Source organism: Camelus bactrianus, chromosome 2 (assembly GCF_048773025.1).
Source record: "Camelus bactrianus isolate YW-2024 breed Bactrian camel chromosome 2, ASM4877302v1, whole genome shotgun sequence".
Lineage (NCBI taxonomy): Eukaryota > Metazoa > Chordata > Mammalia > Artiodactyla > Camelidae > Camelus > Camelus bactrianus.
Window position 1 is genome coordinate 59,070,505 of NC_133540.1, and position 144,179 is coordinate 59,214,683.

The 144,179-nt window shown below is 37.6% G+C and overlaps 1 protein-coding gene and 1 non-coding gene across 5 annotated transcripts; one reads left to right on the top strand and one right to left on the bottom strand.

Moving 5' to 3' along the window:
- Positions 1-1,605: 1,605 nt before the first annotated feature.
- On the bottom strand, positions 1,606-73,684 carry SEC24B (SEC24 homolog B, COPII coat complex component). 4 transcript variants are annotated; one of them, XM_074342478.1, is made up of 24 exons: positions 73,258-73,684; positions 60,572-61,318; positions 51,098-51,265; positions 43,331-43,435; positions 32,676-32,756; positions 29,804-30,027; positions 23,698-23,879; positions 21,020-21,122; positions 19,707-19,833; positions 18,904-19,013; positions 17,158-17,270; positions 14,647-14,765; positions 14,238-14,293; positions 13,783-13,989; positions 11,746-11,869; positions 11,177-11,335; positions 10,284-10,457; positions 9,551-9,661; positions 7,647-7,822; positions 7,101-7,238; positions 6,090-6,194; positions 5,289-5,381; positions 2,945-3,048; positions 1,606-2,514 (listed from the first exon to the last, which is right to left on the bottom strand). In XM_074342478.1, the coding sequence occupies exons 1-24, from the start codon at positions 73,382-73,384 to the stop codon at positions 2,400-2,402; spliced, it is 3,768 nt and encodes a 1,255-aa protein (XP_074198579.1). In that variant the 5' UTR covers positions 73,385-73,684; the 3' UTR covers positions 1,606-2,399. The 4 variants fall into 4 exon arrangements, with proteins under 4 accessions (XP_074198579.1, XP_074198569.1, XP_074198598.1 ...); XM_074342468.1 differs by having other exon boundaries at positions 23,698-23,882; XM_074342497.1 differs by lacking the exon at positions 43,331-43,435 and having other exon boundaries at positions 73,258-73,683.
- On the top strand, positions 55,959-56,065 carry LOC123616510 (U6 spliceosomal RNA). Its single transcript, XR_006724526.1, has one exon. It is a non-coding gene; the product is annotated as a U6 spliceosomal RNA (small nuclear RNA).
- Positions 73,685-144,179: the final 70,495 nt, after the last annotated feature.

Here is a 144,179-nt window from a genome sequence, read left to right on the forward strand (position 1 = left end):
TAAATGACATTTTAAAAAATTAATTAATTAAAAAAAATTGGGGGGGGTAATTAGGTTTACTTACTTTATTTTTAGAAGAGGTGCTGGGGATTGAATCCAGGACCTGGTGTATGCTAAGCATGCACTCTATCACTGGAGCTATACTCACCCCCTGTAAATGACTTTTCTATAAATCAAATTGTATGTTCCTATTAAACAATGGTTCTAATAGGGAGTTAGGGGATTTTTCACATTACCTGGGATATTCTCTTAAACTGCTGACTTAAATGATGGTTTCAAATAGTTGAAAAGGGGCTCAAAGAACTCCTAGTAAGCACACCCCCTCCTCTCATCACTCCCTGCCCCACAAAACAAATGGCCAGAGACTTGTCCCATAAGGAGGCTCTGAGGATTGATTATCTATCTACCCCTCCATGAGGACCAATCTCATCATGCCTGTGTTTGGGCTGATGTCAGTCTCCACATTCTGGCTGTCTTCAGAGGACAAACCTTTCAAAAGGTGACTCTTTTTGGTCTCAAACCCCAGGTGGGCATCCCTCTGCTCCTCATTTGTAGACATCCAGGTTATTCTAAACTTCTTCCAAATCTCAATTTCAAGCATCCCATATCCTGACCACCACTTTCTGTCTTTCCAGCTCATTCCTTCTGTGAAAGTGGAGATTTTATGTTTTGGGCCTGGAACAATTATCTAGCAAGTATTTAAGTGTTTATAAATATCTATTAAATGAAGAACAAAATATCCAAAGACAAAATATTTTCTTTTCTTAAAGCAGAAACAGGAAACTCTGCATTGTAAAATTACAGTATTTAGTTGCCCTTAGAGTACTGCAGTTTTTCCTAATGTTCAGTGAGATTCTCTTTTGCTGGAGGGAGCAGGGTATGGGGACACGCACAGTCCTGGGGGTGGGCTCGGGTGGGAGTAGGTGGTGGGTGGGGAGAGCACTTGACTTTTACTATTAGCTCTGTCACTAATTAGTAATTCACTTAGGGTGAGTCATTAAACCTCTCGTTTCCATCAGGGAATGTGAGAGTACTTTTATTTTTATTCAAAGCAAAGAGATCTACCAAGCACAAAACCAGTAGAAATCACTCACCACACACATCAAGAGCCTTTTTCCTTCCAAAGTTCATCTATGGGACTTTCATACTGTATACGATAAGACTTTGTTCCAAAATCTAAGGATCATTCATAGTTTTTATAGTAAATAAGCTTTTAGTAAATGAGAAATATTTTTCATCAGTATAAAACCACTCTCAAAGTTCAAGATGATAATCTTAAAGTCAATTAAACAGAATAGTCACTTATGTTATGAAAATTTTCTTGCTATCAATGTGCAGGAGAAAATGCCTAATTGAACTGAGAAAGATAAATTAAGGTTATGATTAAGTCAGTAATCATATATATTTTGAAAGTAGCATTTATCTTCAGAATACAAATAGAGTTAAGTACTTGGTAATGTCCACAAATTAATGACAACTTATTCACATGTATTACTGACTGAAATGTAGTATCATTGCATTTCCCTGAGCAGTAAATTCAGTACATCCTATACGTAAAAGTATCACCAACTCCCCCTACCACAAACACACAAACATCAAACCATATTTTGTCAAGCAAAATATTTTTAATTAGTAGGCTGATCATAAATAAATCCACATAAAAGATTTAACAGAATTACAAAGAGTTTTGCATTTCTTTTGTGGACTCAATTCATAGTATGCCTTAGTCAACCTCTCACTCTCTAACTGGGACAAAAAGAGTTGTCATCCAACAACGCAGCACAGTTTAAGCGATTCATATTCTGTAAGTTACATTTTTACATTTCTTTACAAATGTAACATTTATGTACATTATATATATTTTTTTCTATAGTTCATGTACTGAAACTATTGTTTTTACAGGGAAAATATTGAATTCATTTAATGAATATGAATCATTCCTTGTTAAAAAGTAATTCATATAAACAAGTAACACAGTACCACTGCCTTTTGGCATCTCTTTGTCAGAGTTCAAGTCCAAAAATGTTATATTACTTATAAGAAAAAGGATTTTATCTAATTTTACATTATGACATATCATTCCACATAGCTACCTAAGTTTGCTGGCTTGCAATGAACAGAGCACTGTACTGCTGCACTACTGGAAATGTGTAGAAACCAATTCGAAATATACTTGGTGCGACAGCATCATCATTATCATTAATTTAGGGTGAAGAAAATCTGCCACATTCTTTCTTCCTCTTTACCTCTTGCCAAAGCCTCAGACAGGGTGCTGTGCTATGCTATGTATTGTCTCTCGTAACAACAGATGCCTTCATTTCAAATTTCCTATGTGCTTCTCTGACAGATTATGCTTTACCTAGGTTATAGATCCTCTTCTTGTTCAATTTTACCCCACTTCACTTACAAATCTGCTGCTGAACATGAAGCAAAAATTCATAGTAAGAGAATGCAGCTTCTGTCCGGTCTTCAATCAAATGTTGAAAAAATTCTGTTTTAGCAGGACTCTCATCTCTGAAAAAGAAGAAAGGGTATTTATCTTAAAATGCACATTATTAAAAAGAATAGTTATACATTTTAAAAATTACTAATCATGAGGACTTTATGAAAATGCATAGGGGATATTAATCAAGTAACAGCATTCTACCACTAGAATTTTGATAATATTTAAATATAAATATAAATATTTTGATAATATTTAAAATTTGCTTTGTGGGGGAGGGTGTAGCTCAAGCAGTAGAGCGCATGCTTAGTATGCATGAGGTCCTGGGTTCAACCCTCAGTACCTCCTCTAAAAATAAACAAATAAATAAACCTAATTACCTCCCCCCACCAAAAAAAAGAAAGAAAGAAAAAACAATTTTTTAAAAAAATCTGCTTTGAAGACAATTTCACATAGATTGGACAGGATAAGACAGTTTTAGTAAGTTACACAAGTACTTACTTTACCACGTGAAGAACTGGGCTTAATGGTCTGTTGTCTCTAAGCCAAGTTATGAAGGATCTGGCTCTTTCTGATGAAAGTGTGTCTAGCTCTGGAAGATGTGTCTGATAAAAAAATGTAATTAGGAAATTATTACCTTTCTCATAGACTCTGGCAGTATTAGAACTAAATCATGATTGCCACTTCCACCAACCAGCCGCCAGCACTCTATTCCCAGCCCCAACAGCACAAGCAAACACATTAAATTTACATTGTTGACAAATCTGTTTATGTTTTCTTGACTAAGCCAATAAGACATGTTTAATGATATACATGTCACTGATATTTTACCTGAATATTATATTTTTTCTGGATAAGTCAATAAAACATACACATGTCACTAGTAGTGTGTTGCACTTTTATATTTCTTCTAAAGAAGTATCAAATGAAGGGGTTATCACTAAGTTCCAAATTCACTTAACAATTATACCCTATTCTAATAATAGCCATTTTTAGAGAATTTTGTTTCCTTTAGTCCTTAAAATTTAAGGGCAAGGAATTTTAAAGAATAGTGTGAGTGTGTAAATATATTTAAAAACTATATGCAAGACTATTGTAAAAAGACCTAAATAGTCTATTTACATATACATACATACATATATATGTGTGTATGTACATATACATACATAAAGTTCTTTTTTAAGACAACGTAATAGTAAACTAAATAACTCAAAGAATATGGTATGTAAAAATTTTAAATAGAAAAGTTTGGGTTAATTATATTTATAATTTATATCAATGTTTAAAAAGTAAAAGAATAGAATAATTTCTATTTGATATAAATTTTTCTAAGATTTTTCTAAGTATATACTGCTACTATTATATATACACAAACATTTTTGAAAATATAAATGGATCATTTTATGTATACTATTCTCTTCAGGCTTGTATTCTTTTTAATAAATGCATAGCTATTACTACATATAAAGACTTCCACGAATATCTATAGGGTGTATTCTTAGGAGTAAGTAATTTACTTTGTGATACATACTATGTGATTTTAATTTTAACAGATACTGCCAAATGGCCTTCCAAAAGACTGTATAAATGTACGGTCCAATCAATTGTATTTAACAGGCCTGTTGACCTATTCCCTCTGCATTATTGCCTATTATCAAATTTTAAAATCTTTACCATCTGACAAAAATCTGAAAAGAAATGACAAAAAGTGAAAAGAAATGCTATGCTGTTATTTTATTTTTATTTTCTTAATTATGAATGAGGCTCAGCGTTGTTTCATATGGCCGCTACTATGTTTTCCCCAATGAATTGTCTGTTCAAATCCTTTTCCCATTTTTCTTTTCTTATTTTTGAGGCGGGGGGGGGGGTGTCTTTTCCTTAAAGATTTGTAAGAGAACTTCTTATCCTAGAGAGATAAGCTCCTTTCCAGTCATATGACTTAGATAATCTTCCAATTTTGTTGTTTATCTTTTGGCTTTACTTATTTTACCAGATAGAAATGTTTCAAATTTTTTAATCTTTTCCACCACTTACAAAGGCCTTACCCATTTTAATATAACAAAGACTTTTTTTAACATTCCATTTTTTCACAGTGATTTGAGATGATTTACCACATTCTATTTTTCGTGAATTAGATCCATTTCTGAATTCAATTCTGTTTCACTCATATGTTTATTGTGTCAGTATCACAGTGCTTAAATAACCACAGCTTTAAAATAAAGTTTCCTGCTTTATTTAGTAGGACTTATTTTTCACATGATTTCCCCTTTGCTGACATTGTCTCTTTTCAAACTTTTCCTTACTATCCTCATTTGTTGAGTTTTAGAAATGAACGCTAGGATTAATGTGTCCAATTTAAAAAATTCAATCAAACTGTGAATGTGGTAAGAATTACATTGACTTTGTATTAATTTTGGGAAAAAGGACATATTTACAATGGACTATCATTTTAGTCATAAAACAATGAAGTACTGATACATGCTACAACATGGATAAACCCTGAAAACACTGAGAAGTAAAAGAAGCCAAACACAAAAGGCCACGTGTTGTGTGATTCCATACATATGAATTGTCCAGAACAGGTAAATCCATAGAGATACAAAGAAGATTAGTGGTTGCCACGGGAAAGCAGGAGGGGAGAACTGGGGGATATAGGTTTCTTTCTGAGATGATAGAAATGCTCTGAAATTAGATACTGGAAATGGTTGTACAACATTGTGAAAATATACTAAAAACTAATGCATAATATACTTTAAAATGGTTAAAATGGTGACTCGTGAATTCTATCTCATAAAAATATTTAAAACAAGGAAGTAAAAGTTAAAGCTGTATAAAATGCACTGACCATTTTCTGTGGTATTGATGCAAAATTAGGATACCCAAGCACATCCTCTATAAAGTTATTGTCACAGCTTTTTCCAATCCAAATGTAAAAAGCCTAAAAATAAAAAAACAACAAAATATTAATACTCCCTTTTCTCAAAATTATCAAGCATAAAAGAGGTAAAGTATACTAATCCAAAACTCAAATCAAGTAGGAACAGACATTAAAGTAAAAAGGAAACCTGTGATTGGCACATTTGGCATCTACATCCAGGAATCTACAGTGCGTCTAGATTTTTTTTTTTTTTAACCATCTTCCTTACTTTTTCCCCAATAGGAATGTAATGCTTCGACCAGGGTAACTGATTCACTATACTTCCTGTCCACTAATTCCATTATTTCAACTACTATCTGTACTTTAACTAATGCCCCCCGCCCCTTGCCCCATCCCGTTCTGTGGCTGTCAGGATCCTTTTCCTGATCATGAGGTATCATTTATGAAGCCATCTTGACCATTCTGACACCCTTCACCCCCACCCTGTCTGATGACTTCTCCTGAACTCCTAATCATTAATGGCATTTCAGACAATGGATAAAGTTGAACTAGATAGACTTTTGAGGTTCCTTTAAATTTTATGAGTCTGTACGATAAAATCCTTGAAGACAGGAATTTATCTCTTTATCAAGTATGTATCATCCATGACACCCTCTGAGCTTCTAATCCATGTTTCACTGCCTGATCTGTGATAATAGAGCTGGACCCTGTAAGTGTTTCTTCTTTTACCAGCCAAAATGTTAAGCTTTGTCATCAGACGGTGCTTACAGAGCCACAGTCCATGAGGAAAGCACCTTCTCTCGTCAGTTTCTCGGCAGACAATTTTTGAAGAGGTGGCTGAGGCACAACTCTGTCGTTAACATGTATCGCACCCTGAAAAGAAAAAGATGGAATGTCAATGAGCTTACGCTACTATTATCACAGTTTGGAAGTTAATGGCCACTAGCTCTTTATGAAATGACATTTGAGAATTTTGGAGGATGCAAAAAATTACAGATGACCTTTGAACAACATGGATTTGAACTACATGAGTCCACATATATGCAGCTTTTTTCAAGAAATACTACAGTACTACATGATCTGCAGCTGGTTGAATCTGTGTGTACAGGACAGAGGATATGGAAGGCTGACTATCAAGGGTCACTATATTGGTAACATATTTCCACCTTGGCTGTAGAATCAAGACACTTAAATGTATTTAAATTAAAAGACACTCAAGTATATTCAAATTTAAAAGATAAAAACATGAATATGTAAAATGATCTGGCCATTTCCTCCCCTGCTGGGATCAGGATATGTTAGAAGTATGACTAACATATCTCAGTAACAAAACACACAGAAGATTCCAAAGAGTGGAGTTTTAACACAATGAAGAAAAAGAGACTACATAATTCCATTTTAAAAATACTATTGGATACCAGATTTGGTTTATAACACTATAATCAAAGTTGTGCTCTGATCATATCAGAAACAGTCAGTATCTCCAAAATTTAAGTGGACGTGCTCACTCTACAACTTAGCTTTGTAATAAGTATTGTAACCAAACCCACAAGGTGAATTGCTTTTGTATGAAACTCTTTTTGAAAACTCCATAATCATAATTGTATCCGATAGTCCTATTGTCCAACTAAACCGATGGCTAGTGTTCTTTTTTAATGTATTAGTACTACAGGGGAAAAACAGAAGAAACTGTTACTCATACATCATCTTAGCTGTAGAATCAAGACACTCAAATATATTTAAATTAAAAAATTTCAAACACACTAAAAGAAACCATACCTCATCTGTCAATCTGTCTATCCTGTATAAGTTGGGGTGAATCATTTTCATTAGATGAACAAGCGGCTGACACTTTATCTGACACATGGCATATACACGGTCATCCAGGCGTGTGCTTGTACCAGTTCTAAAGGCTTTCTACATGGAAAAACGATACACATCACTCAGTAAAACACAAATATAGTGAACAAATATTCACATCAGAGAGACCTGGATTCAAATCTCAGCCCTAACATTTAATAGGTAGGTACGTGAGCAAGTTAATTAGCTTCTCAAAGTTATGTTGTCATCATATGTACGTACACCATTATTTAAGTTGCCCCCACATGTTAGAGTGAGAGTGTATGGTTCCATGAGAGTCATCTGTATTTATACACCTTCATTTTCCACTGATCTTTTCCTGTTCTTCAAAGTCTTCCAATGCTAAGCTGTATAACCATCAATTAAATATTTAAAATCCCACAGAAAACTGAGATTTCATTTCTTCACCTATGTATCGAGAATTTCAAAAGACTTTATTAAAGTTAACAGTGTATAGAAAACTACCTGTTTGAGAAGGGCCAGTACATAGAGAGGAAACAACTTGAGGGAGCTGGGTGCTATCAATGCAGAGTGCTGTAAGTTTGAGACAGTTGAACCATATGCAGATAATGAATCCACCACAGCGTTCACTAGGGCATCTCTTGCATCTGATAGGCTTGATGAAATTGATCGATCCACAGCTATAAAGCAAACAAAATGGAAAGGTATTTAACCAACAGATGCCAATGAATACTACAACATAAAATTTACATGCATTATTTAAGAAACCAACAAAAATTTCATTTTTAGGTTAGAAAAATACATTTTACTTGCTCCCTCATTACACAATTTTTTGGAACTAAATCTGAATAAACCTGACAATCAAAACAAATCTAGATTGCTTTCGACCTTTTTGTTTTAATCTTTTTTAAATTTGAAAACATAACCACTACTGATATTAGAGAATGTGTATCATCCACCTACTTCTGAGAAAGCTCTTGGGGATATTTCCATTACGCAAACAGAAGTCACATGATTAAGTATCACTCTTTTCTGCGTAAACAATGTAAGTTTTGTGAAGTGAAATATCCCTTATTACCCTCTAATATGTCCTTTGTCAAAGCCTTCCTAGGTCAACAAAAATAGAGGGCAAACTAAACACAGGTTCTCATACAGACACTGAAGAGCCAGCTATCAGTGTGGAACTTATTTTCCTCTATGTATATAAGATTTGGGAGTTGGATGGACTAGAGGTCCAGCCTGGGCTCTTGGATTTACTAGCTGTGCAAGTCTAGGCAAACTGATTGACCTCTCTGAGCCTCCATTTTTTTGTCTCTGAAATAAGACCTATTAAAATAAAAATGACCTACATATATGCCCAAGTACTAAAAATAAGATTATATTGAAAAATAATTATGGTTAGCTATAATTAATTTGAAATACAGACACAAAGTGATAGTTAAAATATTGGAATCCTTTAGTAAAAATACTATTATCCTTTTTCCTAAAATGAGTAATAATGATTATTTTTCTCCAGGATTACACGGAAAATAACATGGTTCATTTTACATATACATTTATCTAAAAGGTAGATTTGTTAAAAACAAAACACTCAGTGTTATATTAATTCCCTAACAAATTGTTTTTAAACTCACATACAGTAAAATTTACTTTTTTGAATATAGTTCCATGGTGGTTATACATCAAATGCACAGCCATGTAATCACTGCCACACTCAAGATATACAACAGTTCCATCACCCCAAAGGTATTCCCTGGTGCTGCCCCTTTGTGGTAAAACTGTCTCTGCCCCCAACCCTGATAATCACTGATCTATTCTTCATCCCTATAATTTTCACTTTTCCAGAATGTAATATAAATGGAACCACAAGTATGTAGCCTCTTTGAGTCTAGCTTCTGGCACTTAATATAATGCCTTTGAGTCATCCATGTCCATTCGCATACTAACAGTTCATTCATCGCGAAGTTGTATTCCATCGCATGGAAGTACCATAGTTTGTCCATGCATTCACCAGTTGAAAGACATTTGAGTTGTTACCAGTTATTAGTGATTATGAATCCCACAAAAGATTTTTAAATTAAAGAATTAGTGAGAAATATAAGAACAGTCCAATTCACACTGCTGCAAATGAAAATGTAAACCATACATACCTTTTTAAAAAACATTTTTGTTTATTTTAACTTTTTTGTGTGGGGGAGGAAGGTAATTAGGTTTATTTTTAGAGGAGGTACTGGGGATTGAATCCAGGACCCTGCACACGCCAAGCATACGCTCTACCACTTGAGCTGTATCCTCCCCCAGATATGTACTTTATAAACAAGGGATTTCCAGGGTAAAAAAAAATGCCCAGGCTTCAGTTTTGAGGACAGAAAAATATATTTCACCTATTCCTTCACTTTTTCACTCACCCATGTTTGCCAGAAGGCAGATGGCAGCTTGTACATCCACTCCTGCATATACGTCTGCTAGTGAACTTACCACTGGCAAGCAAAGCGTATGCACTCTAATTCTCCGCTCACCTAATGAAAGGATAAGTCCATGTCATTGCAACATACATCAGACCAACACAGAAATAAATCAAACAGATCAAAGTATTACTCAAGTTATTGTTTTGATTAGATTAAATCACCAACAGGATTCTGAAAGTTTTACAATGAACATGTCTTAAAGAAAATTAAATACCTTCTAAATCTGAACACAGAATATGAACATATACTGTATTTTGTATACAGCTGAACATTAGATTTTGGTTTTTATTTTATTATCACTCATTCTAAATTACATGCAACATAGTAAAACGTCAGAAAACTTAAGACTATGAAATAATAAATGTAGGCTTCAAACGCCATGCAGAATTCATGTTACGGGGAAAGAAATAATGTTCAGGATGACACAGGTGGATTCGGTATGAGACATTCTGGTAGTGTGATCCTGGGAATACAAGTCTTCCACAAGTCAAAAAAGGTATTATTTAAAGAATCAAAAATAAGTTGAAAAAAAAGACTGGAACTTATATTCAATTAACTAATACAGATTCCATTACCTCCCATCGTGTGTTCATTCATTCTCCCCATTCTCCCAGCCTGTGAAAGGAGGAGAGAATCACTGCCACAGGTTATATTTCATTTCTGTTAACCTTACCTTTGCTTGACGTATACAGTAGGGCTGTCTGAAAGCACACTAAGGAAGTATCTGTCAAACTTTCTTCAATTGACAGCTGTACTGCAAACCCAGCATCAGGATTGATGTTGGCAAGGGATAACAGATCAGTGGAACGGACGAAGAAGTTTCCATGAAAAGTATGCATTGAAAGACCTAGGTAAGAGGAAACTTGTCATAAAAGATGAAGTAAGAGCAGTATCTTAGGCTAAAGCTACTTTTTAAAATAAAAAACATCTCTGATTTTGAATCAAAAGGATAACTGGGGAGTAGTACTGGAGTGTCAGTGGAGGTTCTAAAATACTAATTCAAAAAAAAGCCCAGTGCAGGTTATGCAAAAGGAGACTACACATTTAACTTGTATTGACAACTAATCTTTTAATATTTCCTCCTTTGTGATCTAAAGTCAAAGACCTAACATATAAAATTAAACCAATGAAGCTTTTACTGTACAACTTACTTAAGAATTAAAATAAAGGATGAGAATCCTTCCAACATTCACATAAAATGAAGACAATACAAAACTGAAGACCATCTGAGATGATTAGGAAGGCAGACTATTAATTTGACAATTTTCACTTAAAATTGTCCCTATTCCTCAAATTCTTCTGAAATCACCTCCAATATGGGCTTTCTCTTAGATTCTTCCTAATAAAGCAAAACACTACCTTTTCCCACTTACTCAAATTACTTAAAAAATTGGGCAATGGCTATTCAATAACTATATATATATATATATTTATAACAGGATACGGCTAACTGAATCAAGCAGAAAATCCTTTATAATTATTATATGTAGTCATAGTCAATATATGAATGTTTATTAATTTTGACAAAAGTATATAGTACAAAGCATAATTTGTATTATTTCATACCTTTAGTACACCTTATTCTCATAACAGCTTCAAACCCAATTTTTCTTGTGAGATATCGTTTTAGGTCTTTTTGTAACTTCTCTGCTTGTGAAGGATTGTGCATATAGTGGAAAGACGGATAATAATAGATGCAGCCTGCAGAATACCTGGAAATGCAAGCTTTAGAGAGAAATATAAAAAGAATTACCTGCAGAAACAATAATATCCTACTTGTCCATATCCTATATTACAAAGTGCAGATTCTATATTACAAAGAAATCTAAGTTATAATGAAAAAAAACCTAAGCTGTTAAAAAAAATGAGGATAATATATAACTCTGAGAAACACAAATATCTGTAAAATGTAACATATGGTAAGGTTTACTGTTGAGCAGAATGATAAGGGAACTATGTTTTAAAAACATAGCATTTTATATTTGTATAGTGCTTTGAAGTTTACCAGTAATTTTCATAGACATTATCTAATTCACGTATGTCTCCCCTGAAACTATTGAGAACTTAAAAGTTTAGATTTAACTATATGCTAGAAATATTTATGTAAACAGATAAATACAGTAGTATCTCCTTACCTAGAGAAGCGAGATCAGAATACTGTGAACTTAAAAGGAACAGGTCCACTGCAGTCTGCTGCCCTGAGCAATCTAAGGCGAGTTTCTTATAAAAATCAGTTGCAGGGCCAAGATGCTGTACAACCTAAGTCAACAGGTCATAAAGTAAGAGCTAGAAACCCTGGGAATAATTGCTAACATCTATAAAGAAAGCACTTATGTGCCAGCACAGATGTTTCATATAAATTACATTATTTAATCCTCATAGTAATATGTATCTCATAGAGTTATCCACATTTACAGATGAGGAAACAGACAAAAAAATGATAAAGTAACTTGATCAGTTCCATAGTTGTAACATAAAGTCAGGAAGTCTGGCTCCAGCGTGACTGCTGTTAGCCATTATTATATGTATACTGCTAAGCAAAAACACGAGAGAGTAACAGATTAAGGAAGGCTTTTCCTGTTGGTGTGAGGACACTTGAGCTGAGGAGATGGCACTGGAGAAGAGTTAAGAATGCAAAAGCCAGGCTCCAAGTTCTTAATTACTACACTATACAACAATATGTTTCAATCTTCTTAATTACAGTGCGTGATTATCGTATTAGAGTTTCCTCAAATATAGAGGAATATGCAATACAGAACAGATACTTACGCTGTTGAGTGCCAGGCAGAAAGAGAGCATTTCTGGAAGTTAAATGAGGGGACAAAACCCACAAAACTGTATTGAAGAATCAGTAAACACTTTCCTGTGCTCAAAACACCTCAGTATTCTCAGTGGATTTCAATGGGTCAGTGAACTGAATGCTAGCTGTACTTGTTGATGAATTAAAATATACTTGCTCCAATTTATTTTGAAATTAGCTCCTTTCTCAAAAGCAATTTAAAAACACAATGTCTATAAAAAGTAAAATATGGTGCTGCTCTTCTCTAGCAATGTGGTGAAGAATAAAAAAGCAACAATACTTAATGGTGGCTAGAAGATGAGAGTCCTTTAGAGTACAGGACGGTAACAACCCCAATAAATAAAGCACAATAAAAGTGTAAATACAGTTTACACTCCCTAACCCAATAATCCACTTCTAGGAATTTATCTTAAGGAAAAACTGAATATGTGGCTAAAAATTTTATGACACTATTAAAACTGTTAACTCATACTCATAACTGACATTATTAAAAATGTTTAATTCACACTCATAACTATTTGCAATGGCATTTTCTTATCTGTAAGTTGAAGTCAGACAAAACTTACGTACAGAACAAAAATGATTGTTCTAGTAAAATTTTTATTTGAAATAAGGGATTACAATACCCTGACCAAATCTCCATGTAAAACTTAAGTAATATTCAGTCTCATTTTCTTTTTTTAAATAATGAAAACACTGGCAACAACTATTCAACACTAGGAGGCAATTAATTAAATCAAGTTTTCACGTTTACTAAAAAATATTTTTAAAGAGAATTTTTAGGGACCTCAGAAAATGTTCACTATATACTCTTCAGTGAAAAATGTCAATTAATAAACATGGTATACACATGTAAGGCCCAATTATGCTTACTTGTATGTATTTGTGTAACTAAATGCTATTATCTTAACAGTGAGATAATTGATCATTTATATTAGTTTCCATTTTCCAAGTTTTATATAGTGATTTGTATCACCTTCATAATGAAAAAATGTATTAGTATGTGCATGTTAAATTATAACCTCAGATCGTGAGTATTATCACTTGTGAAACAGAAAAGAGCACTGGAGCCAGAAATTCAAGTCACACCTTTACCATTAAACAGTTACTTAACCTTTGGTAAGACTGTTTAATCTGTTTCCTCATCTGTAAAATAAAAGGGTTGGGGTAGATAATGTATAAATCTCTATAACTTGTAAACAAAGTTATAAAAAGAACACAAGGCAACACAATAACAAAGAAAGATTAATTTGAGTTAAACTGTCTCACCAGTTTTTTTCCTTACTATCAATGAAGTGGAAAAACAGAACAGACACAGTCTTAGAGGCAGAGACACGATCCTGAGCATGACAGAGAAACCAATGTAAAATACCTTTGTGCTGGATCTCTGATTAGGGTCCTCTCTGGACTGCAGAAGGCCTGCCCCCAAGGAAGGCAACTGTGTCTGAAACACAGACACACGGCCGCCTGTTGGAGACATTAATTTAAAGGCAGCCTGAAGTGCAGGACCCAGGGCGCTGTGTGTCTCTCTTGTGTTGGTGAACATATTTGGTAATGCATTCAGTAAGTCTTTTATAAGCTGGAGAAACAAGGATTAAAAGTTGAATTACTGGGAAAGCAAGGCAATATTCTTCTTTAAAACATCCCAGAGTATAGTATGTGCCACTACATTTTAGGGGATGGTAAACTGAGTAGTCAACAATGTGCTACCTACATTGTTTACTGCAATGTTGATATAGTCCACGTATAACAGATGTTCAGCATTTTAGTTATCAGTTGAAGTAACAGAAATATTTTAATACTTTAAGGAAAAAAAATCATTCTCACCTCTTTACTTTCATGTAGATTCACAAGCAAGCTATCCGGTGTGGGCAGGAAAACATCTATAGGAAAAACATGTATTTTAACCAAAAGATAAATCAGGTCAAAAGAATTTCACATTTAAAAATCTTAGTTTTTTAAAGGCCATACATGTAATGGGTACAGTGATAGTGCTTTATTAACTACATACACTCTGTATTACACACGTGTGTGTGCTTGAGCGTGTGTAGGTATACACACACAGGTGTAAAGAACTTATAATCACGTATTTTCCAGGAAAACAATGATTTTAAAACAAATATCAAAGTGCGCCAAATTATCCTTACAGCATTATGACATGAGGTATTGTAAAATACAGTAGCCTGAATTCCAAACTTCTATAGTGAAAAAGACTGTTATTTTATTCACTGCTTACCATCTATATCAGACACAATCAACATTTGAGGCTGTGATAATCCTTCTTGTAAGTTGTAGAAATGAATAGTGCTATCAAAGGTCATGAATCCTATTCTTGTTCGTGAATCGCCAGGAAGCCTAAAGATACAAATGACAATTTAAAATTCAAAGTGCTAAGTAAACAAATTTTATTAAAAACAAAGGATAGTAAACTAAGTCTAAGAATAACCACATATGCTTTTTAAAGAAAATAGAAAAGTTATCCCTATCTATACCAATGTATATCAGCGGACAGCAAACATGGAACTTTCCATTTTCAGATGAAACCACTGACATGTTTAATAGAGTTCATGCTTCAGAAAATTGAACTATATTCAAATAATAAACCAATACTAAAACTGATAATGATTAAAACCAAAGATTTCTTGCTAACTTTCCTGTGAAACACATTCCATTAAGTGAAAAAGTACTCATATTTTCAGTAATATTATAAAAATGATGTATCTTGTTTAAGCATTTTAAGGAGAACTAATGCAAATCAGATTTTAACATGTAAAATTTTAAATAAAAACCACATTTAGGAACATTGAGACATTTCATCTATCATCAATCGTTTAAAATTTCCTGTTAGAACTCAGTATTCAAAAGCCAATGATACAAAAAAAAAAAAAAAAAAAAAAAGATACAGCAAAGAAGAACAAATTACCATTTAAAAGCCTGTCAAGCTTTCTTCATTAATAAGATAGATGCTTTATCTTGCCAAAGTATATTTCTAAGTACCACCAAGTATGTTAACTGTTATTATGTAATCTGTTGTTTTAGCAATGTCTTTAAAATATTTTTGAATGTTACAGGATGCCAAAATAGTGTGCATCAAAAGCAAAAAGCATTATTACTATTATGAGTGGTCAATCAGGCTACTCAGATACAGTCTGCAAGCTCGGTCAAAAAGCCTGTCAGAGAACAGAATACAACAAGCCATGTGGGTATTTAGTTTACAACACTGGTCAAGATTTATGTTGTTTACACAGACTAATTTCTTCACTTCTTTGAGATTTCTAAGGTCACTGAGTATTAGGGCTATTTGTTACCAATCAGATTGGAGGCAGCAAATTCCTTTTTCGCAAAGCCGCAGCCACAGCCCTTTCCAAAACTATCATACTACCTTGCTGCTATCCTATCACCGTTTCCTTTTTTTTTTTTTAACTTTCCTAATACTTTTATTTTCCACTGTAATATTATATATATATGTTTTTTCTATTTTCCATTCCCAATTTTATCCTTTTGGTTTTGCATAGTCTATTTAATTCACAAATAGTCACTCACCTTCGTTGGACTGGCTCCTGTTTCTAGGGCTATATCCTCATACTTTCCCAGCAAGTTAACGCTGCAGTTTTAAAAACTATTTCTTTGCAGGGGGTCTCCCATTCCCACCCACTGCTATAGGTATAACTGAATTAAGTAATTGTGACTAAAAAAAGGACAAATGCTTTAATCAAGGGTAAAGATATGAAAAATTTAGGTTACTAACAGAAACAAAAAGCAGACCATTGAATATCCTTGGAGGTTTTTAATCTTGAATGTCTCGATGTTACTGGTTTATTCACAGGCCAAACCCAGTGATGTGGAGGTTATGGTGACTAGAGCTAGCACGCAGTAGAGCAAGAACCCTCAAACTCGAATGGAAGATGAGGGCGAAGAACCTTTTGGAATCACTAAGAGTACTTCAGACAAAATATTCACACGTGACCACCCCCACACTGCTGCACATGGCAAGAACCACCGCAGCAGTGGTTCTTACTGACAATCTTAAGTTACACTTCTTACGGGTGTTGGAGAAGAAAAAGAAATGTACAGAAACAACTTTGTTTTCCAGAGATTTGGAAGATTTATCTTTTAACACGGTTAAGGGTCTCCTTTATGACTAATACTGGTAGACACAACGCAGGAATTAGAGTCAGGTATAAGCAACCTATCCTATACTCTGTTTCCACTTTCAAAATAAAGCTCATTACTAATGTGCCAGCTCAGTTCCTGGCTTCCTGAAATATTCAGCACAAAATCAATTCCCTCTTTCCCTTTATCTGTCTCATTCTATCATTAGCTTATTGAAAACTCTCTTATAAAAATCTCCTTGCACAGGCATGATTTACAGCTAGATTTCTCTCTCTATCCAGATCCTTGCTATCCTGGCCAACTCAAAATTTCTGGGTCCCTGTGCTCAGAGCTGCTAAGTCAGAGGGATGGCTAGATGAGACCTAAATTCCTTACTAAGTATTAAAACTTTTATGACTTTAAGATTCAGATACCAAATCATAAATCATAATAATCTAAGTAGCAGGAGCTTTATTCTAAGGTAGACAGGAGGCATTCTTTTCATGATAAATTAAATTAATCAAAACCAGCTCCATAAATTGCTAATAAACACTTCATATTTAAATACATTTATGTATATACAATCATACACACACACACACACACACACACACACACACACACATATTATGAGTAAAAAAAAAAAACCTCTTACTTGTCTAGATTTTCTAACAGTGACTGGCACAAAACTGTCAAATATCCAGCCTCCACTGCATTATGAGACACATCTAAAACAAACAAGTAAACTGCGGGTTGAGGAGGACGAAGCTGAAAGGAATAGAAATAATGCAATTTATTCAGTAAGTACAATTTATTCTCTTTATATCACAATTACTACTAGATACGATTCTGGATTAAGCATTATTAGGCAGTGATTACATATAACGGTTAAATAAATAGGCTAAATTTCTTCCTGATAGAGTGTTAAGTTTATTATTTAATACTAACCTCTGTATCCCTTCCCTACTCTTAAAACATTTTTTTTTCAACCTGACAACCATCAGGACTATTGAGTCACCTGGTAGCAGCCAAATCCCAAGGGTTAAGTGCCAGGTGCAAACAAAGTCCCTGTGATGGCACTCTAAGTACGTGAAATCCTATCTGCTAGAGATACATAAGAAGTATATATATATTTAATATGTTTATTAAATATTTATATTTATATGATAAAGCATTTATGGGCTAAATGCTATGGTGCTGGGGTTAGTATTTAATAAACTCCAGAGCTGGGGAGGGATGGGGCGACTGGGGTAGACTGGGGACACATGAAATACATTTAGCAAAATGTTGATAATTATTGAAGCCTGGTGATGGGTTAATGATGGTCATTAAACTATCTTCTCTTCTTTCAAGCATACTTGAAAATTACTATTATGAAAGTTAAAAAAGGAGGAGATATATATATAAACTTCAAAAAAATATGCCAACGAAGAATGGTAAAAATTAAAGATTACTTCTTGCTTCACCACTTCAATTAGATAAAGATTCCTAAGGAGCCAGGGCAGAGCTGGCAACATAATAAGATGTACAGAAAGCAAGAAGTTGAGAGTAAAAGTGACCAAGAGAAAGTTTACTACAGTTAATATGGAAACAGACAAGAAAATAGTAGTTCAGTGGGCAGATGCTAAATTGGACATAAAGGACCATAAAAATCACAAGAATAAGTTAAGAAATGGGCCAAGCACCAGGAATTCCATACATATTAGTTGTCCCTGTTCACATTTTCCCACTAGCAACACTTTACATTTATACGGACAACAAAGATTAGAAATGAAGATACAGAAGAAATGCAAGTTATTATAAAGATACTTGAAATGAGTAGAAACAAAAAGATGATGAGCAGAACTAAGGCCAAGAATTTGTTTTTGTAAGTGGAAAAGAAGAATGAGATCTGAAGAATCAGTGTAATTAAAGAACAGGGGAAATTTTATGATTAACTGGGAAGAGCAGAATCAGAGTGAAGCTAACATCCATTCATCTTCACATCTGCACTGGGTGTACCAGTAAAATGGTGTTATCTTTAAGGGCCTGAAAAGTGCAGATGTGTTTTTTGGCAAAAACATGAGTTTCTCTGTTTGAGTATCTTAAATATTAAATACTAAATGATAATTAGATTATTTATATTTATCCATACAAGCAATCAAATCAAAATGGCAACAAACTGCAGATGTTGGTGCCCTTCATGAAACGTTACCAATGTTTCTTAGTGATATAATTGCATTCTTCCAGGAGATCTATAATATTTACAAAGAATTTTCTATTTGTTAAGTATAAACTTCCAGCATTATTTCAAAAAATTCATATCACAATTTTAAAATTTAGACAAGAATTCACTTAACAGCAAACTATAAATGACCAGTACAATTGTGTCCCACAACTAATTTCAACACCGAATAGTTACCATGTAATCTGAAGAGGCAATGAACTCCACTGTTGAATTCTGAACTTCTGGCCGTTTATGAGGCTCTCCATAAGACCGGGTGATGGGGTTATACATAAACTCTTCAGGAACTAGGTAAGATTAGGAATCCAGTGTAAATTTAGTAACACAATTTGTAACTAAAAACATTTATATGCCTAGAAATAAACACCTCTATCATCAGAATTTATGAGGTTTACAACAGTTCTGTGAACACCTAATGATAAAAACCAACCTCTTACACCCGCTTGAAAAAAATAAATCAGAAGGATAAAAAAAATTTATTTTCTGAAATCAGGTGAGAAAACCTGGACCCAGGTAACTCTGCTTCTTAGGCTTGTGTCCCATTTACTATACCCCACGACATGGAAAAGAAATCAGACAAACACAAATTTGCAAGCAATTATACCAAGAGGACCTAAGAAATGACTGAAGAGGACAAACGGATACACACGCACGCTTGTGTCCACATGCACTGGCAAAGATCTACACTGAGCTGAATGGACCAAAGGTACAAACAGAAGACAATCTCAACTTGTCAGGGTCAAGCATACTTAGTCTGCATGACCTTCGCTGCCAATTTCATGAATTCCTTTTACTTTGCCCTCCCTGTCACTCTCCTCATTATCAGTTATACCCCTGGCCAGATAAAATGAAGCGTCCCTAGACTGTATTCTTTCCATTAAAAGTGACATGAAAGTTTTTAAAGCAATGAGGATAATGGCAAAAAATGTCAAAATGTTTTAAATAAATTATACACAGTTTTTTAAGAATCTGAAACTCACCATCATTAATTCTGTAGCACAAATTGCATTTCCATCTACGTTGATCAATGAAGGATACAAAAGGGTTGATATATGTTCGACAAGATCGGCACCTCACAATGGTATTGGATGTTATTACTGGTAATTGCTAGGAAGTAAAATAAAGATGTTGTAGCAGACAAAGCACCCGAGGGAAAAATGGACCACAGACTGCTCTTCTCCACATACAGAACAGAAACCACACTTGTTTTTTGAAATTGAAGCATTTTAATAAAACACACGAGTATGCTGAGGAACGCAAGCAGCAATCTAGCTTTCTCCCTCTTCTGTCACAAACTATCAAATAATACCAAAGTCAAGTCAAACTGAACGTAATAAAAGTTACTGGCTGACAAGAAAAGTCTTGTTGGCCAAGAAAATACAACAACTCAGAGCTTAGAGCTTATCAGCTAAACTCAAGAAACAACAGTGAGAAACATATACCATATAAAAATGCCTTTGTCTCTGCTGCCTGACTGCCCCTCGCACTAGACCCTAAGGCACTGTGCAGTAGACAACCACACAGTCCTGGTGGGGACTGCAGCCACAAGAAGCCAAATACAAAGTGCCTTAAAGAAATACATCTCTTTATGCTTAGCTTGGAAAAGGAACTTTATATTCAACATAAGAAATTCAGAAAATACGAAATATTATTCTGTCTCCCTGAACTAACCCCTGATTGGAAACTTAAAAAAGTTAACGTTTTCATCCAATAAACTTGACATGTTTAGACTTTATTATTACAAAGGTTATTTAGTTAATATAGTTAAGAACAATCATGCAGTCCCCCCCACCTCAACTGGAGAGCGTGGCTGGTGCTTCCTTTACGTTTAATAAAGAACCCCTAAAGTTTATATATCGTCTATGGCCTTTTCAACTTCCAAAACTAATTTTTCAAAATCCAACTCAGTTCTCACCACTTGTAGAAAAATTCTGCTACTGTACCCAGAAGGAATCTCTTCCCATACTGTGCTTACTACCTAAGTAACTCACAGAATTTGATTATGTTACACATATTAGTTATCCGGAACAGTAATTACTTGTTTTCACATCTTTGTCCCTTGTTAAATAAGAATTTCTTGGGGGCAAGGCCAATGACTTAATCATCTTGCTGTTTACCAGTGCTTAGTTTAGGGACTGTCACAAAACACGTGGCAGAAAATGTCTGCTGAATTGAATCTGACAGAAATGATTAAATCTAACTTCAAATAAAAGAAGATGAAAAAAATCTAAGAAAATACACAATCTGAATACCTTGCACATGAGCACAAACATTTCTGAGGATGTTACTTTACCGTTAGGTCTCTGAAGGGATGTAACAACAATCCTAAAGGAAGCTTAGCTTTATTCAGTAAAGCCTGTGTCTGTGGAATATTTGTCAAAGTACACCGAAATGAACTGCAAAAATATAAACGACATGGACTATGTTAGCTATCAGAAAACAAAACAAAACAAAACAAAAAAACTGAAGTAGCTAGTTGTAAACAACTAAACATTTAAGGGCAAACTCGTAAAAATCATCTGGGTATGTTACATAACCATAACTAGGAGAATTCTGATTACTTTAAACAGGCATGTATGTTATTTATGTCAAAAGACCTAAATTAAGGAGTCAACATTTTCATGGTGGAGAAGTGCAACACATTAAAAAAAAAAAAAAAAACAACAGTAACTCTACTATGACTAGCAGGGCACGAGCAGGAGGAGGTAGAAAATACGAGTGAAAAGATACACCTCTGCACCTTTAATGATGCTGTTCCTGCTTTACTGCCCATTTTTCACCTGTTGAACTCTGACTCTTACTGTGAGACTCAAAGTTATAGCTTCACATGAAACCATCCGCGCCCCGATCACAAGTCAGAAGTAAAGACTTCTTCCTCTGTGCACTGAGATCTGTTTATGCTTCTATGGTATCAATTAGTCGGATCTGCTAGCTGGCTGTGCACTTTGTTTATATCCTCCACTGGAGATCAGAGATATTTTGTCCCTGTGTCACCCTGGTACTATTCCTCTCACAGAATAAGTGCTTAAAATTTATTAAGTTACAAATTAAGGTCAGCAGACATAGAGTCAATAAAGGAACAATCCAAGAGATAAGAGGCTGAGGTACTGGAAACCAGGACAGGAGTTCCTAAGAAGAGTGTTGAACAGTATGTAGAGATATCCAGATACGTGTTGACTCTAGGCTGGTGGTGTTCCTTGAACACGCCAAGCTGGCTCCTGCTTTGGGACTTCAGCATTTGGTGTTCACGTAGCTTGGCACACTCTTTTTCCAGAGTCACATCTTGCTCTCTTGTTTCATTCAAATTTCTATTCAAGTGTTAACTCCTTGCAAAAAACGTATCCTGACTCAATTAAAAATAGTCACCCTCCACCCTCACTACTCCCTACTTCATAGTAATCTCTGAAAATACATTACATACTCACTGGTTTGACTATTCACAGTATGTCTTCCCTAATATGATATTGGCTGCATGAGATCGGGAACTTTGTTTCTTTCATTTACTGCTTCATTCCCAGCACCTAGCGACAGTGCCTGGCACTTAACTTGGAAGGCATTCAGTATATATTTATTGAATGAATTATCTTAACAATAGCAGACACAGTTACTATTCCTGTTTTACAGCTGACAATACTGAGAACTTAAGAGGTTGAATAACTGGGACAGTTTCATGGCTACTTATCAGTGGAACCAAGGTAAGAACCTAGGTTTTTCAAACTCTGAAGCATACACTCTAAAGCCTATTACTCTGCTTTGCTATTTTGGTAAGAGATTTTTTCATAGAAAACACATAACTGAGTAGAAGCATACACACCATCCCCTACCTGTGTGACCCCTTACACATGTACATATACTGCATTCACCTACTTGGGGACGCCTAACCCATCACACACAGGCCGTGATCCACACACCTACTGCCCTGACAGCAGTTTACATTAAGGATGGGCAGCTCTTCTCAATCTAGAATCAGTGATTATACATTTTTATAGATATGATCTTGGCACTCACTGATGGGGGGCTGGCAATAGACTGTGGCAGAAGAGGTGGAACCCTCAAAGCATCTCCATTTCCTGTTTCCTGTATTGGAAATCCATATAAGGCAGTGGCTGAAAAACGCTAGAAAACTATCGCCTTAAAAAAAAAAGCCTTTAAAGAACACTAATTTTCCTAATGCAAGGAAGAAGATAATGTTGTCTGTGAATCAGAGTTTACTTTCTGAGGAGAGATTCCAGAAGCAGGAGGTCTTCTAAAAAGCATCCTAGTCTTAGGAGACAGAAGGACCGAAAGCAGACAAGAACGGAGAACTTTTAGTTTTGGGGGCACTGGGAGGTGAGAAACAGAGCTCACCCACCTAAAGGATACACCAGGGGCTGTGGCCACCAGAAGGAGGCTGCCTGCTAAACTGTTCCACGAGGCAAGGAAACACTCAAAGAAAATCTAAATCTAAATTCAGGCTGGATAAATAAGCCTGGGGTCAATGGTCTTCACACTCTATACTGAGTGGGAAAAGAAAATTCAGAGGAAAACGTATCTGAACCTGGGGTCTACATAAGTGAAGTCTGTATCCTTTTCAAGCAAAGATTGAAGGGCATAAAATTTTAAAGATTTCGCTTAATTTAAAAGACATCAGAAGTTACTACTGGTGAAAAGTGAGGAAAAAAGAAATTTAAGAAAAGAAAAATATAGTTAGATTTGGGTTCCTAAGACCCTTCACTAAAATAGAAAAAAAAAATTCTGAAGCATTAGGTGATAGGGAATGAGACTGAATGGCAACAGAGATGGGGACAGGGACAGGTGATCTGAATTGAGTTTTACATCTGGAACTTCTTTACAGACTAAATTAGAAGAGTTTACGTTAACAAAACTTCCAATCAAGGAATTAATATCATATTACTTTTACTATTTTTGAAAGTCATACAGTGTTTTTGACAAGGTATCTTACTTACTTAAGATTTTAAATTAAATACTTACTCTGGGCTACAATTCAATTTTCTGAGGTCTAAATTCAAGTTAGGTACAGGAGCCCAAACAGGAGTCATGGGTAAAATATTCCTCTCTTGAGTAAGGTTTACAGGTCTCAAGCTCTCTGGCTGTGAGGAACTCTGAAGACTCAATCCTCCCAGACTGGATGACAGTTGGTTCATACCAGGATACTGCTGAAAAGAGCAACTCAGAATGAAACAGAAGAACAATATAACAAGCATAAATAAAACTTATAGTATACATAGGTTTTAAGCATACAGAAAAGGCAAGAAGATAAGAAAATTTAAATCTGGCTTTGTAATAGCAGGATGACTTAATAGAGCAGCTCACAGCTTAAAGCATTCTTGAAAAAAAAAACTCAAAGCAAAATACTGAATAATTTTAAAACTTATTTGCACCATTAAATTTCACAGCAAAACTTCAACAACAATGCTTTCAATGTCAAAGAAGTTAGTTTCTCTGAATACACTTCATACTAGAAAGGCAGGATAAATGCTTGTTTTCAAGTTTTTTCAATTATCAATTTTCAGAATGAGTTGATGCCAGAGAAATGTACTATGACGTTCAATGAGTTTTGCTTTCCTCATTTTTTTGTTTCCTCTGTTATATATTTAGTATTATTATGAACTCACGGCTCTTCATCAACTCAAAGTGACTTGGCAAATTAGGGTTATTATTCACTTTGATGCCCAAACTACCCAATCTTTGGCCAGTGAGAGCCCCTTCAAGCTGGCCTGAGTGTCCTTTTGACATGAACTCATTAGTCTTTGTTAGCTTCCTTGCTTTCTGGCATAACGTTTTGTATTATTCCTCCTTCAGACCTAAAGTTAGTCGTTTATCCAAAAAAGAATCTTGGTTCCTTTTAAGTAGGGTTGGAATCTAGAGACCATAATCTGGATAACAAGGGTGTTCATTGCTAGTGTGCTGTTATTACTTCCCGCTTCTATAATAGGTAGAAATAGAAAACATACATTTTTAAATAGAGGGAAAAAAATAATGAGTTTACAAAGACATTTCCAATCCAAATTTTAGAAAATGGCATTCTAACTTCTTTGGTTTTATGTCTGTATCTCTTCACTTTCACTGAAAATCTTGACTCCTAATGGTAACATCCTTATTTTATCCTATGATATACCAAAATAGTTGCAAAATAACAATACCAATACTGTTATAAATGTGAGGTTATTAAATTAAATGTAAGATTTCTTTGTAGCTCTTTTTGTCCTTAGATTATTCCCCACTGAAAACATACCAAATACTGTTTTAAGATTAGCTAGAACAGTGCTTTTTTCCTGTATCAGAATGTATCCAACTTGATAAATTGGTTTATTTGTTTCTGTTTGCTTTTAATTTTTAAGGATTGCTGTCTACCTTTTTAACTTCAAAAAACTTTTTGAGTAAACATAAAATTTACATAATTTACAAATATAAACTAATACATACACTGCTCTAAATATGACCCTTTTTTTAACCTAAAAAAATGTCCTGGCAATAACTCTATGTCTATATATAGAGATTTTCCACATTCTTTTTTACAGTTACTGAGCACTCTATTATGTGAATGTACTGCAGAATTCTAGCTAATAAATGCAGAATGATAAATTCAGGAAAATCACTATTTTACAATCCATCCTGAAATAAATGATGCACGTAATGGTCATCTGGAATAGATGATAAACAAGTATCAATAGATGATAAAGTCACTAAGTGAAAGCTTCATGAGGAACTTCACAATGAAGAGATCAGGCTGTCACCATATAAACCAACTAATCAATCCCAGCACCACTAAAAGTGAGACAACCAGATATTATGATGTACACAGAACCAAAACGTATCATATTTTGGCTTAGGGAAATAAACAAATGAAGCAATAAACCCAAATATAATCAAGCCATTAGATCTAATTTCTAGTCCATAGGAAGTATAACAGAGGAACAAGTTAAATGACACCACAAGAGGCAATCAGCAAAATTCAGAATATGGGACATTCTACAGGACAACAGACCCAGTTTTTTCAGAAGATCAAAGGCATGAAAAATGGGCAAGGATGTTTGTTTTAAAATTAAAGAGAATTGAGAGGCATAAGCAAATACAATTAGTAAACCTTGTTTAGATTCTGATTTGAACAAACCAACTGCAAAAAAGCAATTCTGAAATGAGGCAAATCTGAATATGGACTGAACTTTAAATGACATTTAGAAATTACTATTAATTTTGCTGGATATGACAGTGGTATTGTGATCTGCAAGAAATGATCTTTTCTATCTCCCCGCCTCCTCTTGCCCAGGATTAGCTTTAAAATCCTCTGCAATAAAAGGTGTGTGTGTGTGTGTGTGTGTGTGTGTGTGTGTGTGTGTGTGTGTGTGTGTGTGTGTGTGTGTAGGGGGCAGATGAAACAAATACAGCAAAATATTGACAGTAATTGAAGTGAGTGATGTTAAGGGGGAGAAAAAACCTAGATAATGAAAAGGATTCTGAGTTTTTGGTAGAGCTCTAAAGGATGAAAGAAAACATCATTATATGGATCCAATAATAGTGTATAATAGAAAACCCCAAACAAATCCAAGTTTAGGGTAAGAACTTAAAATTCTTTAAGAATTTAGGATATAAAATAAGGGTAGGATATTTAATCAATGAGAAAAAGACTATTTAATAAATATCATTGAAATTAGAGCCAAATATTTTGGGGGTAAATGAGATTTATTATTTACATTATATATCAAAATAAAACCTTAAGTGGATTAAAGATACAAAAAGGTAATCACCAAAAAACTAAAAAAAATTTTCCTAATCTTAAGGTTGAAAAGAGCTTTTAAAGGATACAAACAAAGGTGAAAACAAAAAAAGCAATAACATGATCATATAAAACTAAACATTTTTCCAATGTAAAATAAAATGCCATTAAAATTAAAAACAAATTTTAAGCTCAGGGAAAAAATTCCAACATATATTAGACAAAAGATTAATGTACTTATTACAGATAGCTTTTACAAACCAGAAGGACCTGGATACAATAATGGTGAAAGAATATAAACAGTGATTTCAATTAAGAAACACAAATGTACAGACTTGTGGTTGCCTAAGGGGAAGGGGTGTGGGAAGGGATAAACTGGGAGTATGAGATTTGCAGATAGTGACTGGTATATATAAAACAGATAAAAAAAAAAGTTTATACTGCATAGCATAGGGAAATACATTCAATATCTTATAGTAGCTCATGGTGAAAAAGAATATGAAAATGAATATATGTATATTCATGTATGACTGAAGAATTGTGCTGTACACCAGAAACTGACACAACACTGTAAACTGACTATACCTCAGTAAAATAAATCAAAAAAGAAACACAAATGACTGAGAATTATGAAAAAAATTTTGCTTATAAAAATAATTCTTGGCATACTTAGTAATAGAGAAATGGACAGTCACAGACACTCTTGCTGGGAATATTGGCACATTATCTCTCTATACCTGACCACCAAATATTGATCAACTACTGTCTGCCAGACATCTCCACTTGGATGTCTATTTTAACTTAATATGATCAACTCACTTCCCATTCCCTGAATCATTGCTCTGTCTTCACCATCTAAGCTAATACACTACCCTCTACCCAGTTGCCCTGCCAAAAACCTAAGAGTTATCCCTGATGCCTTCCTTTCCTTCACCCACCACATCCAGTCATTCATCAACAAGTCCAAAGATATCCCTTATCCATCCACTTTTTACTACCTCTTTTTCTGGGTTGATGGCAAAGCTTTCATTTATCTCCCTGTTTCCATTTTTGTCTTTTCAAATACTCCCATCCCTAATCCGTTCTTCACATGGTAGCAAAATGATTCTCTAAATACATAGATCAGATTTCATTCTATTCCATAAAATCTCCAACGTCTCCCCTTTGGACTTGGCGTAAAATTCAAGCTTCTGACTATGGTCCTTCCCTAGCTTTCTGATCTCATTCCTATTACTCTTCCCATTGTTAACTGAGTTCCAGCCACACTGGGACTTTGTTCTTGGAACACGTTAAAGTTGCTCCTGCTCAAGTCTCTGTATATACGTATTCTCAGCCTGAAATGCTCTACCCCCAAACTGTCCTAGGGTCTGGCTTTTCGTGTCATTCAAATATTAACTTAAACGTAACTTCTACCATGAGGGCTTTCCTGACTGTTTACTCCATATCCCCCAAACCCAGCAATTTCCTGAACTTGTCTTGCTTCATAGCACTTGTAACTATTTGAAATTAGGTTATTAATTTATTGATTTATTTATTTATTGTCCCATTGGCCCCGCACTCCCACCAAGTTTACAGGGAGAAGGAACTGTTTTGCTCACTTAACTTCCTCTTGTATCCTCAGTGCCTAGAGTAGGGCTGCCACATGGTAGGAACTCAGTTTTCACCGAATGAATAAATAGAGAGAAATTCTCAAGTCTGGTAAATAGGTCCTATGATTCACTAATTCACACTCAGCTATGCCCAGTGATAGGCTGGATGACTATAAAACGTTATGCAGCTTTCAGATGAAGGATAGGCAGTGATATAAAAGTTTCCTCTTATGCTGTTAAAGGAATAGAAAATTTATAAAACAACATCCGTATTTATCAACTTTTTTTATTTGTTTGTTTAAAGAGGTCATTTGGATGAACAGCTTTACTAGCTTCCCCCCACAAATGCACAGCAAGAAACCTAAAAGGATAGACTCCAAGTGTTTATATCTTGATGATGGGAGGATTGGTTGATATTTATCTTCCACTTTTATTTATTTCTGCATCTTATTCTAATTGATCATGAACCTTTTTAAAGTTAAAAAAAAAAAAGAAGCCATACAGTATCTATATCTGGGTTTTCACATGTACACTAAAATATTTTTCTAATTTTTATTTTCATTTTTAAACATCAATTTTTTTCCTGTTTTTCAACATTGAAAAACAAATTTTAAGTTTTTTTTCTTCCTCAAAGGATAACCGCTGGAGTTTCCCACTAGTTAATAAAATTTATCTCTAATAAATGAATACAAAGAAAGCCCTTAGATTTCAGAACCCTCCCACTGAGTTGCACTAAATGCAACATTTAAAAGCATTTCAATTTTATTATAGAAAGCTGCTTAAAACTAAAGTAAAATATTCTTATCCTAACTAGGACTTCTTTTAAAATTAGTTTGTTCATATTAGATAAAAACCTGTAATCTTGCCAGTAGACAGGTAAGAATTTAAATGTAGATCCTAGCTATGCGCTTTAATTATCATTGCTCACTTACTCTGAAATAGTAGTGTCCCATCTGGACCAATAAAGAAAATCTAACAAAATGGAAGGCAGGTAAGTACTAACCAATCATTTTTCTCCAGTGTGTCTCCCAGTTTCCTCTTTCCTTCTGTGCCTTAATTCTAAGATTAAATTCCAGAAACACATGGTTTTCTTATTTCCACTCTAATTTTCATTGCTTCACCACAGGAGGAAATTTCTGCTAGACTACTAAGAGCAGTTTTTTTTTTAATTATAAGTAGAATGCTTTTGCCATTTCAATCATTTCCTTAAATTCTATTTTTTCTCAATAAATATAAATATAAAATAATTATTATCCTATTACTAAACTGATATGGTATTTAAGAGGTGACTCCCAGAAAGGTCACGTCAAAACGAGTCACAGCAGTAACTATGAACAAATGTACTCATAAGAATTTGTGTGTGGAGGCTTTTTACCAATTTCAGTTACATGTCATGGAGATTTCTTCAACTTAAGAGTTGGAACCAAAATCCCCACCATATTAACACCATGTCATTTTTTTAAGGAGAAAGTCAGCTTAGTAATATAAAATTTTAACTAATAATTAATTTCCTGATATAAAATTAATACCTGTATATTGCAGAGACTCTGAAAAATAAAAGTACAATGCAGAAAAAAAATCATAGCTAACACCTTTTATCTTTTTCTATGTACGAACATACACAAAAAACTGGAACCAAATTCTACGTACATTTGATCTAGGCTTATCTGTGTTCGTACTTATGATCCATTTGAATCACCAAGGGTTTGTCAGAATTGATAACAGTTTCACAATTTTTAGAAATGCAGTCTTTAAATGACTAAATACATACTTGAGCATACTGCTGGAATCCAGAATACCCTGGGCTACTGGGCGGTACTCCAGAATTGAGTGGTGTTGTGGCATTCTGATATCCAGGCTGAAGAGCTGGGTAACCATATCCAAACGGCTTAGCCAGTTTTGAAGGCTGAGGAACAGCGGGGGCTGGAGCTGGAGCCGGGTCAGGTTCAGGAGCGGGCTCAGGAGCAGGACTGCTTGCTGATGAGGAGAGCATATCTAACAAAAGGAAAATAATGGTGTTAACAACAGAAAATCAGGACTCCATAAAGGCTCCTGGGTGGTCCATAACTTTTGGCATTCCCCAATGCCATTTTTAAGTTTTTATTATGAGAAATTTTGAACATAAAAGTAGAGAAAATAGAATAATTAACCCCATATACACATCACTCAGGTTTAATAATCATTAATATTTTGCTCATCTTGTTTCACATGTTCCCACTTTATCTTTTTTTAACAAAAGTATTTACAAGAAAACCCCATTTTGTATTATTTCACAACAAATACTTCAACTGGTATTTCTAATAGATAAGCCCTTCATATTTATACATATTAAATACATATATAAGAAATATAGTATATATTATAATATAAATATTTATGTATATAAAAATTTATTTTTCTTTTTATTCTCTCAGCAGAAATGGGGACAAGAAGCAGAAGACAAAGCAAAGCAATAAAAAGGGTGCTAACTACTCTTTTCTCTAACTTGCTTTTTTTCTGACCCTGACATCTATTTTTAAAAAGTCCATGGCAAGAGTGGCTTATTTCCACAGTCCCCTAGAAGTCTGCTTTATTTGCAGAGGCAAAACTGTGAAAATATGAAAGACAGTTGCTGGAATAGTGTTCAGCTCCTAGAACGTCTGGTATGTAGTAGAGAACAAGTAAAATTTAATGAATGAATGTTCTTCCTTTATTTAAATTTATAACAAAAACTAAAACTTGATAAAAACTGTGAAAAAACTATAGAAAATTTAATCATCACATGTAAGAATAACAACAAAAAGAAAGTCTATTACTCTACTGCACACAATGATTAGTAACGTTTTGTTATACTAAGTCTTATTTTTAAGTCAAATCTAAAATAAATGTGTATTTTAGTCTAGTTTTCATTTAAAACTATACTCCTCACCAGCAATCAGACTCTGCGAAGAATACATTCCTAAAAGCATCTGACTTAATAAATTTACTTTTTTTAGAAGGTGGTTGAGGAGTCGTATCTTTCTACTGACTCTGTGGACTCTCATTTTGAAGACACGTTCCTAGGCACTGGGCTATCATCTTGTGCTAATTAGGCAAGCGCTAGCTTCCTGGTCACCCCCCAGGCTTCTTAAAAGGACAAGAGCTTCAATGCAGCTTCTTCAAAGGACAAGCTTAGATCTCCTGCTTGTCTCTCCTCCCAGTGATGGGAATAAAAGTGACAACAGTCATCAGCATAAGAAATAAAGAACTCGGGTCCTAAACATGGGGGTCTAAAACTTCTCTCCTTTTTTGGGAAAGGAATACTGTTTCATACATTTCTACAGTCCTAAGACCTACCTAGTACCTGACATACTTTCAATTCATTTAATCTGACTGTGACAGATACTCACATCTTTCCTTAATTTCGGTGCAGTACAAATAGCTGGAATACTTGCCCAAGGTCATTCACTTACGGTCAAAGCACAGTTCATAACAAGATTAAGATTTGTTGATTAAATGAATACAGACAAACAAAGCAAGGCCATAATCTTTTAAATACATTGCATGGGGCATTTTACCTCAGGTTAATTTGAAGACCATGAAATACTACAGTCACAGTATTCATCCTTTAGTGAATGAAGTAACTTCTAACTTCTATTTGATAATGGCAATTGCTTTTAGAATGGTCCACAACCTCCAACACAACACACACACACACACACACACACACACACACACACACACACACACACACATTCCCTAGGGAAAAAAAACCTTACCCACAAAAGATTGAGTAGCTTATTTAAGTATTCTTGAAATATTAAAAGGGAACTCTATACTAAGCTGAGAAGATTAGTTTTCTGATTCATAGAATAATGATAGCAAGATAGTGTGTTAAGTCCAGCGTTCTCCAACTTCAATTAAGCTTCATCCTGGATAATTAACAATGTTATAAGAAAAACAAGGGCAAAATTCCTTGTTCTGTTAGTCTTAAAGTTTGGAATCACAAGGGAAGAGAAAGAGGGAGGTCAGGTGTGGCTGCCTGGTTGCCGGTGATAGCAAACAGGCAAATTACGAAGATACCAGTACATGACATAATAATGAAATGACTATTCATTATGAAAGTTAAGTTTGTAATTTTTTTAACACTATCCACCACTCCTGCTCCTATGTAATGCAAAGTTATTTCAAGATACGATTAAAAGGAATGCCTCCAAAATCTACTCCCAAGTTGGGTAACCTATTTACCTGTTGGAGGCAGCAAGGAGCCAGGGGGGGAGTAAAGAGTCAAAAACTATTTATATTCAGAGGCTAGTTGGAAGAAATTCAAGGACCTAAGCATGAGAACAGAAATATAAAATTTATTTAAGGAGTTATCAGCATAAAAAAGAAGGGAAAAGAAGAGAAAAATTTCAGTATTATGTCTCTTAGAAAGAGGAAAAAGATAAGGAACATAATAATAAAAATGGAATAATATATTTCCTTAGGCCTTCCAGAAATAGCATTCATAGTCATTACAAGGCAATTAGCGCTATTAAGTTAAGGCTGAGAAATACCAGGAAAATGTCTTTTTTTTCTGTTAAAAATATAGTCTGATAACTATGTACAATATATGCTCATGTTTGAAAGCAACTGATGGTCAGTCACTTTTTGAGTAAACATCAAATAAGCAGGAAACAAATTACCTGGGTAACTGCCTCCTTCTAGGGCATCGTAACTGTTGGGCATCGGAGAAGCACTGCTTGTGGTAGAAGAGCTGTCAACACCTAAAAGGAAAACCAAAATATCTACTAAGTGTAAAATGATAATGTATCTTAAAGCGACCTTTGGCAATTTTGAGAAAGATGTTTTGCTGATCTAGGAAAATTCCTGGCTCTAGTAAAAATCAGAATGACTGATGTCTGATGACACTGTAAAAACCATATAAAAATTTCTGCTAATAAGAACAGGGGATGAGAGCGGGAAGAATATGCGACTGATGGGTGGAATAAAATTTACTCAGACACATATGAAGGCATCTTAAACAAATATCAAACTTTAAAAGTAGTCAAACACAAATATCAATTTTAGATTGATAGAAATGTTAATATAATCACTCTCTGAAGATCGGCTCTACCAAGTCCCAGGCTATTAAATCCCTTTTATCAATATTAGGCTATTTTAAGATAATCAAATTCTAATGACTTTATAACTCAGCATAGCTGTATGAAACCTTCATATGAGAGGAGTCTATGGCTTGGGTTGCCCCCTAGCATATTACTTAGCATTTCTGTGAGTCAGTTTATTCATTTCCTCAGTAAAGCTCAAACAGTACCTGGTATATTTAATAAGGTACTCCAATAAATAAGTGTTAGACTGTAAGACTTTTTATTATGTGTATTCATTCAAAACTTGTAAGATTAATAGGAATGTTCAGTGGCAATTTATAATAGAATTTAGTGGTAAGTCACACAGATAGTAGAACATACAATATACTTCTCCCACTCATTCAGAATCTCAACAAATATTTTGTTGAGAGCCCACAGTTATCCTAGGTGGGAACGCTAGAGTACATACTGATGAATAACACTGAAAATGCGCATGGCCCTTCTCTTCTGTTAGAGATCTTGGTCTTTTTCACCATAAGACAAAATTCTGTGGTACAGAGGTGATCCTGGGCTCTTCACAGCGACATGATAACCAAGGTTTAAACTACATTTTAGGTTCATTTTCAATGGTGATAGAAAAAGAATAGGTAAGCATAATCTTTCATTGAATAATTTTGGTTAACTACAAGAATTTGGTATACTGACTCAGGGCATAACAGCCAAAGTTTTTTGTGTAGGAATTTTTTATTATCAGTAAAGAACATGAGTTGGAAGCAAAAGACTGTAGTTATATTGCACTTTATCATTTACTTGCTAAATAACTTTGGATAAATGACAATCATCAATAGTACTCTCCTCTGCAAAATAAGAACAATTTTTTAAATGCCCTATGTGTGATTTTTAATGTTCTTGTGATGCTTAAATGAGACAGTGGATAGGAAGCAACTTATAAAACATGAAGGCTATGAAATAAATAGTAGGTGAAAGACACTAATACATTCTAAGTGCTTTCTTTGTGGTAAACAGAAAATCATTGCATGTGTATGTCATTACTCTTAAAAATGGGAAGCAAAGGCTCTTCCTTTCTGTTCCTTGTATTTGTTGATTTATAACTAAAGAAGAATGCTGATATATAAGGTCAAAAATATTGAAGGGCTAGCATTAGAAAACAGTACACCAAAACCCAAATATTCATCAACAGATGTCTATCTATACAACATAGTATTTTCAGCTATAAAAAGGAATGATATACTGATCCATGCAATAATATGAGTCACCCTTGAAAACATGCTAAGTGAAAGAAGCCAGACACAAAAGGTTACACATTGTATGGTTCTATTTATATGAAATATCCAGAATAGGTAAATCTATACAGAGATAGAAGGTAGACTGGTGGTTGCCAGGGCCTGAGAGGAGGGGGAAATCAGAGGTTACTGCTTCACGCGTATAGTTTTCTTTGGGGATGATGAAAGTGTTTCGTACCATCTAGTTCAGTACATTTACAAAGTCAGAACTAGATAGAAGTGGTGACTGCACAACAACCAAAGTGACAGAATTAGACAGAGGTGGTGGTTGCCCAACATTGCGAACATGCTAAACGCCACTGAACTGTACACTTTAAAATGGTTAATTTTATGTTACGCAGATTTCACCTCAAAACAGATCAATATGCAGACATTTCAATGGGGAAAGAATATTCTCTTCAACAAATGGTGCTGGAACAACTAGATATCCACATGCAGGTGAATGAAGTTAGACCCCTTCCTTACACCTTACGCTAGAATTAACTCAAAATAGATCACAGACCTAAATGTAAGCACTAAAACTCTTCAAATACAGGAGTAAATCTTCATGACCCCGGATTAGGCAATGGATTTTTAGATGTGACATCAAAGGCACAAGCAACAGAAGACAGAAAATAGATATACTGGACTTCATTAAAATAAAACATTAGTGTTCCAAACAATACCATCAAGAAAGTAAGGAGACAGACAACAGAATGAGAGAATATATTTGCATACAAAGTATTATACATAAAGTAGATAAGCAACAAGGTCCTACTGTATAGCACAGGGAATTATCTTCACTATCTTGCAACAATCTAAAACAGAGTGTAATCAGAAAACAATAACCGAATCACTGTGCTGTACCCCTGAAACTAACAAAATGCTATAAAGTGACTGTACTTCAATTAAAACAAAAAAGCAAAAGGGCAAAAATAAGAGCAGATTTTAATAGGAAAAAATGTACATCGTTGATTTAAAAAATACCATAATATTCTCTCTCATCAAGAAAAACTTTAAAATGTAAATATCTAGAAATAATGATTCTTGAAAAAAATTAAATCCAAAGGGAAAAACATTACTGACACATATCAAATTATTTCACAGAACATAATACTGCTTAAGTATACTCCTTAGCTTCTTTCATGTCAAATCAAATATTAATGCTTAAAAATATTGCCCATTTTAATAATAATGCTATAGTAACAAACTTTAAAGTATTAATGTGATAGAAATATTCTTATTTTATTGGATAATTTGAAACCTGCTCGTTTAAAATTCACTTTTAGAAGAAAAGTACAAATGCAAATCTCTATTCAGAACTTGTTAAAACACCAAAGTGAACAATAAGTTATAAATCCACTAAACTAAATAGACTCAAATTTTGCTAGAACTTAATTGTCCAGATTAATTCTAATCAGGTTATGCCAACACTGCCAACACAAATCAAAATGGTATTTTCTTTAAAAGGTACATTATGAAACATGTCAATATTCCAGACATGCTTAAAAATACCTTCACTAATTCCCCTACCATCTTACAGAATAAGGTCTAAATGCCTTTGTGTTGTCATAAAAGAAACTTCAAAATTAGGTTTCCACTTTCCTTTTCTCCTCCATCTCTCACCTGCTCCTGTACCATCTTCCCTCTTTTACCCTGTGACACAGTCACACCAATCTTCTCACTCTTCATCCCAGTACAACATTTTTTCCTGTGTTATATGCACTGTACCAACTGGTCTGTTAGCTTAGATTTCTTTTCTCCACATGGCAAATTCCCATTCATCAAGTTTCATTCTTTTTTTAAGAGATTTTTGTTTTTGTTTTTTTTTTAACTTTTCTTTTCTTTTTTTAAAATGGCAGTACTGAGAATTGAACCTAGGATCTCCTGCTAAGTACGGGCTCTACCACTGAGTTCTACCTTCCTCCCTCATCCTTCAGATTTCAAATCCTCCATGAAACTCTTCTGATATGCTCATGGAAAATCATTTCCTCTCCTACAGGACATTTTCTCAACCCTGAATTATTGTACTTTACAAGCTGCACTATAATCATATATGATACCTGCTTCCCTATTATATTACGAGTATATAGAGGCAGTTATGCTACTGTATTGCTCTTTGGAACCATGATACCAAGAAAAATACTGCTTTCTGCATACAAGCTGATTTTAGTTGAATGAGAAACTTTGGTACTTGTCCCCACTCTTAAACCTTCGATAGGTCCAAGTCGGCCTTAGTCACTTCACACTACAATTAGTGATTATATATATTCCTGAGGTCATATGGAGGGTGAGAATAAATGTGCACTTGGGAAGCACTTCTGCTCATTCTTTTACTGGCTCTATGTCACTGGTCAAGAGAAGCAAAGAGGAAGGAGGGAAAGAAGGGGAGCTAAATCTGAGGAAAGAAGGAAGAGACTGGATCAGAAGAATAGCTCAGAACCTGTAAAGCTGGGAAAAAATATCAGGACGCACTGAAGCCTTCTAAAAGACTTAAGCTGCCCTCTCTCCACAGGTTAACACAGTCTAATGCTTTTACTAGCATTGCTCAACTTGAAATTAATAATTTGAGATTTTATTTCCTTATAACTTGCATAAAATATGGAAAAAGTGTAAGTCAAATTCCATCTCTACCACTTACCAGATGAGATAAAATGGACAAGACTCCTGAATCTGAGTCATTCCTTATTTTTAACAACAGATTTTACAACACATACTCCACAGGGCTAATGTTAAGATTATACAGATACAACAGATATAAATTACACAGATACTAGCAGTGATTCAAAAAAAAACTTCTTCATTTTCTCTTTCCTTTCTCTATCCTAAAACAGAGCTACAAATGAGGAGGGAAAGAAAGAACAAGGCAAGAACCTCCTGATTAATAAAGCCAATGGTTTGTTCTCAACTTAAACCAAACTTTCCTTAACATTTATCACTGCCAACCCAGTTACTTTCGATTTGCAAAAATGGTTCCCTTCTTTCTGTATTACTATGCTAACACTCTCCCTGTCTCCAATCTTCCTGCTACCTTAGTCTAAGAACTCACTTTTCTCACTGGCTTATTCCAATAGCCTCTAGTTTCAAAAATTTTTTCTGTAAATGAAAATCAATTTGTACATCTAAAATGCAAATTTGGTTATGTTATTTTTCCTTGTAAACTCCTTCAGTGACTCTTCACTACCTTCAAGATAAAATACAAACTCCTAAATATGAAATTCAAGATTCTTAAAGATCTCACCCAGCCATCCTACCCAACCTCATTCAATTCTTGGCACTATCCTCTGCAGACCATAGGTCCCAGACTCACTAAACTTCCACAAATACGCCACCTTCTCTCAAGCTTCTTGCTTCTTTTAAAAAGTACCTCTGCCTCTCCCCAGGCCTCTCTCCTGCCCAATTCCAACTTCTCTTAGATTCAGTTCAGGTCCCTCTACCTTCCTCCAACCCCCAACCCTCCCTATCATCTCCAATCCATCCCATCCCATCCCAACATTTGGCTCCAGATTCTCCTGTGTATTCCAAAAAACACCATGATTAACACAGGACTTAAAATTTTGTTCTACATTCCAAAGTAGACTGTGAGCTTCTCGTTTTTAATCAAGCTCACAAATGGGGCATTATTAATTTGTTTACAAATTGGTTGTTCAGAACTTAGAACACACTTCTTCAGAGAAATAATGAAATAACTGGTACTTATTATCCCAAGTTAGTTCACGGGCACTTATAAAACCCATAATCCATATTATTGATTAAATACTATAAATTTACAACACGCTGTAAAAAATAAAGCATTTGCAAATGTTTAGTACTTAATTAGTTTTGGGACTAGCCTAGACATCCAATCACCATTTGAACACTATTTCTACTTGAAAGTACTTCTTGAATTCTAACTCTGGACACTGATACCAAGTCTCCCTCTTCTGTAGTCCTGTACAGAAAGTTGGAGTTTCCAACGATAGCAATTATATAAACAGGATGCTTGCAAGTTATATGTTCATCAGGTAACAGGTACCACCTACAAATATATTACCACATTTTCTTTTTAACCCTCAAACTAATACTTTTCATAATGGCATAGATATCTTTTTCTATCCTTCAGAGACCCAGGACATGCATTCAATTTCTAAAATTTTAAAAATATATTAAATATGCATTATATTTAGTTGAAAGATATTTATTTGTTAAAATAATCAAATAGTACATGAGTTAAAGAGAAAGATTTGAACCCTTTTAAAGACTTTTTTTAGGGATGAGGGTGGAAGAAAAGGGAAGATGTTGGTCAAAGAGGACAATGAGTAAGTTCTAGGGATCTAGGGTTCTAATGTATAGCATAATGATTACAGTTAATACTGTTTTACATACTTGAATTAAAAATAGACTTTTCTTTGGAAGTTAGAGCTAAGTGGCCAATACTGTCCAATCTACAGAGGTTGACTTAACACATTTTGTGTCAAAATACAATATTACCTCTTAAATTACCCAAGCAAACCATAAACATATTATGATCTCTGACGTAGTACCTGGCACTGAATAATTACTATTAGCTTGTGTGAAAGTCAAATAAAAACTGACTAGCACCTTAAACCTCATTATGAAAGAGCAAATTTTTTTCTAACATCATTTACAAAATATAGCATCAAGCTGTCACATCACCAGAGCCGTGGGGGAGAGCTTCCCGTTGTCCCCTGGAGTCGCCCCACTCTGAACACTTCCTAGAGGAAAGGGGACTGGGAGTACGTATAGCAGGTGACAGGGCATTAGCCGACCGGGCCTCCCAGGGCCTAGGGCCGGCCACAGCCTGGAGCCTGAACTAGTCCTTGTTTCCTTCCCCCTCTTTCACTTTATTTCACTTCTCAATTTTTATTTCACTCTTACTCCCTTTCACTCCATGTTCAAGTCAGTACTCCCTCCTGTTACAGGTACGACAGTACTTGTCTTCAGCACCGTATCTAAAACCCAGGACAGGTCCACGCTCTCTCTGGCACTAACAACTGAAGGAGTGAATCCCTGTGACTGAATAAACCTAGTGAAGAATTTCAGATATAACCACTATGGGAACCTGACAGCTTGCTATCTGCTCAAGCTTTCTTTAATTTTAAGTTTATTCTCCAACAATTCTGACTTTTAGAAACTCCAACAAAACATAAGACTGTCTCTAGTACAAAATACTATTTTAGTTTCCAAGTGTGCATTTAATGAGGAAACTTTAAAAAGGAAGCCTATTTGTAGCATGTGACTTAAAAAATATAATTAGATGGTTTATGTAAAATTAGAACTGAAATCAAAGTTTTCTTTGAAAACTGCAAGTTTTAAATAAATATCCCTGTACTTGGTTCCTGGTTAGACCTGCTGTCAAGGAAACCCTAACCTTTAATAAATGAAAAGCTAAAATAAGTGGATAGTTACTTTAACTACAACTGTGAAGAAAAATATTACTGATTTCCAAATCTGCTAGCTGATATTCACTGTTGTTCAATAAGCTTTTCTGAAATTGGTGAACAATTCCACATAAACCACACACACAAAAATCTCATGATTATAGGAAATGAATACCACTGAAATGCTTAAAAAGTAGAGCATTCCAGATCTCTACTTGGTAGAAATACTTGTGTGTAATCCCCATGCCAACTTAAGCCACTTTCTTTTACCTCTTTACATATGGAAAAAAGTACTGCAACGGAGTGGGGTCTCAAAAATAAAACTAAAATTCATTTTAAAGCTAGATTTTCTTTCCATTTTTTCTTTCCTCTCACGCAGAATGTTCTTTTAATCTGCAAACAACAGAAATATGATTTTTTTTTTTACAAACCATGAAGAGACAACAACAGGATCCTAGTAAAACTATGCATAGTATAGTCTTATTATTTTGCTGCCTAATAAGAAAGGCACAGGAGAAAGCCCACATGTAAGTGATACCGCGGTGACCACTGCCACGTGCCCTTTAGTTCTGTCCTACCCCAGAGCTTCGTGTTTCTCACTAGGAGATGAAGACTCTTTCTTCTTCATACCTTTCTGCAGACAGAGAGCCCTCAGTCTGAATCCCTACTCTGTTCCTAGGAGTTGTGTGACCAGAGACAAATGTTACTCTACTTGTTCAGATCGCAGTCAACTCATCCGCAAAATGGAGCCAATTACCTCTGGCTAGATCTAAAGAATAAATTGAGATACGAACATGTTCTCAGTGCCAGTAATGACAGCTATTCTTTTACAGAGGATTTCACCATTTGTCAGACACCGCTCTAAGCTCTTTACAAAGAATACCTTCAATCTTGAAAACAACCATATATAACTGTAACTATTATTATTCCCATTTTACAGATGAGTAAATTGAAACTCATTTTAAAATTAATGAGTTTAAGAAACTTGCCTAAGTTCACAAGCTAGTAAGTGACAAAGTCAAGATCTGAATCTAGAAGAAGTGACACAAAAACCTACAGCTTTTTAGCTCTTTAGTGCTGTCACCGGCACACAGTAAGTACTCAAAAATGTTAAGCATTATTAAAATCCAAATGCCATGCGTTAAGAACTTAGGAATTTTTAATCTAATATATTCAAGAAAAAAGTAGTTAAACAAGATAAGGTGACAGAAGAAAAGCCATAAAGGCTAAATCTTTTTGATTTCCCTTTTTTTTTTCCAATTTAAGGAAATGGGATTATCAACCACTGCACCTAATTGTAAGCAGAACAAAAATGGGAGCAATTCAGGTTGACAAATAACATTACACAAAATAACACATTTCCGAAATGTGCAAAATAAGGATCATGAGATAAAAAAGTGAGATGTATCTAGAATCTGAAAAATATATACAATAAATAGTAACAGTAACTCAGGGCCTGGGAGCAATGACCCATCAGTAGCAATGACCACACATTACAATCAGATCTTGGTTTCTAAAATACCCTTCTGCACTACAGGAATCAAGACTAAAGGAAATGGTTCATCCCAGGGTTGCAGCTGCCTAAATACAAGATGAGCCGGGCACATCTTATTGAGACCTTAAGGTATTTAAAATAAGTGTTTAAAGATTCATGGGAACATTTTAAAGCCAGTTTGAAAGAGCTGCTACTGGCCAGGTTAAGGATAAGTTGCTACCAAATTAACTAATGATAGTAATGGATTATTACACACTGAATAAAATAAGAATCCATGAGTCAATATGAACCCAAAGAAATCAACAAAGAAGGGAAAGCTCTTTACAAGGAAACCTCAATTCATAAATACAGAAAGAATGTTAAAACTAGAAAACCACCAGTAAATGCTAAAACTAATGCGTCATAGTTTAATAAAAAACAGGACATTTACACAGTATCAAAGAATTTCACCACAAATTACCAATTAAATTCAAGGGAAGAACAGTAACTTCACAGCTGAGAAACCTGGCAGACACCATCTTACTCAAGTGACCAAAGTTAGCATCACCAACATGGGAACAAGTCAACATCACGTGCCTCGGACAGAACGTCCTGCAAACACAACAGGACTTCAGTGGTAGTCCTGCCAAAAATGCATGATTTTACCCAAATCATGAGTACACATCAGGTAAACATAAGCTGAGGGACATTCTACAAAATAACTGGCCTGTATTCCTAAAAAATGTCACGAGTCAAGAAAGAGAAAGAAAGGTTAGGGAATGGTTCTAGGTAGAGGGAGTCTAAATAGAAATAGTTGACAACTAAGTTCAATGCATGACCCTGCACTGGATCCTGCAACACTGAAACAGCTATAAAGGATCTTACTGAGACAACTGTTGAGACTTGACTAGGATTGTGTAGCGATACTATCACCTCAGTATTTGATTTCTTGATAACCGTATTGTGTTTGTGTTATGTAAGACATTGTCCTTACAGTCAGGAAATACATACTGAAGTATTTAGAAGTAAAGGTTCATGGAATCTCCACCTTACATTCAAATGATGTAGGAAAAAATGTATATAGAGAGAAGCAAATGGGGCAAAAATGGTTTATCTCGGTAAAGTCTATATGGGAGTTTCTTTTACTCTGCTTACAACTCTTTCATAAGATTGAAATTATATTAAGTAAAAAATTACACCAAATTCAAAAAGATAAATGGCTATTTACATGTTTAAGGTAAGAAAAATTACTCTCCATCTGGGACCCTCTATTCTCACCCCCGCCCCCCAAATCATGCATATGGATTTGAATACTTAAAAATGGCAAAGGGAATGGAAACTTTTAATTAAATGGACTATTTATAGCAAATCCTGCCACTCAGTTATAAAGCTAACAGAAGGAGAATCATGGTCATGTATAATAATTTGAAAGATCATCATTTATTGGTTCACTCTTAAAATATCAGAATTAATAGAGAAACTGAACTACTTAATATTCATCAGTGTTCCATTCATCAAAGGCAGAAAAAGATATTAAACAGGCTGCAACACATCATCCCATGCATGATCTCTTCAACTGGCAAGATGTGAACTACTTCCTGAAGCAGGAAAATAGCTACAGATTTGGGGTCTTCTAAAAATATGACAAGAAGGGCCACAAGAACTTCAGAGAAACATTGCCCTATTTCTGTGTCACTTTTAGAAAATCCACATGGTTCATTTTGATTAGACTAAAGCAGCGTGCAAAGCAGAAAATAAAACTACTCCTATAAGGGTGCTAGAGCATTCATCAGCCAACAGCTTCAGTCGGGACTCATTCTTTTGCATGTGGCATGAGAGAAAGTGCATTTCTGAAAGAAGGCGCTCTATCATCATGACAGATGTATTACTTACAAAATGGCAAAGATGTCCAAAGGAGAAAAAAAAAAACAAAACAACAACAAGTAAACAAGCAAAACACCTCATTTCAAGTGACCCAACCTTCTATAACCCAAACCAAGCAAGTTTATTGAGCTGAATCTGCAAAGACACTTTTTTTAATCTAGTAGGACTGTGGACATAAAAAGAAAACTTGAGCAGGAAAAGATCAAGAACTGGTGTAAAGCTAAAGCAGACCTGCTTCCTCATCCTCCTCCTCCTCTTCCTCATCATCGGAAGTTGATGACAAGGGAGTTGGTGCGGAGCTAGCTTGATTATTAACATATTCACCATACTGCATGCCTGTAAAGTGGAAAGCACAAACACAAGAGTCAAACCAACAGGAAAGATGAGAAACAAAATTTTGACATTGCATCAAAAGTGAGAAAGAACTCTTGACATACCAAAGAACATCCCAGCATGCATATTAATATTAGCAAATGTATTATCAAAACTGGAACCGTTAGAAAATCTCTGCAAAGCAGTTTAGTAAAAGCAGCTTTAATACGAACTAACTGGTTTAAGTGTGAAAAAAGTACCATGTCTTACACTGATAATATTTAGGTAACTGCACTCATTCTCTCTGAACATTTTACTGAGCTCAATACATGTTTACCTTCTTTGACCTTGGGGCCATTGTGGTATACGTCCTTTGGGACTGTGCATTCTTGGTAAACAGTGATCATTTCTGCTGAAATGAGCTTATACAGCATACAACACACATACAGATCCTCGGTACCTTCCTTCTGCTAATGCCACCCTGATGGTAAAACAGTTCTCAACGGAAAAAGAATGACAGTTAAAGAACTGTATTCAGCATAGTTCTCTGCTCACAGTAGATGCTCAAAAGAAAAAAAAGAAGGGAGGCGGCGCTTATTAACTGTGGCCCTACAAGTGTGACGATTACAGAAAAGTGAATTTTCTGAGATGCTCAGTCATCTCAGTGTCAGCCTGCTGACTACATGAGAGTCTAACTAGGTGACTGAGACTGGTCCTCAGTGTGAGACTCTGCAAGAGAAGGCAGATTCTGTGGAAAAGGCACAACAACTGCTAAGTGTATAATACTTCCCTTTTTAAAAATAGGCTGATTGTGCATTTTTATTATCAAGACAAAAATTAACAACCACAAAATTTTTAAGAGGGAAAATAAAATAATCTTAATTAAAAATGTAAACACTTCATAAATAAGAATAAACATCCCTATAAATAAAAATCTTATAGCTCAACTTGGAAAAAAAAGAACAAAAGAAAAATTCAAAAATGCAGTGTGGATTTCTAAGAACATTTCACAGGATTGAAAGCACAATGAAGCCCTGCCTCACCAAAAAAAATCCCATGGGAGTCATGAGATGCTCTCTTCATTGTTTTTTTTCAGGTGACCTTTTTAATTAGCATGGATAAACATAACTCATGCCTACAGTAAGAAAAAAAGCTATTAAAGAGTAAAATTTGAGCTGAGAAGAGAGCGAAGGTTAAACAATCCTCACCATGAAAGAAGTCGGGGAAAAATCTGATAGCTTTGCTGAAACATGTTTTAAATACAGATAAAACAGCAGTTATCACAAATTCTTCTGGGAAAGTAAAAATCAACGTAAAATAAGTTCAGGCAACACAAAAATAAACTTGATACCTTGAAAGACCAAATTCAGGGTGGCATGTTCCTCTAACAAAAGCCTAGTTAAAATGAAAATTTGACTAATATTAGACCTTAGGTTAAACATACTAAGAAGTGCATAACTAAACATAATTAACTATAAAAAGATTTTATAGAAAAGAAATTCTTCAATTTAAGGATTTCTTTAAAAATGAAATACTTTCTCAAAATGCAATTAGCATTGCACTTTTAAAAGTACACGTGTGTGTATATGTATATATATATGTATTATGAAGAAACAAGAGAAAGAAGAAAACAAGGAATTCCATTTACTGTGCTAAGGGAGGTGAATAAGCAGGGGAAAAAAATCAGAAGAAAATCCATTCTTTTCATGACTAAATCAATCTGCAGGCTGTTGACTCTGTAACTAGTCAAAGGAGTCAAAGTAGAGGACAGACCTACATGTATTATAAGATAAATATTTTCTCTCCAGATTTACTGAATAAAAACAGATATCACTTATTATTGGAAAAATATCCAATGCTTAAAAATTGGAAGCAAATGAGATGGCTATCCAATAATTTAAAAAAATTTTTATAGAGCAACTACTTAATGCACTAAAACAAACGTATGAATAAGACAGAACAGAGAAACAGTATTATTTGTTACAATATTATTTTAGATTATACAACGGTTGCCAATATATTGTATCAACAGAATGTCACACAACATACTCAAATTTTTCTGTCCTAAAAAAAGATGTAATCCTTTTTGAGAAGTGTTGGAAATGAAAGCGTCAAGATTTAAGCTCTTCCCCAACTGTGACTCAATATGCTCAGAATTTAGCCTTCCTTTGCTTGTTTAAGCAAACTTTGTTAAAAGCTTGGGAATGCTAATGGCACAAGAATATGACATTTTAGTTAATCTACAGAAGAAAGGTTAAGAGCTCCAAAGTAACGATCAATCCATATTTAAATGGCCTGCTCTAGGCTGTACACAGTACACTGCAGACGTGTACATGGACTACCTCCCACCCCAACCACCACCACCACCACCACCAAACAGGGAAAGAGTGCTACTTCCTAACTTCCTCTGTCTTAGTCAGAGCTTCCAAGGTATGAATGCAGTAAACCAAGAAGCAGGACACGCTTTTGTCATAGACAAAATCTGACATGACGAAGAGCCTGTTACTAACAGGGGCCCAATATTTTAAAAAAGACATTCTGCTTAAACTACCTATCATTATAGTACCTTCAGGCCAAACACCAGGAGACCATATCCTTGGAGTTGCTTAATAAAAGGCATCTTTACTGTTCCCTAGATACTGTTACACTGGGAATAAACAAAACTAGTCTTAAAAGAAAACAATTCCCTTGTAAAGGTTGGCTTTTTTAAATTCAAGAGTTCAGACTTTTGAACTGTTATCTTTCCTAATCTAGTCTTCAAGCTAGGTACACACACTAGAAGACTTTGCAAAGGAATAGTTTTAAGGGATTCACTTTCTATAGTACTCTTCCTAAAACGTATCCACCTAAGAAAGTACCTGTGTTAACGACAGACTTTTTCTTACCTTACCAAGGAAACACATTCCCTTAACTTGTCCTAAATCTTACTACAATACTTTGCCCTGAGATATAAAAATCTCTCTGGCACTAAGGGAAAGCTCTCCTTTCCTTAAATGACTAATCAAGGCATCCTAAATCTATATACTTTCTTTTACCTTGCCATACATGTTTCGGTTAAAAATGAAACATATTAGAAATAGAGTTGACTCTCAATGGAATATTCTTAATTCAGAAATATTGAACAGTAGAATGGTGAGAATAATGATAAATTTACTTAATGCTTCTGCAGTCTCCAACCACTACTGTCAAAGTACCCACTGCTTCTGAAAGAGTACCATGAGAACAAAGCAAAAACAGTAAGAAATATTAAGCAGACAAGCAGCAGGACATTATGGATAAAGATAAGGTCTCTGGGTTCAATTCCAGGTAATACCACTTATTAGCTGTGTGCCCTTGGGCAAATTACTAACCTCTCTGTTCTTCATTTATATCATCTATCAAATGGGGTAATAACTACCTCAAATGGTTGTTGGGAGGATTAAATGAATTAACACATTTTAAAACTGTCTTAGTATGGTGACTGAAATATAGTAAATGCTGTATAAGTATTAGCTACTATCACTACTGAACTTTAAAAACATGTTTTTGTGTATATTTAATTAAAAATAATTATTTTTAACTATTCTTAATACTTATCCCTAGGGCAAGTAATTAGAGAAAAGAACCTTTCACCAACCTCAGTAACATTCTTAGTAATGCTAATTCTTTTAAAAACAAGTAGAATATTTTCTAGGACTACCAATTTTTTTTCAAGATACACCTGCTACAACTCATAGGTAAAAATTCTACATGATTTCTTCCAGAGTCTATGAGACATTTAATAAAGTACTTTACAACCTATTTTATCATAAAATATTTATAATTAGTATAATCATTTCTCACTTCCTTATATTTATACAGTATTTAATTCTTTCCACCTATTTTTAACCAAAAATAAAAAAATTTACTAGCAGGTGAATCTATTAGTACTTAGTAGTATGTTTTTCTTTTCTTTAAATAAAATACATGGCAATATTTTTATCATAATGCCTGATGAAATTAAGTTATTTCCAATTCTTATACTTCATTCCTATTTAAGTACTAAAAAAAGTCAAATAATAGCGTTTGATACACATAATGCATGTATTTACCACAAGAATACAATGCTTTTTAAGATAATCAATGCTTCACAAATAGCCTAATATTAGGTACATATTATAATGCTTTATTTCAAATTTGGTAATGAGAAATAGCATAATGACTCACTGCCTAGTTTTTATAACCTACTATAAAAAAGAATAAATTAATTACATTAATCTTTGACATTTAATAATTTGACTGCTCTTAAGTAATTTGGCTTAGAAGATATAGGCTACAATTTATTTCTCAGTTGGGTTTATGATACCCCTTCAAACTCCAGGAACACATTTCCTTGGATTAAAACAATTTAATCAGACTTTCTGACAAAGAATAAAATTTATCTCAGTGGTCTGAAAATGAAGATTGCCTTTGCCAATTAGGTTATATGGAGATAGACATCCATAAGATAAATGATCTACATCATCATCACAGCTTGAAGTTTTTGATAAAAATGCATTAAAGGATGTGATATGATATTGGCAGTGGTATAATAAAATTAATAATATTTTGAATAATCACTAATTCAGTCAAACAAGCACAGGGTTTGGAAGCAGATCTGCACCGGGTCTGGCACCCCAACGATGGAGAGTGCATGTCTTGGGGTAAAGCACCTGACCTCTCTAAACATCTCATCTACAAAAGGAAGGTGAAATGTGATGTATCTGTTCCACATGATGATCAAGTGAGATAATAAACATTACAGGTATTTAAAATTGTCAGCTGCTATATGAACGTAATAATAACTCTACTAACTATCTGCAGCCTGGAAAATAAAATCCAACAAACAACAATAAAAATTTCTGACATGTAACTCAGAAGGTTAAAAAAATTTAAAAAACTAAACGAACAATATTGCTTTAACAAAATCCTTCTAATACCATTCATGTCTACTTTACGTGAGCACTTATATGTAGGAAAATAAAAACTATGAAGTTTTCTAAAGTTTATCTTATTCTAATAATAAATCATATGCAACTCAGGTACACAAAGCTATGGTGGGGAGGGAGGAAGCCACTTTCTCAATGAAAGATATACTTCCAATAAAAATGTACTTTTCATTAAAAAATTCATAATATTTACATTGTTTTGACCAACTACACACTAATATTAATTATATTGACAGAATAATTCAGAAGAAAAAATGCTTAGATACTTATGGTTATAGACGATAAAATAAATTTTAAAATTTCAATTATATATACTATTATTGTAGTAGAGAAGTATGTTAGAGTGATAAAAGAGTTTTTAGCTTAAGAATGTTTATATCATTACTACATTCAAGAAAAGGACTATGACATTAAGAAGAAGAAGGAAAAATGTAAACTTTCTAAATGTTAAAGGGCTCATTTCACTATTTTTTAAAAGGACGATAGGTTTCATTCCAGTGGATACACAGAAAAACGTAACATCTTTGTTTTAAAAGTCAACAAATGCAGTATGTTGAAACTTACATAATTGCAAGTCAACTTTTGGTGAAAAATTTTAGATGTAAATCTAAAAAATGTTCAAGTAGTTTTAGTTTTCTCAAAAAATGTTTAGGAGATATGCAAGCAAAAATCTGAAACCTCTCCTCTAAAAACCAGTAAAAAATGCTGAAGCCTTGAGAATAATCAAGCATGGGTGTCTCTGAAGCTTTAAGAAAAAGACTAATCTCTTAAGAATCAATATTTCAGTAGTCACATCAGACCTACAGCATACCCTACACAGCTGTACACCGCACAACTACAGAAGGCATCAGTCACACAAGCCACAGCCTGCACAACATAGGTGGCAGCCTGAACTCACACAGATCTATCTGTGCACCCAGATCTGTCCAAAGGCAGAGACCACCGAGAAGCCAATCTCCTACTTCAGAAAATAGAATAATAAAAGCAGTGATTCCAATGTCTCCAGTATTACCCTTCCTGTTACTTACTCAAGGAGTTTATCTTAGGTAAATCAAGAGTTTAACAGACAACAAAAGCAATAATTCAGCCTCATTTACACAAAGAGCACCAGACAGAAAGGTTTGAGTTAAAAATCTTTTACGCTGCTACTTACTAATTTATAATCTTGGGCAAGTTACCTAATCTTTGTGAATCTCACTTTTCCACCTCATAGAATTGGTAAGAGTATTAAGTGAGATAATAATATAAAGTATCTGGCACATTAAGTCTTCAATAAATGATAGTTCTTTCTCTTTTCAAATCTATCTCATTAGTGAGAAAAAAAGAAACATAATTATGATTTTTTAGTGGGAAAGTGGTTTACAAAACGATACAGTAAGACGGTAGGATGGTATTTCGAGTAAAATGGTCAAAAAGAAAAAGAAATGAGCAGGGTCAATGTAAAGGGTCAAAACAAGCAAGACACGTAACATCTAGAAGGCAGTCATCAACGTAGAGGAAAGACACTGCTCATTTAGTTATGGTTCTACCTACCCCTAAGTTTCTTCCACTCATGGTAAGTAAAACTTTCCTACCAGCCCTTCACCTTTGAAGGTAAATGCCTGTAATAACTAGATCCTACTCCTAACATACCCACTGGCTTTTTGCAAATCAGTGGACACTCCTTCGTGATGTAGTTGGTTTTCTTATAAAATCAAGCAAGAAAATTTATAATGTATAATCTGGTCAAATGATAGGAAGGCCTCTGTTGACCATATGAACACTCAACAGATCTAAGCAGTGAGATCAGCCTAAGGATTTTTGTTGCTTTTTCTGAGTCTCAGAACCTGAGAGAGTTCTTCACATTCAAGGTCAGGGGCTGTCCTTACATAGTGAGTATAATTCCTAAAATGTTACTAACGGTTGCTCTGGAAACACAAACTACAGACTCCTAAAAATAGTTCAGTTACCTCATCAATGAAAATACAGTATGTTAACCTGAAACATCAATAGATTTGGAATTTTAGCCAGACAGAAAACAAGAATACTGCCAAAAGAAAAGGCAATGTGAGGAAACACAGTTAAAACAACACATTTTAGTCACCTGTCACTTATTTAGCACATGGAGAATATCAAACAAACAAACAAATAAACTGTATTGTTGGTCAATGATGCAAGAATGTGGATTACAACTTCCTTTTCACCCTTCTCATTTCCAAAACTGGGTCAAAGTCACTTTCCATTCATATTAATGACAAGCAAAAAAACCACCAAATAGAATACAGAAATTCACTAATCAAGGAAATCTTGGGTGTTTTATCCTAAAAGAAACTATAAAACCTTAAAAAAAAAAAAAAAAAGAAATGGTCCATAATAGAGGGATGGATTAGTAAATCATAAATACCTTGACACAATGAATTACTAGCCATGAAAATGATTATAAAGACTGTGTAGCTATATGAAGAACTGTGCATAATTTAATAAATGTAAAAGCAAAATACAAACCGGTATGTAAACTATGATTGCAGTTACATAAAATATGTAACAGATTTAACATAATTATGTAACACAATTATATAAAATCATAAATAGAGACTTGAAGTTAATATATTAAAAAAAAAAGTCATGTTCTAAATTGAGGTTCTTTTTTTCATAATTTCTATAAATTATGGTTATTCAGTTTGACTTTTTAAAATCCTCTATTTGAATCAGTGTGTGTACGTATGTGCTATGCGCACAGTATAACGAACTTTTCAAATACCTTTCTGCTGAGACAACTCTGGTGGCTGTGCAACTGAGGCCGCGGGCTCAGCTGGGCGAGGTGCAGCAGGAGGCGGTCTTGTTGACGAGGCTCCTGACAAAACAGTGGATACTACTGGGCTGGACTTGGGAGGCTGAACATTTTGCATTACAGAACGGGACAAAGAATCTGCAATTGAAGACAAGAAACTATTTCATCCACAGCAATAAACCTGAAATATGTTAAAATACTAACAACATACAGTTTATCTGAAGTTCTTGTAGAAACTTCAGCAGCATCACATTTATCTAGCATACCTATAACTGGCAAATAAGGGGTCCAAAGAAATGGTTTTCAAAAAAACTAAGACCTTACTCACCAAATGTTTTAATAATCTTTAATGGTAATTTTCCTAAAACATTTCATGAGCCTCCATACCTTCTTAAACAAAATGAACCCCAAACAGTTTTTCTTTACTAATGATCACTATTAATAATATTGATTATTACATGATGCAGTGGTACCTCAGATAAGATGAACAGAGGTTATTTGCTTCTGCAGTAATGTGATTCATGAATTATACAGATGTTTCTAGTATTAGCTCAGATCCCATTCTGTATTGTAAACTGCCACTTCATTTGTTGTTTCTAATCAGATGCCCTATTTCACAGGTAACTAAGTAAGGGCCTGACAGTAACATTAGGTTGGACTTCTCGAATAAAGTATATGTGTGTCATAGTCGGCCTCTGTGAGTCAAATTGCTTGACCTACAGGATCATCTTCACCCAATCAAGAGATAACTGAAAAACTTATGGTAACAACCTGTGTCCATTGACGAATGAAGTTTTAAAATGTGGTATATATATATATCTCTGTGTGTGTGTGTGTGTGTGTGTGTGTGTATGTATATATACATGTTTGTGTGTATGTGTATACATACATACATATGTTAATGGATAAAGAAAATATGGAAATAAATACACACACACAATGGAATATTATTCAGCCTTGAAAAATGAAGGAAATCTGGCCATTTGTGACAACATGAATGGACCATGAGGTTATTATGCTGCTAAATAAGTCAGACAAAGAGAAATAGTGGATGGTCTAATTTATATATGGAATCTAAAAAGGCCAAACTTACAGAAATAGGAAATGTTGGTTGCTAGAAGTTGCCAAATGTGAGAAATAGTGAGATACTGATCAAAGGGTACAAATGCTCAGTTCTGAGTAAGTTTTGGGCTGTACCAGTGACTATAATTAACAATATTGTATTGTATACTTTAAAGTTGTTAAAACAGTTAAATGTTCTCACCGCATACTATACTTTAAAGTTGTTAAAACAGTTAAATGTTCTCACCGCATACACAAAAAAGGTAATTATGTGAGGTGATAGATGTATTAACTACATTCTGTGGTAATTAGTTTTGTAATAATACGTGTATCAAGTCATCATTTTGTACATCCTAAACTTACACAATGTGTATATATTCATATATAGACACATGTGTATACATGTATGATGTGTGTGTATATTTATTAACATACTTAGGTCTAAGATGGAAACAAACATAAGAATATAGCAACAGAAAAAACGTGATATATTTCCCAATGGCATACAAACGATATAAATACAGGGAATGAGGAAAGAAGGTGGAAGGTAGTTTAAATAAATATGCTGATTGCCACATCATTTTTAGGAAGGACAAATGTCATTGTGGGAGACTGAAAACACAGTCACAATTTTGCAGTTCCTCTCATTAAGAAGTGGAATCTCCTTTCCCACTCCTTGAACTGGGGCTAAACTTCTGACTGGCTTTAATCAATAAAACGCGGCAGAAGGACCAGTGTTCAAGCCCAAGACCTCAGGTTGCAAGAGGCCCTGCAGCTCACACTTCTCTGCTCTTGGAATGCTGCCCTGAGACTATCTCACAGGGAAGCTGGTCCAGCCACATGGAGAAAAACCTAGGTAACCCAGTGAACTGTGTGCACAACTGCTAGGTGTGTGAGTGAAGCCCTAGGAGCTTCCAGCCCAGCTAACTCTCCAACTAAATGAAGTCACAGGAGTCCAGGAAAACCAGCAGAGGAACTGCCCAACCAACCCACAGAACCATGAAAAATAATAAATCGTTTTTGTTTTAAACCAGAACTAGATAATTGATAAAATCATTAAAACTGCTACAGTAATAGAGTGATGAGTATATTTAACAGTACAAAGTGAAAATTAAGATGAAATCATCTAAAATTGAGTGACAGAGGAAAGGGGTGTGTAGGATAGAGTAAATACATTAATTTTATCTTTGCTCTTAATAGGAAACTAAAAGACACTGTCTAAAAATATAGAGGGTATTTCTGCCTCTGGTAACAATTAGCTCGGTAAATAGAACCAAACCCTCTTACTAAAGACAACTTTAAGAAGGGACTAGGAGAGGTTTATTTCCCCTTGGCAACTAAACAAAAAAGAATGAGGAAAAAGAGCGGTGACATCAGTCAGCAGATTTAGGACCCACCCTCTACTAGGATGATCTCAGCTGGACATCCTCAACTTGATTATATCTGCGAAAACTTTCTAAAACAGGTTGCATTCAGAGGTACTAGGTTTTAGAATTTGGACACCACTTTGTGGGGGGAGAGGACAAACAAAAAAGAGAGAAAAAAGACAACTTTAAAAATTATGTTTAAAAAGTTCTTAAAATCATCAAAGATCTAACATGACATTAACAAATTTCTGGGCCAAAATCTATACGAAATTGAAAATTCAGAGAAATAAGCCCAACACTCAGAGATACTTTCACCCTGTGGACAGCTGTTGCAAACCTGATCCACTGTTTCCTGTAGCCTTGCAGGGCATGGGAAACAGAAGACATATCATCCCAGGGCAGACCCAAGATGTGGTACCCGATAAGGCACCCCATACCTCCACTTGTAGGAGAGTGTCTAAAAGGTTATAACCTCAGGATAAGAATAAACCCGGAAACTAAGCCTTAACAAAAACCAGCAGCTTTGATTCAGAACATCTGCACAGTCCAGTTCATCTAGAGTGTTGGACTTGGATAAGTGTGATCAGCAGCTGGGAGCACCTGGAGGAAACTGGCAGAAGGAAATACAAAACCTCTCTGGAGAACAATTCTATCACCCTAGGCTTCAAATTATTCCCACAAGGAATTTTTCATGAACAATTCCAAGCACAGAGTCAAAAATAAGTAGTTCGGGCTTGAACAGGGCCCTCTGTTCTCCAGTCTCCAGCCTGATACATGGCATCATCCTGCTTCCATCCTGCCATGGCTTTAGGGTGAAGATAAAACATCTTACCCTAAACACTTGTTAACATGGTCAAGGCCCTGAACGTTCCTAACTAGGTCTCCAGCCTCCCCCTGGCCCAGGGCTCTCCTCCAGCTTCCCTGGCCCTCCTTCAGTCCCTGAACTTCCCATACTCTCTCCGGTTAAAGTCACTTAATCCCCCTTAGATGTAACAAGACTTTTTCTTTAATAAAATAATTGATACCAAAAAAGTTTATATGATACATATGCGTATGTACTTATAAAAGCATAATCAACGAAATGAAACCCAAGAACTAACCATCCAACTGTGAAAATAAAACATTTCCAATACTGAAGCTCTCAGTATACTCCTTACAAAGGCATTCCCTTGTCTCCCTCCTGAAATGTGTTCATTACTCCCTTGCTTTTGTTACTAAATAGTTTTCCACACACATAAGTATCCCTAAACATTATTTTTGCTTGTTTTTAACTTTATAACAATAGCATACTGCATGTATTCTTCCATGACTGCCTACGTTACATTTCTGGGATTCATTTATGTTAACGGGTATAGCTCTACTTCATCACTTTCACTACTTGTTCAGTATCCACTGGAATGATATAATTTATTTATCCATTCTACTATAAATGGACTGTTGGGTTCTAATTGTCTCTTTTCACATACAGTACTACAGTACTAGGTAATTACGAACGTGCTCCTGGTACAGACGTGCAAGTTTCTCTGGGGTGGGGCTCTCAGTGTGTGTGCCACAGCTCACGAGTGTGTGGGGGTGCAGCGAGGGACGCAGACGCCTCACCCTGGGGCAGCCTGTGGGAAGCGAGCTCTTTGGCCTAGGGAGCAGAGCAGCCCCTGTGGCTCAGAACCCCCCCAAATGTCACCATTTCCTGCAGGTGCTACACATCTAAAGCAGGAAATGATGCTCCAGGGCCTCGGTATTCCAAGTGTCCTCTATGGGCTAGCAACACCCTATGCAGAAACGTGATAAAATCCTTACGCTAGTGAATCAGAACCTGCACTTTAGCAAGTTCTCAGGTGACTCACACACACAAAGTTTGAGAAGGACTTTTCTAAAGCGTACAGAAGTGGGAGAGCTGCATTTTAGGGTGTAGTTATCTTCAATTCCACTGATGCCAAACTTCCTTAAAATGCTGAACCAATAAATCCTCCTACCAACACTGTCCACAACTTTCCTGGAACTCCACATCTTTGCCATCCCTTGGTATAGTCAGTCTTTCAAAGTCTTCCAAAGTTCTATCGTTCTGCCACTAGGCATAAGTAGGTACTTCATTCTAGTTTTAATTTGCTTTTCCCTGATTATTAATAAGATTGAGTATGTTTTCAGTTCATCTGTGAAATGCCTTTTCGAGTATTTTTATCTTGGGTTGTTGGTCTTTTCCTTACTGGTTTTGTGTTATTAGTGTATTCTGGATAAAATACTGCAACTACTTTTTTTCCTCCCAGTTCATGGCTTGTCTTTTTGTTTTCTTTATGTTGCCTTTCAATGAAGAAAACTTCTTAATTAGAAATTAGTCAAGTTTATCACGCTTACTCCTTATGGCTAACTAGCACTGTGTGTGGTGTCCTTAAGAAATCCTTCCCGTGCTCGCTTCGGCAGCATGTACACTAAAATTGGAACAATACAGAGAAGATTAGCATGGCACCTGTGCAAGGATGACACGCAAATTCATGAAGTGTTCCATACTTTGTGCCCCTCCCCAGGGTCTGCACACCCTTTAGAAGGGGAAAAAAAATCCTTCCCTTCTCCAAGGTTCTTTCATATTTTCTCCGAAAAGTTTTAAAGGTTTGCCTTTTTGCACTTAAGTATTTATTTCACCTGTAATTTATTTTATGCATGGATAATTCATCCTTCAGACTGCAGCTCACATATCTGTTATCAGGGAAAACATCCCTAAGCTCCATGACTAACAGGCCAGATATACCTAGATTACTCTCACCAAGCAGTATAAATCTCTGCTTCATGATAAATAATGAAGCACTTTTACATTCATTTGTGTTTATTTCGATAATGTTTGCTTCCCCAAGTAAACTGCAAACTTCATAAGGATAAGAGTCAAGTCTTTCTACTTGCTATTTTATCTCCCAGCACTAAAACACCTGGCTTTCAAATATTTATCAAATTAATGGAGACAAGTTCCACAAGTATTAAGGACCACAAAAGCATGCCAGTCAAAAAACAAACAAACAAAAAAAATTCAACAACACCAAAACTGCCCCCTTCACAAAGAGAATCCAACAGAAGAAATATGGGATATTTAGAGACAGAACCCACAATTCAAAAATAAATCACTTGTCTATTCATCCATCTATCTATCTATCTATCCATCTATCGGCATTAAGGTAGTTCCCTTGTTAGTTCTTAGTATCTCCTTAGTAACTGTACATGTAGTTCTTTTGAAACCAGGGAGATTATGTAAAGTCTTGACTAATAGCACCACTATCCATCCAAGTTGTTCAAGCTAGAAAATTAAAGTCAAATTTTATTATTCCTTTTCCTTCATAAACCGTATCAATGAATCCTTAAAATCATCTTTCATCATCTGTCTTCTGTCTAAATGAATCCTAACCTATGTCATCATCCTTCATTTAGATAACTGTAGTAATTCCTTCCTAGCTGGTCTTCCTGACTCCAAGCCCTCCGGCCTATCTACCACACTGTCCACAGAAGAAAATTCTGAAACACAAATCTGATAGTCACAATCATGCTGAAAAACTTCTGATGGCTGCTGCTTACATACAGGACCACACTGACATTTTCCCTTCATCAGTTCCTCTCCTCTCACCTTTCCAACGTCACAGCCCAGCAGAAACTGAGACACCAGGAAAAGGATAACTGATAATGGCAAGTTTTGAAGGAAGTGATCACAAAGATGGACAGCTCATCTTCTGAGCTTGAAGGAGTAAATATAGAAAAATTTACAGGTGGACGGTACAAAGCTGAGAAAAGATGATAAGGTTCAAGAGTAGCTTTGGAAAAACTGAAGGAGTGTTTAAGTATGAAGGAGTAACACTGCGTTATTCCTATCTCACAACTCTGCAATCTCATCACAAGTTTTCAAAGCTGAAAATAATCTCTTTATTGTAGTATTTGTACCTCCAATGTGGGTTCTTAACTTACTTCTAACCCGTGTTTCTTTATCCAGATAGTCATCTCCTACAGGGTATTTATTTATTGTTTTCCCTCAGACACATCACCACCCTGAGATGATACATATGTTAACTTATCAGCAATTATATCTTAGTGTCATGTTATGTTGAGGATTTTTATACAAAGATTGTATAAACGTTATTATTATTTTTATGAATAGCTTTAAAAATACTGGTTTTATAAAATTATACGTAGTAAAACAGCATTAATCAGATAGTACTACTGCACAACATGCTATCAAGATGTGATCCTTATTAAAGCTGTACTCCTCAACTAACTTCATCTCAAACTAAGAGCTTCTGAACCTTGAGAAATGTACCTACAATGACAGTTCGAAAAATTTTTAATGGCCTCACAAAGTGACACCTTTTAAACATTAGCCAAAATTTCAGACTAAGTTAACAACTAAACATAGCACCCAAACATACATACTATGTTTTTAATAAAATAATCTGAAATTCTACTACTAAATTATACTAATGTGCTTTTCTAAAATAAAAAGGCAAACGAGTTAACATTTAAATGTCTCTTTTATTCCACATCTCTAAATATGAACTCACTGCTTAAGAATTTTTACTATACTACCTGAAAATGAAACTAATATAATCAAGTTATAAAAATGCAACAATTTTACCAATTATTCAAAGATTGATTTTCATACAAAACTATGTTTAATACCTAAGACTCTCATTTAAATGTGACAAAATAATTAAAGAGTGCCGAAAACAATTAAACTGCTTGTCTTTCTAGAAAATGAAGATCAATATACCCATGGTTCCCAAACCTTGTACTCAGGCACCCAAGTTGCCCTTGGAACAAACTCAGAGTTCCAAAGGATGTTTTAAATTTTCAAGAGAAACACAGCGACATCTGTCAAAAACCTTATGTACTACTAAGATGCGTGGGGCACCATGAAAAAAAAAAATCAAGAAACATGAACTGAGAAAGTTTAGGAACTTCTGTAATATTTAATTTTAAAGTAGGTTTTTAAAGTAATCTCTTTCTTTTGAGGCATCAGTCATATTAACCTGAGATGTATTTAATTTGTCCACTTCCGAACTACAACTAAAACGTCATTTATCAATCTAAAGGCAAAAAAGAAAAAAAGTGCCACTTTTTAACACAAATTAACTTCTAAAATTATATAATCCTATATCTTTGCATAAATTCGTTCCATCTAGGGTCCCATTCCCATCTCAGAAATAAGATAGGAATTACCTGCGTTTCTTCTTTTTTTGTCACGAAAATCACAAAATCCTTAAGTCAGAGGGACCTTAGGAAAAGCTGATCTTTGAAAGGACTGCTGAAAGAAGAGAGAAAGAAAACAGAATTTCTAGGGGACAAAGCCCTGGTTCTGAGAAGGGGAGACAGAGTCAGAAGAAACTGAGCTCCCAGATGAGCTGTTTCTAACATTAATGACCACAGGAAACCCAATTAAGATTGCTTTCTTCATTTGTAAAACAAAAGGACTACAGTATACTTTGGATCTGTTGCTAGGCCTCACTTGAGATCAAGTCAGAAATACAGATTCCTAAGGCTACCCCGGAGGTTCTGTTCTAGCTCAGTAGGTTGGGTTTAAAGGTCACAGTCTGTGCAAGGGAATCTGGTGCACAGCCAGATTTGGGAACCGTGACAGATGCTTCAAGCTGACTTACTCAAGACCCAGTCAATGCCAAACCCCTTCTTTCTTGCCTGCCTCTAACATGGAGGCTACAAAGCTAATTATTCATTTTCCAGCCTTCCCTAAAATTACGGACGGTCCTTTAAAAGAGCTATGGCAAATGATATGTAAAATGAAGTCTGTCAATGCCACGAGCCCATCTTCTTTCCTCTCCTTTCTTTCTGCTTTTAACTCTGAACTTGATGTCTACAGGTGCAGAAGTTATCTTATTTCTATGAAGCAACAAGGGAAGCACAGCAGAGTGGAAAGAGAGAAAAGATTCTGAGGACATATGGAGCCACTGCATCTGCCTAGACCTCTTGTTATGTGAGAAAAATGCCACTTTTTTTGTTTAAACCACTATAACTTGCTTGTAGCCCAAAGTGTTTCTAAACAGCATAGCAAAGAAAGAATAGATGATTTCAAATGTACAGTTGAGATCTAATAGTCTAAAGTTCTAATTTTAAATAATCTAATTGTCCAGGGAAGGATACTGTTCTACAAACCCTTGACACATGGCTATCTAGACTCTGATATACACCCAAAGACATCATTCAGAAAGCGATCACAGCTTTACCAACTCCCATTCTGTGCATACATCTCATTCAGTTCAAGAGCAGATTTTGTTAAGTTCAAGTTCACAAGCTGAATTAAATTGAATATATCCTATGCAAATCCTCACACTAAAAAACTACATACCTTGCATACATAACTTTTAAACAAATAAATTTAACCAGATCTTGGTTTAAGAAGGTCAGAAAAACTAATTACAAGGGTATTTTTCATGTATCTTTCTCTACCTTCCCCATCCTACATCCTAACTTACCAATGTGGGACTGAGAAAACATCAGCTTTAATGTTTAGGAAATGTATCTTCTGTGAGAGTCACTAATAAGGGTTCACTTGGAGAAACCAGTGTGGCACCACAGGCCATTGTCTTTTCTACAGTGAATGGGGCTATGGCCGGAACGGTAAGTTCAACCTGCCCCAAGGTTGAACAAGTATAAAAAAGAAGGCAGTGACTAACAAAGCATATCTCCAAATGGACCCTTCCATTTTGCCCTATATCCAACTCACATTAAAGACAACTACTGCAGAGGCACGAAAACATATCAATAAATAAGTATCAACCGAATCCCAGTCATGGCAAGGAGCCATGCTATACAAGGCAGATGGCTGGGTGGCTAACTGTGACTGGGTAAAAGAGAAGGGTTCAGGGAGATGCTGCAAAATCCCATAATGAAAACAGCAAATAAACTGCAAGAGTGAGCTCATTTTCAATTTTTCAGTCAGGCACTATTTTCTTTAACCTTTATGCAAATAAAAATCAGATTGGAAATGCAGTGATTTTCAACCATGCTTTGGTGAACTTTTCATTCAACTTACCAGTGTTTGTTGGGTTGTTGTTGGCCGCAACCTGGGAGGTGTGGTTTCGGATTAGATTGTCCTGGGTTGACGGAAGGCCTGGAGCTGACCATGAGAAAGTACTGTATCCTGAAAGACTCTGCTGCTGCTGGTACTGTTGTGACGGTGGAGGTGGAAGTGGTGATGGATGGCTGACAGCCGTGTTTTGACCAGAAAGTGAACTCTCTCGAATTGGCCTGACAGTCAGAGCACTCTGTGAGGTAAGCATCTGTTGCCTGTATGGATCACCAGCAGGTAGAGAGGGATATGGAACACCAGGATACGAAGCATTAGAAACAGCTGACAGAGCATAGTGACCACACGTAGAGGGAAGTCCCTGAGAAGCAACAGAGGAATTGACAGAGTACATGGCTGGACTATTGTAATGATTCACAAAAGAGGAGTACGGCTGGGAGGCACTCGTTTGCAAATGTGATGCTGATGACATGGCACCTTGGAAAGATCCCAGAGCGGATCCCACAACGTGAGGAGCAGGAGGAACCCTGCCATACATCTGCTGTGCTCCTGGTTGTTGGCTTGCTGTGTTAGGAGTCACCACATTTTGAGTTGGTACCGTATAGAGACCAGGGTAGTAATCACCAGACTGGCTATCCAATGGCAATGAGGTCATTTTCCCAGGTCCTTGAGAGTAATGTCCTGAGGGAGCAACATAGTTTTGAGGATATAATCCATACCCAGATGGAACCTGCATTTGATTCTGTGCTGGACCTGAAAAAGAAAAGCAAATACTCACAGGGATTAGCAGGAAGGTGACTTCATTTTTAGGCATAGTTCCCATCTAAATATTGCCCTAATTTACTTACCTCTTCATAATCCCAAACTGTTACAAGAGACATATACTACGATAGACTCACTGTGGGAGCTAGCCTCCAAGATGCCCCACAATGATCCCACCTCCTGGTATCACATCCTTGTGTCTGAATTCACATCTTCCCACAATATACCAGGACTAGACTGTGTGATCAATAGCATAGAGCAGAGGTAATGATATATGATATATCACTTCCAAGATCTGTCCAGTTTCAGGTGCTGGCTCTCTCCTAGATCATTTCACTCATTGTGGAAGAACAAAGCTGCCAAGTTGTGAAAAGCCCTCTGGAGAAACCCAAGAGTAAGGAACTGAACTCTCTGACCAACAACCAAAGAGAAACTGAGGCCTGCCAACAAGCCCGTGGGTGAGCTTGGAAACAGGCCCTTCACACCCAGTAGAGTCCTGAGGTAACGAGAGCCCCAGCTGCCAGCCTGACAACAGTCTCGTGAGACCCTAAGCCAGAACCCCCAGCTAGGCTGTTTCATGTCCCTCAGAAACCATGAGATTAAACATCTGTTGTTTTAGGTTGGTAAGTTTTGGGATATTTTGTCATGCAGCAACAGGTAACTAATATAACTAGCATGGAAGAAGTTCAAATCTTTCTTGTTGGCTTTTTTTTTTTAAACTGTAAAAGTAACATCATACCCACTGTTTAAAAAAAAAAATTCAAACAATGAAGAATATAAAGTGAAAAGTACAAGTCCCCTTCACTCCTTGGTAGCTGATACCCTACTTCGCAAGTGTAGCCACAGTTAATGGTTTCTTGTGTATCCTTTGTACACCTATGTGTATACATGTAATGTACATAGAAGCATATATATTTAAACACACAAATAAGGATCATATTACAGTTTAGCAACTTGCTTTTTTTTTATCTAATATATCCTGGATATCCTTCTGTGTTAGCTACATAAATCTTCATTATTTTCCTAAAAAATCTATATAGTATTTCATTGTAGAGACATTATTTACCAAATTTCCATTGATGAGTATTTATTCCAGGGAGTGAACTAATTTATAAGATCAACTTCTGTGATGAATCTGCAGGATAAGTTCCTAGATGTGAAACTGGATGTTCAAAGGGTTTGTGCTTTTAAAATTGACCATTATTGCCAAATATCTCTCCAGAAAGGCCTATCAATTTATACTGCCCATCAGTAATGCTTAAGAATGCCTCATCTCAACACTGAGTACCATTTTAATCTTTGCCAATCTAATAAGTGAGAAACATTTTAGTTAGTAGTACTTAACTCTTAACTCTTTTGGGTGTCTGTCTCTGTTACTTGCCCTTTTCCACAGGATTGTACTTTCCTTAATAATTTATAAATGTTCTTGTATGTTAAGAAATTTAACCATATGTTATTATTATGTGCTGTCTGTATTTTCCTTCAGGTTACTGTTTGTCTTTTGACTTTGTTTATGTTGTCTTTTGCTGTAGTTCCTCAATTACTATGTAGTAAAATCCGTCATGCTTGATGAATTTTCATACTTGGTAGAGCCTTCCTCATACCAATATTAGAAAACAATATACCCACGTCTTTTCCTAGTGCCTTTAATACTTCCATTTTTATGTATTTACATCTTTGATCACTACAAAATGTACTTTTATCAATATAATTAAAGTTAACAATACTAATTTCATTAATAGTCTAAATATTATTAAACCTATTACAGTGTGTGCCACTCACTGTTCTAAATGCTTTACATATATGCACTCCTTGAATCCTCCTCACAGCCTCATGAAGTAAACAGGATCATTATAACCCCTATATAAATAAGATAAATGAAGCACAAAAGTTAAGTCATTTAACACAGTCACATACTTAGGAAGTAACAAGGCTCGGATCTGATTCAAATAACCTGGCTCAAGTCCATGCTTTTAAACAATGATCTGCTGGCCCTCACTACACTAAAATCCCACTAGCTTTCTTTAGCCCAGAAGATTGTCAATTGTCCCAAACAATGGAGCTCTAGTCTTAGTTCCAAGGGCAGACTTTAATTACCCTAGAATCTAATTTTCCTATCTTGTGGAAGGAAATAGATATCTGTGCTACACAGGAAATGAAAGGATAACAACAACAAAATTCATGAGCTGTTTTAAGTTCTCTGACACAAAGAAAGTACCACTGCATTCTGTGCCATAATAATGTATAAAAACAGAAAAATATGTGTTTATAAAAGATATGTGAATAATTTCCTTAGTCTGTTTTCACCTCTGACTAAATAATGCAATGGAATCCTAATCTTTGGCTATTTAAATACATAGCCCATGGTAGACACAGACAATATACACAATCAAGCTGTGAAGAAAAAATAATATCCATACGTCTGTAATTCCAAGAGGTATACAGAGAGCCTAAACTCGGATAACACTGTTTTCCTAAGTATATAGTTTACTTTTCTTACAGGATATTTTACATGATCATAGTTCACCTATAATAATATATTTACTTAAAAGGAAATAAGTCAACAGGAATCTTTCATTAACATGCCAAAAAGAAAAAAAAGTAAATTGAATGTTCCCCTCCCTCTCTGAATTAAATGTATTTTTTAAAAACAGATTTACTACTCTTCATTACAGTCTCAGAAAATCCAACACTGGTACAAATTTATCAGTCAAGAGAAGAGCCAAGTCAGAGTTAGACAAATGTGTTTAAATATCTACCGCTTCATGATTGATTTGGCTCATCCATGCTACATGATCTGAAAAAAGGAAAATAATCATCATCATGTCCAAGCTACACAAATGCCATTTTTCTAAAAATAACAGGGATGTTGTATCTGCTGAAATTTATTGGAAGCCAATTACCCATCAAAAAAAGCCTATTTACTTTTCAATCCATCAAGGAAAGGAAGGTACTTACTTTGGGGGGGGGGGATGAAAAGGCAGGAATAGCTAATTATACATCAATGCTTACCATTCTTCACCTGATATCAAGATCTAAATATTCAAAAAAAATCTGAAAATAATCAAGATAATAAGTGAATCAAGACTCATTTGAAAGCAAAATTTTAAAAAATATTTTAAAACAATTTTTAAAATCCTGCACTTAAAAAGAAAAACAAACACAAGGATCATTTTAAATTGAAAGAAAATGATAACTAAGACAAGAAAATATTTTAAAATATTGTCTTACTGTGACCAAAAGGCATGCATTTTCTTTTCTTCAACTTTAAAACATATTAGATAACTCTTAATTTTCTCTTAAGGTCTACTAATATTAAAGTTTTATTTCTTCTGCATTTATTAAAAACTGAGCTTGGCAAATATTACAAACAAATAATTTATAACACCTGTACTTTTAAAAAACAAAACATGCTCTGTAAATTTGGGGGAATTTCATTAGTGTTAGGCATTTTCATTTGCTAATATTTCCTATAACTGCCTCAGCAACTTTGGCAGTTTTAAAACATGGCCCCCAAATTCTTTGATCCTCTGCTGGTTAAAGGGTTGGGGAGGCTCTATCTACTCCCCTTGAATTTTAGCAAGCTTAGAACAGCTTCTACTAGGAAAGAATGGCAGAGGCAAAGCTGTGTGACTTCCCAGGTTTGGTTACAGACCATTGCAAAAATGTGATTTGAAAATATTTTCTTCTTATCTGTGACTGTGGGATTAAAGGACAAGCCACAGACTAGAAGAAAATATTTGCAAATCACACGCCCAATAAAGGACTTGTTTCTAGAGTATATTAAGAACTCTTAAAACTCAACAGCAAGAAAACAGACAACCCAATCAATGTTAATTTCCTAGTTTTGATAAAGCTACCATAGTTTTATAAGACGTTAAAACATGAAAGGAAGACATAAAACTTTAGAGGAAGCTAAGTGAAGGGTACTGCATTTTCTGTACTTTGTATCCCTTCTGCAAATCTAAAATTATTGCAAAATAAGAAGTTTTTAAAACATCATTGAAATAAGTACTGGAAATGACCTACTAAATTGATTGTGTGACAAAATTTTTTAGACAAATGACTACACCAAACATAGCTACCAGAGTGATTTTCCTAAAAAGCAAATCTGATTGTTACTTCCTTGTTTAAATCTTTCTAACATCAAGGAAAAGCTTGTTTAAAGCTTGTTGCCATCAGGGAAAAATTCAAATTCTTTAACATGGTCTGTCAGACAGTGGAAGATGGAGTAATCCCTCCCTCACCCCGTATGTCCATGTTCTAATCCCTGAAACCTGTTAATATGTTAGGTTACATGGCAAAGGGGAGTTAAGGTCATGGACAGTACTAAAATTGTTAAGCAGCTGACCTTAGAAGAGGGAGCATTTCCTTGGTTATCCAGGTAAGCTCAATGTAATCATGAGTCCTTAGAATTGGAAGGGGGAGGCAGAAGAGAGTGAGAGGGAGATGTGACCCAGAAGACTCCTCTGAAATACAATGTTGCTGTCTTTGAAGATGGAAAGAGTGGGCCAGGAGCCAAGAGAGGTGGGCAGCCTCTAAGCCTTTAGAAGCTAGAGTAAATAATCATCAAACATTTCTGTATCAAGCATTTACCTCATCACAATTACCAACAAGGACTATGTGATATTTAAACAGAAAGAATATAAAACTTCAATAGCTTCCACTATGAAATTTATACCCTACTGCCAGAATATACAAGTCTGAAGTTTTTTTCACCTTGTCATTCCACTCTTTTTACTCTAGTAGTTCAAGTATAAAAACAGCATTCGAAACAAAAGGAATGTAAAAATCTACTGTATTTCATTATATCTAAAGGGTTTTGAAGCTGCCACTTTTTTTTTCTATCTTACCAGATGTATTAGTTTCCTACTGCAAGTGTAACAAATTATCACAAACTTAGTGGCTTAAATTTACACAAATTTATTCTTTTACAGTTCTGGAAATCAGAAGTCCAAAATTAGTTTCACTGGGCTAATGTCAAAATGTCATGGGCAAAGCTGGTTCCTTCAGAGGCTCTCAGGATAGAATCCATCTCCTTGCCTTTTTCAGCTGCGAGTGGTCACCTGCATTCCTTGGCTAACAGCCCCCTCCTTCACCTTCAAAGCACATCATCTAACCTTTGCTCCTACAGTCACATTACTTTCTCTGCAGGCTGACTCCTCCAGTTGCTAATGAGGAAGGTTGTAATTGTATCAGGCCGACCCAGATCCAGGATAATCTCCCCAGCTCTTAATCACAGCTGCAAAGGTTTCAGAGATTACGACGGGTGACATATTTGGGAGAGGGGACATTATTCAGTCTACCACATCAGGTGTCAATGCCAGATTTTCACACAACAATATTATGACTTCCTCTTCAGTAAAACCAATTTTAAAATTCCACCAATTCTAAGATGCATCCCAATTTCAGAGGTAAAAATGTGAAAAAAAAAAAGTGTCTTAGAATCAACGAGGAATTTAATCATTGCATCCACCAAATAGCCGAACAGTGTCTCATGAAAAAGCATCAACAAATGAATCACTGAAAAACAGAAAAATTCAGGTTTTATACAATGTCTGAAAGAGCTGTACATTTTTAACTTCAAGTAAGGTATGTCTGTATAAAAGAGGGAAATAGATTTATTCTGACACTCAATGTCACAATCTGATCTGAGAAGTAAACAAAAGATTTTTTAAAAAATAGTCTATAGACCTTTTCAGTGCAGCCTGACTGATATTAGCATATACAAGATAGATACAGCCTCTGAATTTCTATAAGCATCTACATCCTCCTTGGCCAGAGTAAATTATCACAACATGTACCCAAAGAATACATCTGCCTCAGTGACACAATCTCCTTCCAGAGATTAGATCCCACCAAAGGAAAATTGATTCTATTCCTGCTTTAAGCAAACCTGACATAAAAATCAAAACTTACAAAGCAAGTAGTTACATCTAGTCACTGTACAAATTTGCAGACACACATTACTATATATAAAATAGATAAACAAAAGGTAATACTGTACAGCACAGGGAACTATATTCAAGATCTTATAGTAACCTATAATGAAAGAATATGAAAACGAATATATGTATGTATATGTATGAATGAAACATTATGCTGTACACCAGAAACTGACACAACATTGTAAACTGACTATACTACAAATTAAAAAAAGTTTTCATTATCTTCAAAAGAACATCAAGGTCAGCAAAGTACAAGCTCCTCTATCCTAGGGAGATACAATTCATACTAATATAGAAACAGAATCAGATCTAAGAATGTAATTCATTCATTACTGAACTACCAAAAAGTAGGTCAATACTCAGGCAGTATGCACTTTTTAACAATCATTCTTATTAAAACATTAAAATACTCCTGAACCAGTTAGTAAACAGTCACAGCCCTGACCCTGCTTCCCTGTGACACCCCACCATGCTGGCCCCTTGCCCCAGACCTGTTCATGATCCAGCAACTAAAGGACTAATGCCTGGCACTTTACAGTCTGACAAAATCTTGCTCTAATGTCAAGGTTGGTATCCATTCAGTGGTCAGTACACATAGTACTGATTACCAAATATTCTGAATATACAACCCCTACCAATAAAGCATCAATAGCATTGCTAAAATACACGTTTTAGTGAGCATAAAATGTACACACACACCCCTAAAAAAATCTGCAACTAGAAACCCGAGTGAATTAAAAAATGGGGAGTTCCAATCATCTGGATAGCCTGGATTATTCTTCCTAATGGAGGGCTAATAGCTACAAAGGTAATTGTTCAGTCACTGTTGGCAGACACAGCCTGTGCAACCATTTAGATGAAATCTCACTGCATTAAGCAGATTATTCCGGCCACTACATCAGTCATTCTCTCTGGATGCCACGATAATGTGTGCTAAGAGTGAAAGAACAAAAGGAAAACCAGTGTTGGTTGAAAACCTACTACATGCCATGTACTCTGCCTTTCTATATATAACCTTATATAATTTTCCCAACAACCCTGTAAAGTATCAGTATGGTCATTTCACAAACAAACAGGGACATGAAAGTCACTAATTCATACAGGGTCACATAGCTGGGAAGTAGTGAAGAAGTCAGGCATCGCAGGTTCCAAAGCCCATTTCACAATACCTGTTTCTCAGAAATACTAGGAAAAACAAGCGAGTTAGGACTTGGCCACTGGCTAGGCAAGGCGTTTTACTACTCCCTCTCGCCTCCTTACTTCATCCTCCTTTCTCTCAGTTCCTCTTACAGGCAACTTTTGGCACACGATTTTAGAAAACATAAAACCCCTCTTCCCACAAACCAGCTAGCAGAGGTAGTGGCCTATCAGAAGAAACCTTCCAAGGCAGATTCGTGGGAGGGAGGGCTGGACAGTGTAAGAAAATAATAAAAAGACTAAAATAGGGATTGAGCCTTAAATACAAGAAAGGAGTAGGCAGATCTGGCCATACACAGATCCTTTCTGTGGCCAATCTTCAAAAGCAACAACAAACATGAAGCCAAGTTCACTTACTCCGTTGAATGCCTACTGCACACTGCCACTCACGTGGTCTGTCCTACAGAAGAATGGACATCCTGCTGTTCTGAGGGAAACGAGATGAAGGGGACTCTCATTTGCTAAGCATCTCATTTTGCTAAACACCAGGTACTTTAAAACAGCACCTCATTTAATGTAATCCCCTCAACAACTCTATGAGGAAGGTATTATTATCCCCTGAAGCTCAGAGATGTTAAGCAATTTTCTCCACAAAACCCTGGGCTGTAACAGAGCCTGCAACCTTTTCACTAGCTCACACCTTCTGACAATTCTGAGTATGCTTAGCCTACTGGAAACAATAGTGGCTTCCCCAGGGCTGAATATAATGATCTGCTCTAACACGCAGTGCTGACTTCGAAGATGCTCTCATTTCTAGGAAAGTCCATTGAAGATTGGCTCAAAATCTGTTCTATTTCAACGTCGTTAGCACCTAATATTTCAGGGCTTACAGATTAATCAGAAAGATGGAAGTTAGCTGAAATACTAAGATCAGTGGCAATGAATGTGGTTTACAAAAATTATTACAGAAAAAATCTCAGAAAACTCAGAGGGAGGGAGGTGGGTAGAGGTGAAAAGACGCAAGTAACTGAAGCAATACATAGGGCAACAAAAAATAAAAATTGAGTCCAGATAAAAGATACTTGTTTATATAAGGAGGGAATGTTTAAAAAAAAATCTTGAGATATCTACTAATCAGCTTAGAAGGATATTATGTATGCAGAAAGTTATATTATACCATGGCAGTATCTTCATGAGAGGACCTGATGCTTCTGGTTAGCTATAAAGGAAGACTAGAAACTTGAGACACAGACATTGCTCCGATCAAAACTTACTGCAGACACTCTAGGGAGATTTATATCATTTTAAATTTTGCATGTGCTCTCAAAGTTGAAGGGTTTCCTGTAACCCACCAGATAGTATCGCTGAGTGAATGGTGTGTTTATTTGTAGCTTCCATAATGAATTCTAATAATTCCTATTACTATCTTGTCTTTCCTACATTGACAATTAAAAGGATAAAACTGTTGGTAGCATCATTCTTGGAAAAGGCATATGGAAGGAAGAAAACACATTTCCATTTGAAAATGAGCACCATTTACTTCCTAAAAGTAGAATTAAAAAGCAATCTGTAATTGGTAAATCTGGGTCTCCCTACCAAACAAACTTTTAAAAGACCCTTTTCAATTTTATCAATTGGGAGAAATTATGGGGTTATGCCATCATTATCAGGATATCATTTCACTCAGTCTTTCTTTGTTTGAGGACTTAGCTTTAGAAGGACTCTCAAAAGGCAGAATAAAAGTCGGAAAATATACAACAAATACTTCATGTAGAAATACAAATAATTCTGAACCGCCTATATGTTGCTCAGTGAATAACTGAAGTGTAGAAATATAACTCCAAGGAAGGACGTTTAAGAGATATATTTCACAGACTCAAAGAGTAAAACTGTATCTTCAAATAAATGGGGGAAAGCCTGTTAACATTTAAACATAGAAAACAAGGGAAAATGATAATGAAGTCTCGGTTTCTGCCTCCCTACCCTTTCCAATGTCAAAGTTTCTAATAAGAGACTTGCTGGGGTCTGTTAATTGAAAGAGACCTGGACTTGAAACTAGGAAGACTGAATCAGACTTCATTTAACAAGTGTTTAATGAGGCTACAACTTGTTCCAGGCCCTGAACATACAGCAATGAACAGGAGACAGGCTGCTACCCGCAAGGAGCTTATACAGGCATTGGTGAAAAACACCCACCTACACCTTTCTGGATCTTAAGTTTATCTATTAAATTACAGAAGTGAAGTAGGTGCTTTACAGACTGCATTCTGAACAGAAGCGCCTGGACCTCCACTTCTCTTTTAAACACAAATGCTCTGCTTTTTTTTCTGATTGGTATGTCAGGGCTCTGTACAGTTTCCTGTGGGAAAACAAATCTGTTTTTTAAAATGTCTGATAACCACTGAAGTAAGTGACCTCTGGATACCATTCCAGTTTTACAATTCTGTCTTCTCTGATGTTTCATACTCATACTTCTGATCTGTTTCTTTTTTTTACCATGTCTGGAATTCCACGGAGATGTATTAAAAAGCAAACTAATTCATGGAGGGCTAAAGAATCAATCACAAACCCAAATGACCGCTTAATCATTATCTATGGATGACAAACACTAGGAGTAAAAATCACTTTTCTCTAAGATTAAAACAAAAACAGATTTGACCTTGTTATTTATCTACTTAAACTACTTACTCCCACAAAAACAAACAAAAATTAACCCTAAGCCTTTATCTTAATTTCCAAATTCCTTAGCACTTAAGGTCTTTCTGCAATCTGGCCCTTTTTAAGTATTCTCTTCAGTTTCTATGCCTAGGATTTTCCCTCCCACCCAGCACTCTTTTTGCCTCTTAGTTTCTAAATTTTTAGACTTTTGTCATGGCCTCGAGACAGCCCTGCCCTCCTACCCGTCAAATCCCTCAAGGTCAAAACCAACTTCAATGCCATCAAAATACAGGTCAATTTAGGAGAAAGGCAGGGATTCTGTCTTATCTACTAGGCTAATCTTAAGTCCTCAACTGGCAAGCATGCACAAATGCTGAAAAAAACTAATTATGTCAAAGAAAAGTGGTGATTATAAATAGTAGAAATCAAGCATCATCTATATTTGGCTTCTAAGTATATTAACTAATTTGTTTTTACAGATTTAATATCCTGATATCCTGGCATTCCCTGAGCATTCACAAAATTTCTAAGGCTTAGGAAAGTATTTGCCACTTTGAAAACTGTTCACTAAGACACTAATACATATCCAGAAAATCAAGACAAGATACAATCCTTGGATCACTGTTAAACATGGGTTTATTCTAAAAGATTTGGGATCTCTTCCTAAACTATCATGTTGTAGTCCCTCCACATACAAAGCTTCCAAAGCAAAACAAAATCAAGAATGTATACTAACATTATGAGAACAAAAACTGTTCACAAATAATATCATCATGCATGTTCAGGACAGAAGTACAAAACCTGTTACACTGTTCACATTCCAAATGTTCATATTCACAATGTTTGAATGTTCACATTCAAAACCCATACAGTAAACAAGGACTTCTGGAAATAAAGCACTTGATACTGACAAGCATGGCTGATCCAAAGGATATTAAGGTTAAGCCACCAATTTTGACTCGCAAAAAAAATTCAACTTCTGGTTCTCAGGATAAACGATAAACTGCATGTTTGAAAAGCAGCAGTTATAAAAAGTAGGTGTTGGCTGAACTGATTTATCAAGTCCAGTAAATTTTCATTAACAATCTGGATAAAAAAAAAAAACAATCTGGATAAAACAGGTCTGTTCAACAATCATTGCAAGAGTATCAGCTGACTTTGTTCTCTTACCAACACAGGACAGGCATTTTCTTCTAAAGTATTCAATTACTTTTGAGAGTTCTCATCTGAAACATTATCGTCTACAGACGTCCCCTCTCCCCTGGCCCCACGCACGAACATTCCAAATCTCAAGATTAGGGAACGGGTATCCTAGAGCCGATCGTTTTTCAGCTGAAACCCTGCACACCGAAAGCGTACGACCTTAGGACGAAAGCGGCTTTCACGTTGCATTGGCTGCTGCCTGTATGAGGCCTTGCCTCAAATAGGGCCAACTCTGGCACGTTTCTGTGTTTCTGAAAGTGAAGCTGGGGGTGTTGGTGGGAGGATGAAACCACCCAGATCTAAAAGTATTTGTTTAAACCCGCTTGACACCTGCTCCCTTTCGAACACGACAAGCAAACTCCAAACGCTGGAGCAGCAGCCGCAGCGGCAATGACAGATCTTGAGGCCAAACTGGGTCACAGTTACAGTTACACTTATGTTGCATATTTACACCCTTTTGTCTACAAACTTGAGCGCTAACTTAAGTTCCCTTCCAGGCAGCGTGCTCGCTGGGCCTCAGAAATCAGAGCAATCTTTCCCGAGACGGGAAGGGTACGATCCACCCAGCTCCATGGCTACACCAGCCTTCCCCGGACCACGCACTCTGCGGCCTCGGCTTTCTGCCGGGTGTCTCGGCTGAGGGGTCGCTCTTCGGAGCAAGTCGCCCGCGCCCAGGCTGGATAACAGGGATTTCACGTGGTATGTGGGCTCCCCCTTTTCTACGGCCCCTACTCGCTCCGGCGGCTTCGGGCCCGGGGTCACGCTACCTACACAGCCCTGCTCCCTATTCCCCAGGTCGGCCCCCGCGCCGGGGCGCCCCCCGCCCCAGCACCGCCCCTCCGCCCGGCCCCCGCCACGTGCCCCTCCGCCCCAACCCCGGCAGCCCCCACTCCCACCGCCCTGCCTCCCGCCCCGCCCGATCCGGCCGCGCAGGCTGCCCCGCCGGCACTAGGCCCCGCGCTCCGCCCCGGCCGTCCGCCTCACCGTTCTGCTGGTGCGGCCCGGGGCCCGGGCCTGCGGGCGCGGCTGCTCCCGAGGCGGCGGCTCCGCCAAGCTTGGGCGGGATCCGGGCGCTGGCGGCCGGATGAGGAGACCCGGCAGGGGCCGACATGACGGCGCTGCTGGAGGCGGCGGCGGCGGCGGCGGCTCCGGCTCCGCTTCTGGGAGGTGGGCGGAGGGAAGGGAAGGCGGGGCCGGAGAGGCGAGAGGAAGAGGAAGGAACGCGCCTGGCGTCACCGATGGAGTCACCCAGGACGCGGTTGGGGTGCCCGCGCTCCACCCCGGAGCCCAGCTCGGCCGCTGCGGGCGCCGGGACTCCGGCTCCCTCCGCCCGGCCCGCCTCTGCCGCTCGCCCCGAGCCCCGAGCCGCGGGACTCCCACCCCGCGTGTTTCCCCGCACGCGCGGCTTCGCGCGCCGCAACGCCCCCTGCAGGCGGAGCCCGGCGCGCCTTTGCCGGAGGCGGGGCCCGGGGCGGCGGCCTCCCTGCCAGCCCTGCGAACTCCGGCCCGGGGCGGAGCTGCTGTCGCCTTGCGGCGAGAGGGATGGATCTGGATAGAGGGGCGCTGGGCCCGCTCCCACGCGGGGCGGAGGCAGCTGTGCCCGGCAGGCCGGGGCCGGCAGTGCTGGGAGGCGGATTCGAGAGCTGCTGGGTGACTTCCGGAGCCCCGGGCAACGCCAGGCCGGACTATGACCCCACCCACCCTTCCTCCGAAGAGGAACCCTGCGTTTGGCTTTGTTTTTTTTAATCCTGAGATTTTTTTTTCCCCCTTAATATTAAATTCCAAAGGAAAAAGGCATTTAAGCTCCCTGTCTCCTGTCCCCTGTCCGTAGAGAATTATAATCCTGGCAAAGAAAGAGGAAACATTTCTCAGAGATAAACACAGAATCTCAGTAAGAATTGAGAACTTCTCCCACTGTCTAAATCTAGGGGAGGAGAAGGGGGAAATGGAGTAAGGGAAACTGAAAGACAAACTATCTTCCTCATGATTTTTGTCAAGGGTTGGCTCTTCCTGTTGGTGTTCAGAAGAGAAGCTGTAGCATCGAAATTGAGAACTCAGCTTGCTTTGTCTTTGAATCTCTGGCCTGTCCCAGCATGCTAACAGGCAAGCAAGCCCTGGACTACATTTCTCAAGTCGTTGTCACCTTGGAATCCTGAGTATGTCACAGTCATTCTGTATTAGAAATGAAATTGTTCAAAAACATCGAATTCCGAGTGGGATCTAGCAAGACGGCATTTCTGGAGTGCTAAATCTAATTACTGAATGATTATGCCAAGCATAAAGTGTGTTGTAGTCCTAGAGTAATGCAAAGCTTCCCGTTAGCTGTTGCCATGAATGAATCATACGTGATAATTTTAATGCACCAGATGAATTACAAATAGGATTTCAGTGGTGGGATTTGTACTTTCCTTTTAGAGTTTGTCTTTATTCTTATTTCCATAATTCTGATTAATTTGTCCTTTCCATTTTGTACACTAATAAGTGACTCAAACAATACTTTTACATTATAATATCCAGAAGCTAAAATATACTACTTCCTGCATGTGAAAGATACAGTAAGCCCAATTATTAGGCTGTAAAAGCCAACAACTTTGTTAAACGTAAATTTTCAGAATCTTTAGAGAAAATTACACTAAACACATATTATAAGACAATCTTGTCCTGAAAAGCAATATACCATTAAAAAAAACTACTTGAATTTTTAATATTTTATGTAGATAATTTTGAAGAAATACAAAATAAGAGAAAGTAGTATAATGGACCATCATATACTCAACAACCAATGTCAACATTTGTCAGTTCAGGGCTAATCTTGCTTCATCTATACCAGCACCAACCTCCACCACCCTCCTGAGATGATTTTGAAAGAAATCTCAGGCATCATTTTATCTGTAAGTATTCAACATGTTTCTCTAAATGTATAACATAAACACAATGCCATTATTATATCTAAAATCATTTAAAAAATAATTCCTTAGTATCATCAAATATACAGTCTACAATTGTCTTTTGAAATAGTTTGTACTTTTGAGTTTTAGGACTTTCAACAATACATACTCCATCTACACAAAATGGGCAAGCGCTTTTCCACAGTGTTTCCAACTTTTCCACAAAAACATAAGTCCCTGCATGAGCAAAAGGTCACACTCTGCTTCATCAAGAAGATTACACAACCAAGGCAATAGTAATAAAAGCAAAAATAAACAAATGAGACCTAATTAAACTTATAAGCTTTCACACAGCAAAGGACATCATAAATAAAAAGAAAAACCCTACAGAATGGGAGAAAGTATTTGCAAATGATTCGACGGACAAGGGCTTAATTTCCAGAATATACAGACAGTTCATATAACTCAGTAACAAAAAAAAAAAAAAAAAAAAAACAATCAAAAAATGGGCAGAAGACCGAAACAGACATTTCTCTAAAGAAGACATACACATGGCCAATAGGCACATGAAAAGATGCTCAATATCACTAGTTATTAGAGAAATGCAAATCAGAGCTACCATGAGATATCACCTCACACCAGTCAGAATGGCCATCATTAAAAAGGATGATGCTGGAGAGGGTGTGGAGAAAAAGGAACTCTCCTACAGTGTTGGTAGGAATGCAGTTTGAGTCAGCCATTATGAAAAACAGTATAGAGATTCCTTTAAAAAACTAAAATTAGACTTACCATATGATCCAGCAATCCCACTCCTGAGCATTTATCCAGAGAAAATTCTAACGCGAAAAGATACATGCACCCCAATGGTCATAGCAGCACTATTTACAATAGCCAAGATATGGAAGCAACTTCAATGCCCATCAACAGATGATTGGATAAAGAAGATGTGGTATATACACACAATGAAATACTGCTCATCCATAAAAAAGAATGAAATAATGCCATTTGCAGCAACTTGGATGGATCTAGAGATTATCATCTAAGTGAAGTAAGTCAGGAAAAGAAAGACAAATACCATATCACTTATATGTGGAATCTAAAAAAATGACACAAATGAACTTATTTACACAACAGTGATAGACTCACAGACGTAGAAAACAAACTACAGTTACCAAAGGGGAAGGGGGAGGGAAAATTAGGAGTTTGGGATTAGCAGATACAAACTAATATATATAAAATAGATAAACAACAAGGTCCCACTGTATAGCACAGGGAACTATATTTGATATCTTATAATAGCCTATTATTAAAAAGAAATACCAAAAAGAATATATATATAACTGAATCTGTATACCAGAAACTAACACAACATTGTAAATCAACAATACTTCAATAAAAAAAATTGCCAAGATATGGAAGCAGCCTGTGTCCATCAACAGATAAATAGATAAAGAAGATGTGGTTTATATAGACAATGTAATATTAAGTGGTATACACACACACACACACAATTAAATACTACTCAACCATAAAAAAGAATAAAATTTTGCCATTTGCAGCAACATGAATGAACTTGGAGGGCATTATGCTAAGTGAAATGTCAGACAGAGTAAGACAAATACTGTATATCACTTATATGTGGAATCTAAAAAATACAACAAGCTAGTGAATATAACAAAACAGAAGAAGACTCACAGGTATAGAGAACAAACTAGTGGTTACTAGTGCGGAAAGTGAAGGGGGAGGGGCAGTGTGGGATGGGGATTAAGAGGCATAAACAACTAGGCATAAAATAAGCTACAAGGATATATTGCACAACACAGGGAATATAGCTAATATTTTATAATAACTATAGGAGCATACCCTTTCAAAATTGTGAATCACAATTTGTATAACATTGTACATCAACTATACTTCAATTAAAAAATACCTGTCCTTGGCTTATGACCAGAAAAAAAAAGATTACACAATTATAGGTTCCAATACTTCCTGGGAGTCCTTTGAAAAATGACTCAGAAAAAAGCCCTGTATTAAGGGGCTACCATTATAGGAGTAAGGGAATAACTAGGCAGTTGGCTTTCTGCCCCTGGAATGTGTCATCTCAGCTGTAAGGAGCCCATTTTGATCACAGGTACATGGAATGAAGGTGCACCCTGTGTCTTTAGGGGAGGCTACTAAAAAGGAGGACAGGGATTCTGTGTTTTAACTCGTCTTCCCCACAGTCTTTATCACCATTTCACCATAGCATTTTCTAGCATGTTTATAGGAATCTTTTGCATGACAGAGCCTACAACCTTCATGAAATTATGTTATTTCTCTCTATTGCTTTACGTTCCATGACTGCCGTCAGTGAAGAGGAGGAAAAGGAGGAAAGGCTGAATGAATGCTTACCATGTATCAGGCACTGTGTTAGTCACTTTATATATAGATAGATAGATAGATAGATTATATATTATAAATATATATTGCATATATATATTTCCCATTTAGTCATCAAAGTAATTCTGTGGGATATTTTTCTTATTCTCATTTTACCAGAAGAAACTAATGCCTATAAAGAGTTCAAGTGGTCTTAGTAAAATGTCATGAACCTGTAAATAGCAGAACCAAAGATCAAACCAAGGTCTATTTAGCTCCAAAATCTTTGCTCTGTTCACTACAAACGACACTTGGTTAAGCTACATTTTTCTTCTGAAAGCTATGCTAATTATGATGTACTATTTTGCTTGTCAAAGGATTTTCAGATTTACGTATTTAGAATTTGTTCCAGTATTCCTTAGAATGTTGAATCTCAAAGTGTTTGAAATGCAAATTCTCAGGTCCCACCCCAGCCCTACTGAACTCTGGAGACGGAACCCAACAGCAGCCTCTCCTGGTGACTCTCATGCACAGGAAAATTTGAGAACCACTGCTTTGAATAGCAAAGTTATGCTGAATTGGTTCATTCAATTTACTTTGGGAGATGGTGTTTCCTTCAGGACATTTCTCCAATCTTCTGCCAACTGTTAAAAGTGACATTTTGTAGATGTGTGATTACAGTGCCAGGAGTGCCAATTACGGTGGTGTTGATCTCAATTGCTTTGATGGGCACTGTGGAGGCTAATGCAGGGACCAAGTCTGTGTTCAGTGGGAAAGAAGGCTGTAATTGAAAGCAAGCCTGGCCACAGGTGCAGGAGGAACATTTTACTGAATGTCAATTTCTGACACACATGCCACTATTTGTCACCCCCAATTTAGGACTCATATTCTCTATAACAGAAGTTGTGGGAGACTTGGATAACTGAACACCTATCTTTACCTCAAAAAATGCTACTCCAGTTCTTTCTCTATTGTATCTGGCTTCACATCTTCGTCTGCCAGTTTTTTTATTTTTTAATTCTCTAGTTTTAAAATCACATGTGACCTTTGTAGAACACCTTTCCTCTTTTAGAGACATTCCCTAATTGGTGTCCCTCTCGCAATTTGAAAACATAATTTTCTTCTTTCTTCACCTTTTCTGATCTATTTACACATTTATTGCATTTTTAGTAGGCCAGGCATTGGGGATACAAAAGTTAATAGGATATCATCTGTCCCCAGAGATCCTATGCAGGATCTTTTACATTTGTTCCTACCGACTTTCTTACATTTGGATTTCTTGATTTTTTTTTTCTGTAAAATTGCTGCATTATTTTTTCTTATGTTCCTTGTGAATTTTTGTTTCTTCTTTTCATTATGGCATTCTAAATTGAGTTCCACGACCTATATTATGATGGGAAGAAACAATTTCACTGATGTTCCTATTATTTGATCACTTATGTTGATATCATTTAACTATCATTTAAATCTCAACTGTCTAAGTCCTAAAAGAAAAAAAAATTAGGCAAATGGTGACCACATAATCAGCCTATGTGCAAAAGTGCATGCACTTACCAGAAATTCTCTCAAGTTCTACTTAGAATATTTGGCTATTATTTTCAATATACTGTAATTTCTATAGTTATCCACTTATCCAGCCCACAGCAGGTTAGTGAGTCACAAGGCAGCAGAAGGAATGCTGTTAATATAGGCACACTGAGAGCAGCAATCACTAGTATCTGGGAGGATTAATAGAGAAAAGACAAGAAAATTGAAAAAATGGAAGAACTGAAAATGCACAGCAGTCTGAAGCCGTTAGTTAAATTGAACAATATTATAAATTCCACTGGGGATATGATAAACATAGCCCATAGGTCTCTTGCCAGCTGAGAATGTCTAACTGGGTGTCCTGAAGGGAACTGAAAAGCAGGAACTCTCATTCACTGAGTACCTACTGTATAACCTGAAAGCTCTTTAGGATATTGCTATGTTTATATGTACAGATATTCATAGCTTTGCCTCTCAGTTACCAGGAAAAACTAAATCATGCTCTGTGCTCTGTTTCAGAGGAGGCCAGCAGGGATAGACAACCCATCTTGAGAACCTTAGAAACTCTTTTACAAATGAACAGGTTAGGGTCCCAAAGCTCTGCTGTTCATAAGTCCCAATATTCACAAGCCCAGAGTAAGTAGGCGCGTTGACCCGCCCAGGCCACATGTGCATTTCCATCAAACAGAAATGTGAGCTACTTTGAAGCTTTAGAACCAAACTGGCTTTTTCCTTTTTTGCTGATACAAGATGTGGAGTGGTGCCTCTGAAACTTGAATGTATATATGAATCACTAGACGATCTTGTTAAAATGCAAATTTTGATTAGGTAGGTTTGGGAAGGCCTGAGGTTCTGAATTTCTGTCACGCTCCCACGTGATGCTGATGTTTCTGGTCCATGGACCACACTTTGAGCAGCAAGGTTCCAAACAGCATCTTTTCATTGACATGTGAAAGTCCATTGATAAAAGGAATGCCCCTCGTCATGTCCTCCCACCACTCAGGTTGATGTGGTACCCATTAAAATGGCTCCAGCATTTCCCCAGCTTTCTACACCAGCAGTACTTTCCTAGTCTTGAAGACACTGAACCACTTCCTAATGGGTTAATGGGTGCCTGATGGGGACACAATCGTCTTGCCACACATTCAACAATGTTTCCATTTTATCAATTACTTTTCCTCTTGCTGATTACTGTTCATTATAGAAAAACGGTGTATTAGCTCAGGCTCCCATAACAAAATACCATAGCCTGGGTGACTTACACAGCAGAAGTTTATTTTCTCACAGTTTTGGATTCTGGAAGTCTAAGATCAGGGTGCCAGCATGGTGGGGTTCTGATAAGGGCTCTCTTCCTGGCTCGTAGACCTCCCATTCTCACTGTGTCCTCACATGGAAAGGGGAGAGATATCTCTGGTGTCTCTTCTTAGAAGGGCACCAGTGCTATCAGATCAGGGGTCCACCCTTACGACCTCATTTAACCTTAATCACCTCCTGAAAGGCTCTATTTCCAACAGTCACAAGGTGGGGCGGTTAGGACTTCAACATGACTGTAGAAGGGACACAATTCAGATGCTGAGGGGCCTTCAGGTACTCCTAGTCTCCTTTGGCTGCAACACCCTTGTGTATTTACCGCACAAATTACTCTTCTTTTCTAGTTGTGCTGTGACATGAAGGGACTCGGAGGCTCTACCCGAGACGAATTTTTGTACAATCTCCAGGGCCATCTGCTGGAAGCAGGCAAAGTTGCTATATTGTTGCTTCAGAAGGCAGATTTATTATTATTTTTTTAATGAAACTATATAAGTTAAAATACCATAAGAAGAAATGCTTCTTACAGAAATATTTACTTAATTTTTTTTTTACTACTTGAAAGGATAAATTTCCATTACCTGAAAAAAATCGGCTGTGTGAAACATAAATTCCCTATTCAAAAAATGTCAGATTAAAAACCATCAAACGTAACAACTCATTTAGAAAGGACATACTTTAAAAAAAAGGTATGATGGCAAGCTGTTTAAAAAGCTTGCCATATAAAAAGAAATCCAGGAATTGGCGGCGGGGGAGGGGGGTTGAATTAGAGAACACAAAACTAGGCAAAATGATACATTTCCTAAAATATTTGAAAATTTTGTTCCGAAGAGTGGTCTGTTGCTTCAGATATCAGAATAAAGACAAATAAGTTGGATTTTGTTACATGCATTATTTTCAAGCACAGGATGCTGGGAATCCTGGAAAGGTATTCCCACATCAGAAGGGAAGTTCAACTACATGTGCTTGACACTTTCTCTTAATTCCAGATTCCACAAACTGTCATTCTGTTTATCACTGGATTTCATTTAGTTTGATATTTTCAGTATTACAAAAACTTTAATTAATATCCTTAAAGTCTTCAAAGGCATATCCAACTTTAATTCCAGTGAAATTTAAATCCCTGTGATAGGCCGAATTGTGTCCCCTCAGAATTCATCTGTTGAAATCCTAACCCGTAATAACTCAGAATGTGACTGTACCTGGAGACAGGGCCTTTGAAGAGGTAATTAAGGTAAAATGAGGTCATACAGGTGGGTCCTAACCCAATACGGCTGGTGTCCTTACAAGAAGAAGAGATGAGAACACAGACACGCCATTCACAGAGGAAAGACGCTGTGCGGATGGTGAGAAGCCAACGATAGAGGCCTCAGAATAAACCAAATCTGCTGAAACCTTGATCATGGACTTTTAGCCTCAAGAACTATGAGAAAATAAATTTCTATTGTTTTAAGTTACCCAGTCTGTGGTGTTTTGTTAGGGCAGCCCTAGCAAACTAAATAAGGTCCTTCCTGGGGCTTCCTTCCTTTCCTCTATATTATATTCAAGTATTGCAGTAGCTTATCTTTATTTTCTTGGTTCATAATCTCTTTCAAAAAGGTTTTTTTCTTGTAACAGCTTTCTTCACGAATGAAAAGTAGAAATCAAGTAGATTCTTATGTACAGTTGCTGTGAATAGACTAAAACTAGTCCGTATCACACTCTGGCAAGCAAGCGTATAGAGGATTACAGGGCTTAAGCTACAGGAAACCTGGTGTGGGAGAGTGTTATTTTAAACGAGAATTTCTCCCATGAGATTGTCTCCTCTTAAACAAAGTTGAAGAGGGGTATTATTCCTCAGAAATTCTCTGTGAGAAAACTCTTGAGAAAAACATTCAGGAAAAGAGAAATACACACTCCAGGGGGCGCCACGTGCTCCTGACCAAGAAGAGAAGAAGAATGGGGAGGCCCCCACTGCCCTCTAGGTGTGGCTGGCGCACAGGGACACAGGACTCCAGGGCCCCTCACTTTTACACCACGTGGGAAGAAGGGAGTGAACAAAGTAGAAGCAAAACTCTGGGGGCTTGGGGGATTGAAAGAGCGGGAGGTTTTCGCTGTGGTGAGTAGGGAATTTTGGAGAGAGGGGAGATACATAGAGGAATTGTAGGAGGCTTTCCTTTCCGCTTTTTCAGTGAAAGACCTTTGAATTACATCTCTAAGGAAACTTACAGTTGTAAAGATCTTCGTTATTTATCACAATGCATCCCATTATCTGTGAATGAGACTCCGCACAGACACTAGATCACAGGGCGCCCCCTTGCACACTGCACATACTTAATCCAAAAGGGATCTCTAGGCCTGGCTGTTCTTATTTCCTGGATTCGGGAGATTTATGACATATGAGTAAGGTGGGGATTTCCTTTCTACTTTCCAAGATGAAAAGAGTTCTTACTTTGTTTTCCATGAAACTCCAATAGAGCTATAAGCTGCACAGCTGAAGCATATAATCCATGTACTTCCTCCATAATTGAGAGTGGGAAAGCCGCTCTGGTCCCCATTAGTTTCCATCCACTGAAGTTTGGAAAATATGTGCTTTGAGACACATTCTGGGCTGAGATAACATTTCTTCTGTGTGCATGTGTGTGTTTTATTCTGTTGTAATCAGCCTACAAGGCTAAAGCAATAAAAATTACAATGGCTGCAAAGACACAAGTTCTTTGTAGACACAGAATATGGACATTTGGATAATTAACCTGCACACATGTAAACCATAGGCACAGTCATAATTTTGTCACAAGATCATGAGGCACAGATGATAAGAACTGTATACAAATCACCATAATTAATGTCACATGCTCACTTTCAAAATAAGGTAGAACTTGGAGGTAAAAATAATAATATTTTGAGCACCTACCAAGACATTGTATTAGGTTTGTTAAACATATTACTTTCACAAAATAGTAGACATTAAAAAAATAATTCTATGGATGAGAAATCTGAAACTCAAAATGATGAAGAAACTCCCCCAACATCACCATTACTCCAATAATTCAGTGAGTGGGACGAGAAATGGGGGAAGTCATAGAGGAGGAAGGGATGGTTCCTGAAATATGCCGGGACCCAGGGGCAAAGGTGGCTGATCCAGTTTCCAGCAGCTGCTGATGACCATTAAGAGAATTTTCTCTCACGTTCCTTAGTTGGGTGAGAAGAAATATAAGGGATTTCAAGCATCTAGAGGAAATCTACTTTCTAGTCCTCCCCTAGTGAAGAAACTTCAATGATCAGATTACTGAAAACTTAAAAAATATATCTTAGCAAACTTTATCCTGGCAGTGGTTCATTTAAAAAATCACAGGAAAGTGTAACAGATTACTAAAAACATTCTGTCATTAACATACCTTTATAAAAGATTTTTAAAAATTGGGCTTTAAAAAAAGCCAAGTATCTGAGGCTTTAAAATGCAACAGTCCTCTCGCATTTAACAATTAGGTTTAAAAACATCAAAAAGCAAATGCCCCTTCTGTCTTCGACTAATTTTCTTCTCACCGTGGTATAAACTGCTGGTGGGCTTCTATCGCCACCTGGTGGACAAAATATAGATGTGCGCTGATTTGAGAAGATTGGGGCATGGAGAGGAACGCGATCAATGAGTTTTGTATTTGTGCAATTGATCTGAAAGGAGTGCATGGGAATATAAAAATAAATGGATAAGAATAGTTTATTTCTTGGTAGGAAGAGGAACAATTTTTAGGTGTTGGATTACAAACTAGGATGGTATGGAACCAAAGTAATATCATATTCTTTAACGAATTCTGCTAGAATCCTTCAACACCACATTCCATAGTGTAAAACTTTATTAACAATCTCGGCACCATGGACCAACTTAAAGAGATTTATCCAGTGATCTCATTTGAAAGGACAGGAAGTTCTGTATCTACATCCATCTCTATTTCTACAACCTCACTTCTCCTACACCTAAAATTTCTGATTGTTTTATTTATTTTCATTTTAAAATGCAGATAATCCTGACAGGTGTAATGTATCCTTAAAGTGTTAGGGCCGAGATGTGACTGGGGAGTCTGTGCAGCAGAGGAAAAGCAGTGCGTAGTACTGGTCACGGAGGAGTTCCAGCTCTGCCTTTCAGCACAGGGTTGGATTGCACTCGGTAGTCAGTTGGCTATAGTGCCCTTTCTGGTCAATGAATTATGAGTTAAGATTTTAAAAATCCATAAAAGAAACTAACACAACATTGTAAATCAATTGTGCTTCAATTTTAAAAAATCCATATGATTGTAGGAAAGTGGTTAACAGTTGACATTAGGCAGCAGAATAGATGATAAAATCTATAAAATTCAGTGGGTTTTGGGGGGAGTTAATTTCCTTTGTCATCTTTCCATTAGTGAAACAAGTGAGACATTAAATATACAGCTTGCTCAATGTATGATAAATATATGACAAGTGATATGAGATGTGATTAAAAATAATGAAAATAACTTTTTCATACTTATCAGAACATATTTAGCTACATAAATAAATGCTGCCTTTCAAAGCAGTTAATTTGGGTAATGATATACTGCTATATGCAGAGCACACTAGAAATTATAAGCCTCCATTTGTCCCTAGCCCCAGTGCCTTCACCTGTTGGCCAACCTTCACCAACTGGTCAGCCACTACTGAGCAAGAAGGGAGCTGCCCCGTAAGTGGTCGTATCTGATGTGACTGTGGATGAGGTCTAGGCCCTCCGTGTCCATGTCACATGAAACCTGACCCTACCCTCACCTGAAAAGATGCTCAATATCACTAATTCTCAGAGGAAGGCAAATCGAAATTGCAATGAGATATCACCTCACACCAGTCAGAATGGCCAGCATCAAAAAATCCACAAACAATAAATGCTGGAGAGGGTCTGGAGAAAAGGGAACCCTCCTACACTGTTAGTGGGAATGTAAAATGGTGCAGCCATTATGGAGAACATATGCAGATTCCTTAAACAACTAAAAATAGACTTTCCATATGATCCAACAATCCAACTCCTGGGCATATATCTGGAGAAAACTCTACCTCGTAAAGATACATGCACCCCAATGTTCATAGCAGCACTGTTTATAATAGCCAAGACATGGAAGCAACCTAAATGTTCATCAACAAGTGATTGGATTAAAAAATGTGGTATATATATATATATATATATATATATTATATATATATATACAATGGAATACAATCATAAAAAAGAGTGAAATAATGCCATTTGCAACAACATGGATGGACCTAGAAATTATCATACCAACTAAAGTAAGTCAGAAAGAGAAAGACAAATATCATATCATGTATGTGGAATCTAAAAATATGACACAAATGAACTTATTTACAAAACAGAAACAGACTCACAGACAGAAAACACTTATAGTTACCAAACGGGAAAGTAGAGGGGAGGGACGAATTAGAAGTTTGGGATTAGCAGATACAAACTACTATATATAAAATAGATAAACAACAAAGTCCTACTGTTTAGCACAGGGAACTAACTGTATTCAATATCTTGTAATAACCTATTATGAAAAAGAATATACATATATATAAATGAATCACTATGCTGTACACCAGAAACTAACACAATATTATAAATCAAATACACTTCAAAAACCAAAACCAAAACCAAAACCAAAACCAAACAACCCCCGCCCCAAAACCTGACCCTATCCTACCTACACTGAATTTCTGGACATTAAATCTAGGGCCAAACCTATAGTTGTATAGGATCTTCCCTTCCCCTCATAGTGTGGTTTCCTCCGCTTAAACACTGACCTGAGTGACTTGTGTGGTGGATGATGTATTAGGTTCCTTCTGTTTAGTTCTTTAGTTTCCTTTCCTTCCTAACCTCTATTCCCTGCTCATCCATCCCCATAGATACAGGGATAACTCTTAGCCACGCTTTTGCTGCAGGACCCTACAATTGAGTGGACTAGGAGTATGTGCTTGGCACAAACTGGGTAAATCAGAGTCCCTTCACTCTCAGTGTGGAACTGGATAAAATAATCCAATCTTAGTTTGGAATCCCTCTTGAATGGAGGAGCTGTAATTTGGGAGCTAAAGGAGGCCAGCCTTAGGGAATGCTTGTTAACAGCATGTCCCTCCTTTGCCTTACAATTGCATCTTTGGTATCAAAGAAGAAGAGAGAGGAGGAAAAGCATGAAGGAATGAATGAAAAGACCCTGTGAGCAGGAGGATGGAAGCAGGGAACAAGCAGAGAGGAGGGATGGAGAAGCCTCCTGCCAGCAGTGAAGGGCCTGAGTCCAGCTTCTTCCAGGGTTTCAACAGCGGTGCTTCTCCTGATAGGAAGAAACTCCCCTCCTTTCTGTTTAAGCTAATTTGTTTCTTGTAGTCAAATGAGTTTAAACCAATACCCCTGAGGTTCTTGCATACCTCCTGATAAAGTTATAAAAGGACATGTCTTCAGACCCAGTTCAAAAGCCAATCCCCAAACCAGTCTTACTACATTTTAATCACCTTTTGAGTTTGGTGACATTTCATACAGGAGATATTCAGAAAATGCACACTCTGTGCAATGCATAGTGCTTGTCAATCATAGGAATGAAAAGATTAGTAGGAATTAATCATTTCTTGGGGAGACAAAATAACACATGAAAATAATAATAGGTAATAAGTCCCATGACAGAAGTATAACTAAACGGATTTGGGACAGAGAAAAGAGCAATTTATTCAGATTAAAAAAAAAAACTTTATCAAAGGCTGAAATGCTAACAACATGCTGAGAAGTGTGTTATGATCTGGAGATACAGTGCAGAATAAAACATAATCTTATAGCTTAAGGAGCTTAAGTTTTATCTCAAGGATAAGTGCAAATGCATTTGGCGGCCAGAGGAGGACCTAACCACGTGTTTGGGGGGAGGATTTAAGAAGGCATCCAAGAAAAGGAGATATCTAACTTGATGTCGAAATGTGTAAAGGTTAAATAGGGTTAGACGAAGATGGGTTAGAAGAAAAAAATCTCATAGAAAACTTGCAAATAAAAAAGGCTAGTACTGAGACAGTTGTCTCAGCGGCGTTAGACGTTAACTCTCTGGTTTCATTACTTTCCACTCTTCTGTTTTCCTTCTAACCGCTTTCTTTTTTTTTTTAAATTGTACTTTTTAAAAATTGATGTACAGCGTTATATAAGTTACAGGTGTACAACACAGTGATTCACAATTTTTAAAGGTTATACTCCCTTTAGAGTTACTATCAAATATTGGCTACATTCCCCGTGTTGTACTATATACCCTTGTTGCTTATTTATTTTTATACATAGTAGTTTGTACCTCTTCATCCCTTACCCCCTTTTGTCCCTGCCCTTCCTTCTCCCCACTGGTAACACTAGTTTGTTCTCTGTACTTGTGAGTCTGTTTCTTTTTTGTTATATTCACTAGTTCATTGTATTTTTTAGATCCCACATAGAAGTGATATCACACAGTATGTGCTTCTCTGTCTGACATATCATTCAGCATAATACCCTCCTACTACCTTTTCCTCTTACCTGTCTGGCTCCTTCTCAGTCTTGTCCTGAATTCCCTTTCCTTCTCTTTCCTCACTCCCTTGCTAGGAGTGTGTTAACTGACAAATCCATGTCTTGAGACCTGAGCTGTGGCCAGCGAGTCCTGTCGACCAGCTGAGGTCTGGGCCCTGGAGTTTCTCTGTCACCTAGTGGTGGGGCTGCTGTAGGTAGCTCTGTCCTCCGGCAGTTCCACTGCCACAAGCAGGCTGAAGGCTCCTGCGGCAGCCATACCCGTCCTTGGAGGTTAGCCTTGGGGCTGGAGGCTTCTCTATTTTGAAGTTTCCTTCCCTGTTCTCATTCCATTGACTTTAAAGGTGGTCGCTGCTATCTGCAGTTACTATTTCTGTACCTCTTAGAATCCTCTTTTATCTTTTTGTAGCTCACCACATTTTACTACTTCACAATTGTTTATGTTCAACGCTTCTATTTAAATAACTGATACGGTTTTTGTCTCCTGGCTGGACCTTGGCTGAGAGAATGAGGCAGAGGCAGGAGCTGGGAGGGCTGCACACAGCACAAACCGTGACAGGAAAGAATGAAAGGTCTGACTTCACCAAAGTTAAAGGCTTCTGTTCTTTGATAGAGACCATTAAGAAACAGAGAGGCAATTCAATCAAGCAGCTAATATTTGTAATATGTATACCTAAGAAGGGATATAACAGAATATCTCAAAGGTAAGAAGATTGTGTTAATTTGCTAGGGCTGCTATGACAAAATGCCACAGTTCTGGTGGCTCAAACAACAGAAATCTCCCACGGTTCTAGAGGCGAGAAGTCCAAGATCAAGATGCTGGCAAGTTCCCTTTCTCCCGAGACCTCTCTCGGGAGACCGCGCATTCTCTCACTGTCCTCACAGGGTCCTTCTGCTGTGCGTGTACAGGTCTGTGTCCAAATCTCCTCTTTTTTAAATTTTGTTTTATTTTATTTTATTTTTGAATCAAAAAATGTTTAATTGAAGTATAGTCAGTTTACAATGTTGCATCAATTTCTAGTATACAGCACAAATCTCCTCTTCTGATAAAGACCATTGAGACCCTGGCAGATCTTAGAGTCAGAGCACTCTCTCTATTGCAATAGCCCTTCTCCTCCTGTTGCAATAATCCTTTTAAAGTCTCTCCCAACTTATGCCCAGATTTGTTTCTATTTGACGTTTCCTTCCTGACTACCATGTGTTCAGCAGTGGGGCAATCTAGTAGGAATGAAGCAAGTAAATAGCCAATTACAAGCAAGTCAGGAGTGTATCATGCAAGGTCTGCTACATAATTTGGGGGCCCTGGGGTGGAATGAAAATGCAGGATGCCTTGTTCAAAAGAGTAGGGAAAAAGTGCTATTAAAGGCATTAAAATATGTTTTCCTTTTCTTCCACGGTCTCATTCAACATGTTATGGTGTCTTTTATTTTTTATTGTCATTCTAAAGAAACAATTTTAAAGTTAGTTATGAGCGTGAATTTTACCATTCCTCTTTACATTGTACAATACCAGTGTAAATGAAAGTATAAGAGCATTAAACTTGTGGAATCCTCAAAATTACACAATTCTTAACACATGCATTTTGTTCTTAGTAGAAGAGTGAAAACGCTGCATAAGAATAACTCAACTTTGTTTTTCACTTATTTATACATTTACATCCTACCAATATGCTCTATCAACACTTTAGCTTCCTGATGAATAAGGAAGGACTAAAAGGAAAAGGAGCTAGGGCTTCCTCTGTACTTCCCTCTCCTTCACCATTTTCAGTGGAAGTGCTTGGCTAATATCAGGAAGACAGGTAAGTAAGAGAAGACGTGGTAAGGTGCTTTGGTTGTTGTTTTTTAGAACACCATTGCCTTCTGTCTGCATTCTGCATTCAAAGCAAACTCTTGTTTGAATGACCTGTGGCTTCTTGGGACTGTTAGCAACTCACTCCGCCCGATCATAGACCTGACATGCTTACCTTATACTGGCCTCGAGACTCCACCTCCTGCAGCATTACCACTACCCTAGAGCAAGCTACCTTCTATCACAAGTCTGTCTGTATCCATTCTCGTTCCTGTAATCCCCTGTACACCCTGTGGCCAGAGTGATCTTCTCAACCCCAAATGTGATATACTCCCACCAAAACCCTTCACTGCTTTGAGAATAGAGACAAGTATGACCTATAGAGTCCTGCAGATTTTGTTCTGCCATTCTCTCCAGTTTGTTTGCAGCATGCTCCATGAGCACCCTCTGTCCCTGAACATGGGCTTTGCTGCTCTTTGATCAATCCATTTCTTCTGATCTTTTCCAAGGGAACTCTTCCCCAACGCTGTCCCAGCCTCACCTAATTAAACTCCACTCATCCTTCACACTGAAGTTCAAATATCCCTTCCTCAGGGAAGCTATCTCTCATCTCTGTCAAGTCATATCTTCCATTTATCCTCTTATAGAACCATATACCTTCCTTTGATGCATGCCTAAGAGTTGCAATTTTATATTTATTTTGGTGGTTGCTTGTTTGTTATCTATCTTTTATAGCATATAAATAAAGATACCCCTTTCCTACATATCTTTTTTGGTTTTTGTAACACTTATCGTACGTAGGTGGTGACTGATCATTTATTCATGAGGTGACCGGAATAATGCGTCTTCCAAATAGACTATGTCTGTTTTGTTTACTGCTTTCCCCTCATCCACACCTTGAAGCTTTTCTCATACATACTGATGAGCTTAACAGTTAATCATTCAATGACTGATAGCAAATGACTGGATCGGACTTACTTTAACTGCTCAATTCCGAAGAATTATTGATTTCAATGAGTTCCTAAGAAGCATTGCAAATAAACATTGTCCCACTGTCTGAACGCTCCCTCCTTTTCCCTTTGTCTTGCGATTTTACTTTAGTCTCCTTCAAAATCTCAGTGGCAGGATGGATATGATCCTCTGGTCCTTGGAGGGGAGGGGTCTGAAGTATTCATATTATCTTGCTTTTGCCTGCTTCTCTCTCTCTTCATGTCCATCACCTCAAGGCCCCTCCCCTTTCTGTCTGTCACTGTATAGTCCTTGCGGATGTCCCCTCCTCTTTTTCTTTTTGACCAGTCTCATTGCGTTTCCAACATCTGTTATGGTTTAGAGGGAACTCTTGCTTGAAAAGAGAAGTTCTTTCCAGGCCATGCTATACATTTCTAGCAAAAGCACGTGAATGAACATTTCATAAGGAAGTTGCCCTGGAAATGGGCTGTTGTAGTGAAAAGAGGCCTTGGCCTGTTACTTGGTCCCCGTGGCCTGCTCACTCTTGCCCGGTCAGGACTTTCCATCGCGCTGAGTGGCTGGCTCTCCCATCCTCTGCAGACCGTGTGGATTACAGTATGTACATTGGCACTCGTTTCACAGCAAGTGCAAACAGCTGGGGTTCTTGTTGTTCGTCCAGTGCCAAGATGTTATTCCTCATAAGACCTTTTAACTGCTTTTGCAGTTAGGAACGTCGGTGACTGGGAAATCAAACGTTTTATCCGGTGGTTTGTTAACGCAGCGCTATTTTCCAGATGTTTTCTGGAGCTGTTCCTCAGATGCTGATTTGTGGTGGCGCTGATATTTTCTTTCTATAGCATTTATTATTTTTGAGCAGTGATATGTAATTTCGTTAGGGGAAATGTCTTTTCCAAACTCTTGGTTTCTGATGACACGGAGTTATTTTGTGCCTCGTGTTAATCCCACAAACCACAGGACTTGGCCCGATTATAGACAGGACTAGACAATAGAAGCTTTAGAAGAACGCTGCACCAGACTTTTCTCTCTCTAAGCTACCAGATACACCAACAGAGTAAAGGGCCAGCGAATTTCAGGGCCAGGGAGATTATTTACTCAGATCGTCTGTTTATTCACACAACATAGCTGGAACTCATAGATGCTAAATTATTTAACCCTGGGCCGCACAACTAGTTGTTAGTAAGATCCAAACTAGAACCCAGGTGTTCTAGAGGCAGAGGAGAGGAAACCTTTTTTCTGTGCTTCTCACCTGGAGGCAGATGTGTGAATCTGCTCGTCCCCTTTAGTGGCCCAAGGATGCATTCCCTGGTAAAAAGTCTTTTGACAGCATTTTGAAAAGCAGGACAAAGTCTTGCTGCCAGTCCATAAAAACCATCACTCTTTCCCAGTGAGCAGCCCTGAGTGTGGCCCACTGCCAGCCCTCTCTTCATACAGGCTTGCACTGAGGTATCACACGGATGGAATGAGTCCCGTGCAAAGCCACTGTGCCAGGAATAGTTCCTATTTCTCTACTCTCCAACTCTTACTTTCTCCCTGCAAGCTCTCTCCAACCGCACAAACCTACCGAGGGCCTCTTAAAGCTTCGTGATCATCTGTTTCTCCATCCACAGTGAGAGGCCGAGGAGAAGGAATCAAGCTCAGGACGCTGAGGCAGGGAAGTTTTGAGAATTTGACAGCAATTTATAAATAACTCAGGGTAGATGCTGCCAACAATGGGAAGTATAAATGGGAAACACGGTGATATTAAAAAAAAAAAACAACAAAACTCTTCTTTGAGCTGGGGGGAGGGTATAGCTCAATGGCTGAGCACATGCTTAGCATGTACCAGGTCCTGGGTTCAATCCCCAGCACCTCTATTAAATAGATAAATGAAAAATAAACCTAATTACCTTCCCCACCCAAACCCAAAGTAAAAGAAAAACAACCAAAATGTCTTCTTTGAAAATGAAGGATGACAGCAAGCAGTCCAAACCCCCAAAAGCTTAACAGAAAATCTCATAAAACTGTAGGTAGGCTTACACTGTATTACTTAAGTTCTAAACTGTGGCTCTGAGCAGAAAACTTCACATGCTTTATGTCTTCAAATAGATACTTGAGAGCTACAGAAAAATCCTGTTGACCAATGAAACACTTTAAGATTTGGTTGTAATCTATAGACTGTCAACTTGGGGGTAACTGGTAAAGTAATCTGCGGTCTATTTTGGTCTGTTTTAATTCGTGACATTTCTTTGCAGCTAGCTTTACAGGAGAAATGGAAACGCAGCTGCCACACTGTAAACCCACAAAGTGAAGTAAGAGTGTCCAGTGAATATCAAGCAGGCCCCCGGAATCGTTCCTCCCACAATCCCGCTGCCTCCTTTCCTGGGATCTGTCCTTGTGAGCTCAGCGACGATTTGTGCATCGCGGGAGTGGGACTCGGGATTCAAAGGCACAATTGAGTTAAAAAAAAAAAGGTGATCACTGGCTGTTGGGAATTGGACTAGATGAATCAACAATCGCAAAGAAGGCCTGGAACATGAGCTTCCAAATCTGAGTCAAAGCTCATCCTGAAGAGAATACACTTGATGAATCTTATTTGATTACAGTGGCTCTTTGCTGTGTGTCATCCTTTCTGCATGTATGTACTTAGATTTGTTAGTACCATTGTCCTGGGACGTCCAGTCGTCCAGAACACATTTACAGTCAGTAGACTGTGGCTGTCCAGCCTGGCATCCCCTTTAAGGGGCTCCTCTGCCTGTGTGAACAGGCCAGACTTCTCTGCACCTCCGTGTGAGCACCTCCTGTCGGCTGGCCTGACTCACCAACTCAGTCCCCTCCACATTCCAATCTCTCACCTCCTGCCTTTCAGTGTTGAGGCCTCCCTGCGGTTTGAGTCCTCACCCTGCTCTTCAAGCTCAATGTTTGACAAAGCCTCTCTCGGGATCTGAGTTTGTTTTTCCTCCCGGCCATGTCTTCTTCTCTCCTCTTTGTGTCTTGATGCATTCACAATCTCAGGGTAATAGGGCCCTTCCATGTTCTGTTTCTCCCTCAAGAGAGAGGAGAGCATACCAAACCATAACCTGCCCTTTGAGACAGCCTCATTCCGGGGAGGTGCAGGCCCGCGTAAGAAGTGGTGGCAGTGCGTGGTAGGTTTTCAAAAACCTTGTCTATTCAAGACAGTTGAAGTGAGGAGAGTTTGGATTTGGAAAGGGAGGGAGAGAGGGTGGCTAAACTCACCTGTTTATATTATTCAGATATTAAAGAAATTCATTCCTTGAGCATTCCAAAAAAATGTAATTTCATGGCATTAATGCGTAGGCATATTAAAATATTCTGTGTTCCCTGGGGATGTTTATTTCATTTACCTGTTAAACTCCTACAGCTTCTTAAGGGCAGAGAGTGAATTTTCATTTCTCTTATTTCCTTTTGCTGAATAGCCACTCAATTTTTAAAGTGATTGAACTCACAGATCCACCAAACCACAGCCTACATTTCAGGAAATGTGACCTGTAGATCTGTGTACAGACATCACCACCTTTGGGGAGAACGGTTCCTGTGGATTGTAGACCTGGTACCCCTCACTGTGTGGGTCTTACTCCCTCCAGCTCCTGGCTCACCTCCAACACGTTGACATTTTTATTCATGTGAAATTCTATTAAAATAAATATCCCATAATTGCTTTATCAAGAGAATACAAACTGGGATCTTTAGTCTGTAAAACAGTAAAATGGGTGCGTGCGCGTGGGTGTGTGTGTGTGTGTTGCCATGAGACTGGGAAAAAATTAGACTGATTATGCCATGAAAAGGCAACATTTAGCCTGAGAGGCCTGCAGACGCACTTTGCTCTCCCTCTGGCGTTGCTGGGGGACTTGGGAAGGAATGCAGGTGAGGACTTGACAAGACTCTGTATCTCTCCACCACTCTGTTCTCACTGCCTCCCCCCCCAGTTCAGTTGTTACCACCCCAGATCCAGATGCTTGTAAATAAATAGTCTCCTAACTCATGTTTCTGCCTCTATTCTCGTTCCTCTAGTCCATCCAGTGCACCCTCCTCAGGTTAATCTCCCCAGCACATCAGGTTGACTGTGTCAATTGTTTAGGCATAAATGTTGAGTCACATTTCCATTCCTTCTTTCCCCCTGAGTTCAGCATCAGTGCCGTCCAGGACCTCCCTCTGATCTAGGTTTCCCACTGGTCTCCCAGCCCTCCTCCATGCACATTCTCATCCTGTTAAGTGGGACTCCCTGTCCCCCCAGCACCCCCAGTGCCTCCAGGCTCTTCCATGGCTCCTGGCCCTTCACCACAGTGTCACATACTTAAGTCTTTCCCATCTCTCCAGACCCAATTCATTATTTATTTAGTTACATTTTAATTGAAGTATAGTTAATTCACAATGTTGTGTTGGTTTCAGGTGTACAGCAAAATGATTCATATGTATATATTCCTTTCCAGATTCTTCTCCATTATAGGTTATTACAAGATATTGAATATAGTTCCCTGTGCAATACAGCAGGTCCTTGTTGTTTGTATTTATATATAGTGGTGTGTATATATTAATCCCAAACTCCTAATTTATTCCTCCCCTACTTCCCCTTTGGTAACAATAATTTGTTTTCTATGTCGATGAGTCTATTTCTGGTTTGTAAATAAGTTCATTTGTATCTTTTTTTAGATTCTACACATAAGTGATAACATATGATATTTGTCTTTCTCTGTCTGACTTATTTCACTTAATATGATAACCTCTAGGTCCATCTATGTTGCTGCAAATGGCATTTTATTCTTTTTTATTGCTGAGTAGTATTCCAGTGTGTGTGTGTGTGTGTGTGTGTGTGTGTGTGTGTGTGTGCGTGCACGTGCGCACACAATATCTATCTATATCTCACATCTTCTTTATCTGGTTATCTTTTTGTGACAGTTAGGTTGCTTCCATGTCTTGGCTATTGTAAACAGTGCTGCTATGAACATTGGGGTACAGATATCTTTTCAAATTAGAGCTTTCTCTGGATGTATGCTCAGGAGTGAGATTGCTGGATCACATGGTAACTTAATTTTTATCCAGACTCAATTTAAAAGCTGCCTTGTCCATGAAATCTTCCCTGAACATCCCTTTGAGAAGTGTTACCTGCAATCTCGGTTTTCTCACAGCAAGCTGTGCTTTTCTGTTTCTTGAGATCCTTATCACTTCCTGCCTTTTGTCATTCTTATTTGTGTACCTGAACTGAGTGGTTATGCGCTCTGGGTCAGATAGCCTAGATTTTAATCCCAGGTCTAGTTATTCATGTGATCCTGGTTATTAACCTTTTTAAGTCTTGGCTTCTTCATTGGTAAATTGACAATAATCATAACTTTCTCATAGATTTGTTGATAAAGATTAAATAACACATGCAATATACTTAACTCTGTGCTTGACACAGAGTAAAAGGTCAAAAAATTGTGTTATCGTTATATTATTGTGTTCGTCATTCTTTTGTTGTTTTAATTTCCTCTCTAGACTCTAGCTCCATGAGAGTTAAATCTCCCATATAGCAGACATCAGCAAACTTTTTCCGTAAAAGGCCAGAAAATCAATATTTTAGGCTTTGCAGGCAACATATCTCTGTCACATATTGTGAAATAGTAGTAAAAAATATACATATTGGTCTCTGTCCCCAGTTCCTGGCACAATCAACTAAAACTCTTGTAGAACAGTGATAAGAGCACTAGAAGCAAGTTTTGTTCTCATGTTTGGTCTTTGACCCCAGTTCCTGCCATAGGGCTCCTGAAACCCTTAAAATTCCCTGGGTGATGTGAGTCTTGTGTTCTAACGAGGTGATTCTAGGTGAGCTCCTGGATGGTTCCTGGGTGGCAGTCGGTCACCAAAAAGACCAAACTATGATAAGAAGCTTAGAATTTTTCAGCCCCTCCCCCTTTTTCAGAGAGAGGAGAGGGGCTGGAAATAGGTTAATAATTGATTGTGCCTCAATGAGAAGACCTCCATAAAATCCCAATAGTATGGGGTTAAGACTGCTTTCAGGTTGGTGAACACATCCATATCCTGGGAGAATGACACACCCCAACTACATGGGGACACAAGTTCCTGAGATTAGACCCTCCTGGACCCTACCCAGGTCTCTTTATCTGGCTATTTCTCTGTATCCATTATCAGATCCTTTAATAAACTAGTAAATGTAATTGTTTCCCTGAGTTCTGTGATCTGCTCTAGCAAAGTAATTAAACCAAGGGGGGGGGGTGTTGAGAGAACCTCTGATTTGTAGCCAGCTTGGACAGAGGCTATGGGTGACTTGGGTGATTGGCGTCTGAAGTGAGGGACAGTGTCATGGGACTGAGCCCTTGGCCCATGGGATATGACTCATCTCCAGGTAGGCAGTGTCAAAATCAAGTTAAGTTGCAGGACACCCAGCTGGTGTCAAAGAATTGCTTGGTGGAGGAAATCCCACCCCCCATCTGGTGTCAGAAATTATTGTGAGCGTGGTAGTAATGTGTGAGTAGAGGAGACTCACAGGAGAAAAAATGAGTTTTTCCCAATATACATATTCTTTTCTTTTCCTTTTCTAAAATAACCTTTGACAGTGCAAAATTCATCCCTAGCTTACAGACTGTGCAAACACAGGCCACAGGCTGCCTGTAGTTTGCCAACCCCACTACTATTGCACTTGGATGGCAGCTATCTGTGTCTCCATGAATGTGTAAAGTCCTCTCTCCCCCACTGATTTTAATTGAATTCTGACGAGTCCAACCTTACTGCAGCAAAAAGAAACAAGAACGTTGGCATTAGCGCAGCTTTTCCCCCACCCCCACCCTTGTTAAATGCATTTATGTATCAATTCCTGGCATGATTTTCTCTTTTGTGCCTTGGTTTTATCACAACAGCATCAATCAGTTCTATTAAGCATCTTTCCACAGATATCCATGAATGTGAGTGACAATGAATAGCTTAACTCTGAGAATTTTTTATTACCAGCAATTCAGGCAATGGTTCTGCTTCCCTTGTAAAGTCAATTTTAGAAAATAGTTAATATGACGTATGAAATTTGAGGCACAGACTACATGTGTATCTTCACACGTTTTAAATACTACTCTCTTAATACTAAACAATTGTGAGGCTGATTATCATTCTTTACATTAAAGGAACTCTATATCCACGTGTTTGTTCCCCAGAACAACGTTAAGAAATGGAGTCGTTAGTAACATACATAGAAACTGCATCCCTCAGCCAGTTTCATACTTTGACAGGTGGTGAAAAAATTCCTCCCTGAGAAGTACAAAAACGTCCAGCAGGTGTTGCTGTTGTACTCTGAATTAGCCAGGAGCCTGAAGAAACACCACGGAGTAATAACTCCACCCATAAGTTCGCTGTAATTGTTTAAGCAACTATTATTTGGAAGATAAGTAAGAGAATAAATGGTACATAACTTACTTACATATAATTTTGAAGACACCGTCATTTGCAACTTTTGTTTCTTTTTATATAAAAAAGAAAAATGTCTTAGGAGAAAAGCTAAAAAGTCAATACTAATTATTTTTTTTTTCAATAAAACCACCAAAAAGAATATATAAAAGTAGAACATTTAGGGAATGCAAAGCAAGTCAGAAATAAAGTATATGCATAGACTTTTAACAATATTGAAACACTTTGGGTTAATATAAACTGTTATTCTTCTGGAAATTTGGTGAAATTCTGTAGCAGTCAAGCTAAGTCTTGAAAGAAAGAGAAAACCTGAATTTTGATTCTGGCTCAAAATTCAAGCCTTACTCACTTTATTGCTAGGCTTATGGAGAAGCAGTCGTTGCCAAAACATTGAGCATAAACTGTACATTTTATGAACCACACTTTCATTTACCTTTTAGGATTGAAAGCTCTGTGGTGTTGCTGGTTGTGACAATACTTTGCTGTCTGTTAGTACAGTCACTACAGTTGTTATAGAAAGGTAAGGTAGACCCGACGCTGACTATTTTAACATTAGTTTCCATTCTATGCAACCAACGGGGAAGGAGAGTTATCCAAACTGCCGACGGTGCACCTTTTCCCGCCTGAGCAGGGAAGCCCACAATGACAGTATTACTGCCTGGCGCTTCCCTCTTATGGAACAAATTTGCAAGCTCTGTGGCAGTGATTCATAGTTCAGGAAAGACACACCTTCCAGAAGCAAAGATGAAGAAAGAAGGATATTATATGTTTAGTCTTTGCTATTTTTATCCTTCTGGTTTTCAGTTAAATTGTGACTTACAATCGTTTGGTTATGGTGACCATTAATTCACCAAACAGAAGCTCCATTGGAGTCAAAGAGTCCCTTTTTCAAATTTAATGGAAAATGTATCTCTATGTTCTGATGATCTCCCTGTAGTGTGTCCTGTCATTTTCCTGGTGTTCAAAGTCTATCTGCTAGGCCTGGACTCATCTTGAATACAAATTTATAGAGTCTCATATGAATAAATACACAGTGGTTAGTGTTTTCATTAAAAATGAACAAACATAAAGACCAAATTCATTTTTTTCTGACCCTGTTTATAATATGCATGAAAAATTACCATTGTCCTTAGGAAGTATTTTTAAGATTGAAGCTGACCTTACTGGTACTGAAATATTTGAACCTTCTGCTTGTGTCACATGGCAGGCACCTTGTGCCATATAAAAATACCATTTGTGTGTTTAATTGTGCATGATTTCTTTAGTATATGCCTCTCCCTCCAGACTACAAACACCCCGGAACTGTTTTTTTTTTCCCCTTTAGGAATTCTTTTTTATTTGTTTGTGGGGAGGAAGTAATTAGGTTTATTTATTTATTTATTTATTTATTTATTTATTTATTTATTTATTTATTAATGGAGGTACTGGGGGATTGAACCCAGGGCCTCATGCATGCTAAGCATGTGCTCTGCCACTGAGCTATACCCTCTTTCCCCCTCAAGAACTGTTTTATAAGTAGTTATCTATACAAGTGGGTGCTTTAAAACTTTTGTAGAAGAAACTAGCAAAATAATAAATAAAGATAAACCTTGCTGAATTAAGAAAATGAAATATTAGTCAAGGCTAAATTTTATCTTAGTTTAAAAATAATTTTTGAACTGTTAGTCAACCAGAATATTCCTAAAATTAAGTGCTGCCGTCCTTCAGTAGGAGACGCATTTAAGATGCCAAGGAACTTACCATCTTGGTTGTTTCCTATTTTCTAGCTCTTTACTACCTCTTCCAGAATACAGTTTTCAGCATCTTCTTTCTTGACTCTGCTGTTTCATAATGATTGACCTAATACTTGGCTAACAGACAGCAGCAGAATACTTTCTGGTTTCATTTCTAGCCCCCAGTCATACCACATAGACCAAGTCAATTAAAATGCCAACTGATTTAATGATGCCGGTAACTATTCACTGCACACTTTTGACGCTGTGCTCTAGTCTATAACACCCTGACGTTTTATTCCTTTGTGCCTTTGTTAACAGCGATCTTTCTACCTCAAATGCTTTCCCCTTCCTTCTTCATCTGGGGAACTACTACTCAATCTTTAAGACTCATCTCAATCATCACATACCCCATAAAGCCTTTCCTGAGCCTTAGGGCTGGGGTCCTGTGAGACTATGCGTAGCTCTATTACAGAACTTAGTCGTGTTATTTTAGTACATATCAACATCAGCTGTTTATGAATCCATATTCCTCACTAGACCACGAGCTCCTCAAAGTAAAGTGATCAGAAAAGAACCGACCTGTATATGCACCCAAATACTCTGTCTCCCTTCCTAGTAGGATGGGTGGATGGCCACTCATTCATTAAGGCCAATCTAATTACTTGGGCACTTCCCTTGTTCCTGATTTACAGTTTGTCTAGGTATAGGATTCTAGTTTGGAAACAATTTTCTTTTAGAATTTTGAAGGCCTTGCTCCCTTGTCTTGTTTCTGGTGTTGCCGAGGACTCCAAACCATTCCTACCATTCCTTTTTAAAAACTCCATATTACAGACCATTTTACTGTGTACAGTGAGCACGTATGATGCCATGAACCTCCACCTCCCATCGCTGCGCTGCCACCATTACCAGTGCGTAGCCAGTCATGTCGGGGCTCGGTTTTCTCTCCTCCACAGTTGCCTTTGTTTCCTCTTCACTTCTTTTGGTTTCCGTTTTCTGTGGCAGAGGCTTTATTCTTAGGGCTCATAATCCCTTGGCTCTCTGCTCATGATCAAGAAAGTGTGAGACTGAAAAACTGACTCACACACAGAGTCTGTGAGGAGGACTTTTCAACTCTGAGCTTCACTGAGTTGGAATCTGGGTGGGCCATTTATAGGGGAAAGTCTGAGGTCAGTGCTTCTAGGTCTTGCTCTTAGGCAGGTCAGAGCCTGTAGAAAACAGTATCAGTTTCTTTTCTGGAGGGTAAATGTCTGGCTGCCAGCATCTTGGGAGTGGTGTTGGGGAGGAAGGCTAGCGGTGTCTGAATTCAGCAATTCCCTAGCCATATGGTCACAGGGCACCCCTCCTCTGTTTTTTCTAGGTTGGAGTAAGTAAGGGACCTGGGATTTTACTGTTTCTCAAACAGCTTTTACCTACACTTCCTTATTTAGGAACTCTCCTTCACGATCTGTTTCAGATTTTTCTAGCATTGCCAATTTCTGATCTGTTTGAGACTGTGGTGCAAATTATGTTGATTTTGAACTTTCCTTGCTGCCAGCCTGGGATTTGAGTTTCTTGGGGCTGCTATATCCGTTATCACACATCTACCTGCTTTCCAACTTTCAAAATTTTGTTGCTGGTTTTTCCTCTACTGCTTTCCCCACACTTGTAGGTTTAGAACAAAACTCGTTTATTATACTTTCATGGGGTTTTCGGGAGGGAGAAAATAGATGTGTGTGCTTACATCCTCTTAACCTGGAAGAATCCCCTACTCCTTTCTTTTAAACATTAAAATCCCACAATCATTATTTAGTATAAAGGTGAACCCTGTTCCTTATGGTTGGCTTCTCCGTAAGATTTCTGGTAGCTACTACATCCACCAGGGCCTCTGACCTTCTTGAATTTCCAGTGATGGGGTCAGCTACTAGCAGGGAGTGTCTGGTCATGCTAGATGAGGATGTTTTGATTTCCTTCTTGAAGCTCCATCCACCTATTTCTGGTAATAGGCCACCATGGCTTTAGAGATGGACTAGTCAAAGGCACAAATGTGGACCACCCTTCATGCAGGCATGGATGTCCAAGCAGGGGAACTGCTCTTCACAAGGGAGCAGAATGGGTTCCAGGGGCATATATTGTAGTGCAAGCAGCTCAGTCATCTCCAGGGGCCAACAGTTCAGTGGGTAGATGCAGTTGGCCCTTTGTGCTGTGCCAAGGCTGTGGTCATCTTGCTTCTGAAGACCCGCACAGGCTGCAGTGGGCCCTTGGATGGTGTGGCTGCCGGCACGGACAAGAGCTCCTCAAGGCACAGCTCCAAAATTGGAAAAGGAAGGATCCCTTCCTGAAAATACCTCCTTCACTGGAATTCTGGGATACCACACTTGCATGTTTATGTTTCTTCCTAATCTCATTGGCCACCCAATCAAAAACAATCATTTGCCAAATATTTTTTGAGTGTTTTCTAAATGCCAGGCACTGTTTAAGATAATGGCAAATGATTAATGAACAAAAGAGACAACTTTCTGTCCTCATGGAGCATATATTTCCCTTTTTCCTTGCTGGGCTCTTATCCTTTTTCTGATCTCTAAATTATGTAGGGCTTCAAAGTTGGGTCCTTAGATCTTTTTTTGTTCTTCCTAAGTTATACCACTCAGTTCTATGGCTTTAAAAATATCTGCAAAATGGTAACTCCAAATCTCACGTACCACTGCCCACTCAATATTATTACTTGATGTCTGAAGTGGGCTGAATACTGGCCCCACAAAAGATATGTTTACTTTTAATCTTCAGAATCTATTCTGCCACCTTATTTGGAAAAAGAGTCTTTGTAGGTTTAATTAAAGATGTTGCAATGAGGAGATCATCTTGGATTATCCATACAGAACCTAAATCCAATGACAAGTGTCCTTACTTGAGACACACAAGGGAGAAGACAGACACAGAGGAAAAGGGAGCATGAAAATGAAGGGAGAGGCCAGAGTGATGTGATGACCAGTATGGATGGGAAGGCCAAGGAATGCCAACAGCAGGGGACATATTCTCCCCTAGAGACTTTGGAAGGTGTCCCTGCTGACATTTTGATTTTGAACTTTGGCCCCCAGAACTGTGAGAGAATAAACTTCTGTTGTCTTAGCCACCAAGCTTGTGCTGGCAGTCTCAGGAAACTAATGCAATGTCTAATAGACGTAACTAACTTAAATATCCAAAATAGACTTTTGATTTTGTGATGCCTCCCTGATCCTAGCTCTTTTCCCCTCTGGTTCCTCTCAAATGCTTCCCTATTCAAAAAATAGGACATTTTCTTGTTACTTTAAGAATTTTATTCCATTGATTTTTCACAAAAGAATTTTTACTTAATTTTAAATTTACAGAAGTCTTGCAAAAAAAAAAAACAAAACTACAAAGAGGCAAAGGCATCCCAAGAAAGCCACAGACAAGCATCCCTTATGAATATAGACACAAAAATTCTCGACAAAAATAATACTGAGCCAAATTCAGAAATACATCAAAAGGATTACATCCTGACAAAGTGGAATTTACTCCAGAAATGCAAGTTGGTTTAACAAAATGAAAATCAATCAGTGTAACATACCAATATCAATATAATAAAACCCCCAAACCTCGTAATCCTCTCAACATATATAGAAAAGGCATTTGACAAAAACCAATACCTTTTCATGATAAAAACGCTCAACAAACTAGGAATAGAAGAAAAATTCCTCAACTTGGATAAAGGGAATCTATGGACACCCAAGGTTAGGACCATACTTAATGGTGAATACTACAAGTTCTCCCCCTAAGATCAGGAACAAAGTAAGCTTTCTTTTGTCACTCTTATTCAGTATCACACTGGAGGTTCTAACCAGGGCAATCATGCAAGAAAAAGAATTAAAAGGCATCCTAATTGGAAAGGAAGAAGTAAAACTATCTCTATTTGCAGATGACATGATCTTATATACAGAAAATTCTAAGAAATCTACTAAAAACTACTATAATTAATACTTAAATGTAAGTGTTTAAGTAAAACATATGTATTTAATTATAAAAATATAAGTATTTACCTATAATTAAATAATTAAGTTCAGGAAGTTTTCAGGATATAAAATCATTACACAAAAATCAAGTATATTTCTATCCTCACAATAAATATCCTGAAAATGGTACTAAGAAAACAATTCTATTTATGGTAGCATGAAAAAGAATAAAATACTTCGGTATACTTTTAACAAAAGAAGTGTAAGTCATGTGCACTGAAAACTACTAAACATTGTTGAAAGAAAGAAGATTTAAAAAAATGGAAACATACCCCAAGTTCATGGATTGGAAGATTTAAATTTTTTTAAGATGGCATTATTCCCCCAAACTGTTCTTAAATTCAAACAGATTGAAGACAGTTCCAATGAAAATCCTAGCAAAAAGTTGACAGGCTGATCTTAAAATTCAAGTGGTAATGCAAAAGAGCTTGAATGGCTGAAACAATCTTGAAAAGAAGAACAATTCCTGACTTCAAAACTTACTGTAAAACTATAGTAATCAAGATGGTATGGTATTGGCATAAGGGTAGACATTCAATTCTATTCCACTGATGTGTGAGTCCAGAAATAAACCCTTACACTGATGGTCTTTTGATTTTTGCCAAGGGTACCAAGACCATTCAATGGAAAAATAATAGTATTTTCAACAAATGCTGTTAGGGCAACTAGATATCCACATGGAAAAGAATAAAATTGGGCCTCTATCTCTTACCATAAATAAAAACTAACTAAGAATGGAATACTAAAATGTAACAACTAAAATGAAATAACTCTTAGAAGAAAACATAGGAATACGTTTTTCTGGCCTTGGGTTAAACAGTACACAAACAACAGAAGAAAACGTTGATAAATTGTACTTTGTTAAAATTTAAAAATTTGTGCTTCAAAGGACACCACCAAGAAAGTGAAAGACAATCCATGAAATGGTAGAAAATATGTGCAAAACATATATCTAAGAGACTTGTATCCAGAATATATAAAGAACAACTCAATAATAAAAAGGCAAATGACAATTTTAAAATGGATAATGAATAGACATTGTGGTATGAAAATGACGGTTCTCCCAAATATGCCCATGTCCTAGTCCCTGGAACCTGTGAATACACAAAACAATGTAGAATTGTACATTCTAAAAGGGTAAATTATGCAGTGTGTGAGTTTTATTTCAACAAAGCTTTTTTTTTTTTTTTTTAGGAATAGTTTGACAAACTCCCATGTATGCTTTACCCAATTTCATCAATTGTTTACATTTTACTCCATTTACATTTTCATATTCTCTCTCTATATACATCTTTTCTGAAACTGTTTGAAAATAATTTGGGATGATTGTGGAATACTACTCAGCAATAAAAAATGAATTATTAATACACACAACATAGATGAATCTCATAACAATTAAGCCAGACCAAAAAGAGGACATGCTGCATTTACATAAAACTATGGAAAAGTCAAACCAATCAACGATGTGAGAGAGCAAATCTGTTGTCGTCTGAGGGATGGAATGGGAGGCTGAGAGGGGCAAGAGAGCAATTACAAAGCATTATCTTGATTGTGGTGATAATTTCATGAGTATATAAGTAGGGAAAATTTATCAGACTGTATACTTAAAACATGTACAGTTTATTGTATGTCACCTGTACCTCAATAACGCTGTTAGAAACTTTTAAAGTTGTACACTTTAATATAAGCAGTTTATTGTTATGTCAATCATATGTCAATAAAGCTGTTAAAAGAGTCAGAAGACAAATGAAAATTGCAAAAATACTCTAAAATCAAAAGCAAAGGGCTGATTTTCTTAATATCAAATCTTCACCAAATCAATTTAAAAAATACCAAAAACACAACTGAAAAGTGAGTAAATGATATGAACAGTTCATGAGAAAGAAAATATAATTGGCCCTTAAACCTAGAAGACACTCAACCTCACTCATAAAAAGAAAAATTCAAATGAAACAACACTGACACTTTTTCTATTCTTAAATGGGCAAATAGCCACAAATTTCATAAAACAATATATTGACATGAGTTTGGGGAAACAGGTGGTCTGCAACATAGATGGTAAGTGGATGGACTGTTGCAATACCAAAGAAGGATAATTTGATAATGTGTATTTAATGGCTGTATCCTTCCATGGAGTGATTCCATTTCTTAGAAATTTTTCTGCAGGTATATTTATGTAAGTGCAAAATGACCTATGTTCAACATTATTCATTAAACCTTTATTTGTCATTGTTAAAGACTGGCAATAATCTCAATCCCTGTCCATAGGAGAACAGTTAAATAATTACAGTTCCCCTGTTGAATGGAGTCCTGTGTATCGGTGAAAAAGAATAAGAAATCTCTTTATACATTAGAATGAGAAAATCTTACCTTAAGTGAAACGAGCAAGGTGCAGAACAGTGTGTATCATGTGCTGCCGTATGGATGAAAAATAAGCCTACAAATGCATACTGTCCACAACACACATAAGACTGTAAAAGGACACACAAAAAACTGGTTAACAATGGTTGCCTCTGAAGAGGGGTTTGAAGAGAGGTTTGGGAATAAGTCTTTTCCCTACCTCTCTTTTGTAAGACTTGCATTTTGAATGATTTGAATGTATTTCCTACATTAAAAAAACCTCCTCCATTGTTGATGCTAATAAACCCCTCTGGGGCTGCTGAAGTTTTAGCTCATAAATGAATTTATTTTGTCTTATATTTCTTCCCCTCCCCCCGTTTCTTTTTTCCCCCAGCATTTAAAAAATTTTGTTTTTAACCCAAAGTTTCTGGGTATTTTGCAGCAGAAACATATTTCGTATTTTCAGGCTACGTAGTTCATATTCCTAGATACTGAATCTTCATTATTTCTTACCATCTTTCTTGAGGCAGAGGCTGGGTGGAAAAGGTCTGAATATATATTTTTTAAACACTTTGGAAGAATATTGCCAAAGTTCTCCTTGAAAGATTATACCAATTTACATTCTCACCTGCAGTTAATGGATGTGCCCCTCTTCTTGAACTCTTATTGGCCTCTGTACAATCATTTTTTAAATTCCAGTTTTATGGGCTAAACTCATATCTCATTATTTGAATTTTCATGTAATAAAATTTATTTAAAGTGTAATGAGTTTGAACACATTTTCCAAGTTATATTGGTCATTTGAGTTCTTTTTTATCTTTCTTGCTTTTTTAATTACATAATACATTGATTTCATTTTCATGATATATAACTCAACCTACATGGAAATATACAAATATATGTTAATATATGGTGTTAGCCATAGCAGTATTTTTCCATAGTTAACACATTATTTAAGCTGCCATTCATTAAAAGTCTACTCCTTCTGTATTGATTACAAAAGGGCTTCACTAATCCTAAACCCTTGTGTAGTATTGCATGTATCATAGAATTTAGAATCTGTTTCATTAACCTATCTGTCTAGTATTAGGCCAGAACTACCTTGTATAGTTGTATTTGCTCAGGAGTTTTAAATGCATTCTTTATTCTTTTGCTGCATAATTCTGAAACTGGAAGTCTAAATCTAATTACATTAAATTTATAAATGAAATTTAGAAGATTTGAAATTTTACAACATTAATTCTTCCCACCTGAGAACAAAGTACTTGACTCCATTCATTTGCCACGACTTTTATATTCCCCAGTAAAACTTTGTGTTTTTCTGCATGTCGGCACTGCATATTTCTTGTTAAGTTTACTCCAATGTATTTGGAATTTATAGCCCCTTCCCCAGTGATTAGATTACTTTATTGTGCTCTTTCGACTTTTTCATGTTATATCACTCAGCATCCCTAGGTTCCCCTGCCGTTGGAGTAGTTGACGGGGATGCCATAGGTCTGATGGATATTATTTATTCTCCTTGGGCTTGAACTGACCACCTCATAGTCTCCTTTTATGGCCTGTAGAGAGCTTACACTGACCCACTGCTGGAGCAAGGACCAGGACCCGCAGTAGCTCTCCTTCACTTACATAAACAGCTAACTGGTTGGCTGCCAGCTTTCTCGTGCCCCAGCCCCAGAGAGCTCACCACTTGTGCTTCTGATCCCTGCTTGAATATCTGATTCCAGGCCCTTCCTTCCTCACAGGGTTTATCCCCACAGGGCTTATCTGCACTCAGGGCCCCCTGGACAGCCCTAGAAAAAAGGCAATTGCTTATTTCCATTTGAACCCAGAGAACTGTTCCTCTATCGAATAAACATCTACATAGGATCACAAATGTAAGTCAGCTGGTCCTTAATCAGAAAATTTTAAAAAGAAAGAAAAACAAAGACAATAGCCCTTTTCTCTTGAAGCTGTCTATACCATGCACTCTCCAAGTGCTTTCATTTTTAAAGGTAAAATAAAATCTTTTATTTAACATTTCTTCTTTTTCATTTTTTTAAGAATTGTAGTAAAATATACATAACAAAATTTACCATCTTAAACATTTTTTAGTGTACAGTTCAGCAGTGCTAAGTACATGCACATCTTTGTGTAACCGACCCCCAGAACTTTCTCATCTTGCAAAACTGAAACTCTATATCCACTGTACACCAGCTACCCACTTCCCCCTCTCCCCAGCCCTGGCAACCATCATTCTACTTTATTTTTCTGAGTCTAACTACTCTTGATACCTCATATAAGTGAAATCAGACCATATCTGTCATTTTATTTCATTTAGCAGAATGTTCTCAAGGTTCATCTGTCATAGCATGTGTCAGAAGCATGTTCCTTCCTTTTTAAGACAGAATAATGTATCACTGCTTGTATATACCACATTTTATTAATCAGTTCCTCCATGGATGAACATTTGAATCGCTTTTACCTTTTGGCTATTGGGAACAATGCTATGAACACAGGTGTACAAATCTCTCTGCGAGACATATGCTTTCAATTACTTTCTAAGTGCTTTACTAGATTTATCTCATTTAATCTTTACTACAACTTTATGAATCAGGTATTATCAATATCCCAGATTTACAGATGTGAAAACTGAGGCACAAAGAGGTTAAGTAGCTCTAGAACTTCCATGTTTAATGCCGCACTAGACTGTTTTCTAAAAGAGACACCTAGGTATCTTATACCAAGAAATGGAAATCAGAGAAATAAAAATCATGTTTGCATTGGTTATTTATAAAATAAGAAGTAGGCATCAATGTTTTATCATTTGTCGTATTTGAAGGGCAGTATGGTAAAAAATAATATTCAGGTTATTTCTATTCCAGCAGAATAAATTATAAAGTTGAGTTATCCAGATAATTCAGGAAAATATCCTGCTTTTGAGTTGAGCATCCAATCAATTTGCTTTGATATGAGTAATCTAGAGAGGCTATTTCTTATATTCAAAATTAAATAAGCTCTCAATTTCTTGTCTGTATAAACACAGCCATAATGAGATAGAAATGATGCAAATTAAAAAGGAATAGAGATGACTGGTCTGTGAAAATGTCATGAAATGCCTCCGAATTTAAACTATGAATATTGACAAGCATTACTTTTAAGGTATATCTTACACTAAGACGTCTTATACAATGATTTGAAATATTGCTCTAGGAAGGAAAAATGAGCCTGAATAACAGACTTTTCATGGTTAAACAGGCAGTGTGGCATGGAAAAACTGGTGATGGAGTCATTCCATGATCTGTGACTTGGTGATGCCTTAACTTGGGCACATTTTGTACATACTTTTATAGTATAAATTCCAAAATCTCAAGAGAAATGTAAAAATGTGTTTGGGGGAATGTTTTTTTAATGAGTTGTCTATAAAGTGTGTGTGGGCGTGTATTGCATATATATTGATATTTTTTCTTTTCCATTTTTTTCCAGCTTAGCTGCAAGTTAAAATTACCCATCTTCTTTAAGGATCAGAACACTGCTGTATTCTCAGGATCAAGAAATAAATAGTTTTATTTCCTGCCCTCCAAAATAAATTATTGGAGTTGTTTTTCTAAGCTAAATTGTATTTTACTTCCTTTGAGATTTTTTTTTAAGTACTGGACATTTTTTTTTCAGTTACAGTAAAATTTATATCCCGCAAACATCTTTCTTTAAAAAAATGTAAAGTCCTTTCTAGAGATAGAAATCATTGAATACTTTTATTCCACAAAATTATCCTCAAGATAGATGAAGAATGTTTTACTAAGCCTGATGAGTTTTGGCTGTACAAAGATATATGCAGCGGTGGATAAATGAAGAAAATACTTGAGGAAATTAACAAATGGCTTCAATTTGAAAATAAGTAAAGCAAGCCCTACTACAGCGGGAAATACAGAGATCAGAGCTGAGGTTTTCATAATTGCTGCTCTACACTGATCACATATGGTGGGACTCAGGGTGAAAGTATGGTTATCTCACCACAAAGATGTAGATGATAACATATAATAACATTAAAAGTCGGGTTTCTTCTGGCTATGTGGCAGAAACCCAACTTAAATTTGTTGAGACATAAAGGTGATCTTAATTGCTCATTGAGTCCTAGATAGGACTGAATAGACAAAGCTGGGGCCTCAGAAATAGCTGAAACCATGGCTTCCGTTGCTGCAATAACTCCGTCTTTCTCTGAAAGTCCACTTCTCTCTCTTTCCCCGTAGACTCCTCCACGTGGCAGGAAGCACAGTCCACTGACAAACCCTAAAACTTCCTCCATTAACCACTGGAGCAGACACTGTTGCTGTCCTAGCCGTGTCTCCTCAGCCCATCCATGAGGTCATCTACAGTTGGGGAACTGCTCGCCTGTCTGTCCCAGACTTCCTACCTCAATCACCTGCATCTTTCTGCCTGAGGACAGTGGCTTGGTGGACGGGGATGGGATAGCAGGTAGGGCAGGCCAAAAGTGCCAGGTGGTCAGTAAGCCCAGGAGTAGCCTTCAGTCAAAGAGGGATGAGAATTGGTGCATAAATACCTTACTTTCCTCATTCTTTGGGGGGACAGTTCTGAGTTTTCTTTTATAGGTGTCTTAGAGGACCCCAGCAGGACTCGACACCTTTTAGTTTTGCTTCCTTCCTTCCCTGTCTCATTTCTACACTCTCTTACTATGCTTCCTTGGATCATCTCCCAAATAAACTACTTGTACCCAAATCCTTGTTTCAGAGTCTCTTTTTTTTGGTTGGGGGGTAGGGGAGGATCCAGAGTGAGACAACCACCAAAGAATAACTGACTTAGGTTTCTTTTGAGACCCAGTGCAAGAAGCATGGATTTAATTCTTAGATTGGCCCATTCTGGGTCAAGTGCTTACCCATGGGCAGTAGCAGTCATGGGGGCAGGGACATGGTAGCTATAACATGGGTAGAATAGGGGATAAAGTACTTGGAGTCAAGGCTAAAGGGAGTGGAGAGAAGGAGCAGGTCTAAGATACAGGAGGACATTATTTGTAGAAGATAGGATATATTGGGATGATGCTTTGGTTGGGTATGTAAAACAATAGGTCTTTACCCATATGGTAGTTAATAGCATGTTTTATAAAAATGTTTGTTCTGAATCAATTTTTCTTGGTAACTTTGTTTTAAAATAATTTCAAACCTACAGAAAAGTAACAAGAATAGTAGGAGGAACTATCACATACCTATTGCTCAGATTTACCAAAAGTTTATGTTTTGTCCCATTTCTCTTTAAATTTTTTTTATTGGATACAACATTGACATACAACATTATATTAGTTTTAGGTGTACAATATAATGATTTAGTATTGGTATATGTCCCATTTGTTTTTATAATATTCTCTATTTATACATACATACCTACATATACTCACATATGTCTTTATGTGTATAGATACATACTCTCTATATGCATGTATGTGTAAAAATGTATATTCACATGTTTTTTCTCTGAACCATTTGAGAGTGTGTTAGAGGTATCATACCCCTTTACCCTTAAATACTTCAGTGTGTTTTTGCTAAGCATAAAGAATTCTCTTACACAAATTTAAGTACAGTCATAAACCCAGGGAATTTATGATTGATTTTATATTATTATCTAATCTACAGTCCATATTCAAATTTTAGCAGTTATTTCAATAGCATCCTTTATAGCTATTTTCTCCCTAGTCTAGGATCCAATCTGGAAGCACATATTGCATTCGATTGTCGAGTCTCTTTACTCTCTTTTAATCTGCAACAGTTTCATCAGCCTTTCTTGGCCATCAACCTTGACATTTTTGAAGAGGGCAAGCCAGGATGTGCTTTAATTACAAAACCAATATATTTTAAACCGGCGGGTATGTGGGAAATGGAGAGAGAGATGGCAGCGGGCGGGGCCCCACAGAGAGCCCTGACAGTCCCTTCATTAACTTTGAGGTGGCTTCCATTCTCCCTTATATCTAGCTCAGGATAGACTAAAACATGAAAGAGAAGGTTCTTTGATTTAAGCTAGACAATGCAGGATTATTGGAATATGTTGGAACATGTGGATGTAATCAAAATGTCAGTGATGAATTCTTCAAATCATTTTTTTTAATAATACTGTTCAAAGGTGGTCTCCAACCAAAACTTCTACACAGTGAGTGGACATGTTTGAATATATCATAGAAATTTATAGCTAAGTGGAGCTAGATATTATTTAGTGTATTTTGCAGAACGAGAACTTCAGATTTACTGAACTTAAGAAATGTAACTACGGCAGTCAGTGGAAAGCCAAGATCAGATCCCGCATCATCCTGATTCCTTGCCCAGTGCTCCTTTTTACTCGGCCCCGAGTGATCACAGCTATGTTACTTACTATAGTTGTCATCTTAAATCCCATTTGTGATTTGGTGGTAATCCAGTTTTCAATGTGTTTGATTCATTGCTTTACTAAACAAAACAAATGAAGCCTCACCGGTAAAGTTCTCACTTTAAGGTCTACTACCTAAAAAGCGTTACTAAAATTAGCAGCTGTTCTGTACTTCAAAACATTCATTCTGCCAACAGAAATGCCTCCATAACAAAAGTGAACAATTATCTTGACATATTAACTTCTGATGTTTAAAGTTTTGTATTTTAGTTATGGTTTTTAAGAAAAAAAAGGAGTCTCCATTAACCGTTCTAATTTAAGAACAATGCACTCCAAAGGAATGTAGACTGGTTCCTTTCTGCTGGGCTGCACCTCGCAGGTCTACACAACCTTTCCTGGCTCAGCTTCAAGACCCAAGAAAGAGCCTGGAGTCAGTGACAGAGATGTCAGTGGTTTAATGGAATGGGGAGCTCACTTGTCTGAAGCAAGGTCCTGGAGCAACACCCAGTCCGTGTTGGGCAGGGGGCGGCAGGCATATCCAGGTGGCAGGCTTCACTCCCAGGGGCAGGGGCAGGGTTGGTTAGCAGTTAAAGGGGGAACTGACATCAGGTTTGCTCATCAGTTACCAGGGAAACTAGCAGAGGGGCACGCCTCTCACCACCCCTTTGATAAGAACAATCGCCAGCTAGGGCAGGGGCAAGTATGTAGGAAGGTCAGCTATGTGAGTAGGTGCAGGTGAAGCAGGCGCTGGTCGAGCAGGGGATGAGCAGACAGCAAAAGAACAATCACCTTGAGGGGCCTGACGACCATACACTCTCGTTAGTGACAAAAATGGTGACACAGAGCTCTCATCTTCAACAGGGAGAAATGGTTAAAAGACAGTCTGGTGTAGCAGGAAGAGCATGAGCTCTAATTAGCCAAATCGAGTTTCAAATTCTGCAGCAGACAGTACCAGCAGTATGGCTGGGGCAAGTTCAGTAATCCTGAGCTTCAGATTCCTCATCTATGTAATGGGAGACATTATATCAGTTATTTGACTCTCCGGTACTGTAACTTCATACGCTTCAGGATGACAGAAAGATGCCTTAAAGTGTTTGACATGGTGGAAGTACTCAATTATGATTATTTTCAGCTGGGTAACTGCCCAAGTCCTGTGCTATAAGTAAGTACTAAGGAGCATCATTATAAGGTGATCCCACCAGCTGGTGCAAAAAATAATTCAAGATTGTCATAAACAGTCCATACAGTTATCCTTTAAACATGTTTTGCCTGAGATTTGGGGTTAGCATTTAGCAACAGTATTATATTTCTCAGTCTCACTTTTCTGGGGAGTTAGTTGCACTAAAACAAAGAAAACATACATTCTTCAAAGCTGCTCCATATTTTAATTTTCATCAGTTTTCACCAGCATGAAAATGTTTGGGGATGGAGGTCCTTATAGCAGGGCTTGTTCTGCACTCCCCTTGGGAGTGTTCTGCACTGTGTTCACGTATTCCTTTCTTAATTGAAAACATGACCCAGGTGTCCTTGATATGTTAATGAATCTACACGTGGAAAGGAGATTTCTTGAAATTTTAATGCATCTCTATGTTTTTAATTTTTCTATTAGTTTTCTCATCTCTAAGGCAAATTTGTAAAATAAATTTCATAGCCTTTCACAGGAATATTCGTCCCCTATTTGGAGTCGGCAATGTCAAGGAAAGCATGAATTACAAAGGTCTGAAATGGGACCTATAATGGAAACTACCACTCAAATACATAAAGACAGTATTGCAAATGTGAAGCTGATAGACAGTCACTACCCGAACGGATTTCTCCCAAGTCCCATGGAATTGCTCCTCCTTACTCTTCTCTTCCTGTTTGAACAGAAAAGATACCAACAGCATTAGCAATTATCTGCATGAATCAGTGTTTTTGAGTTTGACAATTTTCTTGGAAAACCATTTTAAAAGGAATTTATCCAGCACATAAAGATTATAAAATGGCTAATTTGAAAGGAACAGGAGAGCCCACAGGTCCAATTTCCCAGCTGTAGTAGGCATTCTCTCTACAGTCTAATAGGTGGTCAGCCAGGACCTTTATCATTCAAAATAATAAAATAAGTCATCTTAGGCGAAAAGGTGAATTTTTGTATTTTGGGGTTCACAATCCTTTTTGTTTCATTTTTATCATTGTCTTTCCCAAACAGAAAATACAAACTGAAAGCCATCCACAATACTGTATTAAAAAAGTCTCTACACAAACAAAAGAAGACATGTTGTTTTCTCTTCTTCTTTATTGCAACAGTATTTATTCTTTATTTCCCCAAAGGCATATGCACATCCACACACACCAATGAAGAATACACACATGTTCATATGCTTCATTTCAGGTCACCTCAACTTATTTTCATAAACAGCGTTAACAATATTAAATAAAAATGTGCAGGCGAGACTGCTGAGCCTGGTAATGAGGACTGGACATTTTACACATGGCAGGCACGTGCTAGATGTAACAGCCTCTCAGTCCCCAGGTGTGATTTACCTATTCTTGCAGGCAGCTCTGGATCATAAGCTGCACTGAGCTTCCCTCTCCTGGTGTCTATTTCAAAAAGAGCCCAGCAGGTGAAGGGAAAGCTGTAACAGCTGAAAATAGAACCAAGTATGATAAAAAGTACTAGCAGATTTTGGTGGCATTAAGCTTTATTTCTTGGGGCTCTTATGTAGTTTCTTTTCTGCTTGCTTTTCTATCTTTCCCTTGGGAGACCCTTTGACAATCAGCCCTGGTCTGATATTGAGCTTTCCTGCCAAAGGCTATACTGTGCATGGTGGGCGGCAATTTCCGGAAGTGCCTCATTTCCCGCAGGGCTGGTGCTCAAGGTGGAGGAATGATGGCTAATGGCGGGGAGGGAACAGCTGTCTGTCACATAGTAAACAGGGACGGCTGCAGATCAAGGCCGAGCTGGAACATATGCAGGCTGCAGGGACAGAGCAGAGCTGCTGAAAATTGAATCCTTCCTCCTAGCTCCCGACCCTATCAAATCACAGAGCAGGAGTTATTCTTGCCGAGCTAGTGTTCCTAATTTTTATTTCACTCCACACATTTGCTTTTGATTTTACTCAGAGGAACCAAACCAAAAGAAGACCTGAAAAGCAAAGAGATTGGCGTTTTAGGAGTGCAAAAGTCTCCACTGAAACCTCCCTGATGCTAACAGAATTTGGTTATATTTTCCACAGCTTAGTGTCTGCCTTTGGAATGAATGCTCTTATGCCATCTATTATGAAGCGTTGGTTCTACTTTATGGTTACTGTTGATTATATACCAGTGGAACATAAAAATGAAAGACTAAGGTCACTATATGTTTAGTACTTGCTTTCAGAGATGATTAAAAAAAAACAAAATCAGTGTCCACAGAAATGAAATGTTTAGTCATTTCCTGAGCCTCAATGTGGCCAGAGCAGCCTGTTTTCTTGGGTTTTAGACACTGCCTACTTTCAGGACTCAAGAAATTCTAGCTATTAATGCTGCTTAGGGTTGGTCCACTTACTTACAGGGCATTTCTATCCATCAGCCACGGTTTGTTGATGATTCTTTATGTGCCAGACACTCTACCAGGTACTATGGAGCATTATAAAAAAAAGCAGAAGACATGCACTAAGTCATAAACTCTTGGGGAGTTTGTGATTTAACCAGAGAACCAGAGAAAACACAAGCAAATAGAGACCTGTAAACATAACAGACAAAACAAAACTCAGCTCTATTCCCTACAGTGTCATTGGGGCCCTTGGTAATAGAGGTGTTGCTCCTGTGCCAGGGGCACTTGTAGTGTTACTACCGGGTATTCTGGAAATAAAAGTCTTCTTGGTATTTGTCCTTTCTTGTTCTAAAACTGGTAACTATAGTACCATGGTTTCATAGTTCCTAATTCATAAAGAATGCAGCACAGCTTTGACTGAGAAGTAGGGATGTTCTCAAGTGTCGAAAATGACGCCTCTATTTGGCAAAGCAGTCAGTCCCAATCATGTAGTGAACATGCTCTGTTTTGGAACTGCACGGCCAGAATAGTGGGTGTAGGATTCCGAAGCTAGATTTTGTGATCCCATGGATCCAGACTAGGCTTGTCAATTTAGTTAATCCACTCAAGAAACATTTGAGTGCCAACTACCTGTCCAAAACTTTTCTAGATGTTGTGGATTTAAGAATGAGTGACAAAGAGGCCTTTCTCTCCATGAGCTCATAGTATGGGTGTATGCGGGTGGAGAGGGCAGTGTGGGTGGAGAGCAAGTCAGCAGAAAATTGCATTAGCAAATGATAATTGCTATAATGACTTTTATAATCTATTTTTGGATTCAGGAGTGAGGTCCTGACAATTGGTAGCTGTACTGTTACTATATTTTCTGGAGGAAGGGACTTGTGAATTATGGACCCGTTGCTGGGTATAGGTGTCAGAGGATTAAGGAACAAAAAGAGTTATGCTTACTGATGGGATTTGGATATTCTGAGGGCAATGAATGTCTCAGTTATGACCGCAGGGTGGAAGAGTCTGTAACAACTACTGCCAGTGCCGGCCATTTCCTCTCTGCCTTACCATTACAGTAGCCACTGTGGCTGAATTCCGAAGGCCTGAAGGTTTTCTGCGGCAGTGTGGGCAGGCTGGATACACCAGAGGATTCATGCCCCCTTCCCCACCTTCCTGTCCCACCAGTAACTAATGGGAGTAGGTGCATGAAACCCCAGTTCCTTCACTCTTCCAGCAGGATAACTCTGAGACTTGACCCACAGGAGCTCTAAAGAGTGATTAACTGGCAGAAGCTTTTAGTTGATCCTAAACAGTCAGTAAGGTTAATTATGTTAATCCCTGTCCATCCCTCAACCCTCTATCTATCTATCTATCTATCTATCTATCTATCTATCTATCTATCTATTTTATAGTAATTTTACAATGTTGTGTCATTTCTGGTGTACAGCACAATTTTTCAGTCATACATGAATATACATATATTCGTTTTCATATTCTTTTTCACTGTGAGCTACTATAAGATCTTGAATATATTTCCCTGTGCTATACATATAAACTTGTTTATCCATTCTATGTATACCTGTCAGTATCTACCAATCTTGAACTCCCAGTCTGTCCCTTCCCACCCCTATCCCCTAACCCTTCTTAACCAATCCAATTTTTCTTTCCTTTGCTGGATCCAAACAAGGTAAGGGACTTGCCCAGGTAAATATCCATAGATGAATATTCATGTTTTGAGGGCTAGTCCACAGACTCCTGCTGAGCAAAGCAGACTTCCACATTGATTTATTTAAAATTTATTTAAATTTTATTTAAAATTCCATAATTGGTCAAGTTTTAAACCATGCAGCCTTCTTAGCTACAAATACAGATAGATCTGCAGTAGGCCGGTCCATGGGCTGGCCTAAGTGAGGCATCCATTCATTCATTTATTCATTCAAAAAGTACTTATTGAGACTCTACAAAGTGCCAACTACTATGCTAGGTGTTGTGTAAAGCTGTAAACAAGGTAGATCTAAATTCATCCTTTACTAGGCTTTGCAGGCAATGACTACAGAGATAGTGAGCAGGAAATTGTGGGAAAAACTGGACGTACACAATTAATATGTCACACAGAAATGCGGAAACTACAGAAGTGAGAGAGTTATGCCCACGTGGCAGTGGGAGGAGAAGTTAAGAGAGACACAGAAATAGAAAGCGTGGCAAAGTCATGGTAATGTGAAGACTAGAATCGGCACCCCACGAACCTGCTGACGCACTCAGCAAGGTAAGTGGGCTGTAAAAGCTGCACTGGATTCTGAAGGACTACCAAATTCCCAGACGCCACATGTCTCTGAAAGCCGGCTCTGTTGTAGGCCCTGCTTGCCCATGTCTCTGGGGTCCAAGATCCTGGTTTCTTATTTCCTAGTGTATTATTATGATTGTAATGATGACGATTTTATAAAAATCCTTCATTGATTAAGAAAACATGTGGCAAATTCTTCTTCATTCCAAAGCCAACTAACACAGAGATGTGAACATGGAATTAAATTCTCCCTTTTAACTGGTGAGGAGCCTGAGGCCCAGTGAAGCAAAGTGATTTTCTGGTAATGCGAAAACTGACCCCAAACTCACAACATTTTAGATCTGTCAAGAGCAAACAGGAATAACCTTGATTACTGTGAGGAGGCCTAGAAACAAGAAAATTTCTTGGGTAGCCAGCATCCTAAACTGGCCTCTGTATAGTTTTCAGACATACTAGACTCACTGTGCATGTTTCACTAAATTTCACTGGTCCAACCCATGTTTATCAGTGCCATTCTCTGATCTTCCTGTCTGTTCTTTTGTTTTGTACTACTCCCCATATTTTTAAGCCAGTAGCTTTAGCATCACCTGGGAACTTGTTAAAAACGTAAATTATAGGGCTCATCCAAAAGCTACTGAACCAGAAGCTCAGGGGTTGGCACTAAGCAATCTGTTTTGCTAACCCACCTGGGTGATTCCAATGGCATGTTAGTGTTTGAGAATTACTCCTGTAGGATGAGAAAACGTCTGGTTCCATTTGCAGCAAATACTCAAAGTGTTCCTACAGACTCCCATGGAAAGGTTTTTAAGAGAAGAAACACTATATCCTTTAAAAAATTAACCTCTCTGTCTGATGCTTACGAGGCCCGTCTTGCTGTTGTCGGTGTTGATGAGGATGATGTGCATTTGTATCTGTGTGTGTGTTTCAGTTCTGGGTACATCAGTTCTAGTGGTGGGCTGGTAGATGCTTAACAATCAGCTCTCGGGAAAAAGAAAAGGGAAGGCCTCATTTATGGAATTTGCTAATTTCTGTGATATAAATACTCCCACTATGGTCTACTTCAAGGTAGCAACATGACATCATTGCAAATGGAGGTGGGAAGAATGAGCATAGTCAACTCTTGGAAGCCAAGGCTGGCTCTACCTGTCAATTTTGATTCTTCACATTTACGCATAAAACCCAGGAGATAGCTGTACTTACACGTTTGGTGAATGAATTCTGAGAGAGAATACTAAAGAATCTAGGGCTGGAATTTTATCTTTTCGTTAGGGAATAATTTAGTGTAACTGAAGACTTTAATTAGCATCTCAAACCATTCTCCCTTGATTTTAATGACTTTCACAAAAGTAACAACAGAAAGAAAACTGAAATTAAACAAGTATTTATTTAAAATATATTCTTGAAATAGCTCTATTACATACTACAACAAATCAGGCTATTTAATACAGGGCATTTTCAACATAGCACTTTATGGCAATAAAACACTTTGCAAATCAATTTTATTGTTCCTCTCTGCAACCTCAAGAGGTAATAGATATGAGTTCCCTATTTTTACAGATGAGAAAAGTAAGGCACAAAGAGATCTTCAAACTTTCACATAGTGTGTTAATAGAAAAACTGGGATTAGGATTCTAGTCCTGGAATTTCCCAGTTGTAGTTTATTGGGTTATATTTTTTGAAATGTGAATAATTAAAAATGAGACCTTAATTGTATTTGGTCTGCAGGAGTGGCTATGATTTCTGCTGGCTCAATGTACCAGACCAAAGGTTCACCCTGACGCTAGCCAGCCCCTTCTCGCCAGCCCTGACTTCCCAGAGTCCCTGCCGAGAAGCACCTCAGAAGGCCGGTTTCCTACGTATTCCTAAACCCATCGGTCCTCCAAACTGTAGCTGGCTGGGTTAGGTGGACACCAGGCCCATAGGTGGCCGATCAATAGGTTGGCCTGTGGCCTAAACAAAACAGGATGGACATTCCGTTACTCCAGAACTTGGAATAACAAAGGATGAAAACATTAGCATGGAAACTGAAAGTTAAAAGTTACAATGTTAAAAGATGCTGGAAAGACCACGGTGGGTTGTGGGAAAACTGAAAATATGAGATAGCAAACATTACTAGTCAGTAGGAAGTCTGACTTAGAGAATAGATACAGTGATCAGATAGGGAAGCAAGTAGAGAAAGGAAAATAAATAAAAGTTCAAGAAAAAAATACGCCATAAGAAACAGACCACGTGGCAGTTGGAGAGGGGAGAGAGGAAGAGAGCAGCAGTCAGTTCCTGGGGCTGCTGCGGTGCCTGGCAGCTTTCCAGCTCTGCCCATGTATATATGTGTAAGTTCTGCTACACGGAACAGGAACTCTGCATTAGTGACTTTGCCCAAAGGGGGTTTGTAGTCTTCTCGTAACAGGATGTCTGAGACAGACGGTTCAGAGCTGGAGCAGCGGCTCCAAATCACGACAGACCCAGCTCCTGGAGCTTTCCTCTTCACTGTCCTAGACGTGTAGCTTTCATCCTGATATTGGCCACCTCACGGCCTCCAGCATCACATCCATTTCCGTGTCCAAAGAAGGAAATGATGAAGAGAAGTGTGTTTTCCACATATGAATACCAGGAATTCAAAACTTCTGCTTTTATCTCATTGACCTGGACAGTAACATGGATTCCTGCTACAAAAAGGATAGGAAATAGAGCCCCTCTCTCTCTCTTGCCTCCCACCCTGCCTCTCTTTCTTTTCTTTTTCCTTTCTTCCTTTCCTCCACCCTCCCTTCTTCCTTCTTCATCCTTGGCACATTGCTTCCCAGGACAGAACTGGGAGTCCAGTTAACAAGGAAGAAGGTGAGAACAGGGAAAGCAGCCAGCAGTGTCTGCCCCAGGATCCTTATACCTAGACCGCTGCCATCTGGGTAAGCTGAGTGAGTCTTGAACAAAATTAGAACCAGCATGGAGGTAAGAGGTGCTTGGCTGGCCCAGGAGGAGGTATTTTGGCCATCAGACATCATAATTCTTCGGCTCCCATTTTAAGCGAATATAACTGAACTACAAAATGCTCAAACGTTAACTGCTGATAATGATATGGATATGGATTTGTTAACAAAGTCCTGCCAAACTAACTTCATGACTTGAAAAAAATTTTTTTGAATTAGGTTGAAAAGATAGGGAAATGCTATAGATACAGAGAGGGTCTTGCTTTCTGTAAGGCATTTAATAAACTCACTTGATGTCATTGCAAAATGACGGAGCCATTTCACTTGGGGCATTCCCTCTTCATCCTCTTCATAGGCACGTACTGATCAGTCTTAGCTGAGGCCCCTCTGGAGGGAGCGCCTGCACGTCTCCAGAGCTTTTTCTCTGTGCAGCCTCTGCTCTGCGAGTTGGCTCCGTGTGCCCTTGCACTGCCTTGGCCTCTTTGGATTCTCAACTCTGTCTCCTCAACTCAGGAGGACCTCTGAGGTCTGTCTGGCTTCTTCGTCCCCATGCCTGGCCATGTGCAGGTGGGTAAATCCAAGTCTCAGTCTTTGCTGTACTTGGCCTGTCAGCAGCAGCTGGGGCATCCTCCCCTTGATGAGTTCTGCCCCTTGGCTTTCATGGTGGCATATTTCTTTATCTTCCCCTACTGTACTGGTTGCTCCCTCTTGGTCTCCTTTTCTGGTTCTCCCTTTCCTCCCTCAATCTCTGAATATTTGTGTCCCAGGACCTCATCCTTGGGCTCACTCTTTACCCAGTCACTCCTGGCTGATCTCCTTGAGCCCCTGAGAGGTGCCCCAATTTATGTCTGCAGCCAGGACTTTCTCCCCAGCTGGGGACGTGTGCAGTCACCTTCCTACCCTACCCTTAGGTGTTGTTAAAGCTAAAACTCATCACGTTCCAAGTCTGATTCCTGTTTTTTCTCTCCCAGCTTGCTCCACTAGCAGCTTCCTCAACTCCTTGTTACAGCTCCACCCTTTCGGATTGGTCAGGCTGAAAACGTCCCAGTAATTGACTCTCCTCTCACACTTCATTTCTCATTCACCAGAAAACCTTCTTGACTCTACTCTTAATATAGACCCAGACTCTGACCACGTCTCATCTCTGCTGCTGCCAGCGTGGTCTGAGTCACCATCATCTTTCTCTCAAAATATGGCAAGGATCTCCTAACTTGCTTTTTCTCAGCCTGAGGGGGGAAGGAATCTGATTAGATCAGCATCCAGAACGATCTATTTAAAATACAGCTCAGATTATTGACTCTTCAAAACCCTGCAGAGTCTCTAGGTTTCCCTCAAAGTCAAGTCCGTTTCTCCTCCCTCCCCTGACCCCCACCACTGGCTCTAAGTGACCCGCCCCATTACCCGGGACTCTCCTCCTACTGCTCCCCGCTTACTAACTGTGCCCCAAGCCACAGCGACCTCCTTTTGTTTTGGGAACACGCTGTGTGGTTCCCACCTTTGAATCTGTGCACTGCACTCCTGGAACCCTCTCTTCCTGACATCCCAAGCATGGTTAACTCCCTCCCTCACTTCAGGTCTTTCCCCAGATACCACCTTCTCAGAGAGGTCTACCTGATGACCCTGTTTAGCACAGCACCCCCCCCCCAACCCCCCAGATCACCAGTTCCTCCATGTGCTCACAGTAAGGGGCAGGATCAATAGCTGTTTAATGAAAGCATAAATAATGGCTGCTAAGAAAGCAAATGCAGTTTTCAGCTACTTCAGTAGAATCGCAATTTCCCAACAAGGAATGTGTAGTCTCAGTGTGCTCTGGAGTAATGATAAGAGTTAAAATGTCTGAGCGCTTACCATGTGCTTTACATATGTGATTATACCACAGATTCACAGCAACATTATAAAGTGGTACTCCGTTTTGTTAGTGAAGAAAAAGGGATATAGAAAGGTTAAGCCAATTCCCTGGTTCCCACAGCAAAGATCTGGTAGAAACAGGACTCAAACTCAAGAACTGACTCCAGCACCCATACTTTTAACCATTCACTAGAGCTGGAGAGTATCGGGAGCAAAGTGATCCGATTCCAAAAACATGTCGTGTGATAGAAGGTATTTTCCACAGAAAAGAGAACACTTATGAGGATAGGACATGTTTCCAGTGTGTGAAGGGATGAGGTGGAAGAAGAATGAAATTTTCATATTTCTGTAGGAGGGGAAAATGAGAGCTTGCACCGGAGACAACACAGAAAAACAGATTTTAGCCTAATAGTAAGAAAGAACTCTGTAACAAATAAAGTTGTACTTAATTAATGTGCTCTACTATTTATATGAATATGCTCTACTTCTTTCACAGGAAACTATATTCATTATCTTGTAATAACCTGTAATGGAAAAGAATCTGAAAAAGAATATATATATATATATATATATATATATATATAAAATACATATAACTGAATCACTGCTGTACACCTGAAACTAACACAACATTGTAAATCAACTATACATCAATAAAAAATTTAAAACTGACTCTAAATATCAAAACTGCAAAAAAAAAAAAACAAAAGAATCTGAAGGTGACTATTTCCTTTTCACAAAAGTTTATGCAGACTTATCTTGGGGATAAAGTTCTTCAGGTAGAAAGTTGCCTTTTTGACTCGCAGGTTTTGTGATTCACCTGTCCTTTTCCTGGCGGCTTCCTTAGGCACCCAGGGCAGTGCCAGGGAGGGACAGTGTGAAGCTGATTCACCAGTGTGGGATAGAGAAGCCATGGCTTTCTGTTCACCCCCATCTCCATTCCACAGGCATCCTGGAGATGAGGGAGGGAGTGTTTCTATTCCCTAAATGTAAAATTGTGTTTCCAATATCCCAATGCAGTGGGATTAAACTCACATCCCATTGTCCTTTGCCCTTATTTGGAATCAGGCACATGTGAATTGGACTCATAGGAAAACTTGTCATTTCTCAGGATCAAAGGAGCTTATTAAACAAATCATCTAGCTTAATTTGAAAGGAATTCGAGGAGACACTTCTGTTTAGATGTGTCAAAAGAGGGCGTTTCTGGAGGGTGAATGGGTTGGAAGGATGGTGTTGAAGCAAGAATGGGGATATTTTCCCCCACTCTGTACATGGTTTGTATTATTTACATAATACAACACAGCATCAATGCTGAATAGCATGATCATGTGCAACACATAAATATGAATTATCTATACACATCTGCAGACCTAACATAGAACTAAGGTACATAAAACTGAATACTTTGAGAATAAAAGTGAAAACGAAGACTAACACTGCAATAAATCAGTAGTGCCTCGTGTACTTCCTTAACTATTTACAGATGAAAACAGGAATTACCACAACACTAATCTAACTATACTCATTTATGTACAAATAACACAAGTTTCATACATCACGGAAAACCTTCCATTGTAACACAGAAGTGGTTATCACCAGACAAGTATACTGATGCTCAGAGAACCAAACCCTGTTCCTGCTTCACAGATGTCCAGAGCGCTGGACCTGCTCTGTGCCTTCTCCTCAGTCCAGCGTGGCGTGGCCTGCAGTGTGTTTGGGTACTGCTCAGTTCTGAGTTCTAATCCTGCCGTTCCACTTACTGGTTGAGAGACTGGGGACCAGACACTTCATTAGCCCCTGAGTCTATTTCAGCTTGTGGATTAACACTCACCTCAAAGGGCTGTTTTCAGGATCCAACAGCACACCGACAAAGCTCCATGTAGTTCTGTTGTTCAAAATTGTTAGTTCCCTTCCCTCTTCTGGATCCAGGGAAGGGAATCTTCTAGAATTGTACTGCTCAAAGGGTAATTCACAGCCTGTTACTAGTCCATGAGCTGTTTGTTACTGGTGAGAGACGAGATAAGCAGCTTGAGCCAGGCCACATCATCCAGGAAACCTACCAGAACAAAAAAAGTCAGCTGAACTGAACGGTGACCTGGTCTTTATGTTCCGTGCAGGTGCCTCACTATCTCATTGTGGACCAGTAACAAATATTGCACAGACCAGCACTTTGGAGGAGCATTGTATCTGGAGACTTACAATAAAAATTAAGGACATAGTAACGAGCACCTAGAATCGGAACTGCCTAGGTTCAAACTCTGGCTCCACTGCTTAGTAATTCTGGGCAAGTTACTTACCGCCCTGTGCCTTAATGTCCTCATCTGTCAAGTGGGCATATAAATTGTATCTGTGAGTTAATTTATGTGAAACCTTTAGAGCAGAGCCTGATGTAAAGTAAGTAGCATGTAAGATTTTGCTATTATTATTATTGGGGAGACTTTAAAATTAAGTTTTGGTCTTACAGGAAGTAAGGTGGTTTGTTTTCACTCTATTATAGTTACTTGCATTTTGTGGGTCTTTATTTTTCATCCTTTTTTTTTTCCTTCCTTCCTTCCTCCTCTTTCTCTGCCCCCACTCTTGCCCCCTCCCCACTCCTCTGTTTCTCCTGTTGAAATCGATGACATCATGACCTTTTCGGCTAGCACTAAAGTTCTATTGAGCCCTTGGTGAATTCACTCATCAATGTTAATATTTTGGAAGCTTGGCTTGTAGCAGGTTCTGACTTAAAGTACTCGTCGTGGGAAAGAAGATCTCCACATCATGTTTTTCAGGTAACAGAAAGAGGTTCTGTGGTTTCTCTAAGGGAAGCAGATCCACTGACCCCTCTCATCCTTGTTGATAGGGATGGTGATCTCTGTTCTTTTGACGTCACTCGTCTGACAGCAGCTCTTCTCTCTACCCGTTAAAAACCACCAGGGACAATCTTTTGTAAGTTGGTTCCAAGAATAACTAACACATTTTCACATTTATAAAATAATAACATAAGAACAAAGAGTTAAACACTTTTGTTAAAATGTAAGTAAAACTATTCTGCAATGTTTCAGGGCAGTCGGAGTGCATAGCCTTTTGTATCTGTGTACATTTCTGCTAGATATTTCAACTTGCCAATTCCATATTCTTCCACATGGTCAGCTGTGAATAATATCCATCTTTGCCCATTTAGTCAGCTTCTTAGACCATCTATTTTTGTATATTGCCATCTCGGAACAACACTTCAATTACTTGGCTTGGTTTGTTTTTCCTGGGTGTGTCATTTGGATGACATTGTCCTAAATTTTAATTCTTTCTTGTTTTCATTTTGTAAATGATTAAAGAATCAGCATTGCATTATTTGGGAGAATTATTTGTAGAATAAGAAAAAGCACTCATGAGATGTCCCCATTCCGTTTGTATCTTTCCCTATCATGTAAGGCGGAGATTTGAGTTCTATTCTAGAGAGTTCTCACAAATAAATTGATTCCTATAATGACATCGCTGGAGTTGACAACAGACATCATGAAGCCAATCTTAACAGTGACTTTGTGTATATTTTTAGGGAAAATAGGGTTCTTGATGTGACAGCTGTAATCTTTCACTTAATTTTTCCCACTCGCACATCTGATCTGTAGGAACTTCAACCTACACTCAGAAGAAATGGCAATTATCCTATTAATAAGTGTGCTCTGTGGGGTCACTTCCAGTCTTTATCTCATAGCAGTCCCTTACTGTTCTTACAGGGCTAATTTTCAAGTTTTAGAAACTGACAGGAATAGATTTTTGCTGGTTTTTGAAATAAGCTCTGCTGGCTTCTTCAACGTTAGCTTTTATGATGCTATGAGCATGCTTGCTAAGCCACTAAATACTTTTAAAGAGTCTGCTCATTGGATTCTTAAAATACTCAAATCATGTATTTCTATGATTCCTGATAATAATTCAAACTAATGTGAGAACTCAAAATACCTGAGGAGCAAAACAAGACAATTTTAATGATGAAGTATATGTTAGAAAAATATACTCATTCGGAAGTCATGTCTTAATTTCTATTCATGCCCTCATACAAAGTTCAGATGAGGCCAAGAAAAGAAGTAGAAGTAATTTTTTATAAACTTTTTTTCACATGTGAAATGAAGATAGTGCTTGCTCATTAACTGAAGAGTGCTTTGAGTCTTCCTCATTGTAGGGACACTGGGACTATCTTCCAAATGAAGAGCTAAGACGATCGAGGCACAATATTCCAGGAAATAATGGCTGTGTTGTGAGCGGAGCAATCTAGTTTGTCTCTCTAGCACAGTCATATCAATTAGACAATTGTTGAAATCTTGATTCCTATCTCTCCTACAGTTCTCCCCCACCCTCCACCTCCCATGGTTCAATCTGTCCCCAAGTCTTGATGACACTACCACATCAGTTTCTTGAATGCACTCCCTTCGCTCCTCTTCCCTTCTGCACCTTAGTCCAGGTCATCGTTATCTCCAACCTGGATTCTTGCAATGGCTTCTAGCTGATCTCTGTCTCTAACTCTTGCTCTGTACTGAGGCAAGAGTATTCTTGAGACATGCAAATCTGATCATGCCACTAGCCCTTTTAAAGCCTCTAGACTCCTTCCCATTGCCTTGAGGGTAAAGTCCAGGTTTCTTAATTTGCTTAAAAGAATAAAATAATGTCATCTGCAGCAACATAGATGGACCTGGAGATCGTCATTCTAAATGAAGTAAGCCAGAAAGAGAAAGAAAAATACCATATGATATCACTTATATGTGGAATCTAAAAAAAAAAAAGACACAAATGAACTTATTTACAAAACAGAAACAGACTCACAGGCATAGAAAACAAACTTAGATTTACCAGTGGGGAAAGGGAGTGAGAAGGGATAAATTGGGAGTTCAAGGTGTGCAGATACTAAGTACTATATATAAAATAGGTAAACAACAAGTTTCTACTGTATAGCAGAGGGAACTATATTCAATATCTTGTAGTAACCTGTAATGAAAAAGAATATATGTATGTATATGTGTGACTGAAACATTATGCTGTACACCAGAAATTGACATTGTAAACTGACTGCAATTCAATTAAAATTAATTAATTAATTAAAAAAAAAAAAGCCCTTTTAGACCTGGTCACTGTAATTCTTCCAACATCCCTACTAACTACTCTCCATCTTCTATTTGAGCTCTTTTGACTTTCTCAGACTCACTCTGCATTCTCATATACTGTTTCCTCTGACAGGGCCTGTCTGCCCCGACATTCCACCGGTTGACCTATCCTTCAGGTCTCAGCTGAAAGGCTACTTTACCATGGTTGTAGACCCTCAGTTAGATAGACCCTTGCTATAATGTTTTCCTTCAATGTTTGTCTTCTCTACTAGACTATTGTCTTCATGAGGAAGGGCCTTGTTTGTCCTTTTAGCTCCTACCTACTTAGTATCTAAACTAAGTGCCCGACATAAGAGTGTTCAACAAATATTCGTCCAATGAATGAGCACAGTGATTCGCACATTGCCTGGCATATAGTAAGCATTTAATGAATGGCAGCACTCTGCATCTATATCTGTGTCTCTGTCGATGCACATGTACACACACATGTGGGGTGGTCAATATTAATAGTCTTGCTGTATATAATAGACCCACAATGAAGACTGTGCTAGGAAGGATACAGTCTATTTATTTATTGAAATTATTGAAAGTGTGTAAATTGGCTCTCCACCCAAACTGGAAAATCATCTTATAAATAAACATTCCAGTGCTGCTAAGACTTAAATTTGAATGAGCTTTCTGTGCAGGAGAGGTGGTAGGAGGGTATATGTGTAGTGAAATGTTAGTAGCCCATATTATTTGAACATACACAAGGTTATGGTGAGCAAATGTTTAAGTTATTACTATTTAACACGTATGCGTGGTAATGAGAGCTCACATTGTAGCTGGGTACAGTGTATAATTTAAAAGGCGAAGTCATTCCTTGCCAGGTGGAGTTCCATGTGCTGATTTAGGAAGGGATAGAACAGATTTAGGTTCTGTTAAACCTTAGCTTTACTACAAAGCTCTTCCTGGCTCCCTGGCGTATGTTCATGGCATTAAAGGTGAAGACGACGGTAAAGGGAGAGGCGATGAGGAGTGTGACATGAGAGAAATGACTGAACAGACTAGCCCTGGGCAGCTGGCTTCCAGTTGCTACTTCCTCTCCAAAGGAAACAGTGGTATGCATGAGGAAAAACAAATCAGGGAGTTAGAGCAATGTGGCTGTGGCATTTGCGTCACTTTCCATGATTGAAATGTTGAGAACTGAAAAGTAACTTTCCCAGCCAGTTTCCTATTGATAAGCTCTGTTCCAGGAATAGCTAAGCCACATGGAGTCAATGAATGTAATCCCTTTCCTTTATTACTTTATGATCTCGGTGTCAGCAGAACAAAAATTGTATGTTCAAGAGGCTCAGTAAGTCTACAGCACGTTTTCTTCGAGGCATATCCCCTTTTAACAGCTCAAACAGAGAAATATATGTTTTCTTTTTTAAAAATTAGAAAGATTTCCAAGTCACTATATATCCAAATTGGATGAATATCACGATTCAATCATTCTCTTGAGCTCAATCAGAATCTCTCAGTTGGACACCATCTTGAAAGATTTTACTCTAAAGGAGATAATGAGTGACTGTGCTCTAAGTATCCGCTCTCTGCAACTCTGCCATTTTGATTTTGCGGAGGTATGTCTTGCTCTAGGCTGTCTGTTGGCTCTTATTGTTCTCTTGGATTTTAATTATTCTAGTGGTGTTATATGTGGCTTGAGCATTGTGAAAAGATGTGAATAAGACGTCCTCTTGGAAATCCATTTACGTACAATCAAAATGAATAAAGTTGGCATACACAGTACCTAACCTGATCACCTGCTTCTGGTTCCTAACTAACAGCCGCGTGGTACAGAGAAGTATAGAAGTCAACTTTCTTTCTCTTCTTGAATTCTTCCTTGAAGGAGTTTAATAGATCACTGTTTTGGCAAAACTGTTTTAAAACACACACACACACGCACGTGCACACACACACACACACACACACACACAACACCATTTGTTTGCAACAGGGGCAGCCATGGAACAAGGGAAGTATTTCAAGATGTATGAGTGACTTGCTCCCTGTTCCCCAACAGTGCCTGGACTGGAGCTCAGGTCACCCTGTTCCCGTCTGCTACCCTGTGGCCTTGCATGTGGATTCATAGCTGGAGTTGGGCTGATTGTCTATTCCCTACTGACGCTTTTTAGACCCTGATGGAATTTCACCTCATGAGTTAGCTAAGCCCACTCTTTGATTTTAGACAAAAGTTGTGAGGTTATGTAAAATATTTTTATATGGCACTTTTCTTCCAAAGAATTAGTTTGGTTTTTAAAAAATATGTTATAATCATTTCTTCCTGCTAATGATCTGATGAAAAGATAAACATGTTTTGAAATACAATTTAAACACTGAAGCAAAATCTCTTCAGGATATAAATATTTTCAAAATATATTAGCTATTAATAGTCTATGAATATGCATAGCACACAAAAGCATTTTCTTTCCTACCATAGGGAAAAAAGCCTATACTCATGACATATATAATTATACATATTTACTTTTTATTTATGAGAAATAGACTTAATTTACTGATAGAATATTTCTATAAATTATAAATGAATATCTCTCTTCTTTTATCATTCTTTTTTTGGGGGGAAGGAGGTTTAATTAAAACATAAAATCCAAACCCCATGATTTGAATAAGAAAACAATTCCTAAGAATACGTGTAATGGCTGTTCATAGTCCTGCACAGCTGTTATTTTATTTAAATATCACAATTTTAAAGAGACACCGTCATCCTGGGACATGTGATGCACGCGTGCATGGTGTATAGCTGCTCTAGAAAGACTCAAGGCAAATCCCACTTTTATGGCTCTAGTTTTTAAATCCCAGGAAGACTTTAGAGAAGGAGACTGACAAGAGGGACAGGTGGATATTGGCTCCAACTTGGTGACAAGTTTTCAACCTCAGCTGCATTCTTACAACAGGGGAGTGAAGAGCAGCTGGCAGCCTGTGAGCCCCTGTTCTACAGATGGAATTCTTGTGGCAGAGAGAGGAATGTTCTCTCTGGCTCCCCGTGCTTTATGAACAAAGAGCACAACTTAAGAGATTGAAGCTACTGTTTGATCTAAATGGTGGCGCTTTATTCCTCCTTCCCACCCTCCCATCTTTCGTATTACAGTCAGTCCTGGTGATTTGTGTTTGGAAAAGAATATAAAGTTTCCCAAGTTATCATTAGTCAGGCATTTCTCTGAACTCAATATGTTCCTCTAAAGGCCCACCCCTCCCATTTGTGAGGTTTGGGATAAGAATAGAAATGAAGGCCCACACATCATGTATCTAAATGTTTATCAGTTATAAATCAAGTTAACAAACTGTTGAATAGGTGATGTTCTTGCTCCTAACCTGGACTTTCCTACCAGAGCATGGACGTGTGAAGGAAGTTAGTGCCCTTCTTCTCCCATCACTGGCTCTGGTCCGTACAGCTGGGGGATTCCTGTGCTCGTGTGTGGATGCCCCAACTCACACATCTAGGCTCCATCCACACCTCCTTGCTGATAGCTGCCCCTTGGCCACCTTAGGCCTAGGAATTCTGGAAGCAGGTTGAGGACTCTTTGGGCTTGGAGTTCTGTGGTCCTAGAATTCAGAAAGTGGTCCAGAGGAAAGCTTAGGCTCTGAGGGGACACAGCCCCTTCCTCTGTGATACAGGGATGGGGAGGACTGGAGATAGCCAGAGTAGGGCCCTCTTCAGCACAAAGCTTTGGACAAGGGGCTTTTTACCTGGGTCTAAGGACAAGTCTTTTCTTTGGAACCTCAAAGTATCTAGTATTGTTCCCTCTATGGCCAGACAAGGAGGAAGACATTGTGGTTCACTTCTCAGCTCTCCATTTAATTAAGAATGGTTAAAGCCAGTAGTTATTTATCTGGTGTTTATGGCCCATCTGGTCTCAAACTGGAAACACTTTCACTAAGGACAAGGTAAACTCTTTACTGCTGCACATAAAATATGAAACCTGGTGGTTCGACATGGGGGTCATTCCTCCCCTGCATTTCTACAGCCTCTGGAAGAGTGGCTGCAAACGTGGGACAACTTCTTTCCTGTTAGTTATACTTGACAGGACTTTGGTCTGAGAGGTCACTGGCATCCATTATTCTAAAATCGTATCAATTAAAGGGAACTTGGAAAAGCTTTTCACTTTATGGTTACCCTAAATGCACAATAAACTAGCAAAGGGGCCAGCAGAAGACACAAGAGTTCTACCTGTGCTTAGAAATCAGTGAAATACAGGTTTTGATAGAACACAGAACACAGAAGCAGAGAGATCTGAATGATACTGTCTCTTGGTATATCCAGTAGATCTTTAAAAGGAAACGCACAGGAAGGAATCCCCATTTGCATTATTCACACAGAATCACACATAAATTAGTGGCACGATGTAGGTGAAAAACCCTGCATGGTGCTAGTAGGAAAGCTAATGTTTCATAGATTTTTACTTTAAGGTCCAGGGGGACCCAGCCAAGTGGAAAAATAGTTGAGTTATGGTGGAAACCAGTCACCTTGTTAAAACTGAACCACCAGGTGTTTAGGAAAAGAATAGTATGAGAGACTGGTTTCTTTTCCTGCTGAGCACAACCATTCACTGTGAACAGAGAAAAAGAATCTCTGTCACAAGCATAGAGGAAGATAAAAATTTGTGGATTTGAATGTTTAAAAACTAACCTATGTCACAGGTCCATTCTGGGTTTCATGATATGGTCAAGGAAAGCTGCATTTTGGGCTACGGTTATGCTATATTCCTTGGAACAATCTTATTTAATTTAAGGTATTCATTTCAGCACAGAGTCTATAGCAATTCAAACTAGGATCAGTTTGCATAGGTGTAGGATATATTCACTTTTCCTATTTGATATTTCTCCCCTAAAGAAAAGTGAATTAAAAAAAAAAAAAAAGAATGGATACAGATCACTCTCCTCCCGAAAATAAAAACCTTTTGTGAATGTTGTGACAGTGGATAAGAGAGGTTTAGAGTAAAAGATCACAGATCTTGGCTTTAAAAGAATAGTATTTACCAAAAATACTGACAAAATTCGAACTGAAAAGTACAAAGAATGTTTATATTCATAGATATGAAATAAATACTCATGAGTGGTTTCCTTTAGGGAGAAGAAAACCCCGTATGACCTGATCCCTCCCTGCCCATCCAGCCTCGTCTCCCAGATCGCTCTGCTCTGGGCGGATCACGTGTTACCTAACCTTCTCTCTGATCCTCCCACACTGCTCCTTTCTCCCTCCCGCACAAAGTCTCATTTTCTTTGTTCTCTCGCCTAACCCTTTCTCCTTTCAGTCTCAACTTCAATGTTTTCCCAGGGACCTTTCTCCATTGTACCAGTCTGGTAGCTGTTCCTATTAAACACTTAGACGAAACGCTGTAGCTTTCCTCCTGTGCAGAGATAAATGTCTCTACCACAGGATGATCCCCCACCTTTTCTCTCTCAACTGCTAAAGCGTTTGTTTCTTCCACTTCCCCCATCTAGGGGGATTTAGAAATACTATGGGGGGAAAGCAGAAGTGGAGAAGACAACAGGGAGGTGAGAAATGGGGCACAAGCAGAAATAAAGGACCCACGTGGCCTCAGGCTGGGGGCTGATGTTTTGTGGCTTTCAGGAATGAGGCAGGTGACAGAAGAGAGGGAACTTGTGGACATATTGCTGAAGATAAGTATTTCCTCCCCATTGTTATGCTGGAATTACCTGTTAGTTCCTGGACTATGTTCTTTGCAACCACGCTGACTGGATCACACGTGTTCCTGATGTGAGCGACACTTCTTATGGTGTATAGCTGTTTGTGTAATTGTTTTATGCTTTTCTCTTCCTCCTCACCCACAAGACCAATGGGCAGGGCTCATGTCTGTGTTGTTCAGAGCTAAATTCCCAGTGCCTAGGACAAGGCCTGGCCCATGGTAAACACTCAGTGAGTGGTAACCGAATACATGAATGTGTCAACCCATTGTTTTAGATTTCTTATCTCTAAATCTCCCCCTTGGCCTCAGTGACAAAATTCTGCTTTCCTCAGCCAAAGTTTTCAACATGTTCTGAGATGGTTTCCAAATGCCTGCCATTAGAAACTTTTAAAATAAGCTATTTTTTTTCCTGTCTCACCACCTTCCAATGATATTAAAATGTACAGGGATTGAAAATTAATATGATTCTTATAATTGAAATGAAACTCACTAAATTCTTATATTCTTCTCAAAGTATTAAAATATGTACTGAAAGAATCCTATCTTGGGACACTTGTTAGCTAAGAGTTTCTCTCTATTGAAGAGAAAGAAAAAGCTGGGGAGTATTCATCATAGCTGTCGCTTACTGAGAACTTACTGCAGGCTTAGCAGAGAAGTATTTGCTAAAGGATGTGCACAGGCTACATCCTTTGAACACAAAAACAATATTCTGAGGTACGCATTAGTTCCTGACTTTTACCAATCAGGAGACTAAGGTTGAGTGGCTTGCCTGGGCCTCCTAAGTTAGAAAATAGTGGATCTGAGGTTCAAACTGAGGTCTGCTGGTTCCAAAGTTTCATGCTGGTGAGCAACAACATTCATTTTATAATTTTGAGGAATAAGCTGCCTAATTGATTAATAAGAGTTAAGTGAGCTTGCAATTATAACAGCAAGTCTCATTTCACTGTCCTGCTCTGCCTTCCCTTTTCCAGAGATCACCTCCACTCATCCTGCCTCCAGTCTGCAGTGTCAACTCTGGAACTTTCCTCCTATTTACTACATGGCTAGATAAGGATGATGTGTAGTTAATGAACCTCACCAGGAGTTTTATGGTAGCCGGGTAAATTGGCAGGAGTCCAAAACAATACAAAAACCGCACTTTCATCCAGCAATTTCTGGTTGTCACTTTGGTCTACCAGCTACTCCGCTGAACCAATGAACTGTTAGCTTCTATTTTTGCTAAAAATCCACTTTGGCTTTTGCAATTTCATCCTCTGTATAATTAGCTCTCTGTGTTCATCTAGATGATCTAGAAAATTTTTTCCCCATGGAAAGGATCACCCCATCCTCTTCTTAAAGACTCAGGAACAAAATATATACATTGAAGGCAGCCATAAACTGGTCCTTGGAAAAAACTGGCTTATTATTTTATGAACACACACACTACACATGCACACACACACACAGACACACACACAAGTCAAGTCTTGTTATTTGTGGTAGTTTTGTCCTATCAGGTCATCACAAACACTCAGTTAGTGAATACTGAACCAAAGGGAAATATAGGGCTAGGTTTCTGGGAGCCTCTGGTCACATTTTCATCAATCAAGCAATACTTAACTTTGTTTTGTGTGTGTTTCTGTTTAAAGATGCTTTATTTAAGATGAGTCAATTTATTAACATTCAACTATTTACCTTCATCTGGTAGTCAAGAGTGTGATTTCTTTTCACATTACTTGGTCTTCTTTTGACATTCACAAGGAAACAAATGTTAAGGAATCTCGACAGGTGGGTTTTAGTGCTTGGGACAGAGAAAATAAGCATATGACTAGGCCCAAGGAGTGGTAGTGAGAGTGGCCTGGAGAGCTGGAGGAAAGAGGCCTGAGTAGGGATTTTTCACACGACTTAGCACATTTTCCATATTTGACCCTCACCACCACTCAATGGCTTAGCTAAAAAGAGATGATCTCTTTTTGAAAAAGTTTATTTGTAAACAAAACGAAACTGAGGCCCAGATAGGGTTAAGTAACTTACTAAGACAGAATGGCTCAGTAAGCTAGGCCAAGAACAGGAAATAGTAGATCTTCCCCATAATTATTGTGTGGCTAAGGGCAGACCACTCTGCTATCTGTGGCTCATCTCCTTTTCCTCCTTGTGGCGTAAAAGAGTCTGAGAAACACACATTGAAAAGTTCTAGAAATCCCTTAAAAATATTTTGCATAAAATATTAGTAACCCAGCCTTCTAGTCCTCTGGCTAGGCTCAGCTGAGGTTTATTTCTCTTTCTGTCACCTGAGCCAAAAGCAATGAGAAAGGCAGGAGGTGACCTGGGAGAGACTGATGTTGAGGAATGTCAGATGGAACCAGGGCTGGAGTGTGTTCAGACACAGCCTCACACTCTTCCAAGAACCTCTGCTCCTTCCGATGCCTGGATTCTGCTATGAGAGTGAGCAACCTTTCCTGTTTGTCTGGGACTGGGGGAGGGGGCTGCCCAGGATGTGGGGCTTCTATTGCTAAAACCAGGAAAGTCCTAAGAAAATCAGAGTGAGCTGGTCACCCTACTCAGTGTTCTCTCTCTCTCTTTCTTTTTACACAAGCTAGTTGTGTTTTAGTTTTCTCTCCAACTTTGAAAAAGATCAGTGTTTTTTCATTAAGAACCACATTCAAACCTAGAGATTATCATATTGAATGAAATAAGTCAGACAGAGAAGGACAAATATCATATGATATTACTTTTATGTGGAATCTTAAAAAAAATGATACAAATTCTATTTTATAAGCCAAAAACAGCCTCATGGACATAGAAAACAAACTATGGTTACCGAAGAGGAAAGGGCGGAGAGTGATAAATTAGGGATTGGGGATTAACAGACACATATTACTATACATAAAACAGATAAACAACAAGGATCTACTGTATAGCACAGGGAACTATACTAAATTTCTTGTAATAACATATAATGGAAAATAATCTGAAAAGTTAAAAAGTATGTATGTATATGTATAACTGAATCACTTTGCTGTACACCTAAAACTAATATTGTAAATCAACTACACTTCAATAAAAAAATTTTGAAAAAAGAACCACATTCAAGAGTTGACTTGCATTTAGGGGCTATTGTATGAAAAACATGTATCTTAGATAACAGACTTATACTTAAAAAGGTGGGATGCTTACATTTTAAGAGTGTCAAGAACAGAATGTGGCCTAGGAAACAGCAGATCTTATTCAACTCAAGCTTACACAGGGTTATAAATTCACTGAGAGGAATGGACACAGAACTGCAGGCATTGTTTAAATTATTTATCTTTTCACGATCCCCACCCCTTACTTCACAAGCATGTATAATTAAATTCACATAATTTAAATCCCTCTACTGAAAGAGGCATCTGGATGTAGAAAAAGACTGATCTAGCAGTCAAAGACCTCAGGGAATGTGGAGAGTGGCTTGGAGGTGAGCAGTTGTTAAAAACAAGTGTGGCACAATATGATAGGACACTTCCAATCACAGTTTTGGCTGAGGCTGCAAAGGCTGAGAACGAAACAGTACATGGCCAGTCACAACCATGAGCTGAGGAGGGTAGTGAACTGTCCTTTCAGGACATGCTACATGATGGAGGGCAAAGAAGCTGGGAGAAAAGATTTTTGGGGAGAGGCCTGAGGTATAAGTAATCAGTTCTCCCATGGGAGAAGGGAGCAGGTGTGTTTGGGCTGTACACATTCACACCACAATCTGTCTAAGAGAGACTTCAAGGAGCCCACCTGGAAACTTGCCCCTTGAAGTTGAGGATGCATGTGTGCTGATACTGACACACAACTGAGAAGACTAAAAGGAAGAGCCATGTACTTTCACTTACTGCAAGGAAAGGACTCAGGAGTTTTTCTCTGAAGCACGTGAATCCATTGGGATTGGGGACAGGGGAGTAGATTCAGCCTGAAATCAACTCAAAGTCATCTTGCCAAGAAGGTTACTTGGAGAGTGATGAAACCCCAGTAGAAGAGTCTGGAGTGTACTGGCAAGTGCTCAGGGGATTAGAGTTGGGGTTATTAGTGACCAGCAGAGAAAAAGTCCTCTTCCTTTAAAAAATGTAGACTCTGAGAAAACTTCAAAACTACTCCACTAGAGAAAGCTGCAGCTCTAATCAACTGCCAAGCTCAGAGTGTTTCAATGTCAGATCACAACTGCTCCAGCCATCATAACCATCACTGTGGGCTTTCCCATAATACCCTCCCCCCAGTACAGACTTCAGAAAAGTCAAGGATGCTGACAGGATGCTGGGACAGGAGGAAGTGAAATTGGGAGGGAGACCAAAAACTGACCCTTCACATTCTCTCCCACTCCATCCACCACACAAAGCCTTCCAGGTCTAAAGGGTTTTGAACTGGTAGAGGAAAGTCTCTGTATTAGACAAAAGTTGGACATTTTGATGATTTCACACTACTGGATCTCTTAATTATCCAAATACAGCTTCTTGGGACAATGATTGGAGTCAGGAAGAAAATAATGGAAACATTATAGGACCAGTTCATGATTTCATCCAAACGATAGGAAGAAACTAGTTCTTAGATTGGATTTAAAGGGACTGTGTGTGTGTCTCTGGGTGTCTATGTCTGTCTGGCTTTGTGTGTGTGTGAGAGAGTGACAGAGAGACAGAGAGAAACCCTGCTAAGTTCAGCCTGTTTAACAACAGCTGACATTTATATAGTGCTTATTATGTGCCTGGCACTGCTCTGTTTCATGTGATAAGTCATTTAATGCTCATAGAAAGTCTATGAAATAGGTACTATTATTTCTTTCATTTTACAGAGGAGGAACTTGAGACCCAGAGAGGTTAAATAATTTGCCAAGGTCACATACCCAATAAATAGAGAAGATGGGGTTTAAACCCAGAGGTATAGTTCAAAAGTTCATATCCTAATCACAATATGCTTCACTTGTTCTCTGAGAAAATTATTACAAAAAGTTACTGTAGGACTCATAGGAAAAGGGTTTCTGAATGAGCAAGTTAGAGCAATGGTCTGGAAGCACCTCTTTTGTAGTAGTAGGGTGCCAGTGGCCAGCACTTTGGAACTCTAACTGGAACTTGAGTGAAAGGTTATTCTGGGGCTGCTGTAGGTTTTCACCCCCAGAGGACTCTCAGTAGACCGGGGAGGGGTCTGCCATTTCTTTCTTTCTTTCTTTTTTTAAAGAAAGGCAACCTGCCACATGCAGTGCCTCATTTGGATGTGTCTGGAGTCTTGGAAGCTTGACTACCCTATGTTCTCCTACAAATGGACCCTGAGAGCTTGTTTCGAGGTTCTGGCAGGGGAGCACAGCTACTCATATACCCTTGACGGAGAAGAACGGTCCTCCCCTATCGGGGATGGTCATCTTCTTCCACCCAGAGCGCAGCTTCTGGAGAGATGCACGTGGAGTGGGGAGGGAGGAAAGGGACACCCGCCTAGCCAGCCAGATCAGCCAAATCAACCCTGGCGATCAATGGGGTGACAGATGTCACAGCCAGATCTCCCTCACATCCGGGCCTGTCATTTCTGACCAATAGAGAAGACTTTCTTAGATAAGGGTCCACTGAAGTTTTTTTCTGTTTGAATATTACCTATTCTATCTTTTCCCCTTTTGAATTATTTTGCTTCTGCTTTGGCCCCCACCATGAGCCCCTTTCTCTCTTGAGTCATCAGAGGACTAATGTTAAAAGCCATTTTAACATTATGATCCTCCTTCAACTCCAAGACTGAACCTAAACGCTTTTCTGATTAAGTAAGTACTAAGTACCATACTTAGTGCCTAATGCTCAACTTTGTATGCAAGGACTCCAGATATCGCAGCTTCAGAATGTGCCCCAAACTGATTAATTATTCTAATAAAGGACATATTTCCATAATAAATTAGACATCATGGAGAATATATTAATGAAAAAATCTGTAGATGCATTACTGCAGAGTTAAAATTTTCCAACCTTGAAAGCCAGTGAATACAAAGTCATGAACTCTATTACTCTCTCATACTTTTTAATATCACTACAACATAAAGAAGATTATTTTATTGCATCCATGCAAAATTTAATGTCAAAATAATGAGGTTGCACTGAGGCTTACAGCAGGAAAACTAATGAACTTGAAAGCTTTTTCCTTATTCCATTCATTCTGGCCATTCTACCTGAAGTGCCTCACCCCATCCTGCCAGTCAGCTGTGAGAAGAAGGTGGCTGAAAACAGGAATCAGAGAAAGAAAAGAAGACTGGGAAGTCAAATCAAAGTCACTTGGGAGGGGGCTGGGTTCTCCTTCTTTTCCACTCTAGCCTCTCATCTTCCCACTTGGAGTCGAGCTCTTAGGAGAGTAAAACTGGGATAGTTTCAATATGAAATTCAAGTTTTTCCAAGTTAATTTTTACTTTTATCAAACTAACATATGTACATAGTTAAAATGCAAATGATATGAAATCCCACATAAAACTCTAAACTGAGTCTTAAAAAATTTAATTGGTTATAAAACAGGGTGGCAGTATTGTGCAGGTAACAAAATAATTAGGATGAGTCTAGACAGAGCAGAGGAACCAATCACCTTTATTCAATTACATTGGAATTCATGTTTTTGTGGGGTGTGTCATCAGTGGGTTTTCCCACAGTTCAGAAGGTCATAATTATAAGCAGCAATTCCCCTCTTATCCTATTATACCCCTACTTCCAGAGTCCAGACATAATCTTCAACATTTTGAGCTGTTCCTGCCAGTATTGACAATTATATTTTCATATAATATTTCAGGATAAGGCAGATCAAATTATTGTGATATCTGAATATTATTCACTGAACAGCTAAGTAATAGACTATAATTTTGGCTCATTTTTGCATAATGTTTTTTAACTTTTACATATTCAGTTTATCACCTATTTATCCTCAATTCTTTACACATGTGCCATCAGACCGGTCATACAGAAATTTCACTTTCTAAATGTTCAAACAGATCAGAATGTCATCCTTTTATAATGTAAAGTTTAAGCTTACCTTTAGAGTAGCAATTCATCACTGGATTTGCTGTACTCTGGCGTTATGCCAAAAAAAATGAAGACAACAGAGACTAATCAGTTTTAGTTTTATTCCATTAAATGATTGGAAAAACTCTATTGCTTAATGCATATTTTTACTACCTTAACCTAATTACTCTATATTTTTAATTTTTGAAGATAGAGTAAAAATTAAATTCTAGACTTGAGACATCATTCATTCATTTTTTTAAAACATGTTTTCATCATACAGTGTTCCAACACTTATTCAACTATTTTTCTTTCTTTAATTAATTAATGGAGGTACCAGGGATTGAGCCCAGGACCCTATACATGCTAAGCCCATGCTTTACCACTGAAGTATACCCACCCCTTCTTATTCAACTATTTTTGACCTACCAAAATGGCAATTTCACATGCGTCAAATTCATGCTTTATGTCTGGCACTCCACTAAGCGCTTAGTCAGAACAGTCTTTGCCAGTCCTTTACTTTACAAACGAGAAAGGAAAACAAAGCTGGCTTGTTAAGCCCATCGATAAAGCTATTATAAGAACAATAAAGAATAATACATTTCTAAGAGCTAAACAAAAATATGATTGTTAGCACATGAATTGGAGGTGTAGCGTTACTTCCTGTGGATTTATAGTTCCTATGGCACTGTTTATTTTCCTGTTACTTTCCTGTTCTAAATTTGAACATGTTGCTAGAGTCCTATGTCATAGGTACTTTAAAAAATGAAAAAAACCTCCCTAAAGTGTAAACAAATAAAAACATTATGAAGTAGGAGAGTCTGAAAACATGCCTATTTATTTTCATGTTAAAGTGGAAAACTCTTTAGCCTCCTGGGTAAATATTCATTATCTTAATTGACTTCTGGCTAGTTAAGTATTCAGGAGGATAAAAAATAGTCTGTGGGTAAAATATATTTGCTGGGAACTACAGGACTGGAACGAAAGCAACATCTGAATTTCACTCTGAAACCAGAAAATCTAATACAGTAATAATGATTTCGTCATGCTGGTTTTTCCAGGAATGATCAGTAGAAGAGGGGAAATCAAGTCCTACTTGGAGCACTGGAGTTCAATAAAGAATAAAGTATAAGAGCTGAAAAAGAAATCAGAACTACATTAATTTGGAAGCACATGCTGGTAAGAGAAAGTCCAAACAGAGGAGTGTGAAGAGGAATGGAAAGAAACAAAACTGTTCCATTAAAAAGGTGTTTAAGGGGCTTATTCTTCCTCAGCGTGCATGCTTATAAATTCCACTAGTGTTAATAGGAGCTAACTGCATGACTCAAGGGGAGAATAGAGTGACTTGTGTATATGTGGTTAAATGAAGTCTAGGAAAAGTCAATTAAAACCCACAAATGATAGTTCAGGAGTCTAATAGACTTACAGATACCTGCCAGAGAGGCATTAATTTTAATCAATGGAATAATGTGTTTTTCTTTGGCTAAAAACAGAAGCTATAGAAATGGCAAAGGGAAAATAAGCCCAAATTTAGCTCTCAAAATCACTGCTTAAAGTTAAAGGATATATTCTTGCACTCCAGATGGTAAAATTGACCCCTTGTGAAAGATTTAAAATTTGCATTCAAATTGGAATATTGAGTTAAATAAGGAATTTAAACCACTGCCCATTTTTTCCTAGCCTTCACGGTCAGAAAGAAGAGAAAGAAAGAGAAAGAGAGAGAGACAGAGTCAGAGAGAAAGATTCATTTACACAGAAACAAAACTCTGGCCTTTGGTTATTTACGAAAGGAAGCATAATCAAACCAGATTTTTGAGAAAATGCATAATGGTATACAAACTAGTAGATGGAAATCTTAATCAAGGGAGAAATTGTGGCTGGAAGAAAACTTGCAAATACTTTGCTGTAGTTCAAGTGAATAATAAAATTCTTTATCCAGAAGAGAGAGAAAACTAAGGATATTTTTTCTTTATAGAAAAAAGTTAGGGGTTACAAATAAAGGTTTTCTTTATGAATATTTACTACTTATGTCCTGTAAGCCAAAAGTTATTTGAAACCAGGCATGTTGTAATCCTCTACTTTATTCCTCATGACTCTGTGAGTATTAAATAGGTGCTCTAACATTTAAGCAAAGAAGAATAAATGAACATGAAGGTGGATCTGAAAAGAAAATAAGGTCTTACCTGAAGTGTTTTCTTTGAAATGTCTTCTCTTTCTTCTGCTTTTGGAAAAAGTTGAATTTAGCACTGAGAAATGCTTTAGATGGAAATCAACTACGTAAAAATGGATGTGATCTCTTTTCTAGTAAAAGGAACTACATTTAGGAAGAAGAATGTGAATGAATTCTCTTTCAGTTAAGTTTAATAAGAAGCAGATCTTAGAGGGACTTGATATCATGCACTTACATTAAGCTTTAATCCTTCCCTCTGTAGCTCCGGTATTATGGTGCTGAAGTCATACTTCTTGTCGTAAATCAGTAAGTCTCTAATATTGCCATCTCCTCCCCATCCACTTTACTTTTAATCATTTCAAAGTGTTCTTTATATTTTAGCATCTAATACAGCAATATTCTTGAAATAAAAGGTTTATAAAATTTGCACGTTCACAGCACTAGCACCAGATGTATATACATGATTTTGTTTAATCAACCAGCTCCAAGTTAGGAAAAGTTAAATATGGGAAGTCTAAGAAGACTAACAGTGCAATATCATTTCTTTACATATAAGGTGATACCAGACCCATGAGTTGTGAATTTAGTTTTGATGTAAATACTAACTAGTACAGTGATGCTGCTAAGATGGGGCTACTGGGGGTGCAGGGATAGAGGGTGTGATGGGAAGCTGAAAGCTATCTCAGTGCAGTGGGAGGTGGGTGAACTGGGCAGCACAAATTTAAAGGGAATTAAAAAGGATTCTGCAATACCAAGCATAGGGGAAGATGTAGAGCAACTGGAACTGTCATGTGTGGCTGGTGGGAGTGTAAATTGTGGTGACAACTTTGAAAAGTGATGTGGCAGTGTCTCTTAAAGCTGAATGTTTACAAAGAAAATGAACCAGTCATTTCCTAAGTACATACACAGCAGAAATGTATAGTTATTCACCTAAAGACTTGAGCAAGTATATTATAACAACAATATCTGTAACAGCCAGAAATTGGATCTAACCCAAATAGGCATCAATAGCAAAATGGATAAACGAACTGTGTTATATTCAAGCAAAGAAATACATATGGTAACAGGAATATACATGCATACCATGTGCAACAATATGAATGAATCTCACAAACACAGCATTGAGCAAAGAAGTCAGGGAAAGACAAGTCTGTACTGTTTGATTCCATTTATGGAAAGTTAAAAAGAAGTAGGTCAATTTAAGCTATCAGCAGGGTGATGTATAGCTCAAGTGGTAGAGTGCATGCTTGGCATGCATGAGGTCCTGGGTTCAATCCCCAGTACCTCCTCTAAGAATAAATAAATCTAATTACCTGCTCCCCCCCCCACCC

What these genes read in the sequence shown, in the direction of transcription:
- SEC24B (XM_074342468.1), bottom strand. Translation starts at nt 73,384, where the DNA reads ATGTCGGCCCCTGCCGGGTCTCCTCATCCGGCCGCCAGCGCCCGGATC. An exon ending in GATTCCAGCAGTATGCTCAA is followed by an intron (nt 23,883 to 29,803) that starts GTATGTATTTAG and finishes TGCTCTTTTCAG; the next exon opens with CAGTATCCTGGTATGAACCA. An exon ending in GAGAATAAGGTGTACTAAAG is followed by an intron (nt 10,458 to 11,176) that starts GTATGAAATAAT and finishes CCTCTTACCTAG; the next exon opens with GTCTTTCAATGCATACTTTT.